This window comes from Cavia porcellus, unplaced genomic scaffold (genome assembly GCF_034190915.1).
Source record: "Cavia porcellus strain 051 isolate PalLab524CR breed Dunkin Hartley unplaced genomic scaffold, mCavPor4.1 scaffold_29, whole genome shotgun sequence".
Classification (NCBI taxonomy): Eukaryota; Metazoa; Chordata; class Mammalia; order Rodentia; family Caviidae; genus Cavia; species Cavia porcellus.
This window is the reverse complement of record NW_026947512.1, coordinates 8,180,818-8,324,996: the sequence shown is the minus strand read 5'-3', so window position 1 is coordinate 8,324,996 and position 144,179 is coordinate 8,180,818. Positions and strand designations below refer to the sequence as shown.

At 42.6% G+C, this 144,179-nt stretch overlaps 2 protein-coding genes across 14 annotated transcripts; both read right to left on the bottom strand.

The window, feature by feature from the left end:
- Nucleotides 1-36,644: 36,644 nt before the first annotated feature.
- Nucleotides 36,645-82,775, bottom strand: Sec16b (SEC16 homolog B, endoplasmic reticulum export factor). Of its 5 annotated transcripts, none has more exons than XM_063240200.1 (26): nt 73,646-82,775; nt 70,857-71,199; nt 69,470-69,579; nt 68,628-68,748; nt 67,649-67,757; nt 66,692-66,827; nt 65,873-66,024; nt 65,439-65,500; nt 63,830-63,965; nt 63,054-63,284; nt 58,567-58,664; nt 56,790-56,871; nt 52,407-52,524; nt 51,124-51,235; nt 49,475-49,580; nt 47,425-47,565; nt 46,166-46,279; nt 45,285-45,354; nt 43,366-43,656; nt 42,523-42,590; nt 40,340-40,492; nt 40,066-40,158; nt 39,557-39,668; nt 39,344-39,423; nt 38,336-38,434; nt 36,645-37,750 (listed from the first exon to the last, which is right to left on the bottom strand). In XM_063240200.1, the coding sequence occupies exons 2-26, from the start codon at nt 71,141-71,143 to the stop codon at nt 37,679-37,681; spliced, it is 3,153 nt and encodes a 1,050-aa protein (XP_063096270.1). In that variant the 5' UTR covers nt 71,144-71,199; nt 73,646-82,775; the 3' UTR covers nt 36,645-37,678. The 5 variants fall into 5 exon arrangements, with proteins under 5 accessions (XP_063096270.1, XP_063096272.1, XP_063096271.1 ...); XM_063240202.1 differs by having other exon boundaries at nt 39,557-39,665; XM_063240201.1 differs by having other exon boundaries at nt 66,692-66,824.
- A 113-nt stretch (nt 82,776-82,888) lies between these two features.
- On the bottom strand, nt 82,889-129,311 carry LOC100727518 (quinone oxidoreductase-like protein 2). 9 transcript variants are annotated; one of them, XR_010044553.1, is made up of 11 exons: nt 127,559-129,309; nt 125,282-125,378; nt 123,921-123,979; nt 123,341-123,406; nt 122,480-122,589; nt 121,530-121,611; nt 117,687-117,868; nt 102,839-102,886; nt 98,657-98,714; nt 96,307-96,438; nt 82,889-90,102 (listed from the first exon to the last, which is right to left on the bottom strand). XR_010044553.1 is itself a non-coding variant. In XM_063240206.1 (10 exons), the coding sequence occupies exons 1-9, from the start codon at nt 127,784-127,786 to the stop codon at nt 98,684-98,686; spliced, it is 903 nt and encodes a 300-aa protein (XP_063096276.1). In that variant the 5' UTR covers nt 127,787-129,309; the 3' UTR covers nt 82,889-96,438; nt 98,657-98,683. The 9 variants fall into 9 exon arrangements, 8 of the variants coding, with proteins under 8 accessions (XP_063096276.1, XP_023422957.1, XP_063096275.1 ...); XM_063240206.1 differs by having other exon boundaries at nt 82,889-96,438; XM_023567190.2 differs by lacking the exons at nt 82,889-90,102; nt 96,307-96,438; nt 98,657-98,714 and adding exons at nt 115,348-115,585; nt 127,377-127,485 and having other exon boundaries at nt 101,449-102,886; nt 127,559-127,748.
- Between the last annotated feature and the right edge of the window lie 14,868 nt (nt 129,312-144,179).

The following is a 144,179-nucleotide window of genomic DNA, read 5'->3' as shown; positions in this document are numbered from 1 at the left end:
AGCCTCACTGGCATGGGGTGGCAGGTTGAATGGAATGGGGAGAAGCCAATGCTTGACCCAGGAGATTCTATCACAGTGTCTACACCAAAGGCCGTGTTTACCAGTGGTGTATTGCACTGTGATGAAATGACACGCAGTCCATGTCACAAACATGAAGAGATGCCAGGAAAGAATGTGGGTGCTATAAACAGCCATTTGCTACTGACTCAAGTAGCTGAACCCTCAATACCCATCTCCTGCAGGTTTCACGCCAAAATGACTGTATTTGGTTGCTTGACATAATTTCAAGGTTCAGACAAAAGAGTTAATTAAGTATGTGTGTTCTATTTCATGGTAGCACCTGTGAACACTCTGGGGCGTAAGACAAAGTCACTTCACCTTACTGGGAAGAAAAAGCAGCCCACCAGATTGATAGCAGATTGGATTCAAATTTTGTTTAAGGCATTGTTGGTGTGCATTTGCAAGGTATTTTTAATAGAAATTATAAATAGTAGTTTTAGAATGTTACAATGGCTATCATTATAGTTACCATATTATAATGGTTATTATAACATCAATAGCTAAGAAGTATTGATGCATGTTACTTGCCAGAAACTATACTATTACATATACGCATTTGGCATGTAATATTCACATAACACAATAACTCCATGAAATAGGATTTGTTGCTTCCATTTGACAAGAACACTGAGGCTCAGAGACACCAAGTAACTTGCCCTAAGGTTATAAAGCAAAGAAGTTGGGGTTTAAAGCCTGTGCTCTTGAGCTGTCCTCTAGAGTAGTGGTCCTTGAGTTCACCATGCTTTCCATGTTCCCAGTTTTGAAAAGGAATAACTTTAATTGTACAACCTGGTGAACATTTCATGTTTGGTTTTCTAATCACAAAAATAATGTTAGCCATACCTAGATGGCATAAGAGAACATAAATCCACGAGAAAGAAAAATAGAGAAAATGAGGAGCCAGAGATGAAGAAGGAAGTTGGGGATGGAGGAGGAAGAGGAAAAGCAATTGGAAATGAAAAAGAAGAGCACATGAAAGGGAAAAGTGAAAGGGTGGGGCATGCTGGCAAACATCTTCGAGCACCCAGTGGGACTTTGGACTCTATTCTGTCTCCTAAACCAGTGACGCTTTTTAACCTCATGTATATTTCATTACATACAAATACAATGAATGCTAAATAGCTATCTGTCAAGTAGGAAAAGGAAGAAGCAATTGTTGGCAACTACAAAGGCCAAATTTTTAAAAAGAATAAAATTACTTAAGTGTCGTATTTATAATAAGAATCATATTTTTCTTTGAAGTAATGAAATAAATGATTTTCACATTTTCAAAATACTAATGAAAATCCATTGCATTAAATTTTTGCAAATACTCAAGCATGTGATCGGGAGCCACGTCTTTGATGTGTTTATTCTTTACTTTGTACAACATTCTCAGTGGTTTCTGACACTTTCTTAACTCAGCAAATATTCATAAATTTGACTTCTGGAGTTTCCAGGTAGAACTGTAGCTTCAGCAGGTCACTGGAATATAAGCAGGGAAACTGAGGCAGAAGCCAAATGACAGACTAAACCAGTGGTATTTAAAAAGATTGCCTCTTGGGAACTTCTTGAATATTCAGAGCTCAGCCAACTACAAGAAAAAAATGAATGAAGAAGAGATACACACACCAGGTGCCAGTGCTGAGAAAACAAATCAGAAGACAGACTCTCGCCATGAGCAACTCATGGTCATGGAGCACTTTCTTAATAGTGGCATTACCCCTGGGAGTGGTGCACAGAGCGTGCATATGAAAAGCAAATCTGGGTCCTGTACTGAAGGCTGGGAGGAAATGAAGACACTGGAGAACAGGGCAGAGAGCCTCCTAGACAAGGTTCACCTGGTCTTCACTAACCCTCTACAACTGTGCAAAGCACACTGGGAAAGCGGAGAGGATGCTGGGTTTAGTTTTATTTTCACCACTGTACCCAAGGGACATGCGAATACTTTCGAAGACCAAGAAGGCCTGATCCAACCCTTGAACCTCAGCTCATCTTACCGCAGCTGTCTCGGGCCACATTCTCACCACCTGGAAGCTTTGTGCAGTCTCCTTCCCTATGGCACATTCTTCCCCTCATTCCCTCCTCCACCTTCATCTGGCTTACTGAGTAGTTCTACAGGCAAGTGTTGGCTCAAACACCTCTGAAGGGAAGGCTTCACTCTCCCAGGCCCAGATAAGTGCCTTGTTATACACCCTCAGCACACTCTTGTTCTATTTTTCTAATTCTTATCACACTTGAATTTATTTGTTGTCCCCCATCCCTCTAGAGTTCCAGAGGAGGCAAATCTATGGCCCGCATGCTGCAGCAGGCTGTTAGCATCATTGAAATCTCTAAATCGTTCATCATCACTGCTCTAGACTATGAACTTCATAAAGAAAGGGCTTTCTCTGCCTTGATTCCTGCCATATTCATAACAGCAAGCATAGGATCAATTAAATAGCAGATGTGCAATAAATATTTGTTCAATGAGGTCATAAGTCATGAGTCGCATCTCCATGCAAGAACAAATTTCTAGAACCCCGCATTATCCAACTGGAAGTTCCTAGAGGGCAGGACAGTACCTACCTTATCTTTGTAGGTCTGCTGCCTTTCATCATGCTGGACTATTATAGTTAATGGACCCGAAAAGGGAGTGGGAAGGCAGGAAGAGCATGAGATAAGATTTCCTCATTCCCAGGCTCCCTGCTGTCTAACCTCAAAGACCAACTCCAGTTCACCAACTACAGGAAATCTTTCCTCTCTTCCCAGCTGTAAATCAGCTTCCTCTTCTCAACTATAGACCACAGAAGCTGTGACCTCCTAATGTTTATGTCTCACTTATGAGCTCCTTAATAACAATAGTTGTGTATTATTCCTTCCTTTAATCTCTTGGCTTATAATTCCTAGCACAGAGTCTGCGCTCAATGTGTGTTGACTAAGAACTGACAAGAAACTGGATTTGTTTCAGAAAGACATTATATACTCATTTCTTGGTGGACTTTGAAAAATAGGGTAGATTTTCAGGTGTGTGGAAAGCTGAGTGAAAGTCTTTCTGGAAACAGAAAGGTAAACTACATGAATCTCTCTCTCCGAGCCTTTGAGTCTATGAAAACAAGTGTCTTGTTGACACTGTAAAAATGAGAAAGTGCTCTTTTTGTCTTCTTTCATTTCTATAAAGCCTGGTCTTGTCAGATATGTTCAGATTTCAGAAGGCTCTGGAATAATAGGCGGCATTCTCCACTCTGACTTAAAGTCAACATAGAAGAGGCAGCCTGCTCCCTGAAAGCAGAGGATGAATTCTCTGCATTAGATCAACGCAACTGCAGAGGTGACCTACTGCTCCATAGACAGACCCGGCTTCCATTAGGGTTCATCTATAAGGTCCTTGTCTCTCCATCTGCTGGCACATTGCCTGACCAGTGGGTAAGATGTGAAATCCTGTCTGGCCTCTGCACCAGCATCCTGCCTTGTAGGAGCTCTGCTAAGCCTCTCACCTTCTTCCCTCCTGGGCAGAGACAGGAAAGGCTCCCTCACAGAGACCCCTGGGTGCGCTGCTAATCCATTCGCCTGCTTCTATGTCACATTTAATTACTCACTCAATACAGAATTATCTGTACTGAGACTCCAAACTAATGAGATACTGCGAAGCCTTCAAATTGGGGATTACAAACTGCGGCATGTTGCACCAAGGTCGGTTTAGATTGTTCTAAAGCTCTGATTACTACGTGATCACCTTCTTTTTAACCTACAGCCCTTTATTTTTTCATTTTTCTAAAGAAAAATATTACAGAGTGTTTTGGAGAAGGCAAAAGGTGCCGCTTGGTTATTTGTTTTAACTACATGAAAGCTTTTCTGATCAATATCTAAATCCTCAGGGCTGCACTGAAGCTAACTCTCTCTCTCTTAGTAATCTTCCCAATGGGATATGTTGACCTTTTCCTCAAGGGAATAAGAAAGTACAGCCTCTTGATGACATTTTGTAGGGAAATAATGCAAAGGTTGTATAGATATTGTTTTAAATATATCTGTGTTTCTATCTGCTTAATAATCCAAGAGACCCCAAGCAATTCTCCTAACTAATTCCTTAGCATGTGGGGCTCTCAGGGGTAGTGGTATTGGGAACCTTACCCAGAATGCTTTGCATCTTGCCATATTTTTTCTGTCCAAGAAATCGGGGTGGTTGCAGAGTTCCCTGGACTTCATATACTGTGTATACCTGTAATGTCTAATGCAGTAGCTGCCACTCACAGGTGGCATTTGAGCAGTTGAAATATGCCTAGCCTGAATTGAAATATACCCTAAATGTAAAATTAAAAAGTTAAAAATTTATAGTGAAAAATATAATCAAATTAATAATTATTTATATTTGAATATATATTTAAATACTAATGTTTTAGATATATTGGATAAAATCAGAGTTTCTCAACTTTAGCACTATTGACATTTTGGGCCACACAATTCTATGTTGTGAGGACCATCTGCCTGTGCATTGTAGGATGTTTAGCAGTATCCCTGGCTTCTATCCACTGAATACCACTAGTGTCCTTCCAGTTGTGAGAACAAAAAACTACCTAATGATATTGTCAAGTTACATTGTTAGATATCAACAAATATACTGTAGGTGGCAAAAATCTCTCTTGATTGAAGGCCACTGGCTAGATAAAATGCATTATTAAAATTAATTCACTATTTCATTTTACTTTTTCAATATGGTTGCTAAAGAACTTGAAAATGACAGGTTCACTTATATTTGTGGCTTGTGTTATAGTTCTATTTGACAATATGACTCTAAACTGTGAACATCTTAAGAAGAATGAAAAGAATGAAGAGGATAACTTCTGACTTTTCATTGTTTCATTACTAATACTGAAAACAGAGCCCTTCAGAACCCAGTACCAGGAAAAGAGGTAAACTCAGAACCAAAGGAGTAATGCTTATAAATGGTGTTGCTGGTACTGACCCACTGAAGACACTTAGGAGCCAAAGAGGATAGGAAGAGGACAAACATTAAGAGTCACAAACCAGACCCACAAGTGATGAAAGAGCATACTTGAAACATTTCTGGAGCTGGCAGACAAGAGTATTCTTAGTAATTGCTATGAAATCTCTACCTGCCTATGCCAGTTCATCTTGACTGCCAATTTGATTTGGATAAGAAACGTCTAGTAGATTATTAAAGATGCTTCGAGATGTCTGGCTGAGTCAGGTGTGCCCTTGGGGACTACATTTTGGTCTCAAGCTCCTTCCTTTCTCAAGCTCTTCCCTTGTGCTCTGATTCCAGGCTGCCATGGAGCTTTGCTCCACCACTCTCTTCTGTCATGTTTCTGCCTTAGAGTCATCCATGGACTGAATCTTCTGAAGCTGTGAGCCAAATTAAACCTCTTTCCTTGAACTTGCAGACATCAGTGTTTTTACACTAGCAAAAGAATATTTACTGCACTTGACATCATATATACCTCTTAATAAAGCCCATTTCAGCACCTCATGCTGTCTTTCAACTGAGAAAAACTTTACTGGTTGCAAAATACTAGAGAATGATGTACTCAACATATCATTTGAGAGTATAATAATCTCAATCAGGCTGCAAACTTCCAATTCCCCTGACCATTTTTTAACTTTCCACTTTCCAGGCCTGCTTTTCTTCAGCTGTTATTTCCAATCCTAAATTCAGTTCCCCACTCATCATGGCCATAAAATCCTTAGAAGTTTGGTGTTCTTAAGTCAGCCTGCATAATTTCCTACCCACCCTCACACTAATGTGGTTGCATCTCCCAGCCATGAACCCTGTATTCATTTTCTTACTTGATCACCAACTCCAGCCCTTCCAAAAGCTGATGTCTTCCCAGCTCTTCTCTTCTCAGTTGGGTCTCAACTATGTACATGGTTTAATGCCTAAGTCTTCCATTATCCCAGTAAGGCTCAGGCTCCTGTTGCATAGCCTCTACCCATAGCTTCATGGAAGAAAAGAAACTTGAACATTTTCACATTATCTATTACCTTTTCTTTGGCTGAAAAGGACAGGGAACTCCAGCTGGCTTAATAGATAAGAAGTTGGAAGTTCTACAATTAATTTGGTAATTTAATGACATCATCAAAAATCCAGACACGCGTCGTCTTTTCAGACTTCTCATTTTCACTGTGACTGCTTTATCCTTAGGATTGCTTCCTTCATGGTCTGCAGCATTTCCAAAATTAAAAAGGGAAATCTCTCCTTCCTGTCTCTCTTTTGAAGAGTGAGAAAACCTTTCCAGAATTAGTTCTGGCAGATTTACAATTTCTTATTGGTCAGAATTGCATCATGTGTCTATATCTAAACAATAACTTGCAAGGAGATTGGTTTAGATCAGTGATGCTCACTGCCTGGAAGGCAGTTAGAAATGAAAATTCTCTCACTCCTTCCAGACCTACTGAATCAGAAACTTGGGGTAACAGTCTTTTAGTTGGTGGTTTTGAGATGCAGTGAAGCTGGGGAGCCACTGTTTTAGACCAAACAAGAGCTGTCTTCTCAGACTTAAAGCTTGACTCACTTGAAACATGTGGTTGTGATAAAAAGAAGTAGATCTGTGGACAAAATCAGGGTTTCTTTATGAAAGAAAAAGGAGTTGTAGAAGAACAGATGATTACCAGACAACAGACAATATTATCTGCTGTAATCACTATACCATTTTTTCCTTTTGACTAGAAAGAGCCTTCTGCACTCTGTATTGTTGGGAGCCGCGGCCGACACCGGTCGCCTTACTTGGCGGACGTAGGGCCTGTGGGTGGGAGCGGAGCCTGAGCTAGATTGCCCCTCCCATCGAGTGAGCCAAGTTGGCGCCTGCTTCCTGCCCCCTAATTGCGCTGGCGACTTAAACAACCCGCTCTGTAAGATAGTCTGCCTAGCAACAGCTGATGTTAGCCAGTCAGCCCGCATCGCGCGCTTTGAACTGATTGGCTACTGTTGCCCTATAAAAGTGAATGCCTCTCCCGCCACGAGGAAGAAGCACAGAGAGAGATAGAGAAAGTCCACCGGCGAGAAAGGGCTGGTGACAGAGCGGAGGCCTCGCGGGGCCCACGCGGAGACAAATAAAGGCAAGATTGCACACCGTCAAAATCTGTCGCGTGTTCTTCCTGCAGGCCGGGAGCGACACCGACATTTGGTGGCCCGCACGGGGACTGATCAACCCCGAGACACGGCGGTGGTGTGCAACGCTCCAGCGTGGTGCTGCCGGACAGTTGAGTTGGGGATAAGCCTGGGCTCTGGGTGGCGCGCACCTACAGGGCTTTTAGACTCCCCTCAGGCTCACGCGTAGGTGACGGGTTCTCTAAGTCACACTAGGTGAGTTACAGCCCTTAGAGGTTAGAGATGGGTAATTTACCGAGCGCGGAGGCGCGGCCCTTGGTAAAGGCCCTTAGAAAGCTTTTAAAAGCTAGAGACCTCAGGGTAGGTCAAAAAACACTGGAACTATTCATAGCAGAGATAGATAGGGTGGCTCCCTGGTTTTTACCCACGGGGCATTTAAACCTGCCGTCATGGGAGAAGTTAGGCGGGGACCTCGCCTCAGCGGAATTGGAAGGGGATATTTCGCCGGCTATTCGCCCCCTGTGGGAAATGATACATGCGTGCCTTGAAGGGGAGGGGAAGGGGTTCCCGTCGACAGTTAGAGACGCGGAAATCATAGACGCACGCAAGGCTTTTGAGCAGGCAAAGTCGGAATGCTCTCGGGAGGGATCTGTCCAGGGGGAAAAAATCCAGGGAAAGATAGAGGACACCCAAGCTCTAGAGTCCTCCAACTTAGATAGCGAGGAGGAACCAGAAGGTGGGGCAGGAAGCCGAGAGGCCAAAAACCCCTATGCCGAGTTGCGCCGCGAATTGTGTGCGTGTGCCGCCCGAGAAAAGCAGAGAGAGGAGAAAGGGCCCCCGAGCGCTCTCTGGCGGGGAGGAGATAGAGAGCCATCCGCTCCGCCCTGGAGCTCTTTTCCAGAAGCGGCTCCCCGCCGAGAGGCCGCTACAGGGAACCCTCCCTTCTCTCAGCCGGCACAGGAAGTGACGCCCCGTTCCACTCTGTCGCGACCACCGTCCTATGACGTCGCGCCGCGGGGCAGACGGTATTTTCATGGGCAGTTATGGAAGGGTGAACGATGGTTCGGAGGGGACCCACCGATGCAAGGACTAGATTACGGTCCTTATGGAGTATACCCTGTGCAAATGGCCCCAGGCAAAGGGCGCAATGTTTGGGAACCGTTTGAAATAAAGCAGATCAGAGAATTAAAAAGCGCTGTCACGACCTTCGGGCCCACAGCTCCTTATACCATAGCTATGCTAGAGAATCTTGCCTCTCAGCCTCTTACACCGGGTGACTGGATGCAGCTGGCCAAGGCGTGCCTTCCTTCGGGTAGTTATCTTGATTGGCGAGCCTGGTATGCCGAGTTTGCCATCGAGCAAGCAGAAAAGAATGTTAACAGGGGGCATGCAAGGTGGAACGAAGATATGCTCCAGGGCTCAGGTCAATATAGGGATGACCAAACTCAGTTCCCCAATGAGGTGTATGACCAAATCTCTAATATTGGGCTCCGCGCATGGAAACAGGTGAACGGTGCGGGGGCGGCCTCATTATGCCTTTCAAAGATAGTACAGGGTGCCACAGAGCCATTTGTTGATTTCATGGCTAGGATGCAGGACGCGGCTGATAAAGTTTTTTCAGACCAAGAAGTGGCAAAGCCCCTGATCAAACAACTCATTTTTGAACAATGCACAACGGAGTGCAAAGCGGCTCTTGCCCCGCATAAAAACAAGGATCTCAATGCTTGGATTAGGATTTGTAGGGAGATTGGAGGGCAGATGACTGCAGCAAAGCTTGCGGCGGCCTTTGTAGCCACGACAGCACAAGCTAAGGGTGCTTCCGGACCTAAGCGAGATCGTAAGCCCAAAGGATGTTTTGGCTGCGGGGAACCAGGGCATATTAGGAGAGACTGTCCGCACAGTGTTAATACACGGGAAGGGCCAATAGGCGTGTGCAAATGATGCAGGAAGGGAACACACAAAGCGAAAGATTGCAGATCAGTTTTTGATGCCCAGGGAAACCGCATTAGTGGCAGGGGAATTCAGGAGCCAAAAAACGGCCAGAGGGGGCCCTCCTTACGGACGGGCCCCCGCCCCCTAGACAGGACAACACAAAGTGGCAGCCCTCCACAAGGGCTACCCCTGGGTCAGCAGGCGTGGACCTCTGTGTCGCCTCCAGACTCCTATTAACGCCCGATATGGGCGTTCAGGTGGTCGGGACCACCTTCAAGGGACCGTTACCTGAAAAGTCAGTTGGTTTAGTGATTGGACGGTCCTCCACAGCCCTCCGGGGCCTTACCGTGCTCCCTGGGGTTATAGACTCAGACTACACAGGAAACATTAAGATTATGGTCCAATCTCATGTAGGGACCATGGTGATTAATGAGGGGGATAAGATAGCACAACTTTTATTGCTCCCCAGTCTCCATGAGAGATTCCAGTCTAGACAACGGGTTAGAGGGGATCAGGGTTTTGGCTCCTCTGGAGAAATTTTTAAAGGACTTCATATGACTCTTGATAAAAGACCCATGCTCTCGCTCAGGGTTAATGGTAGAAATATAACAGGACTCCTGGATACAGGGGCAGACCGCTCCATTGTCTCCAAGAGGGACTGGCCTTCTAGCTGGCCCACCAATACAGCTGACAACACACTCCAAGGGTTGGGGATGGTGGCTGCCCCCCAGGTTAGTGCCGTGACCCTGCCTTGGTGTGATGAGGAGGGTCACCAAGGACATTTTCAACCTTTTGTTCTACAGCTGCCGGTATCTTTGTGGGGAAGAGACATCCTCACTCAGATGGATGTCACTCTCACATCCACCTGCTCTCCTCAAGCCAAGGGTATACTTAAAAATCAGGGATATGTTCCCGGCAAGGGCCTGGGCTCTGCCCTGCAGGGCCGGACATCTCCCGTACCTGTAGAGAAAAGGGAAGGTAGACACGGGCTGGGTTTTTCCTAGGGGCCGCTGAGAAAGTTCTCCTGCCTACTCCAATTAAGATCACTTGGAAGTCCCTGAGTCCAGTTTGGGTACCTCAGTGGCCCCTACCCAAGGAGAAGCTTTTAGCGTTAACCGAGATAGTCAAAACCCAGCTTCAGGCAGGGCACATAAAGCCATCAACCTCCCCTTGGAATACCCCTGTTTTTGTTATTAGAAAGAAATCAGGTAAGTGGAGGCTGCTCCATGATCTAAGGGCGGTCAACGCGCAGATGCAGTCCCTGGGGGCGGTCCAGAGGGGGCTGCCAGCTCTCTCAGCCATCCCTCAGTCCTGGCCAGTTTATGTTATAGATCTTAGAGACTGTTTCTTCTCAATCCCCCTGCATCCAGAGGACACTCATGGGTTCGCCTTTACTTTACCCACCATTAACCAAGAAAGCCCTGATCTCAGATACGAGTGGATAACGCTGCCCCAAGGTATGGCCAACAGTGCCACTATGTGTCAGATTTACCTTGATTCCCTACTGGCCCCCCTACGCAAAGCCTTCCCCAGAGTTAGGTGCATTCATTACATGGATGATCTGCTGATCAGTGCGAAGGACATAAATAGGTTAGAGGATATGCTAGGCCAACTGGTCAAGGCCCTGAGAAAGGCTAATTTACATATTGCCCCTGACAAGATTCAAGGAGGAGACATAGTGACTTACTTGGGTACCAAAGTCTCCCCTACATCGATTTCTCCACAGAAGGTAACCATCAGAACAGATAATCTTACAACCCTAAATGACATGCAAAAGTTACTGGGAGATATAAATTGGATCAGACCTTACTTGCACATCCCTAATTCGGATTTAAAGCCCCTGTTTGATCTCCTGAGAGGGGATCCGGATATTGCCTCCCCTAGAGAGTTCACCCCAGAGGCCAGAGTTGCTCTAAAAAAGATAGAAGAGGCCCTAAGCAAAGCTACATTACAGAGAATTGACCCAGAACAGCCTTTTGAGGTCTGCTTGTTGCAGACCAGTTCCCAGCCCACGGCAGTGATTTGGCAGAAAGGACCACTTCTGTGGGTGCACCCTAAAGTTTCACCTGCCAAGATTATTAAACATTACCCGGAAGCAGTTGCTTCTCTGGCTCTGGAGGCACATAGTAGAGCCATCCAGCATTTTGGCTCCACGCCTCACGCTATTCGGGTGCCTTATACCACTTCTCAAATAAAAATTCTGACTGCTTGCATAGATACTTGGGCCATCCTGAGATGTGTATTTCTTGGGGAGATAGACAATCAGTTCCCTAAGGACCCTATACTACAGTTTATTACTCAACATCCGGTGATATTTCCAAAAATCACCGCCCCTGCACCCCTTACTCCTGCAACAACAGTCTATACTGATGGGTCAAAAACCGGGATAGGGGCCTATGTGGTCTCAGGCATGCCTCCAGTTAACATACAGTTTAAACCAGATCAACCACAGGTGGTGGAGTTACAAATTGTACAAACCGTCCTCGAGAAGTTCCCAGGGGCCCTTAATATTGTTTCTGATTCAAAATATGTTGTCAATGCCATGCAGGTCCTTGAGACTGCAGGCCCAATTAAACCAACCTCCAAAGTAACTAACTTGTTTTTGTCTATCAGACATTGCTCATAAATAGACACAACAAAATATACATCACTCACATAAGAGCACATACACACCTACCAGGGCCCATGGTACAGGGCAATGCGGCTGCTGACACGGCCACTTGCCCGTTATGGATTTTCAATATGTTATCTCCAATAGAGCAAGCCCGTCAGTTCCATGACAAATTCCATGTCAATGCCAGGACGCTAGCCAACCAGTACCGCATCTCCAGGGCTGACGCGCGGGACATCGTGCGACTGTGCGGCTCATGCGCCACACACACGCCTGCCATATCAATGGGGGTTAACCCCAGAGGGTTGATCCCTGGCGATATTTGGCAAATGGATGTCACACACATGACAGAATTTGGATCTCTTAAGTATGTCCATGTCTCCACGGACACCTGTTCTCATATTATATTCGCAACTGCAGAGACAGGTGAAAAGGTATCTAATGTGATCAATCACTGCTTAGCGGCTTGGGCCGCGTGGGGCAAGCCCAAAATATTAAAGACAGACAACGGACCAGCCTATACAGGAAAAGCCTTCAATGAGTTCTGTAAGACTATGGAAGTACACTTAAAACATGGTATCCCATATAATCCTCAAGGCCAAGGAATTATTGAAAGAGCTCATAAAAGCCTCAAAGAAATCTTATGTAAACAAAAAGGGGGAGTAGGCCAGGGCCTGCCCCCAAAGGCACGGCTATCCATGGCACTATTCACATACAATTTTTTAAACCTGAACAGTAACAACCACCCCCCGGCTATGGAGCATTGTAATCCATCTCCTAGCAATAAGGGATGGGTAAAATGGAAAGATGTCCTGACGGGACAATGGATGGGCCCGGATCCGGTAGTCAGCTGGAACCGAGGTGCGGTTTGTGTTTTCCCGCAGGAACCGGGACGAGAACCATTGTGGGTCCCAGAAAGACTGACGCGTGCGACAAGCCCTTCGACTGAAGACTAATCCTGTCCTGCCGGAGACCAACAGCAGGCCTGACAGCCAGATGAACCCGAAAAAGGCTGCTTTTTTCATTGGGGGCGTTGTCCTAGCACTCCTCAGGATAAGTATGGTACATGCGGGGCTGGGGGGCCCCACTTCTGGAATAGATCTTCGCACGAGCCTTCTTGGCAGTCCGTGCGATTGCGGAGGTGGCACGGTAAGCAGTATACCACCTAGCGCCAAAAAAGGACCAGGGACCGATTGTGGGGATAAAACAGCATTCTCAGTTGTGTACCCCTCCACTGCAGGAGGATTTAGTCAACCATCCTATCAGTGCATACTTAAGCCTAAGGTGAGTCCCTCAGGGCCTGGTGATCTCGCCACATGTCCCTGCACTAAGTTTGAGGAATCCATGCATGTTACATGCTATACAGAGACAAAACAATGCAAACTTAAGAGTACAACCTATTGGATGGCAACGCTAACTACAACTAAAAGCCCTGTTGCCCCTAACCATATTCCCGCTGCTGTAGGCGGTTCTCCATTCATGCAGTCAGGTTGTAATGGAGAGGTTGGAGAAACGGTCTGTTGGTCTATGACCACTCCCGTTCACATCTCTGACGGTGGAGGGGTCCAAGACCAGTACCGGCAGGAACAGGTCATCGAGCGATGGGAACAACTAAATCCGTTCCCTGAAGTCAATTACCATCCACTCCTACGCCCAAAATCCCGAGGCATTAACCTTGACCCCGCTACTGAATCCATATTAGAGGCTACCCACAAAGCACTCAATCTTACTGACCCAGGGCTGGCCTCCAATTGTTGGCTGTGTATGATGATGGGAGAATCATGGCCGCTGGCCATGCCGTTTAGAGACTATGAAAGTGAACCTTACAATTATAGCACACCCTATAATTGCTCACATGGGCCTCCATTTCGGGTCCAGTTTATGGGACAGTTTAATGCATCCTGTTTCCAAAAGTACCCACAAAATAATAGTTATGATATTGTTGTTGGAGCGCTGGCAGTCGCCTCGTGTGAGTCCATAACCAATGTAAGTAGTAGCTCGCCGCTATGTGCCCCCTTTGGCAAAGTATTTGCTTGCGGCAATGGTCATGCTTATACCTACCTGCCCAGTAATTGGACCGGCCTATGTGGCCTAGCTTACTTGTTGCCTGACATTGGTATTGTCCCTGGGGACCAACCCATGCCCATCCCAGCTGTGGACACCTTTATAAAAAGACACAAGAGAGATGTACTGATTTTACCTCTCTTGGCTGGTCTGGGGATAACTGGAGCCCTGGCCGCCGGGACTGCGGGCCTAGGAGTTTCATTAACCAAATATACTCAGTTATCCAAGCAATTGATAGAAGACATGTCTATAGTTGAGAGAACCCTTCAGGAGATACAAGATCAAATTGATTCCCTTGCAGAGGTTGTTCTGCAGAATAGAAGGGGCCTAGATCTACTCACTGTAGAGAGGGGAGGTATCTGTATTGCCTTACAGGAAAGATGCTGCTTTTATGCCAACAAGTCCGGAATCGTTCGAGACCGATTAAAGAAACTGCAAGACGACCTAGAAAAGAGAAGAAAAGAACTACAAGACAATCCCTTTTGGGGAGCCTGGAATGGCTTGCTCCCCTATATTTTACCATTGTTAGGTCCCCTGTGCTCCTTGCTTCTGCTCTTACTTATAGGACCATGCTTGCTCCGATGGGTCACATCATTTATTAATGGGCGCCTTGCGGCGGCCCGGCATCAAGTACGCCTTGTTGCCCATGCGGCCCTGGCAGCAGCCCGTGATGGGCACAATGACCCCCAGGCTTACGCATGGCTCGCTCGACTGGCCTACGACCGGGTCTAGATGTGGCGGGTCTTCCGCACTCCTTCCCTATTGACACTACACAGCAGGGTAGATGAGTCAATGACGGGTAAGAGCGTGCCTCCCCAGCACGACTCGACCTAAGCCAGGCCCTACCCCATACTGCACGAAAGCCGCTGGATTACTAGAATCTGCCCAGATCTAGATGTCTCTCCGAGGGGATCACACGGAGGGGCATGAGTGCATGCCTATGTGCATCCAGGTTCCGTCCAGTTCACTCCTGGCCCTGGAAAAAGGACGAGGGTCTCAAGGCCTTGGTGGACCCGGGGACGGCCGACCAGGGTCCAAGCCAAGGGCCTACGGTGGGCCTCAACACAGGGCATAAGCCTCTGCACTCGATCCAGGGCGGGCTGCGATGCATACATTCATTCAAAGTAAATAAAATAGGGGGAGATGTTGGGAGCCGCGGCCGACACCGGTCGCCTTACTTGGCGGACGTAGGGCCTGTGGGTGGGAGCGGAGCCTGAGCTAGATTGCCCCTCCCATCGAGTGAGCCAAGTTGGCGCCTGCTTCCTGCCCCCTGATTGCGCTGGCGACTTAAACAACCCGCTCTGTAAGATAGTCTGCCTAGCAACAGCTGATGTTAGCCAGTCAGCCCGCATCACGCGCTTTGAACTGATTGGCTACTGTTGCCCTATAAAAGTGAATGCCTCTCCCGCCACGAGGAAGAAGCACAGAGAGAGATAGAGAAAGTCCACCGGCGAGAAAGGGCTGGTGACAGAGCGGAGGCCTCGCGGGGCCCACGCGGAGACAAATAAAGGCAAGATTGCACACCGTCAAAATCTGTCGCGTGTTCTTCCTGCAGGCCGGGAGCGACACCGACACTGTATTGCATATACCCTATACCAAATAACTGTCAAAGATATTTTCAAAGAATATTTTGAACATCCTCAGAAAAAGTTCAACTAATTCTATACAATATTCAACAGAAAACAGAAGCACTTTTAGTCATGCACACTAAGTCCTTCCAACTATTTCCAATAAAATTTTTCATATTACCCTCTCTCTGTTATGGCTTGTATCTAGATGTTCCCCCAAAGCCTCACGTGCTCACAGGTGGGAACTTTCAGAGCTGGCTGGATTTAAGGTGTGTGAATGTGAATTAAGGGTATCAGAATTCTGTAGGGTGTGAATGTGAATTAAGGGTATCAGAATTCTGTAGGGGGTGGAGAGCATGGCCCCTACAATAAAGTCTTATAAGCAGAAATCCATGTGTATTTCAATGACTTTCATCTGCATGGCCTGTTCTGCTACAGGATGTGGAATTTCAACTACAGTACAAGAAAAATCTGACAGCTAGAACAAATGGTAAAGTTCTCCCCTACCACTATTAATTGTACAACAGAGAGATTTTTGCATGCTGCTACCCAGGAAAATGAGCATTTTCATTTCATAGCTTTAATGAATGACCTAAAACACAATAACAGAAATGCAACCTTGATCACATTGAAATTCCTAAAAACATATTTTCCTCTAGAAAAATCCAAAACATTTTTTATTTTTTTGAACAGGACATATGGATATTTTTAAATATAAATAGGAAAAAAGAAAAAGTGCACATTTCACATTAACATAAATTTCAACAGTAGCTTTTCAGCTAGAGGACTCAGCTGTTGGGTTCTTGAACAGCCATCAAGCCAGGAACAAAACCCCCAAAGACCACACCAGGGTCCTGGAGCAGAAAAACCCAAGAGACAGAGTTGTCATATTTCTCTGTCCCAGGGCTCCATTCTCCTTGCATCCTACCTACTCTGCAGCCCTGCCGAGAAGGCCATTCTGACCCTAGGAACACTGTTTACCAGAACAGCTCTGCTGAGTTGAGAATCCTACAAGCTTCACAGCCTCCATCACACTCTGGGTCAACCCTGTGAGATCCTGAGATCCCAGGGGCAGAAAATGTCATATCATGGCAGATTTCCAGGAAAACAGGACTTTCACCGAGAAAATATCAGCAGATGTCAGTGGAAGCTTTGAATAAAGGATAAGGGCAACATGATCCTAAGGTTCCTTGTCCTAGGATCTTTCAAGGCTCAATGTTATCTCCAGGTTCCCCTACACCTTAGCCTCCTACTGAGTTGGGACTATCCTTCCTGTTTCTGTGACCTCAGTTTATCCAAAAAGATGGCTTCTGAATCCAGAGGTTCTTTCTATGTTTTGGAGCCAGACCAGCTCTCTAGCTCAGGATCCCAGCAGTACTCCAGCAATATGTGACTAAATTTAATGCGCCTAATCACCAAGTTGTGGTCACCAGGGAGAACTTTCTTTCTGATAAAGAAAAAACCCACACTCCAGCTCCACTGGGTCCTGGCACATCTGCCAGGCTGTCTCCAGTTGAAGTCAAACATCTTCCTGCAGGAACCCAGGTGGTGGAAAGCACAATCCTACCTCAGCCCGGTAGGAACACTGAAGTTCAAAGCCCCGGGCAGAGCTCCGCCTAAGCTGGGTTCATGAATGCTTTATTATTGTTCTGCTGAGCAGTTACCCTCATGCCAAGCAAGTCAGAATAAGCTTTCTAAGCTGTGGTGATGGATGTTTGCAGGAACCCGGGGGAGTTATTAATATTCATGTTCCCGTCACACTTTTGCAAGTAATGGAAGCTTGTTTTCTGTAACACATCATTAGGCGAGGAAGACAAGTGACCTCCTAGAGTTCTGAAACACAAAAGTGGTCACCCAAAACCCAAAAGGGACTGAAGGAGGAGTCGACAAGGTGAGAGGGTTGTAGGTATTGAACTTTCTCCTTATTGACACTCACAAAAGATCCTTTCATTGAATACAGACCTTTTGGATTTCTACAAGGTGAGCAATTGCAGAATCTGGGGGCTGTTCACAGCCTCTCCCCTCTCACAGAGGGAAAGCAGGACTCAAAAGCATTGTCTGGGATCACAGCTTTGAAAGCATGGATGAGGGAATTCAGGAATTGGGGCTGAACCACCCTACTTGCCTACAAAACACTGAATGGGCCTGCTGACTCAGGATCAAAGAGCAGGGAGTGCTTTTAGAATGGCTGTCATCAAAAAAGACAAAATATTAACGAATACTAGCAATGAGGCAAGGAAAGAGGAACCCTAATACACTATTGGTGGGGATACAAATTAGTATAACCATTATGGAAAACAGTACTGAGTTTCAAAAACTAGAACTACCATATGAGCCCGCAATCCCACAACTAGGCATATGTCCAAAGGAAATCAAATAAGTTCATCAAAGCGATACCTGCACTCCCACATTTATTGCAGGATTACATGCAGCAGCCAAGCTATGGGATCAACCAAAGCCTGTATGGACAGAAGAATAGATAAATAAGATGTGGTCTGTGCACAATGGAATATTAGTTAGCCATAGAAACAAATAAAATCCTGTCATTGTGGCAACATGAAAATTATGCTGAGGAAAATGGGCCAGGCACAGGAAGACAAGTTCTGCAGGATCTCACTCACATGTGGAAACTAAAAAAGTCAATCTCATAGAAGTTAAGCTTAAAACAGAGGTCACCAGAGCCAGGAAGTGCAGGAAGGAAAGAGGATGCAGACAAAATGAATGACAGGTACCAAAATACAGCTCTATAAATACAAAATACAGCTATATAAATACAAAATACACCTATATGAACAAATAAATTTTAGTGTTTACAGTGCAGTTGGACAACTGCAACAGACAATTTACTACATATTTTAAAATCACTAGAAAAGAGAATTTTGAATCTTACCAACATAAAGAAATGATGTTTTTGAGGAGAGGAAAATGCTAATTACCCCAATTTAATCATATATATACCACCCCATAAATAAATACAATCACTGTGTGTCGATTAAAAATGTTTTAAAATAGCAGAGTGTCAGATGGGTTACAGCAAGAATATTGGCTGAGCTCAGAAGAAACCTTGTCCATAATAAAAGGGATATTATTTTGTTTTGAAGTCCTGCAATGCTTCCATTCTCTTGTTTTGATTGGTTTTATTCTATTTTGTTTTGTTTGATTTTATTATGTGTGAAGGTATGGACAGCTATTTTGATGAAAACAAGAGACATTATAGTGGCCCTTATTGATTTTCTGTTATTTTGTTTTGAAGTCCTGAAATGCTTTCATTCTTTGTTTTGATTATTTTGGCTTTGTTTTGTTTTATTATGTGTGAAGGTGTGGACAGCTATTCTGAAGAAAACAAGACACATTAATGGTAGCCATTGTTGATTTCTTGTCTTGTTTTGAAGTCCTGTATTGCTAGCATTGTTCTGTTCTGATCTGATTTATTCTGTTTTCTTTTGTTCTCTTTAAAATAAAAAAATATTTTAAAAAAGGATACAGGGAAGAAGGTCAGGAGGGAGGGAAGTGTGGCAGCCACAAGAGCCAGGCAGTCGGGGTGGGAGCAGGACAATCTTTACTTCAAACACAGCCATCCAGTTGTGACCCCCATTCCCGCTCAGATTAAAATGCCCAGCTAAAATGCAAACTGCTTGCACGTGCTCCAGAACATGTCTCATACTGCACTGGCATTAGATGTGTGGTCTGACCTGCAAATGGACATAAAAGTGATACCTTATTTTGCTGTGGAAACTGAAAGAGTTAATATGCACAAATATGCTTTAAACAGCACCCAGCCTGTAGTACACCTCATTAAATGTGAGCTATCATCCTTAGTACTATTAGTATTATTAATATGTGCGTCTTTCTCAGTAGACAGAGCCCTCTGAGAGCAGGAACTGCGACTTGCTGTTCTGAGCCACGCACAATTTAGTTGCACAATAAATACCTAACAAATGAATGGATCTGTAAGCAAAGGTACATTCTCAAATCCTGCCGTGGCAGAAAGACCTCCTCCATCCTCAAGGTAAATAGAGTCTTTTCTTCCTCATAGCATCAAATCATTAATTCATTCAACAAATGTTTACCGACCCTCTGCTCTGAGACAGGTAGTGTTCTAAAAGCCGGGACACAGCAGGGAACAGAAATGACAAAGCTACCAGGCCTCATGAAGTTCGCCCCTCCTGAGGGTTATGGGGAAGAAACTAAAAATATGCAAAGTAAGTAAATTATGATATCCTAGATAATGGCCCATGCTGTGGAGAACATGTGGACTAGCAAGGGCGGCAGGTACAGGGTGCTCAGCTGCAGAGTGGCGAGGGACACCTGCTGAGGAGGGACACCTGCAGGTACCTGGAGAGCAAGCTGGTGGCCACACAGCTGAGGGAGAAGAGCCTTCCAGGTGGAGGGAGCAGGAAGCACAAAGATTTACTTATTCCCACTGCACCCCACTGGGGACAACTCAGTAACGTCTCTCACATCCCTCCTAAAACAGTTCTGGAACAGTTGCCTTCGCTCTTGGGTGGTCAGGGTCAGTGTGGGGGACTGATTCTCCCACAAAATCAAGGGACAATCAGACAGCAACAACCCTCCATGCTGAACTGTGTAAGTAGAATGAAACCAGCGTTGGATCTGGTCAGGAAGGGCACTCTAGGAAATTCTAGATCTGTTTATATGTCACAAACCTCTTTTGCTCCTAGTTATACCAAGTATATGAAACAGTATATGTAATGGGAATTGGTATAAGTGGCGCTTCCCATTCTTTCAGTCTTATTCTTCTACCCTCCCAACTCTCTCCTTTCCAAGGAAGGAAAAATACTGCAAAGCCGTCTCCCTTTTGCTACTCGAGGAGGCTGGATGGGAAGGAGAGAGACAACTGACTCTCCAGTGTGGTTTTTGCAGCAGACTGTCAGCAGCATGACTGGAGCAGTCTCAGCCCATCTCTGCGCATACTGCCCAGCAGAGCAGCTGGCACATAGTAGCTATTCAATAAATGCTCGATGAAGGAGCAAGTGGAAAGCCGAGCACTGTGCCGTACACTGGGGCACGATACTACAAGGCACTCCTTTCCACAAGCCCCCCCATGCATCTCAGCCAGCAGGAGCTGGGGACACCCACAAAGCCAAAGCTGACAGGGCCTAACATCAGAGGAATGTCATTCTCCTGCTGTCTCCACGCCACCTGGCATTGGTGGGTTCAGGTGAGTGGCAGCCCGCAAAGGTAGTTTGGGCAATTTTCTTGCAGGTTAGTTTTGTTGCCATTTAGATCAATCATCTCTTTCTGTAATTTTAAACTTCAGCTCAGTGTTCTCTGAGAAGATATAAATTATTAAACAAAGAAAAGCAGTTCAGGCTTCAGATCGGATGGTAATTAGCATTAGGTGATGCATTGAGAAAAGCCCCTTCATGTGGCCTGTGTGACAGCATAAGGAGTTTAGGAGCTGGAAGTAACGCTCCAGTTCTGGCTGACATTAATCTCAGATGTGCCTGGGATGCGCCAGAACTGATGGAAACAATTAAGGCATTTCACACACACACACACACACACACACACACACACACACACACACACGCACACGCACAGAGAAAGAAGAGGGGCAGGGAGAGATGGGAAGAAATCTTCGTGTAAGAACAAAGAGAATTTCTACTGCCCGTCTTCTTGTGTCATGCGCACTGCGTATACATATATGATCGTGCATTGATATGCATATCATGAGGTGGGGGCCTCTGTTTGGCAGATGATGAAATGAGGTGTAAAGAAGTTAAACAACTTGCCCAAAAGCCCAGAGCAAGTGGAGGAGTTAGGAGTGGAGATGGTATGATGGTATGGCGCCCTGTGGACAGCCACACAGCCCACTTCAAAAAGGTGCCATTGTTGGTGTGCAATGATGCCCTAGGCAGAGATCCGCGGAGGGCTGTGCCTTTTGAAGGACACACTGGCATGGAGGATGAGCCTGCATGCATCTCTGTGGTACAAGAATTATGTCCTCACTGTGAGGAGAGGAAAGAGATTTTTGTGACAAGCTGAGCAAAGTTCACATGGTCCTAAAGTAGTGTTTTTCAACATTTTCTTCACTCTGGTCCTCCTAAGGCAGACATTTTGTTTCATCATTAGCATAAAATTTTAATACTGCCAATACACTGTAACATGTACTTATGTGTGTGCTTTCCATGTTGAGAAGCGCTCTCATTCTGCCTCCCTCCAATCAGTCCCCCTCCACTGAGCGTGCCCATTCTAGAGCAAGTCGAGGTCAGCCTTCTCCTGTTCACTCAGCATCCACTGTTGGTTCTCTAATGGGCTGAAGACCAGAACATCTCACACTCATTTTCCTTCCTGAAAAGTTGGTATGGAGTCTGCTGGGAGAAGGATTTGGCTCACGTTGGGTCAGAAAGACCCTGACCACTCCATGGCAGTGTCCACCACATTCTTCCCTGCAGCACAGGACCCCTCAGTGGGCTGGCCCAGTGGGACCACCCACAAGAGCACGCTGAGGCATGCCAATCACATCAAGAACCTGGAGTATTAGGAGAGGGAGGGTCTTGATTCTCTTCAAACAAACCTTCTCACTTTACAGAGGAAATTGAGATGCAGAAGGAAGTGACTTGCCAAAATCATAGCAGCCTTATTAGTGGAGGAGAGACAAGAACCAAGTCTCCTGATTCCCTTTCCAGGGGACTGGGCCAGATCTAACCTTGGCATCTCTCAGCAAAAGACACTGATCAAGGCGAAGTCCAAAAGAGGTGGCCTGCTCAGCAGATACTAAAACTCATTGGGAGGGGCTGGGGGTTTAGCTCAGCGGCATAAGCACCTGCCTTGCAAGCAGGCGGTTGTGAGTTCGATCCCCGGTACCCATAAAAAATGAAAAAGACAAAAAAAATAAAAAATAAAAAATAAAACTCATTGGTAACACACAGGAGGAATCTTCACACCCGTGTCAATGACCGATGATCTTAAAGCAATGATGCCAAGATTTCTGGGCCCAGAAAGTCAGGCAGAAACCCAGCCATGCAAATAAGCACAAAAACACTGCATTCCATTCCAGAAGCCAGCACCCAAAGTTTCTTGCTATAGAGCGAGAAGCAGCACCTACCATAGTCTACAGTGCTATCCGGGGAAGTATTAGTATCTGAAGCGGCTTGTTAGGATTCTTGGAAAAAATGTTCCAGATAAGCTGCAAAAAAATTAATCCTTCAAGGCAACTGAAATGCCACTTCTTCCAAGAAGTTTTCAATCTTGTTCAGTTGGAAGTAAACGGTCTCTCCTTTCAAAACATTTGGGTTATATTATTTCTGTGGCACCATATACCCTGTAATCACTATTATCTTCGCTTTCATGTCTCCCTCATCAGTTTATTTTGTGTGTAGGTAAAGCTAGAAGTTTATTATATACCGTTTCTACTTGTATTTTATCTTTTATATGTTCCTTTAATACCTAAAACTGATGTTGCCCCAAAACATACTTAGCAAATATTTGTTGAGTGAATATTCTTATAAAAAAATCCATCATGGGAAATAAAAAGTTATAACTGATTCAGGCAGACAGGGTTCAAATAAGAGAAGACTTTAAGCATTGATTTTTTTTCTAATTGCAAAAGTAAATCCCCCTCTTGGAATTCAGAAAGTAACACAAGTTGTTAACACTGGAATATGGGAGAAGAGGAAGTTGAATTAATCAGGCATTAAAACAAAAATCTTTATTTACCAAAGAATCCCTTGTCCCTCAGTAGTTGGATGCTTATTAAGATGAAGAGATTTTACTTCTTGGGAATGATCCTTATAGAAATGGGGGGAAATGTGGTCATAAAGGTAGATAAAAGAATTAAAAGAACACATTCAGAAACATGCAGGACTCCCAGGTCAGAGTTCTGATTGGTCAGGCAAAATAGGATTCAGAAAAGAGCAGAAGTCTGCATCACAAGACCCTCAAACTGCTAGCACAAAAATGAATTTCTGAGCAAAGAAAAGCAGGAAAGTTGGAGGAAAAAAAATACTGTTTTAAAAATTCCCAATGGGGACTTTTAGGAAAAGGTGGAGTGGTGAGCGGCACAGAAAGAACCTCTCCAAGTTCTGGTGTCCAAGCCCTGGAATACAGCAACACGGGGTGAGAGGGAAGAGAGAGGTGGGTCTCACAGACACAGGAAGGCTCTCAACTGAGACTGAAGCCCGTGGAGAGTGATAGTTCATGAATCCAGCAGGGAGAAGTAACAAGGAGCCCAAGGCGCCCCCACACCCCGTCACTGGTGGAAGCCCTAACAGCTGGGGAGAAGCAGCAGGGAAGCCCCCAACACCCCAACCCTCTCCTAAGGAAAAAGGACGCAACACAGGCTGAGACGCTGATAACGGAAGTAGCCAAGCAACCCAACATTCATGTTGTTTGACTGTCTTGCGGGCCTGGGGCCGGTAGTCTGAGCAACTGTTTAGAGGGTAGCAATGTGCAATATAGGAATGATTGTGGATTTCCTACTGTCCTACCACTGTTTTGTTTTGATTCATTTTAACATTCTGTTTTACTCCCTTTAAAATTTTTTTTAAAACCCTCCCAATGAGGCCTTTCTTACCCTTCTAGAGAGACCACAGATTCAGGCACATGCAGATAACTGATGCAAATGTTCTTCAGACTTGGCCTTCTAATAACCACAGATGCCAACTGCTGTACCCTTTGGTCTCAAGCCACCTGCTTGGTGTGATACAAGCCAGAAATTCCAGCTGAGCATCCCAGGACCATGGAAGTTCACATTAGCCAGGTAAGTCCTGAGCCTGAGAAATGAGCCAGATCAAACATTTTACTTGAGATCGTGCCCAAATACAGCTGCCTAAATAACAGCCTCACAGCCAGCTGCAGTAAGATTTCCCCTCTGGAAGAGAAGGAGCATTTACACTGCCAGCATACAGGCTGCAAAGCAGGAAGACATAGCCAAATCAGAGAAGCTGAGACAATTAAAGAACTTACATGTTTCTTCTCAGGAATTTCCAACCTTTTGATGCAAAGGTTTAGAGCTGTCCTTTGTCATCTCTTCTCTCCGTCATTCCGAAGCACTTTTAGGAGGTAATTAGAATTTATCCAGTACTCATTATTCACCCAGAACTGTTATAGGTATCTACAAGTATGAACTCAATCAATGCCAAAGAATTTTACAAGGTAAGAAAAATCACTTCCATCTTATGGATGAGAAAACTGAGATTTTAAAACTAACATTTTAACTCACTCAAGATCCCTCTGCTCTGGAACCCTTTTCTCACCCACTATCCCATGTCCTGAATTAGGATCTCAGGAAAACCTCTGCATTTTTTTTAATCTCACTTGTTGTCACAAATGCAGAGTAACCCCTGAATTTTTCCACTGGGAGTATGTGTGTTCCTAAGGATTTCTCCTATCCAGTAAATCCACAGAAACCTTCTTTAGTACAAGACAGATAAAAATCAGGGCTAGATGCAGGGCAGGCTTCACCTGGGCTGGGGAGGGAGTTGATGATTTTCAAGGCAGCTCACCACTGGGAGGGCGTCTGCTGCAGGACACTGCTAGGGATACTGCTGGGCCATAATATCCTCTAGGATGCTCTGTGCAAAGTCAGTCACCTGCGTGCACAACTTGCTCTCTCCTTGCCGTATTTAGTCCATTTCTTTATTTGTAGATTGTGCCCTCGTGTCTGGTTAGTATGACAAATTAACTCTTTGGCTTCACAGCAATCCCATCTTCATCGCCTCAGAAGAATGCCTTTGGCCTGCTCTGCTCCAAACTCCTTTTCCCAAGACCATCTCCCTGTTGTTCAGCCACCTCTGCATTCTTACTGCCAGAGTGAGAAATCTCTAGGTGCGGGACTCAGAAACAAGAACTTGTTCCTCTTGCTGGACACCCTAACCCGAACCCTAATCAGTGTCTCCCCTCAACTGGTTTTATTTTTCTTTGTAACACTTACCACCACTTGGTGTGTTATATCTCATTTCTTTGTTTCTTTGTTCACTTCTCTAACTCCTTCCACCAGAATGTAAGCTCTAGAAAAGCAAAGATTTCATCTGTTTTATTCACAGGTGAATCTTAATGACAAGAACAGTAGCTGGCACGTAGTAAATGCTCAATAAATATGTGGGGCGAATAAGCAAAGAAGTGACATACTGCATGTTTGTACATTTGGATCATGAAGGTGAGTTTCTAGCATAACAACCCCCTACAAAGACCACAAGGTTTTGTAAGGATCTACAATGATAAGGTCCAGAACTAGAGCAGGTCTTGAGCCAGCACATTCACGCTCACAAGCATAATCTAGTGATCCTCAGTATCTTGAAGTCACAAGATCCAATTCAAAGGAATGAACTCATTTATAGGATCCCTTGTCTATATAACAAACATGAAGAGAAAGGCACTAGGAATAATAAATTTAATAGCTCAACAGTGATATCAAGCACCCAGGTTGTTTGCATCTTTCCATGTTAAGAGTGAAGGAAGCAGCTTGTAACTCACACAGCAGATTTCTCCTCCTGTGCCACTGGTGGAGTTGAGTCCCATGTGAGCTCCTAGCCATTGCCCAGCAGGAGGAGCAGCCTAGCTATGAAAACCCCTGGTTAGTCAAGACTGGCTCTGGGGCTGGGAGGGACCACAGCCCCTAAAACCAGGGACTTTGGATGCCAGAATAAAATCAGGCTGCCCGTTAGAAAGAGAAAAGGGGAGGAGAGCTGTTGCTTGTTGTAACAGGCTGAGTAACAGCCAGAAGTATCCGTTCCTAATCCCTACAACCTATGAATGTTACCTTAAATGACAAAAGGGGCTTACGGATGTAATTAAATTAAAGGATCTTGAGATGGGGAGATTATCCTGTATTATCCAGGTTGGTCCAACTTAATAAAAGTAAAAAACTCCTACAAAAAGGAGGCAGAGGGAGACTTGATACAGAAGAAAGCAGAAAGCAACAACAGCAGAGACAGAAGCCGCGGCCGGAGTGATGTGTGTCATCCGGGAAGGCAGGACGATTTCTCCCATAGAAACCAGCACTGCTGACACCTTGATTTTAGCCCCTTAAGACTGATTTCAGACTTCTGGTCTCCAAAACAGTGCGATAAGAAATACATGCTCTTTTAAATCACTAGGTTTTTGTAATTTGTTACAGCAGCCAAGGGAAGCTATTAGTGCTGCCGAACCAACAGCACAAGTAGGCAAAGATTGTTAACGCTTCAAGAAATTCCAACAAACAAATAGGGACTTTAGTTTTAAAAAAGCATTGCCGGATCCACTCCCTGCCCTACTCTGGCTTCTTCTGTAGCAGGATGTCAAGGCTGAGACAGGCCCAAGCCTCTCTCTCCTCAGTGTGGCCTCTTTGGTAGGTGTAGCTTTAGGAAATACTATTTTCAGACCTGACATGTAGAAATCATCTTATGTTTTAATAGCATTAACTGTCCTAGCTTGTTCTTTCTTTTTTGGCCCAGTGGGAGGAGGAGAAAGACTCCATGCCCTGAAGTAGAAATAATTACCTTCAGGACATTAAGACTGCATCCCACTGCTTATGCCATTCTGATCAAAGTCAGTCAAGAATTAAGAACAAACCGTAGCCCTCTATTCACTATTTCTTTAAATAATCTTTCTACCTCTCTGCTTGGAGAAAGAAAATGTTTTTAAACCAAAGACTGGTATTAACCATGATGATAATGTTTCATGTTTATATTCTCAAAGAGCATTAGCATCATTTGATGGTCAATGCATATGACACTTCTCTCCAAAAGGCAGGGCAGTACTCTCTTAGCAAGAGGGATGCAGGTGCTGCAGGATGCAGCACTCACTCAAAACTGTCATGCATCTGTCCCGAGCCAATGCTGGAAACCAGGTGGATGGCACCTCAGATCTTCCCAAAATACGCAAAACTAGCCTGGGCCAACAAGCTCCGGAAAAGATAGAGTACACCAAAAAATTGTATCAATTAACAACAAGATTTGATGGAATATCCTCATTCTTTTAGGGAGATAAGACTTGTGAATAACAGACAGAAAACGCCAGGCTGTAAAAAGCTGGGTCCCACTCTGGCACAGAGAAGAGGAGCTGCAGGAACTCGAGAAAGGATGCAGGACTGAGGAGGTGCATCCCTCTGGAATCTTTTTCTCCTCCAATTTACAACTGGAATTCTCGTAGTTCAGAGAAGCACGTTGCAGTACATGGAGCACACATGTGTTGTCCATACAGAAATAACAGCAAATACATGCTTAGCAGAGGAGGACACATTAGACACTGATAAATTTGGCCACTGGGCTCCTTTGTTATTCTGACTTACCTGGAATTAAAATTCTCCTCTACCTTAGTTAAGGTGTTACTACAAATCTGGAATTCAGCCCAGACCCCTGCTCTGAAGCAACCACACATAAAAGGGACTTGTGAGCCAGGCACAGCAGTGCGTGCCTATAAACTCAGCACTCAGGAGGCTGAGGCAGGAGGTTCTCCATGAGTTCAAGGTCCACCTGGGCCACACAGTAAATTCAAAACCAGCCTGGACTATGTATCAAGACCCTATCTCCAAAATATAGTGGGGAGGGGTGGCACTTGTAAGACCTAAAGGATCTTATTTTCTGAACTGAGCTGATTTGTTAGGCAGTTCAGTCTCACATAGGGCCCACAGGTGATTTCAGCCAGCTTTTTTCAGAAGAGGCATAAACTCAGTCAGAGGTTCTTTGGGATTTCATAAACTAATAAAATATCCTCTGTTCCTGACCCTTCCAAAAAAATGTGAAAGATTCAGGGATTCTAAGAATTGGTTTGTTTTGTCAAGTAAGGGCATTTGAGGGGAGAAAAAAAAGAAGCTGTCATCTACTATTACCATCATTTTATTAAAGAAATGGATTTCCAATATCAAATAAAGTAGGAGTTAATCTCAAAATTCTAACAATACATTTAGCTCTACAAAAAGCTCACATTTTCCTTCGTTTCCTCATCCCATGGTAGACGGGTGAAAGCTTGGCAACGCTGTGGCTCCGCTGCAGCGCCAGGCACCAGCAGGCCAGCCGCTGTGCGCATCTGCGCATGTGGTCCTTACCGGCTCTCAGGGTCCTCGGTCCCAGCTGCCCTTCCGCCTTTGCCTGCAAATGCAGAGAAAGCCACGCCACAGCCCCACAAACCTTGAAGCTACGGAGACGTGTAGACTGCGCCTGCTGAGGGCAGCCCGACCCTTGTATCCATCCGCCTAGCTACTCATTCATTCAGTCTGATACTTAAGAAGTACCTGAAGAATACCAGGGACTGTGATAGAAAACAGGAAAGCCAAAGGGAATTTCCAAACCCTAGCGACACATAAGTTACAAAACAAGGAGACCAAGTTTCATTAAGACCTGCAAACAGCAGCATCAGGTCCAGGGGTGATGGTCCTATTGGGAGGATGTAGGCAGGAGAAAGATAAGGTAGGACCTGCTGCACCCACCAAAATATTCCTCCTTCATTGTGCGTCCCCTGTATTCATAGTGACAGCCGGCACATCTTCAGATAAGGCAGACAATGATCCATTCCTGTTCTAATTCTGGAACTGCTATGCTACCTCATTAATATGGGAAAATGTGTTTAAAAGCTGCTGATAAACAGCTGCACAGAGGCAGAAATAGTGACTCCCATTGCATTTGCAAGCTTTAGTGACTTTCCAACGTGGCCTGAGAACCGAAGCTTCACCCGCATGTGTATACTGGGTGATTCGCCATAAAGCTGCACTTTATTGGTAGACGTTTTGTTGTATTATGTCCTCAACCACTTCTGATTTACCCAGCCTCTTCCTCAGAAAGAACTGTCATGTCGCCTCCTATACATAACATGCATGCCAATTATCAATAAAATAGAAGATTGACCTGCTTCCATGCATTGCACAATTTTAATACCTGAATTTCTAGTCACTCAGAGAGCAGTTGATTAAGAAATTAGGTATGAATTACATGTCAATCAGTCATCCATCGAGGCAACAGAAAGCACCTTTCTTAAGCAAAGGGCGTGAAGTTTTATTCTAAAAACAAAACCACACCTACAGTTAGAAAGGAGGTTTGTCTGAAATGCTGCATGCACAAGAGATTTTCAAACCTCACAGGTAATACTGCCCACGCCAGAGAAAAGTCCCAAATTACCTTACCTCGGGGAGACTGTGCTTCACGTTTCTCCAGTTCCACTTCCAGGTACAGGAAAAGTCTCCGAAGCTCCTTTCCAATTATCTCTTCCCCTCCCCGCCCCTGCCTCTCCACTTTCGGTGACAGATTGATGGCCTCCTCAGGTGCCTCTGGAGTGCACCCTGTGACCAGGGACAACAGCACTGAGCTCGCTGAATTGATTGCCACCAGCTCCCTATTCCAACTGGACCCATGGAGTTGATTTTCATCACTGACCTCCCCTTGACCCTCCCTCCTAAAGAGGAATTACAGCCTGTTGGAGGATTCTTCTCTGCTAGATAAATATTCAACTATTTTCTGCACAATACCAGGGGCAGCCGCTCCCTTCCTTCTGGGGAAGGATTAGGTATTTGTGTCATTTTTATATTATGTTTGTTATCTTGGCAGATGACTTACTTCTCATTATTGGGGTTACATGATGGGGAGAAGGGTGTAACTCTAGAGGCATGCTCTGCTTGATAAAAGATAACAGAAAGTGGGGTTTTTTCAACACATGGAGAACAAAAATATGTAATTTAACTAAATGCGAAGAACCTCGGATCCTGCAATTACCCAAACAATGCTTGCAACACGGTAACTTAGAGACAGAATTTTCCTTCTGGAAGCATTTAGAAGATTCTCCAAACATACACATCTCCTTTGACCTAGTTCCCTGAACTTTGTCCCTTCTCCCACTCCGCAGAAGTACCTAAAAAAGCTCTGCTCTGTGTGTCCCCTCTAGAAAACGTGAATTCTTCCAGGCAGCATTGAAGGTAGGGGGGCCTTAGAATTGCAAATATAACCTTAAGTTAAAGCCCTTGGTATAAAATTTAACCTAATTAAGACACTACAGGGCATAGCATTCCAATAGCAATTATACAGGTTGTAAAGGGGTGAAGTACCTTTTAAAACCAAGAAATGCTCCTGCCAGAAATAAGTGCCCTGGAGGTCAAATGAGGAGTTGTAAATTCAGGCCATCACTCGCCTTGACCTTAAACAGGGCACTTCCGTCACCAGCCGTGAAGGCTGCCAGCCTGGAAGTCCCTGCATCCGGCATCAGGCTCCCTCTCCTCCAGACCCATCTCGTCTCTCACAGGACAATTTCTCAGCTGTGACAGTCACCTTATTTGTAGTCCTAGTGTCTCTCACTTAAGTTTATTCATTTCCAGATTTTGTTTGCACACTCGCTACACTGCAAGACCTCCATCGGATTCTAATTGTAGCAACAGGGCGTGGGCTTGGGGTGGGCTTGTTGTTTTTCCTGCTTGCAAAGAAAAGAATCTGAAAAATTACACAGAAGGATCATAACTGTAAAACTCTGATTTGTTCTCAGTTTCTGAGTATTTATCCAAATACCAAAGAGGTAGAATTAAATCCTGAGCTCCCAAACTCAAATTGCAGGACGACGAAGTTTCTTCATGATTCCAAACTATGCTTGTAGAACACAAAAATAATTAAAAAGTCAGTGATTGGGTCTAGAAATAATTTGTGGATACTTTCTCACAAAGTTATAAGATTCTGATTAGGGGAAATTATTCATTCATGTCTATTTTGAATACCAGCCCTTATGAGACATAGGTGCCGTTTGAGGTGTTAAAAATGAAAAAAAAGTGGGGGCTGGGGATTTAGCTCAGCGGCATAAGTGCCTGCCTTGCAAGCAGGCAGTCGTGGGTTCGATCCCCGGTACCGATAAAAAGGAAAAAGACAAAAAAAAAATGAGTCACAATGTCTTTCCATCCTAGGAAAGTCACACATCTATCACAAGAACTAAAGTTACGCATAAACACCTGAAGTAATAAGCAGCATCCCTCAGTAACAGAAGAGAGAGGCACAAGGAGTAACCCCAGCTGGGACTCTGCAAGACTAAGGATGAAATGCATTGGTCCTCGTTGGGGTCACAGAGCAGGTGCAGCTGCTTTCATCTACGTGAACAAGAGGTTAGTGTAATAAAGGTGCAGGCTCTGCAAGCAGGCTGCCTAGGCAGACCCCAGGTCCTGAGGGCGTGCTCTTAAACCCTCTGTGCCTCTACTTCCTCACCTGTCAAATGAGGCTGCAACTTTTCAGACTGTTCTACGAATGAAGGAAAGCAACGTCTGTAAATCACAGGCACCATGCATTCCTGGCTCCACGTCAGCTGTGCGACGCACGTTATTTAAACTGGCAGCCATAAGGAAAAACACTTAAACTTGTACAACAAAGCCTGGTGCAAAATCTTAGCAACTATTAATGATTCTTTTGTACCACAATATGCCCTCAGTGTTATAATTTTAAAAGCTTCACTTTTTAATTTATGTTCTATATTCGAAAGAAAAGTCGATCACCCTAAAAATCAAAACTTTAAGCCTATTTAGGAAAATTGATTCACCTCCCCAGGCCATGGCTTTTCCACTGGTGAATTTACCTTCCAGAACCTTCCAGACAACCTCCCTTCCTCACGGGCACAGTTAGGGCCACCGTGACCCACCAAGAGCACTGAAGCAAAAATAACCTTGGTTTGAACCTGGTCGCTCATTAGCCTCCTGATTTGCCTGTGAGGTCTTTGAGAGTCAGGACTTTGTTCGCACTTATATGTCCCATGGGAGACACGAAATAAATGTTTGTTGAATGAGCAGATCGCAAGTATTTAGCTGGGAAGTTTAAAGGCTCTGAAAGACTAAATTAACTTCAAGTGACAAGTTTAGCTATTAGGAGACATGAGTCTGGAACTTAAAGTCTCCTCATTCTCACTACATCTTCCCTAAGACTACGAGTCAGCTTCTACAAAGTAATAAATCCAGAATGATTATTTTCTGTGCAAATAATTCTTTATTTTAGGAATTTGACATCAATTACTTTTAAATTGTAAGCAATCCTAGTGCATTCAAAACTTAATTTGATTTCACAAATTTCAGTGTATTCACAATTTGTCAGGAATGTATCTGTTGCACAGAGCAAATGTGGCTGGATTCGGACTCAAGGTTTTAATTGATGTACATTATAAGGATGACTGATTCCATCTGTGGACTTTGGGTGGATTTATTGTTTTTCTTGTTTGCAAAGAAAAGAAGTTGAAAAATGACACAGAGGGGTCATAACTGTAAGGTTCTGATTTGTTTTCAATTCATGAGTGTTTATCTAAATATCAAAGTAGTAGAAATAAAATCTTGAGCTCCCAAACTCAAATTATTTTCATTCCAGGACAAGTTTCTTTGTGAGCCCAACCGTGCTTACAGTACACACAAAAAAAATTTTAAAACTGATCATCTCTTCCAAAATGACTCTTAAAACTCAAAGTCAAGGCCTTTGATTTCCAAGGCCCCAGTTTTAGGAAACATAAACAGTTTAAAGTGTTCTGGTCAAAAGTTTGTATTTATTGATATAGAATCTATTACATCCTAGTCTGCTAAGTAAGACTTTGTGGATATTGCTATAAGTCAGATATGGTTCTAGTGGGTCCCCCAAAGATTTCTGAGTTGGACCCTTGGTCCACAGTGTGGTGAGAGCTGGTAGACCTTGTAAGAGGTTGCACCTGGCCTAGGAAGAGATTTAGGAAGAGAGTTCGCAGGGGACCCTATTTAGTGAGTTGTTATAAAAGAACAAGACTGGTTCCCTTCCTTGGCTGCCTGACTTACCATGTGATTTCTCCCTGTTCCACATATTGCAGAGTGATACCAACTGCCACGTGGTGACCCAACCTACGGGACCCAGAGCCCAAATGGAGCCATCCAATCTTAGGCTTTCAGTCTCCAAAACTGTGAACTAAATAAACTTCTTTCTGTATCACCTGACTTCAATATTTTGTTACAGCAATGGGAGGAAACAAACTAATACAGAAGGGCTGCTCATGAGATGGTACCTGTGTGCGCACAAACCCCAGATCACTCCTACCTCAACCCCTTCCCTGCTGAAGCACTCCACTGCCTGCAATAGTCAGTCTTTTCCTGCCTCCAAATCCTAAAGCACAATTCTGCTGTGACTGTTTGGCAAATCAAAACCTGATCTTTGTTGAGAAAAAGTGTAATGGCTTACACAACATCCTATTAATGAGCCAGTGGGCATAGTCTGGAGACCGTGTAGCTAAAAGCCCAGATTCTGAGGTCCGACTGGCTGGATTCCAATTCCAAGCTGCATCCTTCCCGATTATGTAAACTTGGGCAAAAATTTCTCTCTTCAGTTTTTACTTAATTTATATATTCTATGTTGGAATAAATATACTATATCCTTCCTGAAATACATACAATAGTGCCTGACCCAAAGTCTTCAAAAATATTATTATTATTGAAATTCAGAATATTTGATGACTGTAGCTACCAAGAGGCTCCAAGAATATATCTTATTTAAACCCAGACTCTTATGAAGAAAACTCCATTTTTAAGACTTCATTTCTTCAGCTGGGCAGAAGTCAGCAGCCTTTAAATATAACAAAGCTCCAAGCACAGATGGAGGTGGACAACCATTCTGCATCTGCACTGGGGACCATGTGAGGTTCTTAGACAACCACAAGGGCAGTTGGGTATAAAGTACTTGAAATCACTTCCTCACATGGACCCCAAGTCTGAAACCTCAAGAAAAGCCGTGATTCTTAAAAATTCCTAGAAGGTTGAGTAGGCTCTCCTCCAGATGAATAGAGAGCAAGAAAGCATCCATGTTAAAACAATGGAGTTTTCACAGGTCAGTCAAGTTAAATTAAGCTGCTGTTGACCTTGTTCCAGAAAAATTCTATTACCTAGGGATATAAATACACAAAAAGGATGAAAGTATGGGAAGCTGATTCCTCCACTTGGTGAGATTGTGATGGAAACATTTTAACATGCTATTAGTCTGTGTTCAAAATAACTTTAAATCTCATTAAGAAGCCATTTCTGAAGGGCCTGGATGAGTGCAGCCTGGCCTAAGTGCTTTGTGAGAGCAGGCGGACAGTGAGGCTTCACGTTCTTTGGGGCTACTTCAGTATCTCCGTCCTGTTGGTTTTGCTTATAGATCACACAACTGCACTGCAATTTCCAGCCTAAGTCAGAAAACTGAAAAGGGAAAAGTCATCCTCCTCTGGGGAAGGAGGGTCAGGAGATATCATGTGAGTAGAGAAGGGGATTACACAACTATTCTACTTTTCAAACAGAAAAACAGCTTGCCTATTAGCTAGGTAGAAAATATCCCAACTTCAGTGTGGAAGGTGATGCTGTCTCTTTCTCTTCCTCCTGGTTGCTCAGAGCTGGAAGCAGCTTTCTAGTGGGGGAGGGGGACAGTCTGAAAGCTTTGACGTTGGACAACCTGAAGCGGAGTCCAGGCAGAAAAGTGAGAATGCGTAGGTGACTGAGGAATCCAGTCTCATTCACGGTTTTATAGTCAAATAAGAAGATTAGATAGAGGGCTGGGATGGTGATATGTGATAAAGTCACTTAAATGGAATTTAACAGTTTGTTCTTCAAATTGCTGAACATTAAGTTTAAATGTTTTCATATAAATATTAAATTATATGTATATAGCAGAATCACAATTTTGCACACTACCACTCATTTTGCAAAGGAAATGTGGCTTCTTTATTCTCTAGCACTGATCTACTTTTCCTTTAAGTTTGTACTCTACTAAGGAGCAGGGAAAAATAAAAACTTGGCAATAATGTTTCAGGCACCTCTCTTTTAAGGAGCACCTTTGGGTCTCTGTGTAAAGAGAGAGAATTCTGTTCACTGTCTCCACACAGATGGCTCGTGGTGATGGGACAGAGGGCCCCACACAATGTGCCCTGTTCCTTGCTCATGTTGGTCTGGCCTATATTTGACCTGTTGTTTTGGGGCATCACTGGCCCCACCTAGTCTTCAAGGAAACAGTATAATTATTCCTTTCTGGAGTCCACACTACACAAGGCTCCAGGGAGCCAATGGCTCTGTCTCAAATCACAGACCTGGTTACCCCTAAGACACATTACACAAGTTACAAAGTCAAAGCCAGCTTTCTCCCAAGTCTGGAGGCCTCTCCCAGTACATGGGCTTCCAACCCCAATGCTTTCCCATCCTGTTCGATTCCCCAAGCTGCCACCTGTAGCCAGTTGGTTTTTGTTTTTTGGTTTCGGTTTTCACTACAACTGGTTTTAACTAGCTGAACCTGTAAAATGATTGTGACCTTTAGAACACAGCTGATAACTAAAATCTTTGAGTGACCTCCATTCATTAGACCCTTACTGGCCCAACTTTCCTAACCAATGGATGATACGATCGGTTTTAGCCATGCATATTCAGATTATTTTGACTTTGACAAAATGAAAACTTTCAATTATGGATTAGCATGACTAGCACGAATCTCCTCCTCCTAGTACATAAAGTCACCTCCTTTCCCTCCTTGGAAAATGTGCTCACTGCTGTATATTGCTTCTCCTGGGAAGTGAATGAGCTCAGTGCTTTCCCCACACGTAATCCTCCTGGGAGGAGGACACGTGAACACAGTGTCTGGTGCCAGGGCCTTCCTCTCTGGCCTTCATGTCCCCCCCCCCCAATGCTCTATTTTATTGGACAGGACTTCCCCTGTGTCACTGTTCCCAGGGGAACCACACCTCATGACTTAGCCTTGCCGCCAGATGGGATGTAGGAGGAGAAGCAATAAGGGCAGATCTTGGACCCTTAAATTATTATTCCCATGATATACTTAGATCAAAAGTGAAAAATGCAAAGTTAAACTTGGCAGGCATAAGAAGCAAGATTTTACTTATTAAATTACACACTAACAATTTAAAACATTTATAAAGCTGCTAGTATGTACCAGTCAATTTTGTAAGACCTCAATTCATTTCATTTATTCAATGTCTCTATAAAGTAGGTATTATTATTTTTATTTTCTTCCTTCTGAGGTAACCCTGCCCACAGTTACCAGGTTGGGCTATGAGGAGTGAGATTTAGGCCCAGACGGTTCGCTGCTGTAAAATTCATCTTCCCCTGTCACAGTGCTGCCACTGGGTGTCAGCAAACCAAAACCAAGAAAAAAAGGGAACTGCATTTACCCAGGGCCTGTTAGGTACAGAACACTTACGCATGCATTTTCTAATTTAAACTAAGAGGTGAAAAAACTTTTCAGGGAACCGAATATGCAACATTTAGTTAGTGGAATGACAGGTTTGTGTCAGAGGAGCTTTTGTCTACGTTTTTTTAAACTGCAAAAAATGATAGCATTAGAATAGACTTGGGAGTTAAGAGAATCAGTCCCCAGATTCTTCATTAACAAAGGGCTTTTTCCATCTATTCACACCTGCTCACACAATAAAACCATTATTAGAATGACTTCAGGGAAGAGACCATCAATGTGTTTTTCTCCCAGTGCAAAAAATCAGCCAGAGGCAGGCATTTGCTATAAAATTATCTGGGTTTAATCACTATCAACATCAGAACCATAGTACATTAAAGTACAAAACCTGTATGTACAATTACACATACAAAAAGTGTTCTTTATGAGGAGCAATTTTCAGCAAATCTGACAAACAGCAAAAATCATTCCTATTTTTGGTTTGCAAGGAGAAATGGAAATTTCCAAGATATCTCCCTCCTCCTTCTGGTTCCAGTGACCCTCCGAACATCAATTTGCAAAGGCCTGAGGTAGAAAGGAGGGTATTAACAATACCAGGCACTCATTCCTCCCTCTTTATGGAAAGGATGAATTTTTAGGAAATGTTTTCCACCATTTATTACACTGATGTTCCATCCATCTGCATCATTAGGTTCAGTAGTTACCATGACAATATGATGCCTACAGCAATCTAACTTGATAGCCAGATGCCAGGATGTGAAAAAATAGGACCAGCTAAGAAAGTGAGAGAAATATAATTAATCTGAACCACATAGAAAATGTGCACAAAACTGGGACCAGGAAGAAAATCGCTGAAATGTCATTGAAGAGGGAATCATTGAAGGGCAGCGATAATTGAGTTTCAGTATAAAAACTCTGATAACTAGAGCCATGCATTAGTCTACAAGGAAGACTGCAAAAGAAGTTAAAGTTAGTCTGGACTCTTGCTCCTGGACCCTGTTAGACCCTGGTGGCACCAGCATTGATTCTGGCCATAGGAATTGTAGGGCCCTAACTTTCTTGAGCCGCTCATGCTGCCATTTCAAGTGCTGTTGTCAGGACACTCTTCTCGCCTCCAGGCTGCTATCGTTTCCCAAATTTCCATCCAATGTAATAAAGTCCATCAAGCTGAAGTCAAGCTTCAGCTACATGGTGAGAGCTCCTATTTCTTTGCCTTCCTAGTGACAGTGGAGGCAGCAGACTAGCACATCCCTCTCCTGGGCCTGGCTATGACAGAACGGAAGGGAGACTGAGAACAGGAGAGCAATCCAGAAACTGTGCTTCCCGGAGATAAGTCTGGGTCAGGTGGTCGTTCTCAGCACGGCTGGGTTGGATAGCGGCGCTGAGCCAGGCGGCTTGGTCGATTCAGGCTGCTAGCCATGGGAAGCTGGAAGAGACGAGGAGCACATGCTGCACTCCAGAACAGCTCCTGGCATGACTCTGCCCGGTGACTAGTTGGTTCAAACAAGGGCAAACTGAGCATCTCTAAAACGCTCCAGCTACAGGTGGCTTCCCAAGGTTGAGTTCCAATGATCAACCTTCACCTCTTGACTATGCCAAAAAGAAACTTGACTTTATAAAGAAGGGAGGCAAGTGATGTATTAGCAAGACTAAGCCTGCCCCAAGTCACTGAGGAGCAGGGAGCTGGTCTTCTCTCAAAGTTTACAGTGCTCCCCAAGCCCTAGGACAGAGAAACTCTGCACTCCCACCACTGATTCCCACACCAGCTATATCTCTTGTATCTCAGGACCTACTGAAGGTCAAGAGAAACATTTATATCAGGCATATACTGGGCATGTTCTAGGTGCAAAGCACTTCACGCACATACTACTAATAACTCATTTTACAGATGCAGAAAGTGAGACTTACAGAGGTTAAGAACCCACATGCAGCAAGTGGTAAACTGGGATTATAAATCCAGCCTCTTCAGTAAAACTCTGTGGTCCCACCCATCCCTGGAAGGCATCCTTACCTGAGGAACCTGCGATGGGTTGTAGAGAGGAACTGCCCCTCTCAAAGGAGTAAGGGGAGGCACAACTCCAGGTTTGGAGCAGAGCTCAGAGGAAACACCCTGTTATAGAAATACAGAAAATCCAGTCAGTGGCTACTTCCCAGAATGTCCAGGCCTTCCCTGAGCACCAACTTTGGCCAAGAGAAGTACATGGGAAGGGTTTCTTATAAAACTCAGGGAATCTCCAGCACACAGACATGACTCAAGTGGGCACAGTGAATACCTGGACCTGGAGTGGCAAAGCAGGGGCTCAGGGGTGCCATACCTCAAGCACGTGAGAAGGAAAATCCAGAATACATCAGGCTGAGACCATTATAAAAGGCAATACCAGACCTTTTAGACATCCTAAAATACTACAAGAGTGTTCAAACCAGGCTGCAAGACATGCTTTCCTAACAATTGGCATGGAATCCCTACCTATGTGGAATTTATCCCATGAAGAATTTATCCCAGCCCCAGTCAAGGGCACAGTGATCTCCAGTCCTCTCTGAGAGAGGGGAACAGGTGGTCCCAAGAAAGCTCTGCGGGCTGAGCTGTGTCTCTCCAGAACTTCATCTGGTGAAGACCTGGCCTCCAGTACACTGGCATGTGGTTATTTTTGAAGGTGACATCATTAAAGAGGTCTTGTGTGTGCCTAACAAGACAAGGAAGCCAAACATATACAGAGGAGAGACCACATGAAGATGCAAGAAGACAACCCACCACAAGCCACAGAGAGAGGCCTCAGAGGAAATTCTGATTTTGCACTTCTGGTCCCCAGAATTGTGAGAAAATAGATTTCTGTTTTTTAAGCCCTCTGGTCTGTGGTACTTTGTCACAGCAGCCTGAGGAAACTCACACAGAAGCTTTATCCATGTTCCCCATGCGGCAGCCACTCACAGACAGCATCTCCAGGCCACAGTAAAAGCTCAGTCCTCACACACACAAGCACCTGCGGGAGTCCTACACCCCAGCCCATGCACTGCTCACCTCGAGCCCTGAGAACCCTGCAATCCCAGTGCCCTCGGCTGTGCCCCCACTGGACAGGGATTCTGGGAGCTCGTCACCACCTACAAGGCAATGAGTTAGAAGGGTTCCCTCAGCTCAGCGCTGAGCAGTGCCCACCCTTAGAAGGTGCTACCCATACCCAGGAGCACCATCGGGACCACAGATACCAACCAAAGGACATGAAGGTATGGGTACCTGTGCCCCTGGAAAAAGTGCTGGTCCCTGGCAGGGACGGGGCCTCAGGAGACAGTGTTGGTGATAGGCTCGGGCTAGTCTGACGGGGAGAAGATGCCACAGGTTTCACCTGCTTTGTAGAGAAAAACAAAGGGGCGCATTGGGGACACTGTTGGTTAACAATCTCATGCCAACCTCTGTGTATTCCGACACCCATAATGGCAGCCCCCATGCACAACCATCACTGGGGTTCTCTCCCCAAAACATTTTTCTCCTGCCATTCCTCCAGCAATCCAAATTAGCTTTGCTCCTACCCCTCTGTAGTTGAAATTTTTCATCTTAATTTTTAAGACCTTCATAATCTGTCCTCACACACAAAACAAATTTATTTCTTACAATCTCCCAACACAAAGCCTGTGTTTCATCCAGATTAGGGCAGAGCAGGCCGGCAGCCTGGTGCCACACGGTGCTGGGGAGATTTCCTCAGAAAGCCTCCTAGGGAGGGTGCTCCAGACCTCTCCCAAGGTTACCTCTGAGTCAGTGCAGTCTGATAATGAGTCTTCTTCAGATGGGCTGTGGGAGGGCTTCGATCTAAACCAGCTGAACCAGCCAAATCCTGAGCTCTGAAGAGAAAGGAGAATTTGTGCATCCTGGAGGTTTGTTTCTCCACACTTGACGTGAGGTCAGCCACCCCAGTATGAGATGGAGAATGGAGGGAAGGGGACACAACCAATGTGGAGACTCCCAATTCTGCTCCACCACTCGGGAAAGGGGCTGGAGGAAAGGGAAGGAAGGGCCCCCCACCTTTGTGTTGTCTTTCACATCTCCTGGCTTTTCTCTCTGCGCAGCATTTGAGGAGGGCTTTTTATCTGCTTCATCAGAGGACTCCTCTTCCTCCTCCTGGACTGAGGCACTGGAATTCTCAGAGAAACTTCGTGCTCTGGGAGCCGGTGGTACCTGGAATTTTTAAAAAGAACTAACATCAAAGCACATGTTCCCTCCACCTGACCACTCAGCAATTCTGGGAGTACCCTGAGGTTCTTAGGCATCTTACTGAGGGGAAAGTAAGGCTTAGCCCTAACAAAGGACTTGCCAAAGGTTACAGGACAAGGCCAGTCCCAAACCCAGGCTTCCAGTTCTCCCTGACCTTAGGAAGTCCTGTTTGCTATGCTTTCTCTTTGGAAACCATTTCGGAACTATTCCAAGGCCTGGAGCCAGAGGCTACTGCAGGAGGAGGAGAGGGCCCAGAGGGACCGCCCAATCTCCACCCCCTCATAAAAACAACCCACACAGCAGCAACCAGGGACCCTAAGTCATCTTAGAACTTATTTCCTGACATGCTGGCTCAAGAGCAACTGTGAGCAGTGCCCTCCCCAGAGAGGAGCAGAAAAATGCCTTCATCTCTTCTATTAACTTTCTTTTACTGTGGTACAATATATGCCTTGCGTAAAGCTCACCACTACCACCTGTCTGAGGTGTGTGGCTCAGTGGGGTTATGCATACTCAAAATACTGTACCACCACCATCCCCAACAGCTCTGTACCCATCAAACCTGAACCGCCATCTACCCTGCCCCCGGTCCCTGGTCACTGCCATTCTATTCTACTTCCTGTTCCTACCAGTTTACCTCATCTAAGTATCTCTCAGAAGTAGAAACATACAACATGTCATTGTTGTGTGTCATATTTACATTTTACACTCTCCATAAAGCATAATTGGTACAAACATTGGCAAAAATACAGAAAAAGCTTTATTATTTTATTATAATGAGCATAGTGATTGTAAAATGCTGGGCACTGATCTGAGTATTTTCATATAGATATTCATTGTGATCCCTACCAAAGATCTCTAAGATAGGTGCCGTTACTATCATCTCATTTGATATACATTTGATATTCTGTTACTGAGTGTCACCCAGTGAAAAAGGAAACTCATTGAAAACCTTACAAGGTGTCCTCATCCACCTTATTCATTAGACCCGGCACCCTGAGAATTCTAGCACTTCCCCAAGGTCCAAATGACCATTAAAAAATATTTTGGATCAATTCAAAACTCTGAGGCGGTGTGAGTGTGGAAAGACTCACAAAGAGGACTCCAGAACTGCTTCAGCGAGTGGCAGGAATGATGGGATCAGTGTGCTCAAGGAGACAGGGAGGACTGCAGGGAGGATTAATGGCAATATGTCTTTTACTGTAATAAACTTTTTATTTAAACATGCACCATATGTTTCAATCACACCATATGTATATAAGGAAAGAACCAAAATATTTGACTGTGGGACCATGAAGTTTGGCTCTTTATATGATACTTTATTTTTACATTTTTATAACAACCATCTATTACTTTTTCCTGTAAGTATAAGAAAAATAGTAAATCATAAAAGATTTTAAAGACCTGAAGCTCTACCATTATGTGAAAAAGTCAGAATATAATTGCTCTTACCAGGCAACACTGAAGAATATCTTAAGTTTGGGAACAAAGCTGCCCATTTTTGAGGGAAGAGTTGCATTCAGTCAACAGCCAGGTGAAATGACTAATTTGACACAGACACCCCAACACCTTACAGCCTAACTGAAGGGCAAAGGCGAGCAGCCACTGCTACAGTCATCGTGAATCTTTCTTTGACATAAAAAAGACAAGATTAAAATAAGGAAATAAACACCAAGAGTCTTCTACACTGGTGCAGGGTGTGGCAGGCATTTGGTGCAACAGAGCAGGGTACAGAGGGCCAGAGATCCAAGAAGCCAGAACCAAACCAGCTCTGTTTCTGCCTCCTTCCCAGATCAGAGGCAGGCAGGACTGAGCAGAAGAACACAGTCCTTTCCCCACTGCCAGCATTTGGTGTGGAAAGAAACAAGAAACAAGGTCCAGTGTGGAAGCGAGAGGAGCTTGCACATGGCTAAGAAACCAGGGACAGCTGGAAAACACCAGAAGATGGGAAACCCATCAGAGTGGGCACCGGCGTCTTTTAGGCCTTGTCCCCTCACCTGAGGCTTAGGAATGACACTCTGACCATCATAATGCTGGGGGGTTTCTTGAGGCACTGCGTGCTCTCCTGCGGCACCAAACAGAAACAAAAGTTGTAAATCTGAATGTGTGCTTTCCCATCATCCAGAAGAAGGTTACTGGGGACACAGCGGCTTGCTTAATAAAGCAGCAGGAGCTCAGAGCCCACAGCCACAAGAGGATCACAGTAAATGACTGCGTGGTTCCTGTCCACGCCAGCCACGGAGGGCATGCTGGTCAACCCAAGTCTACATCCTGAACATCAAGGTCATTTCTGAGGAATCTGGGAAATCAGAGCAACATGGATCTGGATCACAGGGATCCACCCTTCCAGGTTGCCAAGGACCCCATCTTTGAAGGTCTAAGAGCTAATCCTCCTGCATGGGTCCCATATCACCCCCCTACATTCAATCCATGCTGTCTAAGGTCTGATAGCCCTGAAGAAACATGGGAATAGGACAGAAACATGATCCCTGTCACAGCCCCTGACTATTAGCTCTTGGGCACAAGACTGCTTCAGAAGGAAGATTTGGCCTGTGCTGTAGTGCGTGTGAGACACAAGTCACATTTTCTTCATGTCTCTATCCTGCGGTTTCTCCTGACACTGTGCAATCCCAGGACAAGCACCCAGTGGTTATGTCTGTCCTGCTGCCAAAGCATCAGTGCAGAGGCTGACTAGGGGAAGGACCTCAGTGAAGAGTGGACCACCATCCACGTCTTTATCCACCATGGCCCTGCTGCCTCCCCTGGTCCTGGTATCTCCCCCACCTCCTCCTCTGCCCCAGGAATCACTGCCAAGGTGCCAGCCTGCTGGCAGGTCTTACCAGAGACAGGGTACATCTGCAGCGTCTCCTCATAGGCCCTTCCTTCAGGAGCCCCCACCACTGCCACACTGCCACCACCATCGCCAGCCCCTGGAGGGTGGGTCTCAGGAACCGAGAAAAGAGGCACTGGTGCTCCAGTGTGCCCCACACCTCCTTCTTCCAGGTAAGGCCCCATAAGGGGAAGGTCCTGCTGTGGGCCAGACTGGCTTGGGCCTAGCTGCTCAGGAGTTGGCCGTGGGGCTGGTTGGGACCCAGTAGCCTGATGTCCAGAGAGATCCTGGTAGAAAGGGTCTGAGGACAAAGGACAAAGAGGAACTGAGACCTGAAATGTAGCATTTGCAGATTAATAGCACCAGAAAAATTCCTGCTCTTGTCCTCTGTGAAGGCAGTCACAAGAGATGGCCAGCTGGTTGATGTGGCTTTCATAAACAAAATGCAAGCAAATTTCAATTCCCAGGACCAGAGAGAAACAGAGCAACAGAGACAGAGAGACAGACACAGAGACAGAAACAGACAGACAGAGTGAGACAAAGATAGACAGAGACAGACAGAGCAAGACAGAGACAGAGAGACAGAGACAGAGAGAAGCAGAGAGAGAAAAAGACAGAGACAAAGAGAAAGAGGGAGAGAGACAGAGAAGAGGAAAGGAGTGGAGAGGATAGAGGGAGGACTGAATGACCCTAACACCTCTCACCACGGTTTACAAAATTATTCCCCTCACTGCTTGTGTGATCCCTGAGCCACTTAGCCTGAACTTACCATCCCATCTCCCATCTACCTCTCCACTTTTTAATTTTGGAGTAAGCGCTTCTTCCTCTAAGAAGTTCTTGGAGTTGAATGTTTGAGACACAGAAAGCTTTTAGTTTGAAAAACAGAAATGGAGGCTTTTTACTAATAGGAAAAGGAACAAGAAAAGGAGCAGGGGGGGTGGGAGGGGACGAGATAAAAAAGAATGAGGACGTGCTATGGACAGACACCAACTCCACAGTAAACGGAATCTTTGGGCACTGCCAACACATACTAATAAAAAATAAAATTTAAAAAACCCACATCAGATCTTAGAAATGATGGCTCTGCTTTTAAAGAAAGAGCAGGCATTCACATGGGAAGGGGCCTTGCTGCTAAGAGAATCTCAGGCGTGGGTGCAGGGAACGATTGGCCTACAGGCCCAAGGCTGGTGTGGGCACCTGCCCCATGGCCACCTGCCCCAGGGAGCAGCAGCAGACAGGGCCACGAGGGAGTGGCCATCCAGAGACCACTGGCTGGCTCCCCGCAACACCACAGGCCCTGCTGCAGGACAGCAGCGCCAGGGACCCAAACCAAGGCCCTCCTTCCCTCTCTTCCCTTTACTCCTCCCTGAAGGAAATGCAGCAGGCTGGGAAATGGCCTGCAGGGAAGAGATGAGAGCCCTCGCCAAACCCATCACAGGAGTAACTTGAGGACCTAAGGCCTGCTGATCAGCTACCCAGAGGCATCCTGGAGGGGGTCGGGGATGCTGTGAAAACACATCCAAGCATATTTATGCCACAGTCACATGGCAAGTGATCACTCAAAACTCTTCAGAGCTTCCAACGACTCCAACACTAACACCCAATACATGTAATCTGCTCTCTGGCCTCAAGAAATGATCCAGCTGGGAACAAGGTACTAACACAGACAACATGTTAGCTAGCGATGCCATGCAACACGTAAAACACTCAGGCATTTAAAACCTGGACTGCGAAGCAGAGACTGTCACGGTGGGCGATTCAGAAGCATCCTGGGCATGTGAGCCTGGCAGAGCTGGGTAGAGAGGCTGCTGGGCCAATGGGTCAGGTATACAAGGACAAAAGGCACCTAGGAAGGGAAGGGTGGGTGTTCCCTAAGTTAGCTTACCTCCTTTAGTTCAATCTTAAGTGTCAGTTCTTCATTTTGCATACCTGTTGTTCCTTTGGCTCCTGAAATATCTGAGCGAGCAGAATGAGGATCCCCAACGTCTCCCATGTTTTGCTATTCAAAATAAAGTAAAATCCTTTGAAACAGCACAGATTAAAATCAGTGGGAATAGAGGAGCTGAAACATTAGGTCAAAAAGAAGCTTCCAGTGGAAGTGACAAGGGAAGGGAACGTAGGCTGAATGCTCCCCACGGGGGTCACGTGCAAGGGACCCTCGTTCCCAGGTCTCTCAGCTCTGCTGTGCACAAGTAGACACCGGCACAGTGTCACTTATCCTCCCCCAGAGCAAGGGGCAAATGGAAGGGACTAAACTGGCCTCAGACTGGCAGCAGATAGAGGGAGAAAAGGCCACGTGTGCTCTTAAAAACCTACTTTGTCCTTTCTTCAAAGTGGAAAAAAGAAAATGGGGGAGGCCCTGCTCCAATTACTGTTCTGATTATGGCCAGCAGCTTGCAATTGTCAGAACAAAAAAGAAAGGCCCGGAAGTCTTTTAAGCAATTGCCCCACATTACATGAAAGTGACACAGCTCCACTGTGATCCATTGTTCCTAACCGAGATAGGGAACTTTGATGGTCAGAAAGCACATTCTCTGGGATCTCAGAGAAGAAGGGTGTCAAGGGTGCTTAGAAGAACCCCCCTCCCTTCTCTGCCCTGTCACATGCAAACAGCAAAAGGTTTGCACAGCAGAGAGAGGGAGCAGCAGGGAAGCTCAGAGTCCCGCCCTTCCTGGGACCCAGCAGTGTGTCAGGGGTGGCAGGAGATCTCACAGTGACCTGCAGGGCTGGACTTGCTATGCCCATTTTATGTCTAGGGCAGTGAGGGAAACACGGGCCCAGGCACTCACCCCCAGCTCTGCCCTGCTCACCTGCATCTCCTGGTGCAGCCTCCGCAGCTGTGCCAGCCAGTCTGGCTCGGGCTCTCTGCCTCCATGGCGCCTTTCAAAAACCAGAGGGTCCGACAGCTTCAGTTTCTCTGCAAGCTGTACCAGGTTTGCAGACAAGTCAGGTGCACAAAGCAAGATGGGCAAGAAAAGAGGGGAGCCCAGGAAATGGAAGGAAATAAGAGAAAGGGAAACACAGGAGGGGAAAAAGAGGAAGATTAAATTATAAAAGTGATCAAAAATAGCAAATTCAACAGCTGCCCCCCAAAATTGCAATGTAAATAATTAATTCATTTTGGTGTTAAATACTAAACAAAGGAGGAGAAACAGAGTCTCAGCTTCATTCCCTGTGCAAAGTGGTCTATGTAAGAAGCCCTCTGAAATTCTTGTCTATGTAGGAATCACCCAGGACTTTGTTAAATATGCAAATTCTCATCCAGTTGGTCTAGGTGAGGCCTGACATCTGCATTTCTAACAAGTTCCAGGGAAGCTGATGCTTCTTTGTATTTTGATCCTGATTTGACCTTTATTCCAGTATTGTGTCCCAAAATCTTCTTGACCATTCATCCTGGGGCCCTGAGCTCCTTAGAACCATCAGTGTGTTGGCAGAAATTTCAGAGTATCAGGGCTCAGCACCATAAATTTTATTGGCTACAAAACTCAACACTAGGGCTTCGTCTAAAGCAAAACAAAAATTTAAGGGTAGGCTGCCTTCTGACTCTCTAGCTAATGGGTTTTTCTTCAATTAATTGGAACAACTATTTGCCTGATTGCTGTTTCTTCCCCAGGAACTAAGGGATGATATGTTTTTGTTTTCTTTTTTAAATGTATCCCACATGTGATAAAATATTCCATGCATTTAAAAACATTTTAATAAGGATCATTTCCTGTTTTAATCACTAAAATATGTTTTCTAAACCTGGCTTTTATAATTAGAACAGCTCACCATAGCACACGGTTTTACGGTACCAGAAAAGCAGATGCAAGAATGAATTTTCCCGAGTAGCACACGCCTGGCTTCCACTCCCTTGGTCCCACCGCCCCCACCCCACACATCAGGCTTTTGTGCATGTTGGGCTTCTGCTTATCACATCGGGGCATGCATATATGGTCAAAGACAGCCGTGGGCTCAGATTTCGTGGCATGTTCGAAGAAGATGAAATGTGGAGTCTAAGCTATTCTACAGAGGCTTTCTCTGAGCACTGAAGATAACACACCTGCAGAGAACCCTTTGAGACACTCACCTTGATGAGCTCCACCAATAGCACAGGGTGGCTGCTCTGTCCCTGGCTCAGGACAGCTGCACCAATGGCCTCACAGTAATGCAAGGCCTGGGATGCCAGACCATAATCCGCTAGACGGGAAGCATAAAGGAGCTTATACACCTGTGAAGAAGAACAGGCCGGGTGACAAGTCCACCTAGCCAGGGATAGAAAGACAGAGAAGAAATGTAGATAAGACCTCTTGGAAGTCAGCTGACTGCCAGCTTCTGCTAACTCTGGCATCCAAATATCAAGGGCCCTGTGCCATTTGGGGCATTTGCTCCATGCATAGGCACAACTCCAAATCAAGTCTGCAGTTCCTGACTTAGAGAGAAAAAAGTAGGAGTGGCTCACATCACCTTCCTGTACCAGGCCCTGGTCAGCATGGAAAGACACAGGGGTGCTTCTTACCAGCAGCCCCCAACTCCAGAGAGCCTGACACCAGGGCACACATGAAAAAGCAAAAAGAGACCTGGCACAAGGGGTTTGTGGCCCCGTGGAGAATGTGCACTCAGGTAAACAGGGGTGACACGGTGAGGCCAATCAAATCCAAGCGCCACGCTAACTGTGTTACATAGGCTACTTCCCTCCCCTCTCTGTGCCTCAGTTTCCTCACTGCGGCATGGGAATAATAATACCACCTCCCCTTTGGTCACTGTGAAGATTAAATAAGGTAATCCACATAAAGCACCTAGAACAATGTTATGCAGAAGTAAGTGGATAGTATGCAACCCCTCTGAGCCTATTTCCTTTTTTATAAAGGGACATGGGATGGACAGTCATGCCTGCTCCACAGAACTAAAACTAATACACAAGAAACCTAATGCATAATCCCGGCATGGAGCGCACAGTCAATAAAACTGGCTAATGTCATTACTGTCAGCCCAGAGCAGTGTAAGGTAACTGAGAGGTGGGGTGAATAGAGGAGGAAAAGGAGAGGAGAGTACTGTAAAGGAGCACAAGGGCGAGCTGACTTGCTGGACAAGGTAGGTCTCTGGCAAAATTTAATGATGACACCAGATACGTCCCCTCTTTATATCACAGTAATTCATCTCCAAAGCTGTCTGTGTGTGTGTGTGTGTGTGTGTGTGTGTGTGTGCGTGTTGGACATTTGTGTGTTATTGTTGCTGTGTGCATTCTCACTACTGGACACTGAAGGAGATATAAAGCACCACCAGGGAAAGACTCAGCCCTCAGAAGATAATTCCAGCAGAGGCCAAGCTCCTGCACAAGCTGAGGAAAAAAACCCAGAGCCCACTGCGAGTTGGTTTAATGTCAGAGCAGCCTTTGGAGCCAGGGCTGTGGCGGTGATTCCATCACTGTATGTCCGTCTGGCACTGTTCTAATTCGGGACAGAAATGAACAAGGCTGACATCATGCCAGTTTCGCTGCATAACCATCCCGAAACACTCAGCACACCACTTCACAGCCCAGATCCCTCAGGGCCGCCATGCCAGTCCCACCAGCAGGAGCAGATGGAAGAGGCTTCATGGTGCTGGATCTCAGACCAGCCAGGAGGTTGGACAGGAGGATGACAAGAGGTTAGCATCCATCACTGTGAATTTAAGGTGACAGCAGGACACCAAGCAGCAATGTTGAGAAGAGAGGACAGACCGGTAGTTTGGAGGCTACTTACTAAGCAAACCCTGAAAGGCAAGAAAAGCAGCAGGGAGGAGGTGGGGGTCCCTGACCCCCAGGCAGGTCGGCTGTGGAGAGAGTGGCAAAGACTGGCACTGTGGGCGAGAAGCGCAAGGGGACTGAGGACGGCCCAGGCTTGGGCCCTCAAGCATCGATTGTACCGTGGCTGGAAGGAGGCAGAGCAGCCTCTGCAAGCTTTGGCTCTCATACTGTAAAATACGGACCTTTAGGAAACATAAAAAGAAATCCTGAACCTCCCCACTCTCACACTCATGAGGAAAATGCAGGAGAAGACTGAGCCCCACGTCCTATGTGCCACAAGCAAAGCTGAAAACCAGGCTGCGTGCAGCCGGCTGCCGTGGCCACACCGAGAGCCTCGTCTGGGTTCTGTTACCTGGAAAGAAGGAATGAAAGATTTGGGGTGGCCCAGCATCTGGCAGTACTCGAAGATTTCCGTCCTCTGGATAGCCTCAGTGGTTGCAAATTTCAAGAACTCTTGACTACATCAGGGAATAAGAACACGAGAGATTAGGGTGGAGTCGGGTCCTAGGAGACAGGCAAGGGCTCCATCCTGGCTGGTCCTGGCAGCTCTTAGACAGGAGAGCGACTGCAGCCCCAGCATGGATGTGTGGCTTCTTCTCCCTCTAGTCTCTTGATCCTGGGTTAGGAGCGACACAGAGAACTCCACACTGGGCCCTGGGAGGTAGGGACGCAGGGAGGGGTCCTCCAGTTCCCTTGCCAGGGGGTGCAACCCCAGCTCCTCCCCTCAAACACAATGACAGTTGGCCTGGGAAGCCCAAAACCAGATGTGTTGCAAGAAAGCCACACCAGCCTGAGCATGCTGTCACAGCAGAGCAGCCATGAGACCTCCAGGAGCACAGAGGAGAAAAAGTGAGAAGGAGAACAGAAGGACCATTGAGCAGAAGGCAAGCGACAGTACTCGGGTTGGATGTTCACTCAGCCAGTGAGGAAGGGGGCCGGTGAATGTGACCCAAGGGCCTCAAGAGTCCCGCACACCCCCGAGTCTCTTCCTTCGACACCTTGCCAAGATGTCCAAAATCACAGTCACCAGATTATCCCTGGGAGATAAGACATGGTATTCAGAAATTTCCATGTATGTCATGAACATGAGACATATTGTCCCTAACACTCGTGGTGCCCAGTTGGCCCAGATGGGCATCGCTGATAAGCTAACTACACACATGCTGTCCCAACTGCATGGGGAACAGGCTAAGGGACAGGTGGGGCAACACAGCGTAGGCAGCTGGGGCCACAGTTACAAACACGGGCTCTGCATCCTGGCTGCCTGACTCCAAGTCGGGGCGCACACAAGCTGTGCTACCACAGCCAAGCTTCTTAACCTCTCTGTGCCCTGGGATTCCTCCTGTGTCAGTGAAGATTAAACACATCACGGAGTCAATCTGTGACAAAGGCAATCACACAAAGCAAGTGGCCAGCGCCACGTAAGATGTTCATAAATGGTAACAGTTATGGGGAAAGAGACAGAGAGATCCAGAACAGAGAGGACTGTTCGGGAGCTGCTTGTCTGTTCCTCAATCTAGTCCTTCTCCAAGGGCTTAGAGTGGTCCTCACAGATGAAAAGCCTGGTGTCATGGCTACCAGGGAGTAAGTGATCACCAAGGCTCTGAGGAGCTTGCACACAGTCTCTGGAGGGAGACTAAACGGGTGGGCTCCTGAAACAGGCCCTGGCTGCCTAACACAACCAGCGCCTGCACACACAAACTGCTTCTTCCCTCCCCGCCCTTTTGGAGCTGTCTGGTTGTGGAGTCAGGGTGCCACCCAGTGGCCAGAAGGGCACAATACAACCCAAAGGCACCAGTTGGCAACTTCCTGGAGCAGGACCTGAAGCCTGAGGCCTCTCACACTCATCATCTTGCAAGAGGAGCAGGGGAAACAATCTAAAGGGGACCTGCAGTGGCTGACATCTACAGAAAATGAAAAAACGCTCCATGAGTGTGATAAGGGCTAAAAGAATTCCATGGGAAACATCCTTGCCATTTCCTTCCCCCGGTGGTCACATACCTGTGGCTACTGCCCAGCAAGGCCAGAAGGTCTGTCTTCACAGTGTAGTGGCCAAAGGGCACGTGAGCCATAAGGTAGCAGAAGTGAGAAGCCTCCACAAAGCCCTTCCCCGCTGCAGGAGGAGCAGAACAAGACCTAGTCATGGAACACACCCAGGGTGTCCCACTGTCTACGTGGGCTAGGGAGAGGGGCCGGAGGAGAACCTGTGAGACTAAATCAATGAACTTCTCATATCACGAACCACAGATCCACAGTCCCAACCCCTCTCCTACCAGCACTCTCACCCTCAGATACTACATTTCATTTTTCTTCAACCAGACTGAGGCACTACTGCACATTTCCCCTAAGGGATTTTGTATTAGGCATTTTTTAAACATTTCAGTCTTTCCTCAGGATGAGAATGGACTGAAGATGCCCAGCTCTGAGCAAAGACAGGGACTGCTGAGAGTAGCAATTCCTAATCCAGGCTTCTAGGGCACAACTGCCTCTCCTGTTAACATCAAGTCATAGAGGGCTTTCCCAGTGCTCATAAAAGTCACATCAATTACCAAATCATCCTCAGTTTTTCAGTGTTCTGCTATACATTTTTCACTGCCTTAAAATTAATTCAAGTAGGTAAAATACCTAGCACATTGCCTGGCACCCAAGCAGGGCTCAACAAACATCAGTTCCCTTTGGTCGAGAGTGCTAAACAGGCCGCCATCACTCAGCCCAACCCGGCACACAGCTATTCCCAGGTTAACAAGAGCACCTTTTCACAAAGGTCCACAAGGAACACTGAGATTTCTGGATCCTCTGTCCTTTGACCAAGCTCAAGAGGCACTGATCCCGGACACTCAGTAGCTGGTAAGTGCTTGAAAGGTCATGCTCACAAAAAGGATAGAAGTAGACTACAGAATTACTGGGGTAGTTCAGGCAAAAACAGAATCTCCTATCTGACTGAGCCGGGTCACTGAAGCATTAATGGCCACAGGAGGCCAAGTGTGCCCTGTGTTAGTGCCATGTAAAGAAAATATCACCTAGGGCTGGAACATCAGCTGCTGGGAAGTGGCTGTAGAGCACAGAACACCAAGTCTCAGCTTGCAGGGAACTATAAGAGACAGCACAAGCAGGACATTTCTTTCTCTAGAATTTCTTATCCCAAACATGGGAGTTCCTGGGTCCTCGAAAGGCCTGTGCATAGACTCCGGCCCCACCCAGACTCTGAAAATCTAAGGACAGGTATGTACAGCTAGCCTGCAGATGCCCTAGGGAGGGAGGGAGCAGTGACAGTTTCTGCTTACCGAGCGTGTCCCCCATGGTGACAATTGCTCGCTGATGCAGCTCCGGGTCCCCAGACTGATTTGACAGAATCACAGCCAAGTGGGGCCTCCAGTCTCCCCACTGCTTGTCCCCACAGCACTGGAAAAGAGCAGGAAAACAATACTCACAGAACCATTTAGTACTGCCCAAAATGTAGGTAAACAAGGCTGCTGTCTCTTTTTTGGTTTGAAGGAGTTTGGGAAATACCCATTATATTATCTGCAACGCAGCCATTTACTGATTTAGAGTTCTTTTTTTATTTTTCATTTTTTATTTTTATTTTTTAGAGTCCTCCTTTAAAAAAACTCCTAGAATAACAGAAGGCAAGCAGATATATAGATATAGATATAGATATAGATATAGATATAGACAGATACAGATAGATAAATATATATATATATATATATACATAAGGAAATTGAGGATGAATAAAACATTATTCATTAATTTTCAAATTTCTTCCCAGTGCCTCCACCCCAAATAGCTAGAAAGAAGTCCCCCCCCCAAAAAAATAACACTCTGATGTTTCAGTGGGAGAAGGAAGAATGAACATCCTTATCTCACAAGCAGAGGAGACAGTATTAGCCCATCGCAGAAATCAAGTAACACAGGCTGCTCAGTAGCTTCCCAAATGTCTCCTGCTTTCTGGTCTTTATGTACATCCTGTTACTTAACCTTCACAACAACCCCATGAAGCCTAATTCCTTTCACTACTTAGGAAGCAGAAAACCAAGCCTAATAGCCCAGCCAGAACTCAATTTCCTCCTGCCCATCCCTCTGGTGACAGCGCAGAGGCGGCAGAGCCCACCAGGGGGCAGCAGAGAATCAGCAGAGAAGAAGCCCGTATAAAGGGTACTTCCCCAGTGGTTTGCTGGAAGGCAGCCCTTCCCCTAAGGGAATGAGTTTGAGGGAGGAAACTGTTAGTTAAAAAACAATCTAATGTCAAAGAAACAACACAAGGTCTGGCTTTGACTTAAATCATGCCTCACAGTAGCTGTGTGACCTTGAACAAGATTTTTGAACCTTTGTTTCCCCATCTCTAAAGTGGAGATCATCATTTCTACATAACAGGATTGTGGAGACAGTAAAATAAGATAACATACAAAGCACATAGCATAGTGCTTCACACTTGGTTTGTCCTTTATAAATAGGGGCACACACACACACACACACACCCAGAGGACTATAAGCTTAGCAGAGGAAAAAAGTAATTTTCAAGCTTGTGTAACTCTAATTTGTTTCACAGATGGGTAGGACAGAGACTGACAATAATAACTAACATCTGGAGGTCAAAACTATTCACAACTATTTGGTGTTGTAAATATCTCAATGAATAAAGGATGCTTTTTCCAATTTCATGTTATATTTAATTCTTGTTTAATTTGGAAAATACATTATAAATGAAGAAGGAAGAGGACCGAGAAGAGTCACGATGGTGATGGCAGTTCTCATTATCACCGTGGCTTAGACCATGAACTGCACCCTGCCAGCAATGCGACATGAGCTAGGTACTACCATATATGCTAGGTACTACCCTTACCCTCACTTTAACACATAAGCCAAGCTCCTTCTGTTGGATCTAGAAGTAGACTACAGAATTACTGGGATAGTTCAGCCAAAAAAAAAAAAAATCTCTTTTAAAAAAAAAGAATTTGTAAGTCTTTCTATCTCTGTTCACTCTAGGTGATTTGAAAAAAGTCACTATACCATAGACCTATGCATAAAGAGAAAGAGCATGGAAACATTTATGAACTAATATCAGTGTGCCAAGCATGGTAACTGGTAGGTCTAGATATTCTCTCTCTTTAAGTTTCAAAATAAGTCTATTGGTCATTGTTACAGGTTAAGAACTGGTGGTCAACTTAACACCAGCTGGATTACATCAGCATGGCATTGAGTGAAGATGCTCCATCTGAAGAGGGTTGCCAGGATAAATAGGTGGAGAAGAAGGGAGGTGCGGAGGGTTGAGGTGTTAAGGAGGCATTGTGGGTTCTCCTACGAGTTGCTGTCTGAGCTGTTGGTTCTCCTGGAGAAGCCTTGGTCCTCACATCGAGCATTGCTTCCTGCCTCTGGAGGGGAAGACATGTGCTGCTTGGTCTCCAGGATGAACTTGTCACTCTGCTTCCTGGCACGTACCTGACTGTGCTTGTCGCAGGAGGAGGAGCTCGGGGCCTCCGTGTCACTGACTATGGCTATGGTGCTTTCAGGACAGCCCTGGTCTTTGTTGTGAGTGTGACTTCTCAGCTCCAGTGTAGAACCCTCATCCCACTAGCACAGCTCCTTCATCCTGCTGGCATTGACTTTCTGGCTTCCACCGCTGACCCTTGGGTCTTCCCGGCACGGATCCATAAAAGAGACTGACATGAGTCCTTCTTGTGGGCTCTGGACCTCCAGTTGGACTTGTGGGAGGCACTGTCCTGAGCTCTGGATTTTTATCTGGACTCATGTGGGACATTGCCGTGGGGTTTAGGCTCTTGACTAAATAATCTATGTCTTTGGTGTTGCAAATAGATTTCCTGCATTTCCCTGTGTTAACTTCCGGTGACCATTATAAAAATATTATAAACTCCATGTCCTAATCCTAGTTGTTCTCTGTGTACAACCCCTGACTAAACAGTCATGTACCAAAATCTCCACAAATATGAAAAATTGAGACTTCATAAGTTTAAGTAACAAAATCAAGGTTGCACACAAGTCAGGAGCAAAGTCTAGGTTACACTGTGAGGACACCCACATCTGTGTGTCCAGTTGCCATGTTCTTTCCACTCATCACATGTAACTGAAATCTACTCTTTTATTAGATGCTATCATACCAGAAAATTCTCACACCCTAAGATGAAACATTGCACTGGTACATCACTTCTGGCTCCTTGGTTTTCTCATCTAAAAGTTATCACTTCAGTGAGACCATAATCTGATTGTATCACTCTATATATTTACTACTTTATAACACAACACAATTTCACTGTATAACACAGACCTTTCAACTGAATCTATGTTTCAAAAATAGCCCATTGACCAGTCATGGTGGTGCATATCTGTAATCCCAGCACTTAAAGGGCTGAGGAAGGAGGGTCACTGTGAGTCTGAGGCCAGTCTATCCAACCCCCAAAACATAAACCTAGCCCCCCAAAATAAAATAGCCCATTGGTTTAAGGATGAAGGTTGAAAAATAATAATTTCTCTTTTCTGTTCTTGGAATTATCCACAAGCAATAAGAAGGACAAAAAAGAGCAAAAAGAGTTAAACCCATCTTCATTAAACCTAGTTATCAAAAAAGAAATCCAACTGCAATTCAAGAAAAAGGCTGCCGAAAGCAACGGAGACTGAATAAAGTTACACTTAAGAGGAAAGGAGATGACGAAACAGCTGCTTCTTGAAGCAAGAACACAAAGCTAAGTTCAAAGAACTCAAGAAGGCTGGTGGACAATGGGAGGAGAAAAATGTGACCTAACAGTTCAGGAAAGAAGCAGAGGGAAAAATAAAAGAAATATAAAGAAAATAAAAGAAATGTTAAAGGGCAAAAATGAAAAGAATACAAAAGGAAGAGACACTGGTAAAAACACAATGGAGGGTACAGAGGACAGAAATAAGACCAAGACAGGAAGAAAGAAAGGAAAAAGTTCACATGTGTATGCACAGTTCACGTATATGAATCCCTGAAAAACAAAACCAGAATAATGGAATGAGACAAATATTCAAGAAAATTTTCCTGAGTTCTGAATGCACATATTTAAAAGTCATGCTATATCCCAAGAAAAAATCGACCCAGTTAACACCAAGCTATATCCTAGAAAAGTTATTGGACTTCAATGATAAAAAAGGGATACTTTAGAGCAGAAAGATCACATCTGCTACAATGGGAGATTATTAAGTGGGTCTTAGCCACATTTAACTCCAGAAAATATGAAGTCTGACTTGTCTGGCACTGAAGGACAGATGTGCCACAGGGAAGTTCTCCCCCCAGGAAAGAGGGGCAGCCCCTCTGTGGGAAGCCTGGAGAACAGCGGCCGCATTTGCTGCTCAGAGCAGGGCAGGCTGCTGTAGTATTGTGCAAGCCAGCGTCGTTAGAGTCAGACAGCCTGGGCCGATTATGATCTGACTCCTTCCTAACTCCATGATTTTGAGCCACTTTGTACCTTTCCATCTCAGTTCCACATCTGTAAAATGAGTTGGGATAATAACTCCTACTTCCATGTATTAACTAAATCATATGCATCAAAGCACTTAGTGCAAGGCAGACAAAGCGTCGTTCGTTATTCCTGTTTCACCTTGAAAGCCATCCTTGCATTCCTGAGAAGCTCTACCCCACCCCCAGCCCTCCCTTCAGATAAAGGGGTGTGGAAGGAGTCCCTAGAGGGTACCGTGGCTGCTTGTGGAATCCTCCCCGACATGAGCTGGAAGAGGGTCTGCAGGGGGTCGTTGAGAGCCAGGGTGCTGGTGAAGCTGCAGAGAGAAAGGACAGTCAGCGGGGACCATGGCAGAGGTGCTGGCCCACTGCCAACACATAGGCCTTGCACATTTCTATTCGATACCAGTGGCTTTGTCTGGAATGTGGTCATCCTTTGCTCTCTGTTGTGCCTTTTCATCCTCCTTTGTGGGGAGATCAGCAGCATCTTCACTGGACCATAAACCCATTGTTGGGGATGTTTTCTGCAGTTTGGATCTGATGCTCTAACTCTTAAGTAACCATTTCTATAGGCCTTCTATCAACAAAACAACCCACGCATATCTAAGGGCCCCCAAAGCAGCAGCCACTCACTGGGAGCTCTGGAGCTCTCCTGGGGGGTCGTCCTCCCCTGAAGCCTTCCTCCACACCAAGCCCAAAGCTGCTGATGTCATTTTCCTGGCTCATCACAAGCCTGGCCTGAAGAGCTTTCACCCACAAGCACTAAATGACCATTTTCAATAACCAAAAAGGTGTGGACAGGGACCAGAAATGATACCGCTGATGACAAACCATGGGATATGCTTAACAAGGATATAATAAGCTCTACAGATTTGAGATTTGAGATTTAAGCACACTCGGTAAGAGATATTTTTCACAGTTCACTGGGTCACATCAAAACTCAATGGCCCAAGGCAAAACTCTGTAGCAGAGATGTAGGTTACATCCTGGGGTTGTGGGATGTCCATTTTCAAACCCCCCAAGAACGAAGATTAGAGTAATAAAGAGACTGCTGAGACCATCCTGAAATATGGGCTCCCAGGCAGAGCCACAGCCACTAAGAACACACACTGAACTTGAAGAGGAGGGGTCCATCTTCTCATCCAGCTCCCCACCCCATGAGACTTTCGGCCAATTCAAACCTCAGTTACGAGGGTAACCTCCGAGCCTGGTCGCACACCAGAAGATAAATGTGTAGAGGTAACGACCTTCTCACAGTCCAGCCCCAGCCTCCTCCTTACACACACACACACACACACACACACACTCACGTCTACCATTCAGGGTGCTCTTTGGAGCCTAAAGCTTATTCAGAAACCCTTCTCCAGCATCCCCTGCCCACCACTTCCTCTCAGTACTGATTCTTTTTCACTGCATGAGCCTTATCTGGTTCTGGGTTGTTCCTGGCACTTGAGACTTGGTGTACTCTTGCAGTTTCTTACCAAGCCCTCCCCTACGGTCTCAATAGTCTCCCAGCCACGATGTTGACTTCTAATTTGCAATGTGGTGAACGACTTTCGCTACCACAGCTCGTGGTCCTGCTGCCCTGTATCTCCACCAACCTCTTCATGCATCTCCACAGCAACATTAGGTACTAGGCATTTACTTACTCACTCTGGAAGCCTTATCAGTTGAACTTAAATGACCACCTATTCCTTCACTAATGGAACTGTCTAGGACGCCCCTCCCAAAGATCAGTGAAATGTAGAACTGACCTTGTTTTTAGAAATTCTGATTCTGGAAACTATGACCAAAATATTTCATTCCACTTAGCAAATGGAAAGAATGCCTTTGACTCTAAGTTATAAGAATCTGGAGGAAAGAAATGCTGTCTGGCTCAGAAAAGAGAAACTGGAAACTATTTGGAGTATGGGATTCTCTGTACCACATGCATTTCCCCCACCCTGATCACCTCCCCACATTCGGAGGGGAGCATTTCTGCTCTCTTAGCCTCCTTTACAAGATGGACTCACCCACTCATGACCCAGTTATAGGTCCTTGGGTCCATCTTGCTGGATAGGAACAAAGCATGACCCCACAAGTGGTTCTTCATTGCCCACTCCAAGGCCTCCTGGGAACAAAACATCACATTCAGTAATGCCTTGCCAACTTTCTCCAAAAAAGCAACCAATTCCCCAGGCAGGCATAGCTTCACCCTCAGCAATAGAGCCTGCCTGCCAGGGAGACTTGGAATCCTCCACGTGCACAGGAGAAGGATGAGCAGAGAGGCAGAGGCTCATCAGCATGGAATCTCCCGCAGGTTGTCCACATCTCCAGTCATCCATTATGCTACTCCATTACCTTCCCCCAGGCATGGGTGGCAGATAGCCCTATCTGTTTAGCAGAAGGTACAAAACCCTTACAAGAACCCATGCACCAAAAATGAGAAAAGCTCTCATTCCAAGGAATAGTGCACTTTTTAACAACTATCGCAGAGACTGATAGTTCCTTCCAAAATCCATGTTCTTCCTGAACAAAGAGCGACACCACATTCTCCGGTCTGCCTAGCAGCTGGGTATGACTGAGTGTAGGCCATGGCATGGACATGGAGGTGCCAAATGTCACATCCCGGTCTGGCCCATGAAACCACCCACACCAAGTCTTCCATATGTTCTATCCATCTGGCTGCTGGAATGTAGAAGATTCCTAAGAAACCTCAGAAACTGTAGGGTGGTACTTCCAAGATCCTTAGTCTCACTATATCATGGAGGGACCAGAATTCTTGCATAAGGCATCATATTTAAGCCAGTATATGTAGGAGTTGCCCTGTCTGCTAAAGCTAAAACTAATTGCAGTCAATTATCAAATGCCTCTATAGGTCAAATCAGTAATGCTATTAATTGAGTAAGATGGGTTAGAGCTACAATTTTAACTCAGTTTTCAGAATTATTTAGTAAGGACCTAATTGATGTGCAAAATTTTGAACTGGTATTAATAAATTTCTTGGTACCTGCACCCAAAAGTGTGATTTATGGGTGGCAAGTCACTGGGGTAATTCCACTTTCAACTAACAAGTTCTTTGATTATCCCAACATCTTCCATTGTAATCTTATTGGAGAGAAAAAGGGAAAGAAAGACAAGGAACAAATTTTTAAAGTCACAGAGAGTTCAGCCTGACAGCCAGAGCAAGTAAAATATGACATTAAGGGTTACTTTTGAAATATATTTTAAGTTTCTCATGTCTTTTATTTGAAAAGGGGGAAAGGGAGTTACTCCAGCTTAGTCGGGCATCACCAGTTTACTCAAAAACCTGCCCTTCCAAAAATGTAATTGAAGAAAAAGCCAAGAAATTAAGAACTTATATTGAAGTTGTCAGTCTTGCACAATTCCAGAAATAATACCCTCGTTAAATGTGAACAGCGATTTTAACACTGTTTTGGTGTCGTGCTCCCCACTGCTCATTCTGAACCCCTACAGTACCCCTTGTACCCCTCACCTTTAGTCCAGGTGTGAAAGGAGATGAGGCAGGGCGGTAGGAGCCGAGGGTCACAGTCAGGCTGCCTAGACGCAGCCTCGGCTCTATCACTTACTAACATCCCTAATCCGTAAACGACACAGCAAGCACAGAGCCTAACTTACAGAGTTTCTAGGGAGATCAACAAGATAATGCATGTGAGATGTTAAGCAAGTACCTGCCATGTAGAAAGTATTTTTTAAATCTCTGCACTCATTATTTTTAGTATGATCATTACTCAGTCTAAAAGGTAGCGTTCACAATGTATTTATCTCTGTCTGTCCCACTGGGTTCAATGCCTGAGATAGTAGCTTCTAATAAATGTTTATTGGATAAAGAAACCACAGGTAAAATTATAATTCCCAGTATAAAGTGAATATAGGAAGGATGGCTGTAAGTTGGTCCCACTAATTTTTCCTGAACATTACATCACAAGCTCACTTAAAAGATAACATCATATACCAAAAAAGATAAGAGATTAAATATTTAAATACAAAAGTAAAGTCACAAAAGTACTTCAGCTTCATTTTTGCAAATTCATCCTGAATCAGGGAAAGTTTCTTTTCTTTCTTTTTTCTTTCCTCTTTCTCTCTTTTTTTAGCTATGCAGTTCAGGCTGGCCTAAACTGGTCTCAAATTTACAACAATCCTCCTGTCTCAGTCTCCTGAGTGCTAGGATTACAGGCATGCGCAACCACCCCCGGTGTGCGAAAGGTTTCTTAAATATGACCACCAAAAAGTTTTGATTTTGACAGAAAGTCCTAAAAATATGAAAAGTTCTGATAAATGAACACATGACAATAAAATTTGGTAGAAAAATCATGACAAAAACCTTCAGATTTAAAAATATTCAACTTCATTCATAATAATAAAAGTGCAAATAACTACACCAAATTATATATACATCTAATTTTTTACCTCTCACATTGGTACACATCTAAAGTTTGAAAATACTTCTGATTGGTGAGAACAGCACTCATATTCTGCTGGTAGAGCAAATTGGCACAACCTTTAAAGAGGCAGATTTTCAGTATCTAACATGATACACTCACTACGCTTTAACCCAACACCTCCACTTCTAGAAATTGGAATTCTCTCACAAATTTAGCAAAATGACAATCCTTACTCATTTTAACATTGTTTATAATAGCAAAAGACATCTAAGTGCCAACCTTTAGGGATTTATATGAATTACAAATTATCCATAGAAAAATCATATAATCATAAAATACAAGGAAGGTTTTATATAGAAGGTGATATATATATTCCAGGATATAGAAGGTGAGACATATGTTATTATATGGAAGGTGATATATATAGTATGCTATAGAAGGTGATATATATATGTTATGATATGGAAGGTGATACATATGTTATGATATAGAAGGTGATATATATAGATATATAGATATATATAGATATATATATATATACATGTTGTGATATGGAAGGTGGCATATATGTTATGAAATAGAAGGGGATCTGTACACATTATGACACAGATGGTATAAAGAGCAAAGATAACAAACTATGCCTGAAGAACAAACACAGTGCACTGCCTGTTAGGGTACTGCCCACCAGTTCAGAATCCTTTTTATTTTTTCAATAATTGTAAAAACTAAATACCAAAATAATACTTCATAACAAGCAAGAATTATGTGTAATTCAAGCTTCCATATCCACAAAGTTTTAATGAAATGCAGTCACACTTACCCATTTACACACTGTCTGTGGCCGCCTTCCACTACATGGGCAGAGACGGACGGTACAACAAGACCCAGTGGGCAACCGAGCCTAAAATATTTACTATCTGCCCCTTTACGGAAAAAAGTTTGCCAACTCCAAGGTTAATTTTCTAAGATACTTTAAGTGGGAAAAAAGGAAAGTACAGTCGTAAGAATAGTATGTCAGAAGAAAAAGGAGAAAATAAGCATAAATGCGAAAATATCTGTACATCTCAGAGTGAGAGTAACTGGGTAGCTGGGAGTGCGGGAATCACTTCTCTGTTATTCATATTTCTTTGATCTTTTGATTTTGAATTAAATTGATTTCAAAATATTTTAATCATATATTAAATATTTTAAATTACAATGTTATTATTTTTACAAAGCATCAGCATAACTTCCAAATTAAATTAGATATTCCCTGTTAAATTCAATATTGGTAAGCATGTCTGAGGTACAATGACAGGAATATTATTGTAAACAACATTTCCAAAAACTAATTTACTGCACACATGAGGGAACATTTAAAATTGCACACTGCATACTCCTTACTCCATACTCAATAAATTCTATTTCTAGAAATCTATCCTTTAAAAAACAATAAAAAGATCAGTCAGTGATTTGCACAATAAAATGTTTAAATGCAGTAATTTGTAATGGGTAACAAAATCATAATAAGTTTATATTTTCAACAATAGTGGATTTTTTTTTTGTCTTTTTCATTTTTATCGGTACCAGGGATCGAACTCATGACTGCCTGCTTGCAAGGCAGGTGCTTATGTCGCCGAGCTAAATCCCCAGCCCCCAACAATAATGGATTGACTAACTATAATTTTTTTCCCACTGGTGCTACTAATCATTGCTAAAGGGTTTGTGTGGCACACACAAGGCCCTAAGTTCAATCTCAAATGAAATTTTAAAAATGATGCTATTAGAACATATTTAAAGCTATGGAGGTACTTCATCACATACATCTTAAATCAAAAAAGAGAAATAGACAATTGCATTTATAATTTAATTTTGAGTTTTTTAATCTACACACGAGAAGTAGCAATACCAAAATAGAAACATGTCTTACCCTGTAATAGGACTATGCTAACTCTGTTGTTGTAAAAGATAAAAACACCTACAACAGCATCTTTATTTTCTTCCTGGAGCCTTTCTGAATTTCCCATATGCTCTAAAGTGAGTGTGCACTGTCCATGTGAAAAGGAAGACGGATGAGTGATGGGGTAGGATGAAGTTACTCGTCTAAAACCAGCCTGGGAGAAGCGCCTACTTGCCTTCCTTCTGCCATAGTAGAGCAGATTAGTGAACTTCTCCAGGATCTGATCAGGCGTCTCCACCGTGGGTGGGATCTCCCCTGTGAGCAGGTCCCGGGTCCCAGTGTTCACCACTGGCCAGTCCTCATTGGTCAGGTTGATGAGGTTGGCCACGGGGGGCTGTCGCTTGTATTTCTCCAGTTTCTTGCAGTCTTGCATCAGCAGCTCAGCAATGTCAGACCCCGCCATGGACTGCAAGGCAAAAGGGGTCATCGAGCAGGACAGTCTTCTTAGTGCTCGTGCTGCCAGCCCAAGGTACAGAAGGAAGGTGCCAGGCATCTCCCTTCTGCCTAAGGAGGACAATCATGCAAACAAGGCAGTCCTGTCTTGGATTACTGTATTTCAAATGTCAGCTTTACAACGATGATTATTTTCTGCCTGTCAGGAGCCACAAAGCTTACTGGAACCATTTACATTTTACTGATGGTATTACCTGACTGGTGCAATAACCCAGGAACTGTACAGTGGTCTCCAACCAGGGGAGAAGAGAGACAGGGGAACTGTTCAGGTTCCGAACTAAGGAACTCTGGTTTTTTATACGAAACCGAAACATGACTAAACTGTTCAGGTTACAAACTGGCATTGACATTTGAGCAATGTTCTCCCTACAAGACAATGCATTGCTTCTTTAATACTGCTTTACACAATCATTCCACAAACCAAATCTTATCTATATCTTGAATACTTCAGATTCCAGTCCAGCCTGCACCTGGCCTCCCATCAAAGCAGGAACTTACCCCATTCTGGCGACAAAGAAGAACTAACAATTGCCAAAGTAGAGCTGAATCTCTGCTCCCTGGTGTCCCAGATTTGTGGCTCTGAGCTGCTTTCTGCTGGCAAAATGTCATGACATCCATCTTGTGTACATCTTGCCTGTGAAGAGATTTCAGGAAGCAGAGTGAGCAGACCCACCCAGTTCAGGACCCAGTTCAGGACCCAGGTCCCCTACAGTGTGTAGGTGATGAGGGGGCTACCGTTGAGAGCAGAGCCTAACAATCCAGGGCCTAACAATCACGCACCTGTACCCAGAGGATATTCTCTTTTGAACAGGTAAGGACTTCAGAAATTCTCTTGGACACCCCTTCCATTTTACAGAGGAGGAAACTGAGGACCAGAAACCTGAAGTGACTGCACAGAAGATCAGATAAAACTTTGGAATCTGATGATCCTGCGTCTGAATCTAGTCAGCCACTTTTCAGTGTAGACAAGTTTCTTACCTCCTCTGATCCTCAGTTCTTTCTCTTCCCTAAAACAGGGTTAATAAATGAACCTACCTTTGTACAGAAAAAATAAGTGAATAGAATGACGTATATCATTGGGTGGTTTAGCTCAGCAGCACAAGTGCCTGCCTGGCAAGCACAAGGTCGTGAGTTCAAGCCCCAGTACCACAAAAAATAATAATAATAATAATGATGATGATGTATATCAAGTGCTCAATAAATACACATAATTACTTGCTCAATCAATAAATCAAAGGCAAGTTAGGACCCAGTGCTTAATACCCAACTCAGTTCAACACCCGCACCCGCATACCTGTGTATAAGACATAGAGACAGCACTTAGTTTTACCTAAAGAAGCTTTCAAATGCAGTAAGGGAATTTTCTTGGGAGAGAAGCTTCAGGCTAAGAATATATTTATATAGTAATGATATTTATTTAACGAAATTACTTGCGTAATTTCTCTTGACTCTCACTGCCATGGTGTGGGATAGGTTTTCTCAGAGGGAAAATGAATATCCAGAGAGGACTAACGTCCTGTCCATCATGGTAGCACTAGTTAGTAGGATGCCTGAACCCTGAAACCAGATCCCCTGACACTCAGCCAAGACCCCCAACTGAGGAACTCTGGTTTTTTATCCGAAACCAAAACATGACTCAACATTTAATAGCTGTTCCAGTTTGGTCCTGCAGAGGGCAGACCTACACACCGTCCAGTATCTGGAAAGCTGGCAGTTCTACCTCAAAAAAATTTTTTAAAAGGCACTGTTGCAAGAATTGTTTTCTGTTGTGATCCACTCACCCGTTATTTCCAAGGCTACCTTTTCCACTAATATCTATGAAGTACAAGAAACACTAAAACTCCCTAACATATAACCTCTACAAAATGGAATCAGTTTTTAGATTTCCAAATTAAGCTTTTTTCTTCTGGTCTCTAAATATCAAAAGGCTTATCAAAATAGTTAAGCTACCTATAGTTCTATTCAGCAGCACAGAGAGCTCTATTCCAACTGGGATAGATGCCTTCTTCCAAGGAAACCTAGAATAAAGCCCCAGTGTACTGACTGGGGCAGGAAGATTTTCCAGGGTTTTAAGAGCCTTTACTCAGTAACTCTTGCAGTAATTCACCTGATCAGGGGTCCTGAAAAACTTCTCATCTCCTCTTGGTCCTCAGAGTCATTAAGAATAACCTGGAACAGAGAATCAAATTGGTCTTGAAGACTGTTGTACCTGGTATCCTGGTATCATCTAGTACCCTGTATCAGATCCCAAGACTATGGCCCTACTGAGCGGCTCTGGCCTCGTAAGAAAGCAAAATGACTAAAATGAGGTATCCTGCTGAAGCTGAGCCACTAGCATCTCAGAGAAAACACAGCTCTAGCATCACTTCTTTCAGAAAACAGCCCACCATTCCTTGGATCCAGGGAGTACGTAGCCCAGTTCCCACAAGAGTCTCCCATCTTGGAGATGCGCATGCTCAGACAAAGGGGCGCATGGATGTCAAGAGTAGCTGGGTGAGCAGTGTGCCAGCCCTGCTCAGGGACGGAGCCTTGTTTACCTACCTCCATGCTATGCAGCTCAACAAGGGGCACCTGCCCATCCTTGGGAGCGCTGGGACATACACACACCAGCTGACCTCCTGGCCCGAAACTCACAGACACATGAGGGACGTAGAACTTCATGAGTGTCATGGGACCAACTGCCGACACAGCCCCTGACCAGTAGACACAGATGGCATTGTTAGCTGGACTTTCACTGTTTTATTCAGTTTAGAAACATGCCCCATATATGTTTCTGTCCAAATTCCACCTGAGACCCAGATAAGACTCTAGGTGGGCTGCATAATTAGAAGAAACCCACGATCCATGTTCTACTTTGACTTAAGCCTCTGAGATTATGTCCAAATATAATGCAAGGGTTTCATAATTTGATCCAAATGATAATGCACCCAGCCTGGATTCATATTAATAGTCGGAGGCCAAGAAGTCTCTCGCAGTTGTGACTTTCTATGCCCATAGTAATCTCCTACCACCAGACAAGTTCGTTATGTTTTGTGCCCTGCTTTTGCCTCTCCCAATTCTCTCTGGTTTTCACCCTCTCCACCTGTTGCTAAAAGCATCCCATGGTGCCTCCTGTCCCAGCCTGATGATGCCTAGGGGCAGTGTTCCCTTCTGAGAACCAGCTATGGTGCAATCTCCTTCACAAGAGAAAAGGTGGGAAGTGGAGCCAAACCTGGCTTGTGTGCCTAGCAGACCTGCATTAGAAAATGGGGCAATCATTCATCCCCATAAACACAGGGTAGAGGTGACTTCCCAAGAGCCTTGCCACCTAGCCATTCCTCATGAGGCTCAATCAGTGACAACGCTCGCTTTAGTACTCACCAGCTTGAGCTGGACTCCAAGCCCCAGGATCATACGGCTCATAGGCATCTGCCATGTACTGACTGAGCTCATAGCTGCTGGAGCTCAGACCAGACTCCTGCTGCTGGAGAAGGTTGGACTTGCTGGTCAAAGACTGCTGAAAGTTAAAAGCCAATGAAAACACACGGGAAGGAGTTTCAGGGAGTTGGTTCTCCCAAGGGATTCTTCAAACAAATAGATGCAAAGTCCCCAGTAAATACGGTGAATGTGGGTATGTTCAGCTAGATATATTCAGTCGGCAGGGGGTTTCACTGAAGGATGCACTATATCCCAGTGGACCTTGAATTCAAATCTCAGCTGTGCATTACAACACTCTTCTACTGTGACTTTGAACAAGTGACTTATGTTACCTCAGTTCAATACCTTCATTTGTAGATAAATATATTGTCCTATTGCTTACCCACATATTCATTTACCAACTACATTATGAGCTGTACTGTTCTCCCAGTATAGTGCTTTCCCTGAGGATATAGATATGTAAGAAATTTATGGAGCTCTATTTTGTGGCGTGGTTGGTATACACATTATGATTTTAGAAGAAAGAGATCAAAGAGTCAGGAAAGATTTCAAGCCCTGCTTTTCAAACCTGAATTAAAAGATTCTAACAACTTTCCATTTCCTCCTGGTTAAAACAAATTGCTAGTGGTCTGGGGTCCCTAACGCCTAACACTTAGTGGCAGCCTCTTCTCTAGGCCAGTTTGACAAAAAAAAAAAAAGGGTCCAGGTCAGCATCTCAGACCCATAAGACTGAAGCAGGAAAGGAGGGGGCACAAGGACAGGCTCTGCTGACGTGGAGGAGTAGAGTTCTGCAGACAGCTGGCCACTGGACACCTCTATCCCTAAGGGTAACTGCTGACAGTTGTGGGTCAGTTGTGATGCATGGCCAAAGGCCTCCAGCCCCATGTCACTTCAGGTTACCTTATTCTTTAGGGCTGCAGTTGGCAGACTCTCTGGAAGGAGTTCCCTGGGCTGCTCCTGTCCAGAGCTGGAAGCAGGGCTGTCTTTATAAGTCTTCCTGCTGGTAGAGCTGGAGTGAAATGACAGCTGAGGTTAGACAGGTGCTGGGTCAGCCAGAAAGGCTGAGCACTCTCCACTGGAAGCTGTCCTGACTCTAAGGTCAGCACAGATGCCACAGGGTAAAGCACCTCCCTCCCACTCCCTACCCAATGTATTGATCCCAGAAAAACAGGCATCCCCGGGTTCTAGGCACAATTACTGGAAGGGGCGTCAAATTCACAGACAGCAGTTGGTCTCCATCATGGAGTGGCTTAACATGTTCACAATGGCTGTTAATTCTGATGTCTCACTGCCAGGTGGCTCTGAACCACCAGTGTACCTGCATGACTGTCCCATCAGGCAACTTGTACCACTGGTGGTACATGTATGATTGTGCCGTGCTGTCTGATGCAGGTACCACCAGTGGTTCAATAGTGGGGACATGTTAAATCAGAGCACTTGGGTAGGTGAATTCTGAGGTAAAGAACCACCACAGAAGCTTGGGCAAAAATCTTTTCTTTGCTCTGCCTTATGCCAGAGTCATGTTCCACTTAGGGGTCCAGAAGTGAGCAGAAGTCCCAGGTAGGACCCATTCATAAGAACTTCTTTAAGGCTACATCCATTCTGAGGCCCACATAGGATTATGGCCTCCAGTAGCCTCATAGGACACAGACTAGCCCTGGTGAAAGAGCAAGCATCTCCTTAGAGACGAAAACCTCTCCCCCCGGGTCCTGCTAACAGCCAGCCTGGGTGAGCCAAGGCTTCTCCCACGGCTCTGTGACCGAAACAAAAGGAGACAGGCTACTGGAGGTAAGGGGTCACCTCCAGGTACCTTCAGATTGGCCTGAAGGAGTCAGAGTTAAATGAGTCTTGTCAAATTGGCCTCCCCTTTCACACTTACTGGAACTGGGCCTCATTATTTGCTCCAAATGGACTGTTCTGGTTTTCATGATTATACTCATTGAGGTACTTTTGATCTCCATAATCTTCTTGCCAGACATAAGGACTCGCCTGTCTTGGCACTGCACCCTCAGAGAAAACAAAATAAAGCCAGGTCACTTGCTGTTTCAGAAAGTTCTTTCAGAAAGAGCTGTGAAGCAGAGTTACTGGAGCACAGTAAGCTTGAAAACATATTTGCTCTGGAAGCCGGAATAAGCTCAGAGGTAGAGTGCTTTCCTAGCATGTGCTATATACTAGTTCAACTCCTAGCACTGGAAAAAACACCTAATTGATAAGTCAGAGCTGACAGTGCCCTTCGGAACCAATTAACATGGCACTACACACGTGCTCCATCATGGGGATCAGGCTCACTCAACACTGAAACAAGTTTTCCTTTGCTAGCTGGTCAGAAATTACCATTAGCCTGTACCTTTACCTGTCGGTACAGGGTATAAAATTCCTGTTGGTATATGACTGCCACTGGAGAGTGAACTGATATTCAGATGCATATTACAGCCCTTAAAAACTGACTTCACCAGTAACCGTAACCATGGTTACAAGGAAGAGTCAGGAAAGCATGCAGTTGCAACCAATGCACACTACTGCAGCCATAAGTTTCTGTACCATCATCACATGCTAAGGGAAGCCCTTTCCTCTCTGCCCAGGACACTCAGGAGCAGGCCGTTGTCTCATCTGCCCGAAGTGGAGGCTCTGCACATGGTACCAGTGGCCTCTGTCCTGCCTGTTAGGCAAGCTGCTCCCCACCCACCCAATTCCCAGAGCTTCTTGGAGACTGTTCCATACCTCTGTCCTCCTGCAGCCGCTGCAGGTATCCATGGTAGTAATTTCCATAAGCGTATTCATCCCTCATTGCTGGGGAGTGGTATCTCTGATAGGGATCCTTGTAGCCTGCCCTACAATATCGCAAAAAAACCTTCCGTCATTGAGGATCAGTACAGCAGAGAAAAAAAATCAAGAAACACTGGACAAATTAAACAACTTCAGAGGGTAGAAGGGCCAACCCAGTCCTGAAAGCCACCATTATTTCTGGGTCCTAGAAACAGAGAATCCAAGATCAGACAAAGAGGAAGAGAGACCCTTGTTAGTTACATAATAAGATTGTGATTTTTACTGTAAAACAGTAAAACTCTTTTTTATTTAAAACTCTTTTTTTAAAAAACCTGTTTTAATTTAGAACTCTTTTTTTAGTAAAACTCTTACTCCTCAAATACATATATCCAACAATACTCTGCCCAGATATTATTTGAGAAAACCCTTCTTGAGAAGATTGTATGAACCCAATATATTAGTATAATTTCCATTCACAATGTGGATTGAAATGAGATAGAAAAGTCAAATTGGACTATTTTTATTGCCTCTGCCCCTTATATACCTTCCTTTGAGAATTCAATAACCCAAAAAGAACAAGAAAAGAAACCTCATGTTGGTAGTATTAATAATACTTTACCATCTCAGAGGCAAAACTCCTTATGGTAATTATCATCATTTCAATGCTAAATCTGTAAGTGCCTAAATGTCATCCTAATTGGAAAAGCTAGAGTAGAGCATAAATAGCTTCCAGTGTTCCATGAGATATTTAATCTAGAGCTATTGACTAGAATTCTGTGGGTCAGAGAAGTCCCAATTCTCCAACCTAGAATTACATCAGCGTGGCCTCTTTTATCTGAACACAAAAACTGTACATCGATATCTACCTTTCTTAGGTTTGTTTTTCTTAAAGTTCTCATTCATGTAATGCATTTACATTGTGTGGTCTACTACACTCCCGTACTGTTCTGGGCTCTAGGACACTTTTGGTTGTGGTGGTGTCATGCTAACACCAGGGCAGGGTGGCCCAAAGATGATAAGCAACTTATCAGAGGGTCCTAAGAAAAGCTTTTCCTTAGTCTGCATACATTGCTTTTTGCAACCTTGGAGCAAGAGGTTTCCATTTGTGGTCTTGAATTTCTACCCTCAATCCTGTTGCACATCCCCAGTTGCTTTGTAACAGTTGCTTTACAAAGCTCCTGGATAAAGAAGAAGAAAATTCTATCACCTGGGAGAAGACAGGCAATGAGGTAGAGTGGAGAAAGAAAAAGAAGTGAAATAAAATAACAAGAAAGAAGGGAAAGAATGATCTGTTGATAAGCATCTAGGAGATCTGGGTCCATTCCAAGCCCTAAATCCATACCCGGAGTACAAGTGAGTAGGATAACCATCTTCATAGTAGTCAACTCCAGACCCGGGACGAGGCCATTCCCGGAGCCTGGATGCATAGAGGGGCTGGTCCATCCTGGGGTCCTGCTGTGGCTGTGGACTCCCACGAATATCTTGCCACTGATGGAACCTTTCTCCATTGTGTGGAGGGTGAGGAACCGGCCGATGATGTCTGCTCCTAAGCCCTCCATCCGGGTCCTTTGATGATGCCATGGGCTTCCCCTGGGGCTGAGGCAGTGACTGGGGAACCCAAGGTTCCATCCCAACCCTCTGAATTTCTCTTGTTTTTTGAGCAGTTATGTAGTTATTCTATTTTCCTGCAAAAACACACACCAAAAAAAAAATGAGGAAGGAAATCATTTTATTCTATATCCAAGCATGATTATTGTTTAACTTTAGTGAAAAGAGCAATTTGTGAGCCTCAAAACTCTGTCTAAAACAAACCGTATGGGCATGAATATAGAGGAAATCTAAAAGAAAAAACCTTGAGCAAATACATAAAATAAATAACAGGCTCAGCAATTATATTGATGTTGCTTAAAAAATTAAAAAGTACATATGGAACAGCAGATGTGGGAGGCATGGGTGGCAGATAACATTAATAGATGAAGCTACCAAATGCTATCAAGGAATCCCAATTAATGTTTCTTCATTTATCCCACCAACAAATATTTATGCAACACTTACTATGGGTGTGCTGAAGTATCATAGAAATAGAGTCAGCCCTGGAGAGAGCTAGCTCAGAGTTCAAATCCTGACTGTGCCACCTACTAGCTAGCTAATTTTTTAAGCCTCAATTTTTTTAATCCTTCTTACTCATAAAATGGAAATCATAGTAACTGCTTTGTAGAGTTAGTGTCAGCATTCGAGAGAGAGAGATGGGAAGTACCCAAAACACTGCTTGGCATACAGAAACTGTTCAACAAATACTAATAGTCTTATCAGAGGATAAAGTGTAAGGTTCTGTGAATAGCTGGAAGATATTTCCTAAACAAACAGAAACCTCTATTTGCCTCTCAAGAGACATATTTTTTGAATCCTTACATTAACCATCTTGAAGAATGAGACCGTATAATATAACCGTTCCTCTCCCAGAGAGCCAATAGTTGTGACTATAAGATAATAAAGACCTAAGTCTCAAGAGTTCTTTCCAGCTGGAGATTTTCAAAGCTGGAAATCTTCCTTGCATCAAACAATCTTCCCAATTTAATCCTCAAAATGGGAAGTAGCTGCAGGGACTGATGACCTTCAAAGCCCCTCTGTCCATGTCGTCAAGGAGCCCCTGCAAGGGAAAGCCTAGCTCAGACTTTAAGCCTATTCAGGGATCCCCTAGCTCACCAGCTCACATAGGCTAGGTCAGCCCCTAGCTTTCTTCTTCCTTGGGAACTACTTTAGATTGCAAGATTCTGATCAAACCTAGTAACTTGTTCCCATTCTAGAAGCTCCCAGCATCATCGAAAATATCATATCAGAACAAATGGTCATAAAGGTATGTATCCAAACCAAGATATCACTGTACTCCAACACCACAGAGCCAGCATCCAGAGCTATGAGCCAAGAGCAATGAGACTGCAGAATGCACAAGAAGAGCAGGTCACAGAGTTACCTTCCACCTTATCATCAGTCACAACTCAGTAGACGCAAGGAAATTCAGGTCACTTTCTCAAAAAAAGCTAGGTGCAATGAAAGCTTCTGCCAGCAGTTTCCAGGAAAGACCCAGTGCCCCAGATTCAGGGCAAGGGAACACAGGTTTTCCTAAAGGCCAATGAGAATCAGCTCCTTTGGAACACAAGTTAGCAGAACCAGAAGAAAGCTGCTTTCTCCTTGCCCCAAGATTTTCATCAACCAACTCATGCCCAACCACAAAGGCATAATATGCTATCTCTTCACTGAAAGCATATCATTTTGTGGCCAAGACTCACCAATGCCAGTAAGTTAAACCTCAGGCACCAGTCTACCAGAATGAAAACACCTAAAATTCTCCAAATGAAGGAACTCTTATTTATGGTGACAGAGCAAGCACACTCCAGCAGTCACATAAGTGACCTTCCCAGATCCCAGCAAAGCCAATGTTGCCTTTTCTAATCTGCCAGCCCAGCAAACACAACTCAGGGAAGAGAAAGAAGCAGCTAGCCCACAAACCTGCTCTGGCAGCTTCCCATGTCCTTCATACTACTCCAGGTGCCTCCTCTCCTTCCCTCCTGGAGATTGTCAAAGTCCAGGTGCCACATCTACCAAGACTTACCTGGCCCTCAAATCCATAGCCACTTAATTACCTTTGAAACTGCCCAGCCTCCATGGAGCTGATTCATGAGGGCAAAGTTCACTGCAGCCACCTCTGACTGGGACAGTTCTGATTTGACATTTATACTCAGCACCCTATGAGAGGCTGGTGTCTCTGTTTGCCTGGTTGTGGGCTGAGCCAGGTCACTCACAGGAAAACGCATCCAAATCCCCATAGCAAACACGGAAGAGAGACACTAGATAGAGAGGAAACCCAGGAAGCCCTGAGGCAGCCTGGTCTACTGAGAAAAGCTTGCCTTTGAGATGTGAACTGCAGGCTCTACCACAGAGTGCTTCTATGACTCCACTTCTCTGAATCTCAGTTTTTTCTCCTTGAAAATGGGAATAATAATGCTTAGTTTATGAAGATCATCATGCAGATTAAATATTAGTGAAGTATCACATGATATATAAAAGTGTGATCTTTTCCTTTCCAAAGAGATGAGCTATTTCCACCAATCAAAGTAATGGGGTACTCACAGGTGAGGAGTAAAACACCTTAATTGCCCAGTATGGGTTTCTCTCTCTCATGCTTCTCTCCACTGGGTTCTGGTTATATAATCAATACTGTTATCAATCTGGAAGGAAGATTGAAAGGCTCAGTATTGAACTTGTGGCACTGAAAACCTTTATAACAAGAAAGTATTTCTCACATTTGAAAAATACATTTCTTCAGCATTAAGATAAACATGGAGAAGCATATATCAACATTCATGCATGTTTTAAAATTCAGTTTGCTCTTTTAGAAGCCTAATAGTTTATTTTTTCTTTCAAGAAACTCTTTGCTGAGTTGCTATCACGTGCCAGGATCTAACACACATAATATGAAAGACAAAATTCTTGCCTTCAAAAAGTTTAGAGCGAATTAGCATCTATGTAGCTACCAGTCCAGGGAAAACCACCACTATTGGGTCTCATGGTCAAATAGGTGATGTAGCTGAACCTTAAGATTTTCTCTCAGTCCCTCACCTGACTCCTAGTACCTAGCAACCAAGTGCAGAATTCTCAGACTACAGATAATTGGGTCCTAGCTCGCTGTTAGGCCGTGAAGTTTGGCTCACCAATGCCTGCCCTGCTGTTGTTAAGCCTTCTTGGAAGAGAGTCTGAAAAAGAACACATACAATGACAGCAGGAATCAAAATTTTGTTGATAATGATACATAATATGATTATGACTTGATATCAAAATATGGGTTTGAAATATCACAATATCAGTCTCAAAAATCGGATATAATTCTTTTGACATGTAACATGGCATTAGACTTAAATATCACCTGCATGGTTATCATGCTAACTTTGGGTAAGACCATAAGATTATTTTAGCCACTTCATTTTTTGATGATAAAACTAAAATCCACAGAATTGAAGTAATATACCCAAGATCACAAAGGTAGGCAAAAGCCCAGTGAGAATTATTAGTATGCTCTAGCTTCCTTGCACAGGGTTTGCAAAAGCAGATTATTAAATATTCAGGAATGTATGAGCCTGTCAGTAAACCACAGGTAATCTGGAATGTGCTATGATTGAAATAAATATTCACACCTTAGAAACTGAAAGAAGCTGAAAAGTACTACAAAGCCAGCTTGTTGTTGTTTGTTTTTGTTTGCTTTTCAGAAAACCAATTTACCAGCATAACCCTTTCACTCCTAAGTCAATGTTCCTCCAATTACAGAATTGTCATTCTGTTACTAGCCTTCACTGCACATTTCTGGTTTAAACGCTTCCTCAGCTACTCCAAATGCTCCTTTTGTGACATCCCAAAACATCTCTAATTATCTCAAGAGTTATTATAAAACTCTTCAAACACTCACCAACCAAAATTAATTTTAATTAGCTTTAATTATTTTAAGTAGACATATGGCACACAACAGTTATATAGGCCACAGAACGAAATAGATTGTGGGGCGATTTCACCACTCCAAAGCATTTGAGATTTATCAGTCCCTCCTTCCCTCAGTTCTTGTATCTACAGTTGCTAAGTCTTTCATCCTGGTAGCTCAATTCTTCCAGATCTCTAAACCAAACCTGCCCATCTAAACAATATATTAGAAGGTCAGTCCCCACCAGGAGACAGGCTAGAATTAGTTTCGCCACGCTAATCTCTGCTTGCATGATCTCATGAGCTTCTTCAGCTCAAACAGTTACATTCCTAACACTATTCCTGCCCTGGTATCCTGCCCTCATGGCTGAGTCCTGCTCTGCATCCTAACTATTGAACAAATAATATCCAACCACTCTGTCTAGGGTCCTGCTTCAAACAGAACTAACCACCTGCCACAGAGTGAATGTCTTCCCCTCACCTTAAATTCATAAGCTGAAATTCTAATTCCGTGTGTGATGATACTAGGATATAAGAGTTTGGAGAGGTGATCAGGTCATAAGAATGGCCCTTGTGAATGAGACTAGTGCCCTTATAACTCTTAGGAGAAATTACGCAGGAGAGCTTCTTCCTATTTTTTGCTTTCTGTCATCTAAGGATACAACCAGAATACAGCCATCTGTAATCCAAAACACAGGTCCTCATCATACAACGGGTCTTCCAGGACCTGATTGTACACTTCCAGTTCCCAAAACTATGAAAAACAAATTTTGGTTCTTTAAGCCACCAAGTCTATGGCATTCTGTCAGCCTGATCTAAGATAGTATCTTAGTTTAACATCTTTCTAACAATAATATCATTGCTAATGATGTGAGAAGAATCTAGCCAGCAGATTAACACTGATGGTTGCAAATATCCACCTGGATCCAGGGCAGGTTTACTACAAATTTATAAAGCCCAAATATATAAACACTAAGAGAAACAATATTTTTAATAGAATAGAATCACATGAATTGATACTCTGTTCACTATAGAAGGTGAGGAATAGGGAAAAGTCAAGCATATTCTACTCCCCTCTAGGGAGTAGAATTTCAAGTCTCACTGGGTACCTTGGACATTTGGTAAAGAATTTGAGAGACATCATGAAAGTATAGAATGGCCAATGTGGAAAACACGAATGAGCCTCAATTAGGAACAGTGCCTCGAATAACAAGTGGACTAGAAATGTACAAATTATTAGACCTGTAGGCTGACTTTAGACATTAGCCTCTATGGAGATACCAACCTTTTGTGCCTGGTTCCATGCTATATCCAGTGTCTAACACAGCTTCTGTCATATGGTAACATCTTAATTTATAAACACCTGAAATGTACAGCAGCAACAGTTTGCACTACGTGACTACATCCTATTGTTTTCACAGTCTGAATATTGAATTAAACTTTGAAAAGGTGTTTCCAGAGAGAGCAGAAGAGAGTACTGTGGCACTGAGCAGAGGGGCTGGCCACAGTGTAGATAAAAGGCTATCAGGTGGGACACGAATGACACAGAAACAGACACAAATTATCTGCATACCTTGTTAAATCACATTCCCTAACTATAATTAAGAAACACACTCCAGCAGTACAATGAAGTAAAAACATTAAATCATTTTTACAAAATCAATTTAAAACATTAAATTTTTAAAACTCTCTGCCAAAGTAGAAACAACTGGATAATTTCCACACCTGCATTTTCAGCCCTCATCTGATGCATTATGGTTCTTTTCCTTTTTTTTTTTATTTTAAAGAGATTAAGACAAATGAGGACAGAACAAAGCAGATCAGAACTATGTAAGCAACACAGTACTTCACCACAAGACAACCCAATATTAACAGTAGCTACCGTAATGTCTCTTTCTTTGAAATAGTTGAGCATAACTTCATATACAGTAGTATCAAACATAACAAAATAGTATAAAATCACTCAAGAGAATGAACATATTACAGGGCATTCAGAACCAAATAACAGAAAATGAACAATGGCTACTTTATTATCTCATTTTCCTAAAAAATTTGTTTATACTGTCACACATATTAAAATCCAACAAGACACAATGTGATAGAACCAATGGAAACAGAAGAACAAAAGCATGGTAGGACTTCAAATCAAGATAATATCAAATCAGCAATGGCTGTTATAATGTCTTGTTTTCTTCAAAATAGCTGTTCATACTATCACAGATAACAAAATCAAACAAAACAGAATAAAACTATTATAAATGGACACAACTTGAGACCATACTCATAAGCGAAATAAATCAAACTCACAGTATAAATACTGTATAGTTTCCCTAGTGTAAGAAATGGCAAGAGTACATAGGAGTTCATGGTAATCATGATTCCCCATTACATTGCTTTGAAGTCTTATAATGTTTGCATTCATTAGTCGGCATGGTTTTATTATGGTTCTTTTCAACCCTTGAGCATCCTATTCTCTGACTCCAAGAAGGAGTCAAGGGGTGAAGGTTCAGTGGAGAGCAGCCTCCTGACTCCCAGCAAAGCCACTCCCCAGAGCCAGTCTTGGAGACAGGGATCTTGTGGCCTCAGCCCATAATGGGCTGTGAAAACTCTAACCCCTTCTTGAGCGACGTGGCAGCCAAGACTCAGAGCAGCAAGTGCCATCAGCAGTTCCTAATCAGGAGAGGGAGAGTGACAAAAAATGGTGCCTGTGTGAAAGACAGCCTGGCACAAACACTTCAAGCCTTCACTGCCAGTCCTGTGACTGCTACTCTTATGGCTGTCTTAGGAGTAAAAGTTTGGGTACAATTGCAGGATTCCTGCATGATCAAGGAACTCTGAGGATGAGCCTGAACGAGTGACTCTAAGCGCTATCAATCCAGACGCTGTATTCACCTCTGCTGCCAAGAGCTAGAGAAGAGCTTTACCATTCAAGAACGACCCCTTGCTTCTTATCAGCCTGACTCCTCCTTTCTTTCATTCCTCCCATTTTAGTGGTGTTCCCTGAACCAGGATGAGTGGGGTAGCCCATGAATGCTACTGTGACTTCTGACCTCACATCAAGCTCCGAGATGCAGAGGTGACTCACACGCCAGCTAGTTGAAATAAGGCACTTTTGGGGGGCTCTGCCAGCTGCAGAGGATGTACATGTCCCAGAGGAGATGTGCAACTTGTGATCCTGGAAAAAGGCTGCCTAGGTAAGAATCCCAGCTACCCTATCTGCTGGCTGTGTGAACTTGTGCAAGTTTTGCTGGGTCTCCTTTTCCTCATCTGTAAAAGTGAGATAATAATAGAGCTTCCTATGTGGTGGAGTTACTACAAGGCAAAAAGTATAGTAAAAACATATAAATTACTTGGCATGTTTAATGTTTAATAAATGTTGACAGTTATTAGTACAGGTAATACAGCAAGGCTGGGAGACTACTTGGTTGAGTTTGGACAGCATGTTAGAGCCATTCCTCATTCCACTGTTTAAGACAGGTGAAAAATAACAAAGGCCCAGGAAATACTTGAAGCTCTAGGAGAGAGCACTTGAAAACAAGCTCCTTCGACCGCCTAGCCTGACCTTTATTAACCTTTTTCCTCACTCGAACTTCACTAAAGGTTACAAATACGGGGTGCATCTCATGTTTACAATTAAACAATGGTGAATTCTGGAACGTCCCATGCACTAGAAGCTCCTGAAGATGACTCAGCACCCTGTCAATCATTCCTGTCACTCTTACCCCACAGATCAAATGACAGGCACCAGGGCTAGGCTGCACATTTTTTAAACTCTTAAAGCCTGATTTATCTGTGTGCTGTGTGCTCTTTACTTTCCTCTCATCCTGACACCACTTTTCTGTTTTGGCCAGCGTGGGCCTGCCCTGATTACGTCTTCAATAAATGCAGCTGCTGCTCCTACTTGATGTGTGCTTGCAATACTTTATTTGTTGTACACAAGAGCCTGGAATTTATCTGTCAGATCAGCACATTTAACAGTTACCATGTTCATGGATAGTACGTAAAAGTCATCAGTAAGGTGTGAACTAGTCATCTATTATTGTGAAACCTACATCTCTTTCCTGACATTTAACAAAGTATCCCCTTGAGCCATGAGATCAAGGAAAATAGAGAAACTGCCACATGGTTACACAAGACAAAAGAATGCGTTAAGGTGAGAACATTAAAATGAGCAGCTTTAATAAAATGTAGTCTGATGCTTTTTATATACAGGAGTATTTGTAGACTCAGGGACAATTGCAGGATGCCACAGAGTAGACATTCATTTTCTTTTGTAAACAATTTAAAATGGAATTTTAGCTTATAGAACACACGTGTATTTTAATCTATTTGCATTAATTTTTAATTCTTTTTAATCCACTTTTAATTTTTAAGATATGACACCAAAGAACTTTCATTCACACACGCACACATATACCCTGCACCACTAAAAGTTATTCCCTCCCATTCAATGGGAAACTACTGTAGGCACAGGAGTCTATAGATGAGAAAATAAAATAGGGGCCTTTTTAGGACTCCTAGCTAATCCTGACTAGATGAAGTTAAAAACAAACTGAGACTCCCCTGCGAAGCAAGTCAAAGTCAAGGGAAAAAAAAAATTTTTTTAAAGGCACCAAATGGTCTTAAGACTTGCATCAAGAGACCAGAAAAAGAGCTGACAGGCAGGACACAGAGAGAAAGCCAGATACACAAATGATAAGCCAACCCCCACCTCCGATAAAATATGGGGTAAAAAGTGAAGGCTGACTGACTATAAGGCAGTATGTACTCAAACCTATGCACTAACATTTACACTTATATACATGTGTATTCACTCTAGAGTCACTATATTATTCACTCTAGGGTCATTATAGAATACAACAGATACCCACTCACACCCTTACTAAGTCTAAGTAAATAAGCTACCCCCTTGTCAACCAGCTGCCTAACCCAAAAATAAGGCCTTAAAAAAATACATCAAAAGAGGGACTTACCTTAGTGGCGCAAGTGCCAGCCTGGCAAGCACAAAGTCCTGAGTTCAATCCCTGGTGCCAAAACAAAAACCAAAAAACAAAACAAAGCCAAATACATTTTGTTTTTAAAAAGTCTACACATAGACCACCAGAAAAAAAGTATATAGGCAGGGGTGCCCAAAAGCCAAACTGGTTGCAGCAAAGTCCAGGTAGAAGAGAAAGGGTCACCCACACCCCTATAAAAACAGCTAAAGTCAAAGGGCCCACGGTCCTCCTCTTTCCAGAATGCCCTGCCCTGCTTCTTTCTTATCAGGGTGGCTATCTATCTTCTCTTTTCTCTCTTCTTTTCTTCTTAACAAATAAAGTGCCTTTCTTTTGTCCCTCTACTTTATTATCAGGGCTGAGTTACAATCCTGGTGGGCTGCTCAGACAACAGAGCAGTGGTACTTGTCCCCCAGATGCAACACTTTGAGAGACACATTCTGAACAAGTGCTAACACTGAGACACACAAAGCCAGTGTTTTCTGGAAAGACTTTCCAGAAAGAGTCCATCTCTACGGGAAAGGTAGTCTAACCCAGTGAGACTCAAGCCAAGGCTAGTTTGCACGTTTATTTACAGAACCTTAGCATGGGGAGCTCTCTGGGGCTGTATAACAACTCTGCCTTAAACAGCACTCTGCAGGGGCCCCAGGAATCCTGTGTCTCTCTCAGTTTAACTGGGACGGGGCATTTGTGTCTATGTGTATGCTTATATTGCCTTACAAAACTATCTAGATCATTTTGAGTAGCAGCAAAAATCTAGAGGAAAAAAAACAGAAATTGAAATTTTGATTTAGTTCTTACTGTGCTATTTCCCAGCTGTGTGCCTTTGGAAAAATCAACCATTCTCTATGAACCTCAGATTCTTCATCTTTAAAATGAAATCTGAAAAGCCCTTCAAAGGGCTCTGATGCGGATGAAATGAAATGATTTATTGAAAGAATCACACAAGGAAGGGTCTATTAAATCCAGGAGAGGGTGTTCAATGAGTCTTTGACTTTCTCTTCCAGGTTCTTCACATTCTGCTAAAAATATGACAAGCTAAGCTATACACAAAGCTAAGGAGCATGGTACTCTTCTACAGTGGTTAAGAACTCAAGATTTGCAGTCAGAACTGGATTTGAGAACCATCACCTCCACTGATTGGCTGTGACACTTAAGCAAATTACTTATCTTTTCAGGCTTTATTAAATGCGTATAAAATTGTAGATATCTTCATAAGTTTGTCATAGAATAAATGAGATAATATACCATTTATGGAAAACAATAGATGCTTAATTAAAATTTGATGAATACATGAATGACCTTAGGAAAGAACTGAGCAAAGTACCTGTACATTATAAGTATTCAACAAAAAATTGTGTCTATTTCTACGTTGTCCAGGGCACTTTTTTTTTTTTTTTGCATTAATGGAGATTGAACTCAGGGCCTTGCCACTGGGCCACATTCCCAGTCCATTTCGTGTTTTATTTTGAGATAAGATCTCACTAAATTGCCCGGGTCTCAAACATGAAATCTTCCTACCTCAGCCTCCCAGAGTGCAGGATACATCTTTTTATTTAGCTTTTATCATAGTAACTCATATTGAACAGTTATCTTACCTATATTTTATTACTGACTTATAATCTAATCTTAATATTTATTCTCTCTCTCTCTCTCTCTCTCTCTCTCTCTCTCTCTCATCATGATAATCCACTATAATCATAGTTTCTCCCCAGAGATACATGTCCTTGGCTTGTTATTTCATTACCATGTAGCCCCTTTAGAGCTCGTCCATTGTAAGAGCAATAAAAGCAAGACCAGAAAGGGTAATATATTATACCAAACTCACACAGTGCATCAGCATTAGTCATCAAATGGAGAAAAGTCAATCACAGGAATTTTAATCCAATGTTTTTGTTCAAAAAAGCATGCTGCTTAGTAATAGCCATGTGATATATTTAACACAAAAATGTAACTACTTAAAAATGTTTCATGTGAATTCAAAGATTACAACCTTCAAACTTATCAGCCTGCATAAATAGACATATTCAACCTGGTGACAGATAGGTAGGTATTTAGTTATAAAAAATAAGAATGCCAAGACTTCTGTATTTTCTTCCAATCTCATTTTGTCAGCCAACAAAGTTTCATCCCACTTTGTGTTCTGCTCTTCTGCCCACTGTTCCATGTACAGAAATAGCCTGTGTGTGTGCAGCGTGAGGCATACACGTGTCTCAGTGGCACTCACGTCCCCTGTTCCCTCAGTCTGGGACAAGTGCCTGCAAACAGAGCGACGCTCCCCAGGAGTGCTGCTCTAATGCTGAATTTAGCACATTGGGGCAATTTCCACAGGAGCCACTTAAGATGCCAACACCGAGTTCAAGCTGCAGTTTGTGAAGGGCATCAGAGGGCACAACCAGATGATGGAGAAGTTTCTTTTTAAAGCACTCATGTCTGCAGTGATAGCAAAGGCAGTTGCCAGAGGGTGCTGTTTTCTGGGAGCCTCTCATAAAGTGAGAGCACGTGCTGAGTACCTACTTACTGCCCTTCCTGACTTTGCCTCTGTGATGCAGTTTCTGAACAAGCCCACTGCAAATATTCCCTTTATACCGACGATGCACTTCGTATGCCCTATGACAAGAATGACACTGTGACATATGTCCCAGTGCTGGTCTGGATGTCAATCATTGAATAAATAAGGTCACTGACTAAATCTAACTGGGATATAACTTCACCTCTTGGACAATAAAAATTATTTCTTTCATTCAATAAATAATATTTAAGACATATTAATTCATTTATTCATTATAATACAATTATTTTTCTCTCATATGAGCAGATTCTCCATAGCTCCTAGAAAGAAGGCGCTAACCCCTAAACTACAGGGAAGGAACCCAAAAGAGTTCATGCTATTCAATGACTAAGAAACAGGTAAGAAAAATGAGTATTTTAATCATTGTTTATTAAGTGGCTGCCATGTGCTAAGCACCATTTTAAGTGTTAAGTTAAAGTCACGCAAAATGAACAAAGTGAATGTGTTCCTTATCTTCTATGAGTTTACTGCCTAAGAAAACACAGGTAACAGGTAATTCTAACGGTATGTACCCATAGAGGATGATAAGAGAAAGCAGATGAAATGTATCTCTCGGATGTCAATCCTGGTCAGACAAGGCTTCACAGCACATAAGCAGTGTCAAAAGACAGTCCTAGATAGGAGGGGAAAGAGAGTGAGACAGAATGTGCCGTGGGACAGAATACTGGGCACAGAACAGACCAAAAGTGAAGGAAGGCCTGCTGCACACACAGCCTCATCAGCGGTTCTGAACGCAGCAGGTTCTAAACGCAGCGGTTTGAGCCTGGAACACAAAGAGCAGAGTTGAGAACTCAGTTGAAGAGATTATCCTAGCAGCCTTGCCCAGCCACAGAGAGAGGTGTAGGTACCCAGCTCCCCACCGTACCTAGGCTGCTTGTACACACATGTAATGAGTGTCTGCAACTCCTGCCCATCCAGCATCCAACCACAAGCTTCTGGCAATAAATTTTCCTTTGGCGAACTCTCCTGTCCCATCTCAACCTGTGCATAATGTGAGGAACCAACCTGTCCCTTGCTCTAAGAATAGGCACAAAATTCAGACTTGTTTAGTAAGTCTTGCATTCCACTGACCACAGCAATTAATTCAGCAGTCCAGAGACATGTCTAACAAGCAACTCATGCTTGAACTACAGAGGAAGAAAAATGCTTCCCATGGAGTTGGCCGAGAAAACAGAATGTCACCCTAGAGCTGCAGGTGGCTGTTTCTCCATTTACTCACTCAATAATAGTTTATTAATTAGCCATTATGTGCCTGCCGTAGGCATTAGGAATACAGAAATAAAAAATATAATGACATTTCATAAGTTTTCATCTTCAACTAAAGAGGCAAATAAAATAAGCTAATGTCTTTAATTAAGTGTGGTGAGCGTCAGGGTAGAGATTACACAGATTATTATATGTGCCAGCTTAGCTTCTTGGGGAAGAAAGCACTCCTTGAACACTCTTGGATAATTAAAATTTAATTGGGCTATTCAGGAAGGAAAGAGAGCCCCAGAAAAGGAACTGGAAATCCCCAAGTATAGAGGGGAGGTTCAGCTGGCTGGGTTCTTGTGATGCACCATACTAAGTCAGGCTAGAAAGTAGTGCTCATTCAATGATGTGGAAAAAGTCAGACAGCCAAGCTGGGCTTGCAATGTGGAGGCTTCAGATGCTTGTCAAAGACTATGAGGGGCTTCTGAGAGATTCAAAGGAGGTAAATAACATCATCAAGTGGCATTACAGAAAAACTGCACGATTAACAACACAGAGAAGGCTTTTGTAGTGCCAGGGTAGAGGCAGGCTGTCTTAGGAAAGAGATACCACTGTCCACTTTACCTAAGGTACTGGATGAGCAGGTTGTGGCTGTCAGATTCAAAAGATGGCAAAGACACTTAATAAATAGGATGGACAGGTTAGTTGGATTTACATGGTTAGGCTGGTGACTATAAATGATGATGGCCCTGATCAAGACTGAAATTCATTTTACTGGGAGAAGCAGATTTTATGCAGAAAGATCCATTCATTGGAGATCCTACAAGACAATGTGCTGGAGATGTCTGAGGCGGTGGCTAGGAGTCAGGATCACCAAGAGAAGATTAAGGTAACACTCATTTGTAGTGGGTAGTGCTCATCTGTTTATCCCTGGCTTCTTTCCTGAAGATTTGTATGTGCTTTGATGTAGGCATTATCAGCATACACTTCCTAATTAAAATCAGGGCTATGAGTGAGATTTTCAGGGATGAGCACAGGATCCAAAACAAGAAAGGAACAGTTGAAAGTAAAAGAGGAGAAAGAGAAGTCAGTGAAGACTGAGACGGCAGAGCCAGAACTGCAGTAAGATAATCACAGAGTGTCAAGAAAAAGAAGCAAGGATAAAAAGATAGATACAAGGAAAGATCAAGTCATGTCAGAATTGAAAGTGTCTGTGAATGCCATAGGGTTGGAGGAAGGGTGGGAAAAGAAGAGGACAGTAAGGAGAAATTGTGTTTATTCATTGGCTGGATTGCTGATTGGTATAAAATAGAAAACAGTTGATATTTTTACTTAAGATGCAAAATCGATATGAAGAAGAGGCTTTAAGCGGTGGTGGTCTGGCAAAATGCAGCCCTTCCAGGGGGAGAACCAGCAGCAGCTCCTGAGATCCACGCCATGTTGGAACTTAGGATGCTGTGAAACCAAACAACCAGCCTGCCTCCTTGCTAAGCAATAGTGAACCTACTGATCCTGTTGCATGGCCTAGAACCAAATATCCCATTCTGCTATCCCCCTTCTCCCCCCACCCCACCACCCATTAGCAAATGGGAACCAGAAATCTGAGTGTCTCCTGGGAGGTTGACATAGCAAATAAGGGAGACTTCCTTCTACCATCTCTTTGAAAGCAAATATTTTTATTACTGTTTTGCTCTTTTCTGATTAATGGTACTGCTCTACTTAATATTCTGTTTTAATAAGTTCTAAAGTGTTCTATATTTCAGCTCATTTTGATATACATGATTGAAAGAACAACTATTATAAAGATAACACAATATACTGTGATACCTATTTTTGTTATCCCGGTAACCTGCTGTACCAATTTCACTGTACAATCTTAGTTGGCTTTATTCTGTCTTGTTCTGTTGTATACTTTCAAAATAAAATTTTTTTTAAAAATGAAGAATGAATAAAAGAACTCAGTGATGAGTGTGGTGTTCTCTAAGGAGGCTATAGGGATAAATGATCGAAGAGAACGGACCTGAATCAGGTTGATGGTGTACACCTATAATCCCAGCACTTGGAAGGCTGAGGCAGAAGAATTGCAAATTTGAGGAACACATCAACTTAGCAAGATCCTGTCTCATAGTTTTTTTAAAAAATGGAAAATGCATGAGACATAGCTCAGTGGAAAGGTCCTCAGTTCAACCCTCAGTACCAGAAAAGAAAGAGGGGCTACATCCCGGGTCAGGAAGAACATTTCTGCCTTTGAGTAGGAAGGGAGTAGCAAATGATATACGAATACCTGTATAGTTAATTTTGAAAGTGAGCTAAGGTTGATGAGAGAAAAATACACACAATAATTACGTTAAGTCTACTATATCTATTTTGCCATTAAAACATGCTGTGAGACTCCCACAGTTTTCAAAGTCAAAAATAACTGAGAAAAGGTGATAAGTTCCAGGAAGTTAAGGTGCACCACACAGTCACTAATGGTGGGTATTCTCTATTCTATTTGAAACAACATGCCTTATTTTTTTGACTCAGATTTCTTTTGAACATAAGCCTGTAGGTCACATCTATTTTAAACAACTTTGTTTTCTTAGTGTCAGGCTTTTATGTCTTTAGTTTTCAAAGGTTAGCAGCAGCAAAGATACTTGTTGTGATCACTAACCATTTGAAAAACAGAATTCCAAATACTTAAGATGCATTGATATAGAATCACTACCTTTAAGACATCTTTCTTGGAAGCAACCTTCCTCCTACAAAAGTCATATTGTAAAGGGGCCCACCTACAAGGATCCTTTTAATTTCTGTTACAGAATATCATGGTCCCATGGGGCCTCCTTGGTGACAGGTGAGATTCACCCGCAAAATGGATGTGGAAAAAATCCAATGCCCAGTAGAGAAGCTATAGAGCAAGAGGAAAACTCACACAAGGTGAGGAATCAATTACTGAAGTGCTTATCCATCCCAAAGCACTCATTTCATAGCACATAAGTTGAAGCTCAGAGTGCCATATGGTTCATTGGGATCAGAGCCAGAACCCAAACCCAGGTCTCCAGTCTCCAAGCCTCATGTTCATGCCTCCTCTCATAACATCTGTTTTTCCTGCTGTGTTGAAAACTCCACAGGGCCATCAACATCGTCCATCTTGCTCATGTAGGTATCCCCAGTATAGAGGCAACAATCAACAATATTTGCTGGTCAATAATTTCACTACGCTCAGGATAGAACACTAATGATTATTTGTGAGGTTTTGTGCAGACCTAAAGATCAGCGTAAAGAATCTCAACAAAAAGAAAAATCATTACCAACACAAAAACACATGGTTTATGAACTCTGAAAATACCAGGAATTCTGGATATGACTTCCCAAATGGAGGCCTTTGGGAACAGCAGTCACACAGCCACCTCTTGCTAAAGGGATCTGTGCCAGGGCTTCATCTGTCACAGAGCTGGCAAGCACCATACCTCTACTCAACTATAGAGCTTGAGAACAGAAGTTTCCACATCGCTGCTAAATCAACTTTAACCAGCTTGCATTCTCCTTAAAATATTTAACAGGCTCTCTTCCTCTGAACACCATAATTGCTAAGCCTCCTTTCATCTAACCGTAATCAAACCTGCCTGAATTTTTGTGTCAGTTGAAATCATATGCACGTTAGCCATGCATTCCAGCCCACAGGGGACAGCCCTCACCAGGGTATGCAGGCATGCCACAGAGTTAGGATTTGAAAGTAGCATTAGCCAGAGTTGAATTTAGTTTTATCTTTTCAAACAAGACCCTAGAAGTTCTTCATTTTCCTGAAACTGTATGCTGGCTTAATGCCTTTTTCTTCTAGTTAATACCAAATGCTTCACAAACGAATCAGCTAGAAAGATCTCTAGTGGGAATTGTATTCCTTCTTAGCATTCTTGAGTTTGAATTTGTTTTGGGTTAATTGGTTAATGGTGAAAATAAGTACTTACACCTTTTGCCCCTAAATCAGAAGTTACTGTTGCTGCTTCTGCTACATCCCACCAAGACAGCCTGCTGTTACTCACATCTGGCAGACACTGTAAAATGTGATGCCACGTCAGCCACACAGAACCTGTCTGTTTCAGCAACAGTTTCCCAACGGAATGATTTAGTGTGTAACTCCAAAGGCTGGAAACATGATCTGACCACCATATTGAGAAGGTCTGCTTTAAAAAGGACACTACTTGAAATTACAAAAAGAAGTTACACATACACCTTTTTGTTTCTAACTGAGAATTCCAAGGAGAACAGAAATACATTGTATTGGCTTACTAAACAATCATGGTAGTAGGTTAACTGGGAAAAAAAATCAGGATCAAAAATTAAAAACATGTGACTTAGGGACTCAGCATTATGGATGTTAGTTCACTAAAAATATTTGAGTTTAGGATGACAAAAACCGAAAAATATTTTGTTCATGAATAGAGAAATAGTTGACTAAATTGTGAGATATTTGTGTTGTTAAACATTGAACTAATAACAAACAATAAACTAGAGTTATATCCTGACTTACAGAATATTCTATCTCATCAATGGATAAAAAAATCACACTAACTCATATGCCATAATATATGTACATAATTATATGTAAAAATTATGTATGAGGGGGCTGGGGATTTAGCTCAGCGGCATAAGCACCTGCCTTGCAAGCAGACGGTCATGCGTTCGATCCCTGGTACCGATAAAAAATGAAAAAGACAAAAAAAAATTATGTATGAGTATAGATGAAAGTAATAAAAGATACACTCCTGGAAGTCAATAATACTTTTTTAAAAAGGGAAACCATTAAAGGAAGTATTGGTAAAGATGGAAGTAACATCTTTTAAAGGCTTTTCCTGTTCCTATAGAATTGGCACATCATGAGTGGTATGTATGTTGAAAGAAATGTATGCATAAGTACACAGAATGTTAATTTGCTATCTTAAAGTAAGAGGGATTAAGATGACTTTTACTTTACTCTCTGTATATTTGAGTGTATTTCAATTTCTTCAGAAAAAACTGATTCGGGCAATCAGAAGCAGCCATGAAGGTGTTTGTTGTTGTTGTTGTTGTTGTTGTGTAAAAGCTATTGCAAGTGGTAACTTGCCTGAATTCTTACTTCTGATCGCCCTCCTGAATCTTAATTAGATGTCAGTTGTTTCCTCTCAGTTCAAAACAAACTCAAGATTCTGAAGATGTTCTTCTGCTTATCTGGAACAGACAAGCCATGCCAAAGAGAATATAAAGCATTCACCTAGCCCAGATCCCCCGCATCACCTGCCCCTCCTTCAGGATTGTGGCTGGAGGTAGGTCGCCATGTTTTCATGACATGCACTACAGCGTGAGGGACCCCGAGCGCAGGTCCACACAGAGCTGCTGCTGACAGACAGCACTTAGCCTGCCTCCACAGTACTGCCAGGGCTGGCTCAGAAATCATTTAAGAAAATGCTGACCGAGATCCGGGGTTTAGAATTGACCAGCCAATTCCTCTATTTTAACAATTGAGCCAGAAATTGGAAAATAAAACTTTTATTATCTAATGACTAAATAGCTAACTCATTTTACATATTTAAAATAAGGGAGTCATCACTATGAATTTCCTCGCTACATTTTTTAATTAAAATTAAGGAAAGTATATGAATATATTTATACATTAAATTATCTTAATTGTGTGAATAACAGAAGATTTTCATTAGATAAGTTTAGGAAAGTCATGATTTTCATTCATCATAATGGCTATGTATCAAGTAGAGATATGCATGAATCAGAAGTTACATATTGTACATGTTTGTCTTAGCTAGAATAAAGGGAGCTCTCAATTTCAAACTTAAATAGGGGAAAAAGACTGATTTCAGTAGATTTTCTAAACTATAGAATTGTTCTAAAATAACTTTTTAGTAGCCAGGAATACAGTTCAGTGGCACAGCCTGGCAAGCACAAGATCCCAAGTTTAATACCAAAAAACAAAACTTTTTAAAAAGGAAAGTTCTTTTAGTTTCAGCTACAAATATAATAGGAAGTAGAATCCTAACTTCTTTTTCCCAAAAGGATTTTATCCTTAGTCTGTCTGGCTTACTCTAACAAAACAAAGTAGCCTAAGCTGGCAAAACAAGCCTGAACTGGCTGATTTACAAACAACAGAAACTCATTTCTCACACTTCTGGAGACTGTGTAGTGCAAGAGTGTGGCCCTGGAAGATCTGGTGCGCTGTGAGGGCCACTTCCGTTATAGGTGGTTGTCTTTTCACTGAATCCTCATGTTGTAGAAGGGGCAAGATAGCTCCTGCCAGCATCTTTATAAGGGCACAATCTCATTCATGACGACTTCATCTTCATGACCTGCTGACTTCCCAAACGTTCCTATTTCCTGCTGTCATCACCTAGCTGTCAGGATTTCAAAATAAAAATTAGAGGGACATAAATATTCATACCATTGCATTGATCTCTGATTCATCACATCATTTTATACAAAAATAATTGATGATTCAAAGAAGAGAAATAATTGCCTGGGGCCACATAGTACAATTTGGGGCTTTCTGGATCTCAGAAATCCACAACATTATGAATAATATCAGATCTTGCTCAACCCAAATTACCATAATTACGTAAAGCATATTCTAATAAATGTAAGTACTTCCTTAAATTTATGCAAAGAATAGTTAAATATGGTCTACGTTAGCCATCCTCTCTTGCAAGTAGTTAACTATCCTTTATCTTGTTAATAATTACCCAACTAGATGAAATGAAGGATGCAAATAGAAATTCATAACAATGGAATATAAATAAATGCCCAGTGTATCAGGTCCACAATAAATGCCATGAAAAGTCAAGAGACAAATCAAAAGTAATTTTAGGAAGAGGGATGAGATAAGAGGTCAATGATAAAAGGAATAGTAAGAGAATTTAAAGCAGAGGAGCACATTATCCATGAGTATTGTACATGTTCTTAGAACAGGTACCACTATTCAGGTTATTACAAACAATACTGGGCCTTAGTTTATGGAGAATCTGTGACCTTTATCCTAGGACATTATAATTTCACTTCCATATATTTCCCCTAGTTTAAAAAGGGAGACATTTGGAAAATGTGCAACAAACATACATCCATATATTCAAAAGCCTGCATTTTCTCTGATTCAGACAGGTTGGGTAAATTGAGGAAGTTGCTAGAGTGGTCTGCACATCACTAAACTCTTGAATAAAAGGTAGGAAATGCAATGAGTGATAAGCCCCCAAATACCTATCTTTTGGGTGGCATAGGTACATCCCTTCAAGATCATCAGATTAGAGACATTAACTGTGACTTCGCTGAACCAAAATTCACTGTATAAGTAATGGCCATCACCCAGAAAAAGACAGTAGGAGAAGATGGGAGATGGGAAAAGGGGTTATTAGCACTAAGAAACTTAAGGATCCAAGAGGCCAAATAACTAGATCATCTATACCACTGGTTCTCAAATTTGGCCACACGGTAGAATGATCCGGGAGCTCTTAAAAAAAAAAAAAAAATATATATATATATATATATAGCTTCACAAACATCCAGGCTCAGTTGCTTGGGAACAGGGGGAGGTAGAGAGAAGAGTTGCCCCAAATAATTTTCTCTTGAAGATCAAGTATGATAAGCAAACGCTCTACCACTGAGCTATATCCCCGGCCCTAGTCCCAGAGAACTCACACTGCAACTAGGATTATGAAAGAAGGCTGGGCCATGCGATCACCAAGTCAGGCCAGGAGTGATGGTGAAGAGTACCAGTGGGCCAGGAGAGCTTCACTGGGAAGGAGGAATAACTGCAGATATAGATGACTGCAGAATGGCAGGTGTGTGGGTTTTCTGATGGCCTGTGCCTCAAGGATGGGTCTGGAGTGGGAGACACAAGAAGCATAGAGTTAAGAAGGAATAATAATCTCTAGGAGTGGCCGTGAGGAGCAGAGAGGACACCTATCCCACCATCAGGCCCCAGCTCAGTTAAGAAGGGTCCTCTCTGTCCCCAGGAAAGATCTAGGGTTCACTCAGACAAGAGTCACTTGTGGGCAACAAGCTTATAAAGCAATAGTTTTCAACATTTGAAAATACAAAGGAAGGATTTGGGAATCAGAAGAATCAGGGATGAAATTAAGGAGCTATTGTCTAGGTGTGTAAGAGAGAAGGAATTAATATTTAGATAACCGTATGCTAGGGTTAGTATGAGGGCACTTCAGGGCAAGTCAGTAATCAATTCTAACCAGAGCCTCCCTTTGTAGAGTCATATTTCACTGATGACAAAGACTGGCTCTGCATTTACACAAACCTAGACGTTATAAGTCACTCATTCAACATGGCCTCAAAAGAGGTGGTAAGCCCAAAATGTATGAGGCTGCTGTCCGTACAGCATGGCACACTTAGCCAACCTGTTTTCATAAGTACAAGGAGTATCCTGCAAAATAACAATAAAAAGTATAGCATGTGCCTAATGAACCAGTAACACCATCGCACATCACTATTATCAAGCACTTACTGTATGGGATTGTACAAGCTATACTTTTGTGCACTGGTAGCACAATAAATTCAATCAGTGTCATCATAAACACATCAATAACATTTGTGCTACAATCATGTTACAATGGCTACTGAGTCCCTGGGCAACAGGAATCTTTTAGGTCCATTATAATCTTATGAGATCAGTGTGATATTTATGACTGAAGCATTTTTATGTAAAACAACAAATATAGCATGACTATATTTTATTTAAGCTCTTAGCCAGTGCAGTAGTTTCCTGCGGCTGTCATAACAAGTTACCACAAACTTAGCGCTTTAAAACCATAAAAATTTGTTCTTCCATAGTTCTAGAGGCCAGAAATTCAAATTTGGTGTCAGTAGGGCTCTGATCTTCTGGAGAAGGATCCTTTCTGGCAGGCCCCAACAAGCTTTGTATCCTTTGATGTGAAGCTACATTGCTCTAACTGCTGTCTCTGCCTTCACATGGCCATCTTCTGTGGGTGCTCAAATCTCTCTCTCCTATCAAGACACCAGACTTTGGATTTAGGGTCCCACTCTAAGTCAGTATGAGTCAATCTTAACTTCATTACATCTGCAAAGATCCTATGCCCAAATAAGGGCATATTGATAGGTACAAGGGCCAGGATTTCAACAAATCTTTTAGGAGACACAGCTCAACCCACAAGGGACAGTTCATGCAAGTGACGTGCCATCAGGTTTAATATTCTTACATAAAGAACACAGGCTGTTTGGGCCACTATGAAATTCACCCAGAACTTGCCACCTCAACCAGAAGAAGGCAAATAATGGTTTTCTTAATAGACCTCCTAGTCCAAGCAGAAGAAATAGTGGTCTGACCAGGTGTATACCTGCCAAACCTTCCTGAGGGAGAGAACAAAGCTGATTCAGGAAAAACCCAACCTTATATCATCCAAACAATTCAAACAAACTTTCCTCTCAGGGAAGGTCAGCAGTATCTTTCAATATACATATTGCATATATTTGATGAGCAGCCACAAATTGACAAGATAATGAAAGCCTAAAAGATTTCCTGCTATCTCGCCATTAGCAGAAAGGAGTGAAAATGGACAGATAAAGACAGAGACAATGACCTGTGTTGTACTATAAATCCCAAATTTAGTTAAATGGATAATGCATTCTGCCAATCAATTATGATTAAGCGCCTAATATTGCAGCATTGACACAAGAAAAATAAAATGCACAACACTATCCTGCAAAAATGTATCTACCAGGTGGGGATGGTAAAAACAAAAACAAACCTAGAGCTACAAAATAGACTGTTTATTATTAGTTACTAAGTTATATAGTGTAGATAAACTCAATAACATAAAAATTCAAAAATGGGAGAGATTAATTACTCAAAGCTTATACAAACTGGACTTGCTCAAGTCTGACAAGTATTTCTTTCTGGCCCATTCCTTGGGCTCCAGTCACCAGGATGGCTGCAAACCTAATCCCTCAACTCTTACTCCTCAATATTCCCAGCATCCCTGTTTTACGAAGGGTTACAGGTAAAACAGAAACCGAACACAACTCTTTAATCCCCAAGTCCCAGGCTTTCTCTACAGCTCATGAAAGGATGAGTAAGGTCTGGAAAAGTCAGCGCAAACAAAAAAGTATCTCTTATGTGTGGGAAATAGGATTAATATTTTATTATAACATTTAGTTGGTTGGCTCCTGAGAGCCAGCCAACGTCCCCAGATGAGAAACTGCTGACGGGCTCTTAGAATATCTGTTCTTAAACTATCTGGGTCAGTGAGAAGAGGATCACAAGGTCTCCTTGTGGTTATTTTTAACTTATAAAAGAAGGTCTTTAAAGGAGAGGATTAAAATTAAATCAATAAATAAATCAGAAATGGTATAAGCTCAAAGAGCAGGACCTGATAATTGACCCTGACATGGGAGCTGCAAGGAGGGGTCCCTAGGGAGTCACAGAGGTTCCTGACTCCATTAGAACTGGGAACACGGCCTGGAATCCACATCAGAAACTCCACCTGAGACCAGAGCAGGGAGAGAAGGCAGTGAAAGAGTTTTGGCCAGACAGGACACTGTAGCTGGTAAAGCCTCAGGCGGAACCAAGGAGCTCCATCTCCCCCACCCCTAGGAATTTGCCTATGGCACCAAAAGAATACCAATGGGCTACCTGTGCATCACTAATGCCCCTTAGGTTCCACCCCAAACCTAGGCTACTTATATGCCTCCACTCCACGTGTTCCACAGAGAGATCGCTGACCCTGGGGGGAGATGCTGAGCGCCAGGGGATCAGGGGTGTCTCTCCCCGCATTCTCAAAATAAAGGTCATTTATATTTCATACTTCTTATCTTTTCAGCCACCGCCAGTCCCGCACAGTTCTATCAGGCGGGAAGGAGAAGCTCAGCACAGTTCCACTGGTTCATAGAAAGGTTTTGGGCTGGATGCTTTCTTCAGAGAAGGAGGGGAAAGGAACTCAGAAAACCTCTTTTGGCATTCACAACTGACTTCTGTCTGTAATCCTCAGAACAAAAAGCAAGGAAAGGGAATCTTTTAAGTAATCACCTTGGATGGGCTGAACACAGCACCAATGGAACATGCTATTTTTCTTGAGAAAGAAATATTCTGAGGGCTACTTCGTGGTTTTTGAGGCAAATCAGCAAACTTCTGTGCAGTTTTCACAATCAACACAAAGACACCAGGAATGAGGGAAGGAATCTCAGCTCTTACAAACATGCCTCCCAGCACCTGGAAGTGAGCGGTTCCTGCAAAGTCTCCCACTGTGTCATATCAAAGGCAGCACAGAAGAAAAGAGATCCCCACTGGTCTGAGTTAAGACAGGCACAAACCTACACGGGGCTCCAGGTAGCCCAATCTAGCTCCAATCTAGCCATTTTTAGAGTTTCTAAGAACTCTAAGAACCTCAAAGTCACCTCAAAACCAAAACTCTCCAGTCTTGGACGTGATATCTTTCCACTGGAACATCCAAATCTGAAGTGAGGTGCTTGCAAAGGTCTCTTTACATTTAATTTTCTTATCAGATCTTTCCTGAGTTGGCAAATGGTGATGACAGAAATATATGCACCCTCCACTTCCCCAGAGCCCCTATTCCTCCTTCTCAGTCCTGTCTTCCTGAGTTAGCAAATACTGCTCCCTAGTGAGGCCAGAGCCCGGAAGGGAAAGGTGAAGGTCCACCTGCCTGGAGGGCATAAAACTGGAAATACCAGAGCTGAAGAGGAAATCCTCAAGTTCATAAAAATAATCTGTTTATCAATGACAAAGCTCTGCCAGAATCACTTCATTTGTATCTCAGAATAATTAGGCAGGTTTTAACATTATCACCTGTCCCCCAACTCCAACCCCTGCCCTTTTTTTTTTCAGTACTGGGGACTGAACCCAGGTTTGTTGGTTTGTTTGTCTATTTGGAGCAGGGTTTTGCTAATTACCTAAACTGGGCCTGAATTTGCAATCTTTCTGCCACAGTCTCCCAGAGCGCTGGAATCATGTGGCTGTGCCTCCATATCCAGCTTTGTTTTTTAACAAATGAGTGAAGCCTAAGGTCATGGAGTTAATACCTGCAGTTAGGCCCACTCTGCCCAAATTCTGTGCTCTCTGCTCCCCAGCCTGTGCAATCAGGAATCCTGTTTTGGATAAAAATGTTTAATGGTCATTCTCTTTGGCCATTCCATTTTGATGGAAGCTTAAGGTCATTCTCTATGATGTTACCTTCTAAGAGGAGAAAAAATTAACCAAATAAGTCTAGCTTCATTTTATAATCTGCTATGAATCCTCTAACAATATAAATCTTCTTCTTGTAATATTTGATTTTGGTCACAGTAAACTTGGAGAGTAATAAGTTCTATATGCTTACTATTCCTGTGTTAAAAAAAAAAAAGAAGAAGAAGAAGTGCTATTTTTACTTGGCCCTGCAACTATTCCTTTAAAAAGATAAAGTTATCCTTAGTTCTTATTCTCTGGGATTCAATAAGTTCATTTTTATCCTATGTTTTTCATTATTTTATAAATTTCAATCATATTTCTCTTTCAGCCTGAGTCTTTCTAGAATGAAAAGCCCTAATTCTTTTATCATGCTTCATCCAAAAAAAAGGCTCTTTACCTTCTTGATCAAATGAGTTGTCCTTCTCTAGACCTTGCCTGGCTCTGCATGTCTTTGAAGTACATCAGATTACCAGGCCACCATCACTTTAAGTATTATTCTGTATGAAAGAGCAGGATGACTTCAACCAAACTGTAAAAATATTTGAGAGACATTTTAAAAATCAAACAATTCTATCACTCTGTGTCAGCCTAATATATGCTGAAAGAAATACACATCTTTGCTTCAATGTCAAAATAAATTCATACACACTAGCACTAGGCAACCTTGTAATCTATTATGAAAATGACAATGTACAAAGCACTTTCATGTATCATCATTTCTACCAGCAAGGTAGAAAAACACACTATGACTCTTACATTTAACATTTAAAAAAGGAAAGAGATGAGTATAGCCCAAGATCAAAGAGCTAGAGCTGGGCATGACAGCACACGCCTGTAACACTAGCACTAAGGAAGCTGAGGCAAAAAGATCACAAATTGAGGCCAGCCTGAGCTACTTAGAGAGTTCAAGTCCAGGCTGGACTACACTACAGTGAGACACTATCTTGAAAAACAAAGTAAACATACGGAGCTGGAATTAGAGTCCCAGTACCTTATCCTCCAACAAGAGAATGGTGCCTTCACCATAGGGCAGTACAATCTTCCTTGTAACTACAAGTTATTTACTTTAAATCCCAATCTATATCTCAAGGCTTCTTTGGTGGCCTGCAGCACAACCATGAAATTCTCTGTAGTTTTACTAAAATGAAGCATGGCTGGTCTATACCTTCTGCCTGTCTCATTCTGCACTCTCCATGGCTCATCTCAGCCAAACTCTGGGTATTAGAATCAACTCCAAGCAAATAACTGAGATTTGTATCTCTAGGCCATGTCTCTCTTTGGAACCCCAAATAGTTGACACCTCTTGGATATTCCATTATGTGGAAAATTTAATTTTCTGCACGAATATACTCCTCTCAACTGCCAAAATTCAATTCTCTTTCCCTCCTCCCAATTCATTTCTTCCTCCTTTCCTTTGCCCTCCACATAGCCAATCTAACACCAAGTCCTGTCCCTTTTGTCTCCTGCAGAGCTCTCCTTTCTTTCCATTTCTGTTCTTCTCTGCCCTCATTACCGTCATACTCTAAGCTACCAGGCTCTCTCATTTGGACTTGGACTCATTGGTCCGTTCTTTTCCTATCCCCTCTCATCCTGATGCTGGGTAGATTCTTCCAAAATGCCATCATAGTGACATCACCCCTTCCCCTCTCACGCTTACAACACTTCAGTGGCTTTCAAGGTGAAGTCAAACCACTCACAACTTGCCTACAAATGCCTGAGCCTAATCTGATCCCCACCTTCAGCATCCTCTTAAAACACTTGCTTTAATTTCTGTAGCTTCAGGCCCACTAGCCCTTTTTAGCTTCTTTCACTTGCCATGATTTCATAGCCCACATAGCCTAGAAGATCCCTCTGCCCTATTTAAACTCCCAGATCCCTCCCATCAGGTAGAGGATCAACAAGCAATCTTCAGGGGGATCTTTCTTGATCTCCCTGAACTGAGTCCCCCATTTTACCTTACTTGGCCTTGGAGTTGAGCATGGTTCTGTGCACTAGATTAATGTCTGTCTCCCACTAATTTTGTAGCTTTTGCTCATGTGCATAAGTGCATATAAGTGCATAAGTGCATGTGCATAAGTGCATGTGCAAAAGCCCACTAGTAAGGATGTGATTACATACAACATACATCCTCACTACACAACACCAAATGGCCAATAAACACAATGAAAGCACTCTATATTTGCTAATATGGATGATCTCCATGATGTTATAGATTAAAAATAGCACATTAGGCCTGGGGATGTAGCTAGCACAGTGGTACACTGCATGTTTGGCATTTGTGAGGCCAAGTTCAATCCCTAGCACTGCAATAATTCAAATAAGCCAATAACACCACATACTATTTTTAATTTCTATATATATAATATATATTATATATTACTTTTAAACCTGTGTGTTCTGCAACCCAAGCTGCTTACTGTGGTTTCCTTGGAGAATAGGAACAAGACAATGTAGGGCAAAACAGGATAATAGCAATTCCTTCTTCTAGGTGGCTTGACTTTTCAACAACGGTGAAATATTGTAATTATGTTAACAATGCCATTTTTAAAATAATGATGCAAGTCACTAAAGCTCAGGAAACTGGCCATTTTTAAATAAGTTCAAAAAAGACCTCAGACTCCTCGACAATGATAAAGTTCCAGGAACTAGCAGATATCTAATTCAGATCTTCAATTTAGCAATAAGCTCTAAGAATGAAGAAAACAACTAGAAATTCCAGGCTTCAGTTAAGTCTTCTGCTTACTGACCTTATGAATGAAAAATATGTTGAAATATCACTGCTCTTCAATCCTCTTATATAATCTTCTAAGGAAAAATAAAAGAACAGCATGAATTTTTCTTAGTTTATGTACATTTTCTATTAACTACAGTGAGTGTGTAAATCGCCTCTGTTTCCTTTCACTTGTCAACAAAGCTTTTGCCTTTACCATAGCTCAAGCAGAAAAGATAGTTTTCTGAATTATTGAGAATTACAGGGGAGGGAGCAGGGTCACCTGCAGTGGTCACGTGGTAATGGGTTCATTCCTTGAGTTAGGGCTGAAAGCTTACTTCAGTTGATGAGAGAAGAGTGTGCAGGTGGAAAGGCCCAGTTACTGAAAAAGCAGAGGCAGGTGTGTGGGTGTGATTTCTCCAGCAGGCAGCCTACAAGAAGAGCTGGAAAAGTCTATGAATATAGAATAAATACTGTCACTGGGAGCTGCATTGATTCTTTTTTCAGACTAATGGCTCAGATGGTAGAACCACCAAACAATGACTAAGATATGAGTCAAATGCTTTCAAATCATTCCATTGAAGCAGGAAGACAAGCAAGCCGAGAGCAGGTCACTGGAGGTTCTAACCAATACTTGTTAAATCTGGAGAAATTCACTGTCCTTAATGATTGCCTTTTTCCACCTAAGTCATTCCGACATTAGTGAACTTAGGGACACTTGATCTTTATTGCTTGTGACACCTCTGGATCAGCTCTGCACAGTGAAGAAGGCAGTTTTTGGCTGGGCTCACATGTTTGTCCTGGCACTGAATCCCTTCCTTCTCTCTCAGGGTCCATCCATCTAGTCTTCAACGATGCCAAAGGGTGTCAAGTAATTTTAAAATTACAGACTCTCACAGTGAGTTTCTTGAGATTTTTTAAAACCAACTTTCACTTAAATGTAAAAATAGTTCCCATGAAGATGAAGTGGGGCTGGGAGAAGGCAGGTGAGGAAAAGCATATTCAAGGAGTCACAGGGAAGCTCCCAGGAGGCACAGAAGAGGCAACAGCTTGTCCTGTGGCTCTCATGGAAATACCATGTGGGCCCAAACAGACTCATGAATGATTTCCCTGACATTTCCCGCACACACACCTCATGCTATTTTCTAAGTTTCAAACTCTTTTCCCAAATGTGCTTTAATTTTTTAATTTTTTAATTTTTTCACTTTTTGATATGAGTTCTTACTATGCAGTTTAGGCTGGTCTCAAACTTACTATGTAGACCAGGCTGGCCTCAAACTTAAGGCAATCCTCCTGCCTCAGCCTCCTGAATGCTGGGATTACAAGGTAAATACCACCATGCCTGGCAAATATTCATCCTTATCTTACAATCCTATTCCTAAAAAAATTCTTCTGCTGAAGAGATCCTGAGGAGTCAGTTATTTTTACTTATCAGAAAACTACACCTATTATCATATTTACTGGAAGAATAAACAGAAGTATCTATATCCCTCTTGAGTCAGGGACCTGTTTTCATCTTAGCCCCACCGTCTCCTTTTTTGACAATTATCATCCCTATAACAAGAGGAATAAAGTACAGATGGAATTCAATTTATGATGGGGTTATGTCTCCACAAACCCATCACAAGTTGAAAATGCATCTCATACATCTAATCTACCAGACATATATCTTAGCAACAGAGTACATTGTAAAGCAACTGTCTACAGCCTTTTTGGCAACACAGACTGGTTTCAGAGAAAACAATTTTTCCATGGACAGGATGTGGAGGTAAGAGATGGGGGTTAGGGATGGGCAGTGGAGTTTTAGGATGATTCAGGCACATTGCATTTATTGTGCATTTTCTTTCTAGTATTTTTATATTATAATACATAATGAAGTAATTATATAACTCACCATAATGCAGAATTGCTAGCTACTCACTGCCAGGGTTTTGCTATTGAGTCTACAAGCAGTTGATTTATCATGGTCTCCATGCAAAACTGTCTGCTAAGGCCAATGTGTACTTGCAACCACTCCCCAGTACTAGCATCATCTCCTCAGATCATCAGGCATAAGATTTTCATAAAAAACATAAACCTAGATCCTTCAGATACACAGTTCAGCATGCGGTCCATGCTCCTGTGAAACTCTAATGCCACCACTGATCCGACAGGAGGAAGAGCTCAGGCCATAATATAAATACAGGTAAAGATTTGCTTTCTTGGCTAACACTCATTCACCCCAACGCAGCCCAGTTCTCACCAGGCCAAAGACCAGTAGTAGTCTGGAGTTTAGGGGCCCCAGGTATAGAGTATCCATTATTTATCCATCAGAAACAAGTGACTCATAGCTGCACACTGCTAACTCAGGCAGGAAAAGGCCAACATTCACAGGCTTCTACAAAATGCAGACACCCTGGCACCCAGCAAAAGTATAGGGCCCACAGACCACGTTCCAGAACAGAGACTGGAGTTTCCTTCAGAGTAAATTCATACTGTAAACACTCTCTGTTCTCCTTCCTAAATCAATTCTATCATAAATGAGGGTAACGTATTCATTTATACAAATTTTTTAATTGTGAAAAAACACTCATAATAGTTACCATTTTATGTTATCCTTTTTGCGTTGCAAACTTTGCAAGGATGTAGTTCAGTAGCATTAAGTATATTCCCACTCTAGTGAATTCATCACCATTATCTACTTCCATAACTTTCTCATCTTCTCAAATGAAACTGTACAGCCATTAAGTCACTCCCCATTCCCCGCTTCCCCAGGCAATCAGCATTTTACTTTCTGCTTCTATGAATCTAACTATTCTAAGTATCTCATACAAATGGAATCATAGAATATTTGCCTTTTTTAGTCTGGTTTATTTCACACAGTATCCTCAAGATTCATCCATGTTGTAGCATGTTTAGGAATTTTATTCCTTTTAGAGGTTGAACAATAGTTCATTGTATATACATACCATATTCATCCATTCACTTATCAACGAACATCTGGGTTATTTGCAGGACAATATATATTTTACTTAATGTAACAATGTAAGATTTGCAGGCAATTCAAATTCAATTCAGTTTATTGCAAATTTACCAGAGTAACTCACTATGTTAGGAGGTGTGAAAATTCACAAAGGTGAATCAAACAGTGTCACTGCTCTCAAGGAATTTCCAATACCCTGAGAAAGGTGAGGAAGAAGTGCAAATAACCACTGTTTGCTAAGCATTTATTCTCTGCCAGGTCCTTTATCCAATTACTGCATGTACTGCTCACAACAACTGTGTGAGGTTAATGTTCTAATAGCCACTTTACGTGAGAAAGTGAATGTGCAGAGCTTTTAAGTAACCACTTCAGGTGAGGCTGAGATTCCAACTCAAATCTTGAATTCACACGTGTTCACTGTGCTCATCCCACTACACAGGCTGCTCCCTGTGAAAGAAGTTAGATTGTGACAATCTGGGAGGAGCAGCTACAGAAATGGAAGAGGAAAATAAGAGATTGCGACTCAGGATTAAGGCACGTGGGGAATGTAGGCTTTACAGGTCAGGAAGCCCTGTGTTGACAAAGGTAGGGGAAACTTCATGATCAAATAAAAATGAGGAAAACACAGGCATGCTGTAGGCATTGTGGACCATGAGGCTAGAAAGCAGAGGAGAAAAACCATCATCATAGTGCTGTGCTGCTTCAAGGGGGTCTCAGCTCCACTGTTTGGGCGCTGGTGAGTCACTGTAGAAAAGATATAATCAGAGCTATGGTTTGGGAAGATCCCCATGGAAATAATATATAACAAGGATGAAGCAGACAGCAGTAGTTTAAAGATAGGAAAACCAGTCAGGTGGTCACTGGAGATTGTAGATGAGACATAAGAGAATGGAAAAGAGGACATAGAGGTAAAAGATATCTTAGTAGTGGGACTGACAGACAAGGCAATTGATCCATCTGAATAAGGCTGGCATGCCAGTTACCTTGGACATATTTTCTTGATGTAATTACTAATAGCATCTTTACTCCTACAAAAGTTCAATTTTGAACAATAACCTCTATGAACATATTAATAATAAGTAATTTTAAAAGAACCAAAGGCGACTATAAGATTTTAAGCCTGGGTTAGTAGAAAAAAAAAGTTGATAACACCTTTAAAAACCCAGGAGGGAAATCAGGTTTGGGAGAAGATGTGTTTCAATTTGGACATGCTGAATTTGCTGTTGAGGTGAGATTTCATTTGAGCGAGAGAAGCACCTTTCCTGTGGATTTGCGTTGCATAATATGAAGGAAGGCATCATTGACCTAAAAAAATTAAAAAAGATATGGTCAGATTTGACACAGATATATATTTAAAAAAACTCTCTGTTGATGGTTTAATTATTAAAATAGTTAACTAAAGTATTAGGATGTGTCACCAATAAACTGTGCATTACTAAGCCATACTAACTAAATAACCAATCACCACAAATGTAAAGGAAGACAGTCATATTTTAAAGTAACCCACCTTTAATACTTTTCCCCACCTAAACTTTAGATTTTCAGTGTTGTCAATGTTGCTGCCAGCAAGTAAAAACTCCACAGGCCAGTTCTGGTTCTATTGTAATAACTCTGTTCCAGCTATTCTATTTTAGAAGTGTTCCAGCTTTTTAAAGAATGGAGCCTCTGGGAGAATAATCACTTTAAAAATGTTATATAATTTTTATCTTTTTATTAAAATTTTCCTATTTCCTATTTAACTGAAATTACAATGTATCAAAATCCTTTTTCAAAAATGCAAGTTAATAAAACAAATTAAAAAGCAGCCACAGTAATCAAGGCAGCGTGATATTGATGAAAAAGTAGAAAAATAGATCAATGGAACAAAATAGAAAGCTCAAAAATAGACCCACACAAATATAGTCAACCAATCTTTGATAGAAGATTAAAAGCAACTGAATGGAGAAAAGATAGTCTTTTCAACTAATGGTGCTGGAACAATTGGATATCCATGTGCACAACTGAATCTATAGATGGGCCTTATACCTTTCAGAAAAATCACTTCAAAACAGACCACAGACCTAAATGTAAAATGCAACACTATAAAACTTTCAAAAGAAAATAGAAAAATTCCCAGTCACTTTGAGTTTGGCAATGAATTTTTGGATATAGAACCAAGAGCACAATCCATGCAGGGAAAATTTCTAAGTTGACTTCATTAAAATTAAAAACTCCCACTCTGCAGAAGACATTATTAAAAGAATGAAAAGACAAGTCATAGCCAAAGCCTTTTTGAAACACATATAAAATGCTCTTATCTAATAGTATAAACACAGAAAATTCTTAAAACTCACCTGTAAGAAAACAACCCAATTAAAATTCAGGCAAAATCTCAAAAAAGGCACCTCACTCACCAAAGAAGATACACAGATGGTAAATAAGCATCAAAAGATGCTCAGTGTAATCTGAATAGAAGGTTAAAGCACTAAGATATCATGACACACCTCTTAGAAAGACTAAGATCTAAAATGCAAACATCAAATGGTGGCCAAGATGTAGAGAAAAAGGAGCCCTCACTTATATCAGGCAGAAATACAAGATCGTACAGCCCCTGTGGAAGACCACTCAACAGTCTCTTATAAAACTAAATATACCCTCACTGAACAATCCAGCAACCACACTCATAGGTATTTAGCCACATTGATTGAAAACTTATGTTCGCACAAAAGCACATGCCCGAATATTTACAGCAGCTTCAGTCACAGCTGCACAACTTGGGAGAAACCAAAATGTCCTTCAGTAGGTGAATGGATCAACAAACTGGTACATTCATGCAATAGAATATCATTATTATTCACTGACAGCAAGAAATGAACAATTAAGACACACAAAGACATGGAAAAAACCTCAATGCATATTGTTAAATGAAAGAAATTAGTCTGAAAAGCTATATTACTATGAAGCTATAAAACCTATGATTCCAATCACATGACATTCTTACAAAAACAAAACTATAAAGACAATAAAAATAGAAGTAGTTGCCATACATTCAAGGATGAAGGCGAGGATGGCTGGGGAGTCAGAACATTTTTTAGAGCAGGGAAGCAGTTCTGTATGACACATGGGAGTGAATACGTGATGTTACGCACTTGGCAGAACCCACTGAACTGTACAACACAAATACTGAGGCTTAATGTCAAGTAGGACTTTTATTAATACCAGTAATGTATTAATGCTGGTTCATCAACCATAACAAATGTACCGCAGCAGCACAAGGTGTTAATAATGGTAGAAACTTTGGGTGACAGAAGACAGAATATACACGTTCTGGTAACGTGTTTCATATACCTAAAACTGTTATAAAAGAGTATTAATTTTGGGGCTGGGGATTTAGCTCAGCGGCATAAGCACCTGCCTTGCAAGCAGGCGGTCGTGAGTTCGATCCCTGGTACCGATAAAAAAGAAAAATGCAAAAAAAAAAAAAAAAAAAAAGAGTATTAATTTTAAATAAGATAAATGACAACTGCAACAAAAATGAAAAAGCAAAGGAGAAAGGAATAAACAAAAGTTCACTATTTCCAGTCATAGTAACAAAGATCATCAAGATTGTGAGATACAAAATTAGCTTACAAAAACTATTGACATTTCTGTACATCAGAAATAAATAGGACATGTAACAAATACTGCTCTAAAATGCAAAAAAATAAAATAAATACTTGTAAGAAACATTAAATACAATCTATAAGACTTTCTGGGGGGAAAAAACTTTAAACCTTATTAAACAAAGACATGTAAGATCTGAATGCATGATGATATGAGACATTATAGAAATATCAATTGTCTCCATATATCTATCTCCTATAAATTATAGAAATATCAGTCTCTTCCAAACCAATATATAAAATTGGTACACATCAAGATTTCAGGCAGTTGTTGAAAAGCTATTCTAAAATTCATTTAAAAGGATAAAGAGCCACAAATACCTAGACATAAGTCAAATTTGAAGAAGACAAGAGTTACCCTTCTATGTATTAAAGCATACTTAAAACTGAAAATTAGATTACTATAAAGAGGAAAAGTAAAAGGTCGTTACCTGATTCACGCCCAATACAAATGTCACTTCAAATGTATTAAATTTGATATAAAACTATAAAGCTAGGTGGGTTCTCAGTATTGCTCTCCCCATCTTGTTCTGTCCGATTATTATATATTCTATTTTGTTTGACAGTATCAAGTTTGAGGGTATAGGCAATCACTTTGAAGGCAAGAAGATATACTATGATGCCCAATATGGATTGACTATTATCCTTTTTTTGAAGCCCTGTTAGGTCCTCAGTGTAGTTTTTATTGGTTTTGTTCTGTACTGTTTTGATCAACTCTATTATACCTGATGATATAGACAAACTCAATTTAAAAATAGCAAGAGGCACAATGGTAACCACTTTTGATCACCTGGTATTCTATTTTTGCATCATGTGCTATGCCCACCCGTCTGTTCTAACTGACTCTGTTTTGCTTAGTCACATTTGGTTTTATTCTCTTCAAAAAAGTAATAAGAACCGTGTGAGTAATAAAACCCTAAAAGTCTAATTGTTACTGTAAAAAAGAGAGGAAAGTAAGGTGGACTAAGGGTTATAACCGCAGGTATGTTTGAGTGTGTAGGATGGAAAACCATATAACTGAGCTTTTGTTGGATCATTGAACGGAACTGTCTCCAATTTCACTGTATGAATGTCCACTTTATATGCTTTAATTTAGTGATATGGACAACTGTTTCTGGGAAGATAATATGTAACCTATTAACTGGTGATTTTTGTATATTTTTTTTCTTGAAATACTGTATTATTTGTACCCTTTTACTACATTTTTTTATGTTCTTTCTTTTTTTATTTTTCTTCACTCTTTAAATAAAAAAAAAAAGCTAGGTGGGTTCCACAAGCCACACACTTGGGAGAATGTGTCAGAAGGAATAAACCCAGGAATGCAAAACCAGCATGAGTAACACAGTAAGACCTTGTTACAGTAATAACAACCACAAAAACTGTAACATTAACTGAGAACATCATTGTGACACAGGTATAAAGAGCTTCTGAAACAAGTCTCCCAAAAATGTAACTGTAATGGTTAATATACTGTGTCAACTTGACAAGTTTAGAAATTTAACTAAGTGATTCAGCAGGGAGCCAGGGTCATCACTTTGTAAACATCCTGATCCTGTGCAATAGAAGGGCCGGTGGCCTGCTTACAAGAGAGGAAAAGAGGCTTGCTCTCCCATGTTTGCTCTTGTTGGTTTTGCTGTTTTCTACCACTATGAACTGTTGCCTCCTGCCATCTAACCCTGCCTTCAGCCAGCTGGTTACACACTGAAACCTCCACAAACTGTAAGCTAAAAGAAACCTTTCCTTCCTTAACTTTGGGCATTGGGTATTTTGTCTCAGCGAGGAAAGAAAAGTAACTGACACAGTAACCATAAGACAAAATGTTGCTGTGCTTGATTACATTAAAGGTAGACAAAAATGGCAGTAATGTGACAATGTTGGGAGAAATCTTTTTCAAAGTCTCAAACTAATATTAACAACCTGGCTACTCAAAAGACGATATATAGCCCTTTCTGCACTACCAGGGACTGATCAGAAACACATGATCTCGAGCCACTACCCTTACTGAATCATAATGTGAACCTTCACAAGATTCCAGGTGATTTGCATGCACCTTAAAGTTTGAGGAGCATAGATTACACAAGAAACTTCTGTCAATTAATAAATAAGAAAAAGATAGGACCCCAAATACCAAACTGCATAGGGAGATTAAATTGTAATTCAAAGCATTGGAAACCAGAATAGCTATCAAAAACATATCTGTATGTAAAATTAATTTTTCATACTAGGATTGAACCCAGGGCTTGCACATGCAGGCCTGGTACTCTACAACTAAGATACATTCCCTGACATCTAGAAAATATGTAAAAAGATGCTTAAATTCATAAGAAATCAGGGAAATTCAAAATAGAGTAATAAGATACCACTTTATACCTTATCATTTGGGCAAAATCAGAAAGCTGAACATTGTTACATATCAATAGAGTGGCAAAGAAGAATTCTCATGCATTGCTGATACAGACATAAATTGATCAAGTCACTCAGGAGAGCAGCTGGCAATCAAAGTAAGTATGCAAGTATCTTATGAACCAAGTATTCTACTCTCCCAAAGTAACATTTTCACAAGTCCCTCAGAAGGGTGTTTATTTCTATACTGGTCAAGTCGAACTGGATCAAAAGAGAATGAATTTGTAAACTATTGTAGATATGCACCATGTACTACCATGTAGCACTGGAAAGCAATCATCTAGATTCAGGAACAGCAACACAGATTTTTAAAGATAGAATTTAAAGAATTAAGAAATACAGCAAAGTCAAGAGCATACCACTGGGCCAGTGGTATAGCTCAGTGGCACAGCACCTGCTTGGCAAATACAAGGTCCTGAGTTTGATTCCTAGACTAAAAAAAAAAAAAGCACAGAATTTTTAACTTAAAAAATAGATGAATACACAAAATAATTCTGTGGGTTTTATAAGGAAATCTAAATAAAGATATGTATCAAACATGTCACAGCTGACCTGGCACAGTGGCACACACTTGTAATCCGTAACCACAGCACTCAGGAGGCGAGGGCAGGAGGATCACTGTGAGTTTGAAACTAGCCTGGGCTACAAAGGTCCAGGCCCACCAGAACTGCATAGTGAGACCCTATCTTCAGGGGAAAAAGGAACCTTGTCACAGACACAGGCTAAGAAAAGAGGAAAGACAGTTAGGAATGAGGCAAAAGGGAATGACAATGACACTCACAACTCTATGGGCATAGAAGCCAAAGGCAGGCCTGTCACAGCTCACCATTAGGAATGTGTTTTGAGTGGCTTATTCCTAAGCCACTCTTCTCATCTTGAGATCCTCCCAAAAAGGTGTACCAAAAATAAAGTAGCAGAGAAATAAATCAATCATGGCAGTCTCTCTGCAGCATGAAATCCTGGTTTCAAAAACATCTGCCTCATAGGCCTTTGTGCCTATGGGATTTTTTTTCCAACCTAAGCAGCATTAGACTCACACTGCAGAGGGAGAAGAGGTCTGAGACAGACATTCAGAGCACCTGCTCCCTCACACTGTCGATTATCTCCAGGCGACTCACAGCTGTATCACTGTCCCTGTCAGCTGGAAGTCGCTTATTCCCAGAGACCCGTCACAGCCAACAATAGAAAATACTTGAGAAAAATAAGTGTTATTCAAGACAGTAAGACTTTTCCACCTAGCATCCTAGGGAAATGAAGGATCCCCAACAAATAAGTGTTAATATAAGAAGAAAGTCATCCTTCCAGTGCTAAAACCTATTTTTAACTATAAATCTTTATTAATATGTATCACATATTTACACATTTATCCTTAAATGATAATACTATGATGAAAGCATAATAGTTTTTGCTCTGCATCTTAAAAATCTCCTGATTCTGAACATCCACTTTCTGACCTTCCAATTTTCAGATGTTCTATCACCTCTCATGTCCAGTTGCCACTCCTGTAGTGATCATATCCTCTTCTAAACATAACTCAACTCTGTGGCTTTCTACCCGGTGGCTTCTGTTTGAGCTGGAAAAACAGAAGCAGTAGAGTGAAGAACAGGAAGTTCAATAAGAGTGACAAGGCTCTGGGGGAGAAACCAAAAAGTAAGATGTGTGCTTTAAATAGGTCTTTGGAAGACCTCTTCAGAGTCCCCGGGACACTTTTCTCCTACAGAGAGGGAGGCTGCACCATGCTGATGCCTGGATACAGACAGTTCACAGCACCCTGTTCTCTACCTTCAGGAGAAGGAAGCCGTAATTAAAGTCTGTCTCTAGAGATACATAACCTGGAGTTTGAGGCAACAGTAGGATATTAGTTTTAAAGCTGGGGATATAGCTCAGGGGTAAAGTCCTTATTGAGCCTGCATGAGACCTTGGGTTTAATCCCCAGTACCGGAAGGGAAAAACGCACAGAAGGAAATACATTGGCACTGTAATGAGGTTGTGATTGGGTAACAAGAACACTGCTTTTGTTTTAGGATGTGACGGTTCTGCTATTTGAATTTTTAATTAGCTCATCAAGCAGGAATAATCAAGAGTAATTATAGTTTCCTAAATATATCATGCTGATTCATGCTTCCCATTTGAAGTTGCCTCTTTGCCTATCGCAGACTACCCTAAAGTCTTTCCAACCAAAAAGTAAACTCCTTGAGGACAAAACTAAGACTCACTTTTTATTGACTTGCATGCAGAATGCACTCAGTGAATGCTTGATGAATAAAATAGATCATAAATATATCTGAGACTCAATGAGATTACCGTATTTACAGAAGATAAAGTCCTTTATTAATGATACCCTGCTAGAGCTGAATTATATTCATCAGATCGTTACTTTGATGCAAGGTGATCTGAATCTTCCTTTAAAAGTCAATCAATGCTTTTTATGAAACAAAAGGCATAGATGGCAAATGAGTATACGAAGATACTCAAGATGATCATTCATTAGAGGAATAAAAATTAAACTCTCAATCAGACATCACTGTACACCTAATTGCATGACTACATTTAAAGAAAACGATTGACAAAACTAAATTCTGACAGATGTATTATCTAGCACCAGTACTGTTGATAAGAATCAACAAAGTGTGGACCAGGGATTTTGCTCAGTGGCATAAATAAGTGCCTGCCTGGCAAGCATGGACAAAGTCATGAGTTTGATCCCCGATACCAAAACAAAGCATAAAAAAAGCAAAGAATCCACAGTGTGGTTGTGGCAGGCCCATACAATGAAGTACTATTAACCAATAAAAAGAACAGAATATTGACATATTCAACAACCTGAGTGAACCTTGTAAGCATTATGTAAAGTAAAAGAAGCCAGACTCAAAAGGATATAGACTGGGGCTGGGGATTTAGCTCAGTGGCTTAAGTGACTCCCTGGCAAGCACAAGGTCATGAGTTTGATCCCTGGTACAAAAAAAAAAAAAAACGGATATAGACTGTAGGGTTATATTTGTGATATTCTGAAAAGGGCACAATTATAGGAGAAAAAAAAATCAGAAGTTACAAAGGGTATCGAGAAAGAAAAAGGCATTGGAGCCGGGCATGGTGGCACATGCCTGTAATCTCAGCACTCGGGAGGCTGAGGCAGGAGGATCATTGCAAGATCAAGACCAGGCTGGGCTACAAAGTGAGCTCAAGAACAGCCTGAACTGCCATAACAAGACCCTCTCTCAAATAGACCAAAAAAATAAAAGGGAAAAGAAAAAGAGATTGATTACAAATGGGCATTAGGAAATCATCTAGGGTGATAAATATCCTTATATCTTGACTGTGATTAGTCGTCATGACTGTATTCCTTTGTCAAAACTCAAGAGAACTGGCGGAGGACAGTGACATTTGCCTATAGTCCCAGCTACATAGGAGGCTGTGACAGAAAGACAGTTTGATTCCATGAGTTTAAGGCCAGACAGGGTTAGGGTTAGTTTCAAAAAACAAAACGCAAAGATAGAAATGTAGCTCCGTGATAGAGGACACCTCAGCACTACCATGAAGGATAGAAGGAAGGAAGGATGGAAGAAAGAAGGAAAAGAAAGAGAGAAAAGGAGAGAGAGAGAGGGAGGTAGACAGGCAGGCAGGTGACGGAAAAGAACAAAATAGAATTGTACATTTAAAGAGTGAGTTTACTATATGTAAATTATATCTCAATAAATTTGACTAGGGGCTGGGGATTTAGCTCAGCGGCGTAAGTGCCTGCCTTGCAAGCAGGCAGTCGTGAGTTCAATCCCTGGTACCGGTAAAAAAAAAAGGAAAAAAGACAAAAAAAAAATTTGACTTGAAAGGAAAGTCAAGCAAGGTATTCTGAACACAAAAATAAACCTTTGAAATTGTCATTTTGGGTTCCACAAAAAATAAAATCTAACCAAAACCTATGCCCTAATGCTTCATTGAGGGTTGCAGTCCCAGGAAACCAAGAGGGAGGGAAAAGAGTCAAGGAAAGAAAGAAAGAAACTACAGGCTGCACGTGACTGGCTCTGAACTCGTTGTAGCTTTTGAGAGTCACGCAGCTGGCCGTTGCTTACCCAGGATCTCCACCAAGGGGTCAACTGGAAAGAAAAAAGATGGGCAATTTAACCTTCCACCATTCATTCATCGAAGTTTGTCGTGGGGTGAGCACCTCACATTTCTGGACTGCCTTACCCGCCTCCACCAGTTTCCAGGGAAGCCAGAGGCTTGGATAAGTTCATTCAAATCAAACTTCTGCAGCAGAGTTGCAGCACCTCCTGCCTGACCACCCCAGGAGAGGTTTTGTCCCCAAGATCAGCCTCCACCCCAGGAAGGAAGGGGTCAGTCAGTGGTAAAGAAGAGTCCTAGGAACAGAGGCCTGGGCTGCAGATGCTGTCCCCAGAGAAGTGGGACAAGCAGCCCAGTGGCCAGGTCCCAGGCAGGAAAGGCCAGGAATTCCACAAAGAGGGTCTGGAAAAGGGGACTATAATTAATACACCATCTGAACAAAAAGAATAATTTCGTTTTTAAGACTATTCCACAGACACACAAAGGAAACTTCAAATAAACAATTTCCAAACACTTAATCTGTTTGTGTGGTTATCTCACCTGATTTTTATATAATAAACAAGTTCAGATTGGTGAGATTAAGCACTGTGTCATATCAAGATGTGTGTGGGCAGCTCCATACAGAACACAAATTCTGCACATCTAAAAATGTCAGCCTCTGAACAGATATCACAGGGCCAATTTGGGATTAACTTTTCACAGCACAGACACAGCCCTTCAGAAAATAATCAATTCTAGTTAAAATTCAAAATCTATACACTATCATTCTAATTCTGTCTACTAAGACATCTACATAGAAGTGTCATAGTTCAGGGGTACAAAACAGGGTCAGTTTTGTATCTTATATAATAATGATATGTTATGGATTAAAAATTAGTAAATTGACCATGTCCTTTTACACGTATTATCTTACTTAACCCTTATCCTTGTTCTAGGAGGTAGAATAAATTACTACCCCATTACGATGAAAACCAAAGCATGAAGATGTATAATTTCCCCACAGCCAGCATCTAAACCCTGATGGTCTGACCTCTGAGTCCTCTAATCTTAATCATGCAACAGATATGCATGTGCCTGCCAGAACCAGTGTTTCTGACACTATAAATATTTTATGTCACTGGTTATTTTCCAAGCACAGACTGGTCTGATAAATAAGCTTTCTGGCACATTAACCAGTATACTTAAAACATATTACCTAGGTTTTACAGTTCAAAGAAATTAATTATACATTCAGTCAGCCACATTCATTTTAAAAGAGCAAAATATATGAATTCTGGTACTCCTCACAAAAACAGAATATGTCATTTTAATTTCAAGATAGCTCCTTCACATAGATAATTCTGTGATAGATGGATAAACCACATATGCTATCATGAGGTTTATAAGAAGTGACTTCTTGGTTTGTTTGAGAAGAGAGTTTAACAGAGCCAGGACAAACTAGATTATGGCATCAGGCCTGGATGCCAGCTTGGACACTTACTACATAGCATTAAGCAGCTTGTATAAGTCTGATTCCTTCATCTGTAAAATCTCACAAAAATGCTTTATAACTCAGAGTTTCCTTACGGTTAAATGAGATAATGTATGTAAAGTGCTTAGCATATTGTTATTCCTTTAAATAGTTTGCACAGTGAAAGAAATAGAAAGAGAAGATAGTAAATGGATGGTGTACAAAAGAGATGCTTGAAACGGATAAGGAGCTTGGCTCCAAAAGCCACCTGATAACACCAAAGCCAGCACAGTGGGAGAAGGATAAAAATCCCATATGCGAATGGGAGCTGACAGGAAGTTAGTAATTATAATTAGTTCATGTTTATAGGACAAAGACTTCTATGTGGACACTAAAACAATCATCGCACTCAGGCATTTTTTTATGCCTGTTATGGTTTCTATCTAGATGTCCCCCAAAGACCTCATGCACACATAGGTGGGGCCCTTCGGAGATGAGTGGATCGTGGGGATGTGATACCCATAAGTGGATTCGTCCATTGATGAGTTTATAGCAATTTCTGATGCTGGGAGAGAAGGCTGGTCTGAGGAGGAGGGTCACTGGGGCATAGCATGGCAGGGTCTGTGTCCCTCCTCCTCCTTTGCTCCCTCTCCTTTGTTCCCCCTCCGTCTTCCTTCTCCCTCTCCCCCCCTCTCTCTGCTTTTCCCCTACCATGTTATATGCAATCCTCCTCGACCATGTCCCTCTGCCTTAAAGCCAGCCAACTACAGACTGAAACCTTTACAAATTATAAAATAAAAAATAAACCTTTCCTCCTTCATGCCATGGGCATCAGGTATTGTGTCTCAGCAGCAGAAAGTAACTCAGGCAATGCCTGGGCAGCACCAAAAACATATCAGTACAGAGAAAGGACAGGTCAAAGTAACAGTCACCTCTCCTGTATTAGCTCGCAGCCCTTTTTCTCTACCAGCAGTTAGAGCCTCAGGTAAAGTAAACCTCACCTTAGAAATCACATAAGGATTGAAGCCACAGGACAGGATGGTCTTAGAAATTAAGAGGTGGCTTGCAGGTATAGTATTTAAAGCCACAAATCTTTTCTTAAAAGGGAAATGTGAACATATATAGCTCCTCAGGGCTGAGGAAGTCCCAAAGCCCAACCCAGGCAGCACCAGTCTATACCTGCCCACCCCCACGTCCTCATTGTGGCTCCTAAAGCATACTCCAAAAGCCACCAAAAAGTCCTACCCTTTAGTTCTAAGTGGTGGAAACTGAAGGTTAGAGGAGTAAGGGGACATCCACAAAACTAGGGGGCAAAAGAGGCAAAATTGGAACTAGAAGCTAACCAGTGTTCAAATGGCAAATCTTGTTCTTTTCAGCAGGCACATTATCTTCCTGACTTACACAGACAAAAAAGATAAAGAAGGAAATATACTGTGTTTGAAAAGATTGTGCCTCATCACAGGAAATAAAAACATAAAAATGGAAGGTTGGTAAGCACTCAAGTCTGGCACAGACAGCTTGAGCTCCACTAATCTGCATGTGAACAAAACACTGCCTCATCTATGGCTGACTACAGCTACCAAAACGGTCTTCTGAACATTAAAAGAAATTAAGCCAAAAATAATAATAAAGCACTCACAGTGAATGCTTGAAAGCCCACATTTACAGCTATATTGCATATGCATGCACACAATTACACTTCGGGGAAGTTTAAGCCACATTAATGAGACTGAGCAAGAATGAAAAAAGGGACTGAATGGCCAACAAAATTAACTACAGTGACTAATGGATGAATTATAGTCTCATGATGCCGGCATAATTTAGCATTCTGCTCACAGAACTCCAGCTTAGATCATCTGGTTCTACTTCAAAGTGTCTATATTTGAAAATCAAAGGTCAAGTCAAGCATTTCCTTCTTAGGCTTGAATGTTGCAGAGTCCAAGGTTCATATCAACACATGTAAATTATTTTCTAAAGTCCCATAATTTTCCTCTTGAGATACTAGTGATACAGTGAGACACCTCAAAACTGAGTTTCCCACCAGGCCCCCATCGATAGCCAGACAGCCCACAAGAATCTGGACCTGTGAGGCTGCCCTGTGGAGTGCTCCATTTTCAGTCCACAAAAGAGGAATTATGGTACATCTAGGAATAAATGAATGGGTGGTTGGGCACAGATTATTTCCTGGCTTTACTTTACCACATTTCTTAAACTAATCTTATCTCCTCCAGTTTAAACACCTTTCCAACATATGGCTGGATGCAGCCCTGATGGCAGTACTGAAGTGCTGAACGCAGGATCTTGGAGAAGAGAGAGAAGTTCTGGAGCTGGTATCGACTCCAGTACAGGCCCACGGCAGAGATGTTCTTCAGTAGCAGCAGGTTGGCAGGCACAGAAGCAATGTTTCCTCCAGAAAATCCCAACACCACAATCCTGCCCTCCCATGCCAGGCTGAAGGGCAAGAAGAAAACAAAATTATAAGACGCAGTGGACACTCAGACCCATCAGGATGGCTACTATCAATAAAAGCAGAAAATACCAAATTCAGAAGAGGACTTAAGAAACACCATTGGTGCAACTTGTTGCTGATGGAAAATAGTATGAAAGTTCCTCCAAATTTTAGTGTTTATATTCATAACAGCATTAGTGAAAATAGCCAAAAGGGAGAAACAAGCCAGGTGAACCTCAACGAAAGAACAGAACCATACAATGGAATACTATCCAGCCTTAACAAGAGAAAAAATAATCATGTTACATGCTAGAACATGGATATCCTTTAGGACATCATGCTAAGCAAAAGAATCCAGATACCAAAAGAAAAATATGATATCATTTACATGCAGTATTTAAAGTAATCAATTTAGAGAAACAAAGCAGAATGGTACCTCCTAGGGACTACAGGAACTGGAAGGGGAAGGAGTTACTTTTGAATGGATACATGGTTTCAGATTTGCCAGATGAAAAGTTCCAAAGATTCATTCCACAACAATGTGAATCTACTTACCATACTCAATTACACACATAAAAGAGGTTGCAGGGGTAAATTTTAGTTTATATGCTTTTAACTACAATAAAAAGGAAACATTTTTAAAAAGCACTCTACATTAATTCATAGAGGTGGAAAGAAGAGAGATTACCACAGGCTGGAATATACACTTAGCAACATATACTAAACGCACAGCTGGGAACTCCTATTGACCTGAAGACTGGGAGAAGTGGACCATCCTTTACTACATTGGGTTCCTCGGGAGAAACATTTTAAAATAAGCCATGAGCAAAGTATTAGGACAACAGAAAACCAGCCAGGTTTATAAGAGAATTCACTTTAGAATCAAGGACCTCATGGAAGAAAATTGTATTATAAACAAGTGTCACTGGATATTGGATATAAACAGGTACATGATTTTTTAAAGCCAGACAACTGAATTTGAAGGTTTTGAACTTAGGCAGCAGAAATAAGAAGACAGACCCTGGAATGAAGAATCATTGCTTTTCACAGACTTACTTTAGGACTCCTTTAACTTCTGACACTTCATTAGGGAATTATGAATAATATACAAAAATATACAAATGTTCTATAGTCCATTATGGAAGTACCACATAGTACATGCTACATAATGAGTTATAAAAACAACTTTTATAAACATCTCTGCAATAAATACAAAATGTTTGGGCTTTGGTTTGTTTGTTGCCTTTCTTCTTCCTAAGGGAAGCAGATTCTATTGTCAAAACACAATTGATCCAGAAGGCAAAAAGGGTCTGGACACCCTTTCCTGTGCTCCTCTAAGCACGGTGCTGGGCACTGCGAGGTGATGAGCAACCATGGCACCGGCCTGCCTCCGAGATCAGGGGCTACAGAATCACCTTCTTCCTTCTGTTGGTACACAGCTCTCTCTGCCTGTTTCTTCTGCTTTAAACTAAGATACATCATAAAATGATGCCTGCCAGGATAACATGAGAAATGAAACCAATACTCTCAGAGTCCTCCAGAATCCCTGGTTGAAAACACAAGGAGAGAACTGATAGGACACAACAATCCCACTAAATCTCCAGTGATATAATTTTAATAAAGCAAGTCATGGAAATACACTATTGGATGCTTCAGAAACCAGTAAAATCAGAAGTGCCTGTACCTTGGTGCAGTGAACTGGGGAAAGAGGAACTGCCACCCCAGTAACTGTAACACCTGAACAATGATCTCAAGAATCCCCCACAAGCATGTATATAAGGAAGTGGGTGGAGGCTGGCAGAGCTGAATTTAACACATGTATCATTTCTAAAGTACTTGCTATTGCCAACTAGAGTCTGCAGTCATTTTTTGGGTATTTTCCAGTTGGATATTTTGTTTTTCCTATATTTAAGCATTTCCTGATTTTTCTCCGCTTCTATTCCTTATCACACACCCACTCAGCTATTCTCGTTGGTGCTGATGCTGACAGGAGAAGTGAACAGCAAAGATGAGAGAAAAGCAAGGCCTGGAGGAAGACAGAGGTGCAGAAAGGTTGGGCAGAGCCCCAGCGCTAGCCCACCACGGACAGCCTGCTGCACACACCTGCGGAGAGCCTCCAGGCAGATGTCTCCTCCCACCATGTCGATGACCACGTTCACCCCATCACTGCCCACCAGCTGCTTCACTGCCTCCTTCAGGCTGCCCCGACTATAGTTCACACTAAACTGTGCGCCCCTCTGCATCGCCAGCTTGCACTTCTCATCACTTCCAGCGGCAGCTATTACCTGAATAAAGAACACAAGGTTTCTTAAGGTCTAGGACAGATCCCCAAAGGGGGTCACCCCACCTATCCAGCCTCCAGCCAAACTGCTACTCGAGGAATCCAGTAGGAGTGTGTGGCCCAAGCATCAGCCTCCAGCTCACATAGCAGGCTCAACTCACAGGCTATCCCACTGGTCCCTCCACACCCTACTAACTGTAAGATTCATATCTGTAGAAATTCTGGAACTCTAGCTGGTCTAGCAAGGAGGTAGCTCAAGAGACAGTGCAAAAGTACCATTTACTGAGCACTCACCTTGAGCCAAGTAGTAAGGGTGCAAGCTGGACATCAAGTGTAGACACAAAGAAACAAGACACAGCAGTGCAAAGGGAGAAAGACAGAGGGCCCCAAAGTCCAGATGAGACCGACAACCAGTCTAAATCCGTTAAGATCAGGAAAGGCTTCCCAGAGGGTAAAACATAATTCAGTGGGAAAGTTTTGAAGTTAAATAAACCTTTCAAATGCCAGCTCTGGGGTGGGGATTCAGCTCAGCAGCGCAAGCACCTGCCTGGCAAGCATGAGGTTGTGAGTTCAACTTCCGGTACCAAATAAATACAAAAAAAAAAAAAAAGAACTGAGAGTATCAAACACTGGCTCGGCCACTTACTAACTGAGTTACCTTAGATAAATTACTTATAATTATTTTACTTCTTTTACAAGGCAATAATGTACCAACATATTATTTTACTATTTGCCAAGCACTCTTCTAAATGTTTTATATATGTTAATAACTCATTAAATCATAATAGCCCAATAAAATACACATTATTATCATTCCCTGTTAAAGAAGAACAAACTGAGGCAAAAGTTAAGCAACTTGTGCAATGAAAAGGTTACAAAGCTAACAGAAGGTAGAGCTGAGACCCAAACCCAGGCAATCCAACTCCAGAGTCCAAGCATTTAAGCTCTCTACTGCCTGTTGGCTTCTCCTAGTCTCAATTATATCATCAGTAAAATAGGACTTATTTTTAAAAACTAACAAGAACACTGTGCATAAAGTGCTTGGAAAACAAAAATAAATTGAATCTATTGTTACCCACGTACAAACGTTTATTCCATTTTAACCTCGGAAGAACATTATGGTGGAGGTATAATTATCCCATTCTATAGGCAGAAACAGACTCGAGGTTAAGCAATCAAGCTACAGTCATCCAGTAGTAGGTGGTAGAACAACTATTCAAACCCAGTGCTGCCTTACTCAAAGCCCATGCTTTTCTAATTCCATCATCCTAAGGCCTGCACCTAAGGCCCAACATACATGGCCGAAGGCCACCTACAGGGAAGTCTGGGATTTAGAAGTTTCCACCAAAGCTGCAAGCACTCAAGCATCACCTAGAGGTGCTTCATCGGTGATTAACACCAAGACAAAGCTCAGAACTTGCACTCAAACACATCAGGAATGTCAGAGTCCTTAAAGGATTCCAAACTCACCCTTAACTGTTTGAAACTAAAAGCTACTCTCAAATGCTCCCTGCTGAAACTCTCAAAATAGCACAGTTCACCAACAGCTATTTGCACACAGGGCCTCAGTGAACAGACACTGGTCTAGAGTCAGACACCAAGACACCAAGAGTCTCCCCAAGACCTGGGTGAGACCTGCACTGTGTCATTTTCTCTTTTGGTGCCTCACTTTTTTGATCTGTGAAATACGGATCATAAATAACACTACCTTTCTCCCAACGGGTTTTGGGAGGACCCAGGGTAAGATAATTGCTGTGGTGCCACTTTGGAAGCAGTAGGAAATGCTGCAGATAGAAAGCGTTATCAAAATGACCTATTCTGAGCAAGTGACACGGTAACATTTACTTTATGTTTGCTTACTTTTATTTAAAATCATTTTTTCAGAAAAAGAAAACAGGTGAGATTAACTTAGTATCTGAATTGAAGAAAGAGTTTCCTTTCTATTTCTTAGAACTATTTGAAGCAAATCATACCATTTTATCTTTCTAGAAATATTAGAATGGCTCTAAACAATGAAGCCAATTATGGTCTCTCCCTCAAAAGAAGCTCAAAGCTCTTCCTTTAACATGAAATGTGTTAGTATTCCATGAGGAGCTCTCCGGTATCTATGACTGCTCTTAGAATTCTCATGCCCTTTCCAAGAAGAGCCCAACAGGAGAAACTACCTAAGGAAACTCCAGGCCAATCCACTATCTCAGAACCTGTATATCTAGATACCTCAACATCCCAATCATATGCTCCATGGCAACCTCATATTCAGTGTCCAAAACTGAACTCACCATTCCCTCCTGTGTTCTGAGTGTCAATAAATGGAAAAGCCATAAGCTAACCTAGTTTGCTTTTTCCCACTCAACATCTAATAATAACACGATTGATGTTTAAGAGATTCTTGTGACACACTACACTCTCTAATGCTCACGTTACATGCATAATCTCAATATTCCCATAACTCAACTCCATGAAGGAATCATTATTTTACAAATGAAGAAACTGATACTAAAAATTGGAGACAGAGGTGGAATATGAACCAATATCAGGCTAACTTTTAAATCTCGTTCCTTTGAGTAGTAGGATGCTCTCCATCACTAATTTCTACTTTGGAATCTCTCTGTTCTTGAACCCCAGTGGCTTCATTCAGGTATCATAACCTCAACAGGCGCTGTCCCAAGAGCCTGTCCTACTTACTGCCTCTATTGCTTCTGACTTTGTCCCTGACCCCCACGGCCATCAGAGTGAACTTTCCAAAATGCCAAGGGGATCATGCTACCTCCCTACTTAAATTTCTCAATAGCTCCCAACAGTCTCCAATAAATGTTCAAATTTTTCAGCTCCACACAAGTCCCCTTGTCATCTTATCTCTGCTCACCTATCTAGGGTCACCCTCCACCATTCTCCCCACTAGTCTTTCATTCCAGAGATGCTACTAGCAAGCTCTTGAATCCACAGTGCCAGTTTCTATTTCTTGTTCCTCTAACATGCCTTTCCATCTGAAATGGCCTTCCCGTCTCTTTGTCTTCTATTTAATTGCTACCTGGCCTTCAGAAGTCATCTGATATGTCTCTCTTCTCCAAGAAGTCCTCTCTGACACCCATAGCCTCAGAAAATGACTTGATTCATTCTTTCACTTATTCATTCATTAGTTCATGTGCCCACAGTGTTCCAGGCACTCGAGCTACACAGCACAGACATTTCCCCTACATTCATAGGGTCACAGTGCCACAGGAGGGAGACATCAATCTAATAATGACAAAAGTAAAAGAGCAACCACGCAGAGAGGTGTGTACAAAGGAAGAGAAGCACAGAGCATTTATAGACCATATATAAATGGTGGGGAGAGGAGACTGTCCTAGTCTGAGGACAGGAAAATGCTGTATGAGTTTAAGTCTGAATCACAGGGGGGAGATACTTCACAGCATGACAGGTAGAGAAAACAGCATCTGCTATAGCCATGGAGCGAGGCAGCCCTTGCCAGGTTCTAGCAACTAAAAGGACAAGTGAGGTACAGCTAGGTCTCCTCACTTGTCCAGAAGCAAGCAGATGGCAAGACCTTGCTTGAACTTACTTTATGTCCCCAGTGCCCTGCGTACAACTTTTAATAAGTGAGTGAATATATTCTGTATCTGAAAATGAAAGCATTTTTAATAGGGACTCTAACATACAAATACCTTGGCCTGAAGAACATTTGTTGCCACATCTATCACTGCAAGGCCTGTGGCTCCAGCTGCTGCCGTCACTAAGACAGTTTCTCTGTGCCGGAGAAAGATGAATGTTACTACAGAAACCTTCAAAGCTCACCCTGTACTATGATTTCAGCAACTCTGTAGAACCAGAACATTTTAAAACAACAATGTCAGAGATCTTTGCATTCAAACCTTCACGTACATCTGTCTTCTATCCTGGGGGGCCAGGTTTACATATGTAACTTGTAGATTGGTGCTAATTTGGTCCAGTTTTGAAGCCTTCCTGAGAAAAAGATTCCTTTATCTCTCTACATAGATGCTACTTTCTCTCAATGGCAACCTCTCCCTTGAGCAACCACTTGTGATTTACGCTTCAGGAACTGTCTAAAGTCATTCTCAAAATAAACACTGCATAAATTTAAAAGGTGATGGTCTATAATGGCCACAGCTGAACTAAACCCACCAACTGGGATCAACTCTGAGACTGGCTCTCTAAAAAGATCAAGAGGTGGTTTCCCAGATAAGGTAGGAAGAAATCTCAGCACCTTTGAGTTTGAAACACCCTACTGAGCACATAGTCCAAGCCTCACAGAGACAAATACCACAGGCCTCCACTAAGTTCATTTATAAGCCAATTCTGTAATTTTAAGGTTTTCCATGAAGTGATCTTCAGGGTAGCCAGGTTTGAGAGAGCTATTTTTCCAAATTTATATTGGCTAACTTCACAGTTTGCCATCCCACCTCAGACAAGAGGAGACCCTCCATGGTCACCAGACCCCAATCTCAAGTGATTACCTGTCTTTGTCTTTTCCTCATACAAAATAAGTAAGAGCTAAAGGGAAAGAAAATAGGAGAGTATAGGGAAAGATCTTGTTGGGCACATCTAATATCAGGGAAAGGCATGCCCCAGTCTTCTGTTATCTGCATGTCCTTACCCAGGCTGGGTACGGGCCCCATGCTCCAGAGCCAAAATAGCAGTGCCATAAGTGGCAGGTAAGGTAGCAGCTTCTTGCAGGGAGACATTCTCTGGAATCTGCCACACAGTCTATAGAAAGAAGTACCAGTAGCTTAGGAGTTGAACATATGTACCTGGCTGCAACAGCTGGTTAGTAAATACGATTTGATTGGGTGACTAATCTAAAACATACGCCTTTAATCAAGCCCAGTGAAAGTCAAGACCAAGCAAGCCATGGGTGAATTTAGGACTTGGATGCATCAGACTTCAAAACCCTAAGGCTGGCATCTGGCCCATAAAGGAGCCAATTTATGGAGAACGGGCCACAGATCACTGTAACGGGAATTACATGGTATATAAATTTTACCTTAGGAAACCTGGGGAGGGTTGAGTACGGTCTACCACTAGGGGGAACCATTCATATCCCCGCTCACATACAAAACCACCCCGGCTGGCCCCCCTCCCAGGGCTATCTCTTTCATAGGTTTTGTGTGGAGTACAACCCTATTACTTCTAGTTCAATACCCCAAACCAGTTTTTCCACTAAAACTACCTAACTATGGTCCAACTGGACAGCCAGCCAATCGCTCAGGCACTCCAAAAACAAAATTCCTTCTTCATTAAAGCAGTCTATACAAACAAAGCTCTGTACAAGGATTGTCACACCAATAAAGAGAAGGAAAGGGTTTAAGGTTTTTTAAAAAGATCTCTTTGGCTGAGAAACAAGACCAAACAAATAGAAAGAAAGGGAGGAGAGCAGAGAGTAAGAAATGAGGAGAAAGTAAAAATTAAAGAAAACAAAGGAGAAAAACTAAGTATTAATATTGAGGGGTGGGGGTACCTTCTGGTCAGTGATACACTCTTCAGCCATAGCATGAAAGTGACGCACACCAATAACTCGATCTCCCTAAAGGAATAAATGGCATTAAAGATACGTTCAAATGCACGGTTGTACATTTACCACTTCCAGAATCAACCAAAGAATGCAAAAAAATGCACATTTCTGACCCTCTAAAACACTGGTTGCTTTAATATCTAGAGTTAATGTTTAGCAAATAAGACAGCAATTCTCTCAATCCTGCCACCAGGTTGCCAAGCCCTTCTGAGCACACTTCAGACAGCGATAGAGTTGAATAAGGAAAAGGCTGATAGGAATTAGAATTCACTTCTTTCACATGAGACTCCAACTGGAGCATGCTCTCACCGCTCAGGAACTAAACAAAGAGTTTAATGAAGCCAGAAACCTCCACCAAGATTCCCCTCCCCCAAATTGAGAATTAGTTTCTTTCCATCCCATCTCAGCTTCCCTTCAGTGTCTTCTGCCAAAGGACAAGAAAAGCAAGATCTTTTGGGTATAAATAAAGTTAGCACATTCCTCACAACTACCCACATGTTCGTTGCCTAGATTTCAGCTAATTTACCTCTTTCACTGTGCTGACATCTGTGCCTGTCTCCAGTACGGTCCCGGAAAACTCCATTCCTAAAACATCATTCAAAGATTAGGTTCTCTGTAAAGCCCAGAACTATGGAGATGAGAAAACTCTGATCAATAGGCCATCCTATCAGCTTCCTAAGAATAAGGTTTAAGAATCATCTTTCTTCACCTCAGCAGAAGAGAGCATTGTACCCAAAGCACATGAAAGTGAGCATGAGATTTCATAATCACAACCTGAAAAGCTATGGCAGTCCCGTTCTTAACCTTGACGCCATGAGCATGGTGAGAACATGAAAAAGCACAGAGACACGTGGATGCACTGGAGCTTCTGACTCTGAACACTGGTGCTTTGCACTTTCGCATCACCCTAACCATGAGGTTTATCATGTAGCATTTACGGGTTTTCATACACCTCCTGCTAGGCCATGAAGTCCTAAAGGACATGAATAATGTTTATTCAGACAGTACCTGGCTCAACTGAATGAATTAATGTTGTTTCTCTTTCTTCTTCTACCTCTGAAACTTCTGACTTTAATGATCATGCATTTCCTTCCTGAGCTACACAGGGAATGACTCAATCACATATGACATCTTCCCCTGACCCAGCATTTCAGCAAATACAACCAGAAGAAAATGGTTCCAACTGTTAAGATACAACCAATAACCAAGACCAGAACAGAGCAACTATTTTGTAATCACTGTATCCTTAAGGATATATACCTGAATAAACCTGTAAACACCCAAGCAATATTTATATTTCTTTAAATTTCAGCAATAAAAATCAGTCACTGATACACTATTCATGATGTGAAAATAATCAGACTGGGACATAATGAAAATCATACACTAGATTTCTAAAAAATTAAAAACGCTTTTTCTTCATTTTGATTCTTTGGCACTAGGTCTCTTTGAGCTTGTGCTTGTGAGCTTAAGACATCTTAGCTACAAACAGATGTCTGAGATCCTGTGGTAAAAAAAACAAAGGCAATTTCAGAAAAAAGGAAATGACTAAGGTCATCAATGACTTTGATGAACAGAATTCTGGTGAGCATAATGATGTGAATACTTATTTGGTCATTATTCATTTTTAAAATATTTATTAAGCATCTACTATGAGCCACATACAATGCTAAGCTGCAGGAGACAATATTGAGCAAGAGAAGCATAGAAACTGCCCCCTGGGGGCTCATATGTAACGATTCTAATGAATGATGGCACTGATGTATCTACCAGAAATCTCACTGATAGCAGACAAACCCCACAGAGTTATTTCTGAGAAAAAGAGCCTGGTTCCGAACAGTCTCAGAATTATCTTTTTTGAAGCATCACTTACCCACCCATACTCACCAGGTGTGAAGGGCAGGTGGGGCTTTTCCTGATACTGACCATTGCAGACCAATATATCAGCAAAATTAACACCACAGAAATGGACATCAACTCTCACCTGCAAAGGAAACAGAGCAGCAAAACAGAGATGTACACATCCTGGAAACAAAGTTCATTATTCAATTATTCAAAAATTTCCTGAATGAATGACAACTATATGCCAGGTGTTGAATTAAGAGCTGAAATGAATCATGAGGCAAAATGGACTGTTTTCGTCTTCACGGAGCTAAAAGTATAGCGGAAACAACAGACATTAACCAAATAATAATGAACCCATTGGTATTACATTATAACTCAATGAAAGCTATTAAAGATTAGAAAACATATAATGGGAGAATTTGCCTTCTTGAGGAAGAAAAAATAAGAAAGTAATATTAGAGTTAGTAACAGTGAAGAGTTAACTACTCAAAATAGAAGGGGGACAGCTCAGTAGCAGAGCACTTGCCTAGTATGCATCAGAACTTGGATGTGAACCCCCACATCAAAAAAAAGAATGAGAAAAGGTCTACACAGACAAAAGCAGTGGCCTGTGCAGATGCCCTGTATCAGAGACAAAAGAAAAACCAGTAAACCCATGGTGCGTAACGAGGAGAGAGAGAAAGAGGAAGGAGAGATCACACCACACCACGGTTTGTAGGTCTACACTGACTTTTAAACTAGGACAACAGAAAAACCACTTAAGGGTTTTAAACAGAAGGGCAACATGATGAGCTGAAATTCTGGAGTCCAGACTGGATCCCCAGCTTCTGGACCATAGCAATGCCACAACTGAGGCAGAACTTTTGTGGCATGGCCCGAAGTCTCTCTAGACACTGTGAGCCATCCTGAGCCACCCAGCATTTGCATCACCTGAGAAAATGTTAGAAATTCTAATTCCCTGGCCCCACCCCTGCTAAACTGAATCACAACTATGGAAGCAAAGTCCAGCAATCTGTTTAACAAGCCCAGGTGACTCTGATCGTTCTAGAGAACTACTGTGAAAAAGACCATTGCAACAGGGGCTGCAGTCACAGGAGGAAGTGAAGGCTGAGATACCAGATCAATGGTATTTGTTTCAATTTAGTACAGAGGTGGCCTTATCTGTAAGAAACCTTTATCCACCAAATCCATTCATTAATTTTTCTGAAGCATCTACCACATGCCAGGCACTATTCCAGACTATGAGGATTCAAAAGCTAATTGCAGCTCTCATGAGCTAATTCCTTACAGCACCATGTCTGTACAAATAACAGAACAAAAAAAGCCCAGCCCTCAGCCTTTGAACACTGGCAGTATGACACATGAGCTACCGACAAACACATGGCACACATGCGTCCTCAAGCCTCTCCACCCTGATTCAAGAATGACTCAAGGATGGGCTCAGCCTGTGGACACCACGGAGACCCACAGGCTCAGCGTTAGCATCTCAGGGCTGCGTCTGCATCAGCCCCTCTCCAAGTGGTCATCAACACTGCGACTTGCTCGCTGCCTGCTTTAACCTGAGGCAGGATCACACTCTCCACACCAGACGCCACTCATCACCAGAGCTGTAAATCAAGCAAGGCAAGTGACTGCCACACTTCAGCGGAACCCCAAACTATCCTCACCCCAAATCCCTGCAGGGCACGCGAGTAGGGTTTGAGACACACATTCACAAAGAGACACAGACGGTGTGGGGCAATCTTGGGGGAAGTCAGAAAAGCAAAAACTTTGACATTTGGGTCAAAGAGGAACGAAGCAAAGGCCAGAATCTGTTTATCTGTATTAAATCAATAACTTGCAAGTGGTTTTGCAAAGTCATGTGCAAATCAGAATTCTGTTTTTAAGGCAACAGCTCTGGAGCCTCGGGAGAGGCCTGCGCGTGTGTCTGGAGGAACAATCCTCCCGTGCACCTCTGGGCCTTTTGTAAATCTTGAAAGGGCTTTGACTTTCTAGGCCAGGATTTAGGTGCTGTCCTCTGCCGGTCTCCCCCTAGCGGGAACTGGGAGCGGAGGCAAGAAGCCTGCGGCCTGCGTTGCAAGTCCAGAGGGTTAAAAGGGTTTCTAGGAGTCCCGGCGGCCACCGGCCCGCCCCCTACCTCGTGAGGCAGGACAGGGCGGGAAGCCACCTCTGCAACGGCCAGGGGCTGCTTCAGCTCGGTGCATCGCACGGCGCGGTAGGGTCGCCTGGCGCCCTGCCCGGCTCCCCTGGAAAAGGCAACAAGGACGATTTACTCGGGGTGGCCCTCTGGGGCACCCCGGGACACGGGAAGAGTTGCACCTGCAGAGCCAAAACCGAGTGAGGCGTTGCCCGCAAACCAGCGCAGTCATGGTCCCGCTTGGAGAGTGGCGACAGGGCGCAGCCTGAACGTGGCCGGAAGAGCCCTGCAGCGCCGGCCACGCCCCGAGGGCAGACGGTTTGGTGGACGTGACCAGGCCACCCCAGCAGCCCGGGCTGCTGACTGCACCCGCAAAGCGCCCTGCTTCTAACGGCCCAGACCTGAGACATCTGAGCCCTCTGTCACCTTACGTCCCTCTGGACCTGAAGACCCCTGAAAGAGAAAAACAAAAATCAAATGAAAGGATTAGATTATCCGAGATTAACCCTAGTTGGCATTTCTGTAGAAATTAGGGGAGGCTTAAAACCACATTTGGCAATATTTAAATAGCAGTTCTTAGGTTCCCTGGACAAAGGAAATCCTAAATATACAGGTAAAGCTTTTGATCTCTACTTCCTAACAGCGTGCCAGAGTTCAAATCCTGTTACTGCTGTTCACACACACACACAGGATCGTTTATACTAAAGTTAAATGCTTAGAAATGATTCCAAATCCAAAGAATACCTACCATTAATGTCAGGCCGAAATGTAATGATTTTCTAAAAGCCTGTATTATGTCCAGCACTTAGTAAATGCTCAATAAATGTCAATTCAATGACCACATATTCCTAACTACAATAGGTACACTCTGGAAGAACCAAAAATATAGCAGCATTAGGTGTACAATATTTAAAATTAAGTGGACCCTTGTTACAACCGTGACCGAGTACTTATGTACTAGGAATATATAAAGGGCACATGTCATTCTGGGAGGAATGTCTCACTGGATAGTTAGCTTTTAAAGACAGCATAATGTTTTTAAAGACCGCTAATTCAAGAGTACAGGTCTCCCATCCAAGCCTGTCTACCAACTTATTTGCATGGCTTTGAATTTGATATTTGATGGTTCTTGACATGGTCAACTTTTCCATAAAGAAAAGGCATTGGCAGCTTGACTGGGAGTGAAATAAAATAAATATGGCCAACAAAAATAAAGATATGATCTTCTGAGATTAAGGCCAAAAGGCTTTGGTGGTTGAGAAACCTAAGGAAAAAAATAAGCACTTTGTATTACACAATAGAGGTCATTGTAATTTATTTATTTTTGGTACTGGGAATCAAACTCAGGACCTTGTGCTTGCCAGGCAGGTCTGGTACCACTGAGCTAGACTCCAGTGGTCACAGTAATTTTAATAGAGAATTTAAAAAGCCATTTTACCCTCCCTCTTTTCCCCAGGAGAAAGGGAATGAAAATGACAAGACAATGAAAAGTTTTTTTTTTAAAAGCAAAAACACAAAACCCATGTTTCCAATGAGATATGAAAGGACTATTAATCATTAAGCACATAAGTGAGATCAGAAGGCTGGACATGCAGAAATCAGTGCCAAAGAGCTTGCGGAGCATGCACAGGGTCCTCAGGTCCAACCCCAGAAGGGGAGAGACACCACAAGAAATCTCAATTTAATGAAGTATGACACCAGGATGAACTGTTCCAAGTTGTTACACATGGAAGGTGTTTTGTAAAATATTTAGATATATTACTATCTTGGTGTTAATATGCAAAAGATAAAGCAAACAACTTTTTTTTCATTTTTTAATAGGATTGAACTCAAGGCCTTTGTGCTAAGGTATATCCCAGCCCTTTCTTTCTTTTTCTCTTTATTTTTTATTAATTTATTTTGAGAAAGTCTCTTCCCAAGTTCTCCAATTTAAGGTTCTGCCTCACCCACCGAGAGTACTGGGATTATAAACTTATGCCACAATGAGCGAGCAAGCAGTTTTTAACTGAGCTCTTTAAAAGCAGCAGCCATTTTCTTAATTTCCTTTAAGCTTATAGTACTTGCATAATGCCTAACCCTTTTAGACATTTAATAGATATTTGTCTAATGAATTGTTGAATAAGTATTCAGTTACCTAGTATTAATTTTGCAGAAAGTTTATAAGTATCTCTAAGCATCAAGGCTTATTTTTATGAAAAAGTTTTCTATTATGATTTTTATAATATAATTGCCAATCTTGAGATATATAAAAATGAACAAGTGTGGAGAAATCTATCTATACTGCATTCTATACTTGTGAAAATGTCTGAATAAAACAGTAAAAATTCCTTTAAGAAAAATGTTGAAAGGAAATGAAAGTATTTTAGGCACTTGAAGTGATTTAAGCACTTACATGCAAAGTAACAGATTTCCAAAGACCACTCAAAGGTAACTGACAAGGCATTAAATAGCGGTTGCTATAGCAGCAAAAGAAATATTTAGTCTATCCATCAAAGTGCTGCCACCACACCTTACTACTTTGGGTTATTGTTTCCGGTTATTTGGTTTTACCTCGAGGTTAGGTGGGAAAGGGGAAAAACAGAATACAGTTTGAGTGCTGGGGAACATTAAGATCAAGCAGCTAAATCAGAACTGATCAATCCTCTGGGGGAGGGAGGGGAGACCAATAGCTGCCCTATAAACCAGCTTGAGGGCTCATTAAGGAAGCAGCAGAGTAACAGATGACTCTTCCTTCTGGTACAACTAGCATGAAGAGATAATATTTAACATCCAGAAGCTGCTGGAGGATTGAGGGTGGAGAAACAAGCCAAAGCTTAATACATAAACAGCTATGTTTTCACAGGATAATAGGCAAACAATGTATAAACAATATAAGCACCGTACAGGACTATGCTGAGTATAGTATACAATCATCCTCCACTGTTAAAAATGTGTCACCCGATAGATTCTCGGCTCCTTGAGAAGACATATTGTCTCCGGAGCCTCTGTGTGTACCATATCCAGCACACAACAGGTACACAGTGAATACCAGAAAGATAGGAAGCAAGGGGCCCTGCAAGCTGTGTGGGAAAGCTGCCAGTACAACTTAACTATCCAAAAAATTGTCATGGTTCTTATACTTGCTTTCTTACCTAACCTTACAGCCACTGAGCATAATCTGGTCTTCTTTTGGTCTAGTTCAGTATTGCCATTATAGGTATAAAACATTATCTTCTGCCACAGTGGAAACCTCCAAAATCTCTGAGATGTATAGTAGTTTTCCTTTTCATTGCATTCTTTGAGATGGCTCTTTCCAGATTGTTGCAGTTGAAGTTTATCATCTTCAGAGACATACTTTAGCCATTGATCTAAGGCGGGCATGTTGAGCTTCTACTGCATTCCAGGAACTGGGTAGGATTTGCTTTGTAAGTTACTTGATCCAACAGTCATGGAATCATAGAATTCCTGTGCCTGGATGGATCGTCCAGATAATTAAAAATTTTTTGTTTTGCTTTGTTTTTGTTGTTGTGGTTGTTTGTTTTGTTTTTGAGACAGAGTCTCCCTATGTAGCTTATTCTGGTCTGGAACTCAGTATGTAGCCAAGTCTGGCCTCAAACTCACAGGTATCCTACTGATTCAACCTTCTGAGTGCTAGGGGTACAGTATGTGTCACCATCCCCACTGAGACTTCTTGATTTATGAGGAAATAGAGGCTAGCTAAAGATGTAACTCAGTGGCTGTGATTGCTTACTGTTATGGCTTATATCTAGATGTCCCCCCAAAGCCTCATGTAGTTGTAGGTAAAGTTTTTGGGAGGTGACTGGATCTAGAGTGTGTGCTGCTGAGGTCAAGGATGTGAGGCTGGAATTGTTTCAGTGTACAATGCTAGCACTAGACTGGGAGGAGTGCTACCCACACTAGCCTGGATAAGATACAAAGTACAGAAAGAGTTGCTGTGAATGCTGCTTGCTGCCTCTGCCTTCTATCTGCCATGAACTGTTTCTCCTCTGTGACACCCATCTGCCATGCCACCCTGCCTTGGAGCCAACCAACTATAAGTTAAAACTTCTACAAATTGTGTACCACATTAGCCTTTCCACCCTTAACTTTGGGTGTCAGTTTTATATCTCAACAATTAAAAAAAGTACTTACCAAAACACTTACCATGCACAAAGCTGTGAATTGTCTCCCCAGCACCACAAAACACACATACACACAAAACAGAGGCTCAAGCTGGACACAATGGCACATGACTGTAATCCCAGCTATCAGGAGACTGAGACAGAAGGATGGTTTCGAGTTCAAGACCACTGTGGACTACAAAGTGAGCTCCAGGCCAGCCTGAACTGCATAGTGAGACCCTGTCTAAAAAAGACAAAATTAAATAAATAAATAATAAAAACCACAGGCTCACAGAGAGCAACTGGCCCAAGGTCACCCTGCAGGATGATAAGAGGAGTTGCATTAGGATCTGACTTTCCTGATTTCTTATCTTCTGCTCTTTCTACCATGCGTGTTGGACCTTATTCCTCAACAGTGCACACAGTAACAATATTTCACATTTTTTAATGCTTCATAGGTTTCATATCACTGTCGCCCAAATTGCTTGGTCCAACCTAATGACGACAATAAAAATAATTATCATTATTATCACCTAGCATTTACATATAACAAAGCAACTACCCAAAGTTTTGCATTACTTCACTAATCCTCACAGTGGTCCCATGGCTGGGCTACACCCTCTTATAGATCAGGAAGTAGGCTGAAGGAGGTTAAGTTACTTGCTTAACCCTGTTAAGAAGGTTGCACTGCTACGAGGGAGAAGTTTAGCATCTTCTTGATTGCCTGGTGCCAGAGCCCTTGCACCACCTGTGTGCTTCCCTCACAAATGCCCTGTGAGGCAGACGAAGGTATTATCCAGCACACTCTGAAACCACGATTTCTTGTAGCTTTAAGCTTAATTTGATAGGATTTTACAATCACTCAGGCCAGAAAATAGATTAATTCCCTGAAGGAGAAAATATAGAGAAAGGGGCCTCCGGGAATGCCTGAGGTTCAGGGGAAAGAGCAGGAAATGATGCTAGCACATAATTAGGAGCTACCACACTATTCCATGTAGACATAGCTTGAAAGTACATTAATTTCTCTTAAATTTAAAGGATGTTACATAAGTTTAAAACCATGATTAAAGTAGTTTTCACACACACTTACATACACCTGCAGGCGCACATGCATGCGCAAAATATCATTTTAACAAAATAGCGTGCTGACTGGGTTGTGCGGCTACCACTCATCACTTGAGCAGGCACCAGCAGGCATTTGGAACAAATTCTTTGAACTCAGATGGACCAGTTTGGAAGCAGTGGTGGCCCAAAACTACCTGTATTTGATACAGAAATCTTGTTTTCCATCTTGAACCACCACTATGGATCCAGTTAAGAAATTTCCAAACATTTTTGGAAATTTATGATGCCTGTCCAGTTCTCCTCCTCCCAGAAGAACCAATTCTTCTCTTCTGTATGTTCCCTGCAAAGGACTTTGTACAAACCTGTAGTAGCTCACTAGTCCTGTAGTTCAGGTGATGTTCACTTACTTCCACAGGTAAGCTGTGAGCATCATAAATGATTCTGAGACTAGCATATTATAAGAGAAGGGAATTTGGGCTTTGAAATCAGATAAACTTACATTCAATTCTCGATTTAGCTACTTACTTTCCCAACATCATCGTGATCTCTCAAACTTCCCTTTCCTTATCTACACAACAGGCATAGGCATCCCCTCTGCCTCAAGTGGTAGTAATGAGAATGAAAATAGGCAAGCAAGGACACAGCAGCACTCAGCAGATAGCCACTGTTGAGAAGACAGTCCCTACCCATGAGCCTCCCTTTCTGTGTAGTAGACAGAAGTACACATAAACAGGCATAAAATGCCTGCAGTCTGTTCACTAATGGAATGCTACAAATGAGGTTGTGAACGCACAAAGAAAAGTAGACTTACCTCAACCAAAGAGCATCATTTCAGAAAAGCTTCATAAAATAAGTATAGGGGAGAACTAGCCAGGTCAAGGGCACAGCTAAGTGTGTCTCAGGCAAAGAACTGCATGAGAGAATGTGTCATGTTCAAGGAACTGCAGGTGATCGGTTGTGGTTGAAGTTATGGTTAGAGCTAGAAAAGAGTGATGAGACTGATGTGGGGTATAGGCTTTAGAGTCAGATAGTCAGGAGTTCCAGTCTCATCACTTTCCTGTCTTATGTCCCCAACTGAAAGATTTTTTTCTGTTTCCTCTTTTATAAAATAATTGTAATTAAATGACCTAACATATTTATGTATTAAATGACCTAACATACGTATGTATGTATGTATGTGTGAGACAGAGTATACATTTTTAAAGAATAGTGAATGTCTTTTAATTCCTCTATATTTTGACAATAAGCTTATCTCTGCCAAGTTTAGTGGTTGGGCATAATATACACTCATTCTTCTTTGAATCAGTGGAAACATGAATGGGAGCTTTCATTCACTTAACCTGTATTTATCAGACACCATCATGTGCCAGACACTCTTCTAGACACTGGAAACACTGAACGAACAAAACAGATAAAACTTTGCCCTAGTGACTCTTACAGTTGATAAACTGAGATAGAAAAGGGAGCCACATATGTCCATGAGAGGGCAGTTTACCTCAGAGCCCCTGTTCTCTGATAAAAAGATAATAAAACAGCAAAGCTCCCAAGAGTTCTCCGTGTTAATCCTGCTTCACAATAACAATAAGGAGGCTCTTGTCCTCTTCCGTAATCAGGGCTCACTTATCAAGCCCCAGCTTCCTGTTGTGATCCAGGGAACTGGTGAGTTTTGTTGTTTGGCCGGAAGAAGTGTCAAGGAGGGCTCCAGTCATACTTGGGCTCTACTCTCTGAAGTGGTAGCAAAAGGAAACAGAGGAGCATACACACAAAAAGGCTGTGGAGAGGGAGATTTGCCTATCTTGGTGGTCAAGTGATAAGTGAGCTCAGATGCCATGCGACGAGGCATGGTGTGTTATTTCAATAGCAGGATAATCATGCTTCGTTTGTGTAAACCTCTTTAAGAAAGGGTGCACCAAGGGGATCTCATTTAATCCTCAGAAGGACTCTATGACGTAGGAATCAGTCCCATTTAATCCCATCCCTCTCCTGTCAATTAAGTCCTCCCTCTCCACTGCCTCTTTTCATATATATTTAAATTATAAAAAGAAACAAGAAGAATATTAATTCATTTTGTATCCCTCTTTAGTCACCACCCGATTCATTTCCTCCTCACAGACAAACCCATGGAACTTTATGCTTGTTAGTTCCCCTTCCATTCACTCATCCCATGCAGTCATCCCTCAAATACCCCTGAAATTGTTCTTGCTAAAATCACCAGTGACCTCCTGACTGCCCACCCCAGGGATCCTTGTCAGTCCCTATTGTGGTTGGCCTCCTGCAGCTTTGGAAGCTCACTACTAGTTCTCCAATTGCTCAGCCTGCTCCTTCTTAGTCTTATCCTCAAAATCTTTTCCTCTTCCACCCTTAATGTTGTCAACTAGGGTTCTTTATACCATCCCTGTCTCTCTACATCTGTCTCTCTTCTTGTATGTGTATGTACACATGTGTGCATGTGTGTACACATCTGTCTCTTCTAAGGGAACTCTATTTCAAAATCTTTTTTTTTCTTTTTCTTTATTATCAGTACCAGAGATCGAACTCACCACCGCACACTTGCAAGGCAGGCGCTTATGCCGCTGAGCTAAATCCCCAGCTCCTATTTCAAAATCTTGCACAGGCTTTTGATTTGTGAACTAGTTTCTGAAACATTGGTCTCACTATGTCTCACCTTCTCATTCTTCTCCCCACCTCAAAAACTTTGCACAACTTTCTCTCCCTTTGCATAGTGCCTCCTCCATAGATTCAGTAAAGCAACTGTCACGTTGTTTTGTGATTGTTTATATACCTGTCTTCCCAGGAGATTATGAAAAACCTGCAGGTGGGGACAGTGACTTCTCCAATTTTGTATTCATCTGGAGAGTAGTCTCCTCACATAATAAGCACTGAGATTTAGAGGTATTTGGCAAAATTCTCCAGAATCAAACAGACATGAAAGCAGGTAAACTCTAATATTCTAACTTTCAAGGATGTCTTCTCTCTAGCTCAGCACAGAATAAAAGAATGTTACAAGTATTTGATTGTAATTGCCTCAGCCCCGGTGAATTCTATAAATCAAGGGGCAAGATGGTAAGAAGGATTTCCTTTCCCCACAAATATTGCCCTCCCACCAGGTGTGGAAGGATTGTTTGGTATTTGTAGCTTTCCTCTTGCACACTCCAGGATAAGAGAAGAAAGGAAAAAAAAGGGGGCCCACCTCCCATCTCTTCCTCCCAGTGGACAGTTGCCATCATCACTTCCTTTTAAGCCAGGAGGCAGGAAGTCTGTCCTCGCTCACAAAACTCCCAGTTTGCTTCAGGTTTTCTCACAGAGAGACCGAGGGATTTAATAAAATATTTTGAGGCCAGGCCACATCTACCATCAGATGTAATATTCCTAAAGATCTTCAGAAAGTAGTCAGAGAGGCACCTGAAAAGAAGGAAACTTTGCCTTTTCCAGGAATAAATAAGCTTTCTAGGGAGAGGCTCTGAAATCAGACAATGTGTGCATTCGCCAATTACAAGCTCAAGTTCCACCCAAATACACACAATCAAAGGCTTTACCAAGGCCATCATTACATGTACAGGGCCCTCCTGCTGTTTGGGCAACATTTTACTGCTGCAGTGAAGCAAGAAAAATGTCATCAAAGCAGTGAGGTAAAGACAGAGCCATTCGGCAGTGGCTTTTTTTTTGATCTGATGACTCACTTCACCTTGTACAGTCTGGGAAGGGGAGAAGGAAAGGAAGAGGAAAAGAGTGGGCAGTGTTGTGCATGTAATTTGTTTCACCGTTTCAGACTGCTTTTTAATGAGCTTTCTCATTAACGGATCTGGGAGCCCATGCTTAAAGTTTTCTGAACAAGCAAATAAGCAGGACTGAAATCAGATGGCATCAGCTCAGCACCCATAGCTTGATTTCAGGGTATTGTAATGGAGGGAGGGGACTTTAAAAAAACATTTCTGATGAGACAGATTTGCTGCCTCTTGTCCAAGAAAACTTGAAAATTAATGAATGTGGTTTTAAACAATCCTCACGAAAATAGCAATATTGATCAATAGAGTCATCTGTAACAACTCTTCTCAGGAAGACAGGTAACTATCCTGTGCTATCCTAGCCCTGGGTTCATATTTCCGGCAGGGTACTCATCAAATGGCATCAGAGAAAGTCTCCCCTGGGCTCCGATCCTTGTGGTTTCAGCACTCAGCCTTCCATAGGCTTCTTTACGTTTCCAGGGCCCAACACAGCATCCAGACACATGGGACACACTCACTGAAGGTAGTTTTACCCCTGAAATCAGCAGATACAATTAATACATGAAAAACTACATAAAGGAATTAGACTTGAGTACTAGACTACACATCAGAGTAATTTATCACCTCGCCAAGGTTCAACAAACATTTTAATGTGCTAATGATGCCTAATTAAAGCAGTAGGCTTAAAACTGTCAAGAGGGAGGAAGATAAGTACTGGTGGGGATTCAGAGAGGCAATTTCCTCCTCATTTATGGACATCATCTTTTGGGTTTCTGAGCAACAATTGGCCCTTTTTATGATAGAGAAATAGATGTGTTTTTCATATTATTTACCTTTTCAGTGAGTTTACTTAACAGAACATAAGCACCAACACACAAAAGGGAATCTTACCTGTTGTCTATGCTTGAGGCCAATTGTCCAACTGTTCCTCTCTCTTTTTCTGTAGTACAAAGATTGCATCACTCACTATGACTCCAGAGACTTCCAGAGGTGACACAGCGTGACCCACTGAGTCTGTGCCCAATACTGCCCTGGTACCTCCCCGTCTACATGGCTGAGAAAGGCACAGGAAGAGGAGAGGGACTGATCTTTACCTGTCTTCAGTTTGACCTGCAATTGTCTTGGTTACTTTTCTCTCATGGCTGGGACAAAATACCCAACACCCAAAGTTAAAAAAGGAAATGTCTATTTAGCTCACAGTCTCTGGAGGTTTCAGTCCATAATCATCTGGCTCCAAGACAGAGCGGCACATGACAGAGGGCAACAGTTCATGGCGGCAGAAAACAGCACACTCAACAAGAGCAAAAAGGGAGGAGCACAGAAAGAAGGCTCTTTCTGCCCCTTATATTACATATAGGCCACACTCACCTGGGTATAGCACTCACACCCATAATCCCAGCATTGTACCATGAATCATTCACAAACTCTCGAAGCCTGCTCCCATGACTGCATGAGGCTTTGTGAGGGACATCCAAATTCAAACCATAACAGCAATCGATAAGAAAAAGAGTGATAAAGATCCTTCCTAAATGAATGTTTTCTTAATGGTCCAACCTTTTCATCCCCTGCTGCTAATTATTCTTGTGAGTCCATTCCAGAGGTGGGAGACATTGCTGTCTCTGTCTTTGTCTCTTTGTCTCCCTGAAGTTCACACTCAGGTAGTCAGTAGGGATCCAAGCCAAGAAGCACAAAAATGAGACTGTATGTTATCAGATTACATACCTCGAAAAAATTTTCCCCCACTGAGCATCATCTGGTTAGTATTTTACCAAGTGTGCTCTGATGATTGTGTGCATCACATCCCTGAAGAGGCTAATTAAAAGGATTGATCTTCCAGCTAGTTTAGCATCTTGGGAGAAGCCTGACCTCCATAGTTTCATCAGACTTCCTGATGCTTCTGCTTTCTGCTGAAGTTCAAGAACCTCTGGCTCTAACTTCTGACCTGGTAGCACCATGGATCACTAGAGGGCACCCTGTATCAACATTTTCAGCAGGCCACGGGCTTCCTGCTCATGCCAACAGACCAGCACAGTGGCACCCACAACTGGGTTTCAGTTTCCAAGTCTGTCCTAGAACCACAGTTTCCTTTTAGCAACTTAGTCCACATGCCACATCACCAAATAAATCTTGTATGCATTTCCACGATGGCATTGCAAAAAAATTAAATCTCTAAAGAAAATTTAGACTTTAAGTCCTCCTATGTTCATTCACTATGCACAAACTATGCACACAAACACTAGACACTAAAAGAATTTTAAAACTCTCCTCTCAAAAAAAAATAGAAGCAAGATCAACCTATAAAATCACTTCCTACTGTCAAGAAGTATGTGGGGAAAATGAAGCCAAAAGTATAAAATCATCTAATTATAACTAACAGTAATTCTTTATTAGTATATGTTGATGGTAAGTGACGAATATATTTATCATGAAGTATTGGTGTATATACACATCACATCCTGATCCTTTTTACTTCCCTTCCCTCTCCCATCTGCCCATCCTCATATTCTCTTCCTATCACTACAAAAATCTATTTCCCTGTTTCTTATCATCTTTCTTTTATTTTGCTCTCTAACTTATTTATACTTTGGGTTTCTCTTCTAGGAGAAAGTATGCAATATTTAACTTTATGTGTCAGATTTATTTCACTTAGTATTATGGACACAAGATGCATCCATTTTCCTACATAAATTTCTAAAGTTTATGTATGATATATATATGTCACATTTTCTTTAGCCATTCATCTGTTGATAGGTATATAGGCTGCTTCCATAATTTAGCTTTTACAAATTGTGCTGCTATAAACATGGGTATAGAATATGTCATTTTCAAGTTAACAATCAAAAATAGAATAAATTAAAGCCATAAAAATAGAGTAAATTAATCAGACATACGCATATACTGGCATATATATACATATACTGTATGACATATACACATACTGATCAGATGTCTGTATGTGTACAAACCAGAGGCCCAGGAGTGGCCCCAAGCTGACTGGGATAACTGAAGGCTGCAGACTGCAATCCCTGAGAAGGCACTGTGCCAGGAGGGGATGACAGAGGACTGGGAATAAGGTAAAAGGGAGATGAGGAGGTCAAGCGGCTCAGCAGCAGCACGTGTCTTTCTAGTTCAGCACCTGTCCTTGTGTTTTAGTAGATACTTAACTAAACTATGGCAAATGCAAACAGGAGAAGTACCATTGGGCCCGTGCTTGTCATTGGCCTGTTCACTCATTCAACAAATATTTGCAGAGTGTATGCCAGGCTTTAGCCAAGCACTTGGGATACAACAGTGGACAAGCCAAATGCCTTACTCTGCCCTCAGATGTTTACAATCCAGCAGGCAAACAAGTAATTACAAAGCAGTGTGTTAAGTGATAGGTAAAAGAGGTTAGTGGGCACTCACGGGAGAGAAACCAAACTCAGAGCCAGGACTTCAAGGGAAGTGGCCAGTGGAAATATGTAAAGAAAGAGTCAGAAGCAGGGAGAGAAAAAATGCGTTTGAAGTCTGAGGGAGAGAGGAAGCAGAGTGTGTTCAAGGAACTGGAAGAAATGCAGTAGAACTGGCCTGCTGAGAATAGGGTGTACTAAACAGTGTGCGTGGGTTGTTGGGGACATGGTAAGCAGGGCCCAGCTCCTAAAGAGCCCAATATCCTAATGTGGATGCCCAGACACTATCCTCAGGGTACTGGGGAGCCATTAAAAGGTTAAGAGCAGTGGTAGTGGAGGCACCATGATCAGATTTATGTATTAGGAGGCCCTGCCTGTGCCAGGGTCAGTGCTACCTTGGAGTATGTATTAGCAAACAAGCCAAGCCATATCTCCTTTTAATTGGGCCTTTCTGGTTTCCTTCCTCCATCCCTATTCACCAGCTTCTCTTAAAACCTTTGCAAAACAGAGAAATCTTTTTAAGATTTGCTTCACACATGCCAGAGAGCAGAAGCAACGAGGAGAGCTTCCAAATGTGACCATCGCCAGTGCACTGCCCTTTTCAGTGCATCCTGTGGTCCTCACAAAAGGCAATTTCAGAGAGAGACCAAGTCACACAGCACTGAGAAGAGGACTGGTTTCCTGCCTTAGACAATCTTTAGCATCACTGTGTGAGGCAGGGCAGGGAGGAAAGCAGGAAGCATGGAACTGCCCGAAATTTACATGAAATGTACAAGGAGAAGCTTTATTTACTGGGATAACTGCTATTTTATGATTCTGACTTAGGACTTTCACTTGACCCATACAGCAAAATATGACTCTTACTCAGGCCTCCTGTCCTTATCTACATGGTAGCGATGAGGCAGGTGATGGCAGTAAATTTTAATGACCAGAAGCAACTACTAACGCAGTCCTTTAAATCTGCCAGTTTAATTAAAGTCTGGTTCCATGTTTGTTTGCTTAAGGAATAATCAGAGAAGCACTTTTTTTTTCCCCACACAGCTCCACCCTCAAGCCTGTCCCCATGCAGTCTGCACTGTATCCTCATTTCCTAAAATGGAAGCTGTGTGAAGAACAGGGCTCCGAGTGACACAGGTTCCTCAGTTCCAGCCTCTGGGACAGGGAGGCCTGACGCCCAGTTTCCTTTCCTTCGGAGCAAGGAAGAAGTCTGTGTGCAGGGCTGGAGCCTTAGGCACAAAAATAGAATATCTGAGCATTTGGATTTTCCTTTCCTGACAGTGAACTTACTCAGGAAGAGCCACTTAAACAAGATTTTTTTTCCCCTCTATGTTTTTCAAAAAACATTCAGTGGAACAAAACTGTTGAGAGAAGACTTTTTGGTTCCGTTTGTTCCCCAGATTCAGGAGAGTCGAGCCTTATCTCCCCCACCCCATCTAGTAACTGCCTTTTTTGCTTACCCCCCTCCCTCACACACATGCTTGCAGACTTCTCTGCACAATCCCCAGCAAGTCCTAAAAGCACCACCATCTCTTTGATTGTTGGGCTCATAACTGGGACTTCCCACACAGTGATATGAAGAGACATATGATTCAAGCATCTCCATTCCAGAAATATTATTAGTCTCAGGAAAAAATAAGGGCCTGCTCTATGTCTGTCACCTGAAATAAACTCCCAGTTCCTTCCCTACTGCTTTCCAGAAGCGCCAGTCTAAGGATTGTTCAAGCTTACTTTACCTCCCCCAAGGTCCCTAACCCCGGCCAGTGGCTGAGGGAGAGGTGGAGATAAAGGGGTCTTCTGAAGTGCACCACCTCAGAGTATGTGAGGCACATGCTGGCCACGTGGCAGGAAAATGTGCTGGGCTAACCTCTGAGGCTCCCTAGAGAATCCAAAGTTTGTGTCTCTTTGCAGAGCTCAGAACAGCCTGTATGTTCTCTCCCTGTTGTGTTCCTGGCGCTTCCCCAGTGAGATATCTCCTGTAAAAGCTTTTCCTCTGAGGGGTGGGGAGCTTTTGTTCTCTGGGAAATCTGGTGCAGCTAATTAAGAACATTGTCCTGTGAGGGGGGAGTGCAGAGGGCTTCCAGAGACCAGTAGTTTCCACCAGGAGGGACGGTGGCTGCCATGAACTCCATGGTGATACTCTTGATCTCTCTGCCCTGCTGGGCTGGCTGGAGTTTTTTTTTTTTTTGTTGTTGTTTTTTTTTTTTTTTTAGATGGTGATTGTGACAAAGCCCAATAAAGTAAAAATAGATATGTGAGGTGAAATCTTGCTGTCTTTTTTTTCTTCACATTTGCTCTGCAATGAATTGGATTTTTATTACTAACTCATTTTAGAAAATGACTCTGTAACAGTTTGGCTTTTGACTCCAACTGACCTGGTTAGATGCTGAGGGTCATGGAACTAATACCTCATTCCTTGACACTCTGTTTCCTATCCTGTAACACACAGGAAGTGGCTAAAGTAAAATTGCTAGCAATGATTTTGACATAGCTGTTGGCTGTCAGTGCAAAAGGAGTTCAACAATTCAGTTCTCAGTGTAGAAAACAGGAGTAGCATGTTTTATGGCATTTGTAAGATACAGCAACACAAAGTCTTAGCATAACATAAATTATGATTGTCCTTGTAGTGGCAAATCCAATTAGGGGCTAATTTGTTGAGGCAACATCCTACAAAATGCTGTCACTCATCTGGTTTGCTCTTTCTGGACTCACAAATTATCACTCATCAGATGTTACAAATATTTATTGAGTACTTACTATATGCTAGGTAGTATTCTGGACATTTGGTATATAGAAGTAAATAAATAGAAATCTTGCAGAACTTGTAGACTAGCCAAGGAACATGAACAATAAACCACATACGCTAAGTAGGTTTTAAAATACATTAAAAGATGATAAGCGCCCCAGGGGGGAAAAGGCAGATTAAAATAAAGAGGCCACTGTGGCTAAAGTGCAGGAGGAAAGAGTAGAGGGGTGACAGCCCCGGATCAGCAGAGCCCTGTGTGCCACAGCGCAAGGACTTTGCCTTGGAGACTGTGATAAAGGGAGACACGCAAGGTTTGTGAGCAAAGTTAATTAAATGATCTGATTTAGGGTAACAAAATTATCATGGCTGCTATGCAGAAAATAGACAGTGATTGGCTATCTAGATGAAAAGGGAAGAACCTTATAGATATACATACATGTATACATATAGGTATGTAAACTCATAACTTTTTCAAGATATATTTTGAAGGTAGAACTAAAACGATTTGCTGGTAAATTAGATATGGAGTGTGAAAATAAAAGTTAAATCAAAGACAGCGCCTAAGCTTTTGTCCTGAACAACTGAAAAGAAGGAAGAAACATTAATCAAGAAAGAGAAGGCTGCACTAAGGTTACTTGGAATTCATTTGATTCAAATACATTTTCCTGGGGTTCTTATCCAAGTATTATTGCAATCACATGGGGCATCTTTGCCAATTACACTTGCTCAAGAATCTCGGAGGTTTTTCTCTCTTAGTTCTGGAGTGGGATCCAGATATATACTATGTATTTAATGTACATGTTAGGCAAAGAACCACGGATGTTTAATAGTATTTGGTGGGGTTTTGTGTTTAAAATTTTGGACTTTATAATGAAACAAGTGAAAGGACTTCCAGACAATTATCCCACTGTCTTGAGTTGAACTACACTGCATTATGCCTTCATTTCAAAGAGTATTCCAAATGAACTGTATCTGATTTATTAAAAGTTAAAGCAGAAGCATTTAAAATTAATACACAACATAGAATGAAGCTGTGAGGTTACAGCCAATCTCCTTCATTAAGAAGTTGGTAATGCTCACAGCTGCTCATTTGACATTTCCGTCTAGAGTAAGTTTTAAGTTCCTTTAATGCTCACATCACATAGGCTATGCATCATCAGACCAATTGCCATCCCTCCAACAGTGACCAGAGACAAATCTTTAGTGTAAAATAATCCAAAGACAAGAGATTTGGAGTAATGTTTCAAAAGTAGCATAGTGGTATCTCCAGCTTTGGCACATTCCTAAATGTTAATCTCATGGTGAAGGTTACTGATCCCAGTTTCCAGATTTAAAAACTGAGATTCCAAGAGGCCAATCAAGTTTTCCTTCTTATACTCAGCTAACATTCGGTCACATGACTGGGCTCAGGGCTATGCCCCAAAGGCCAGTTTGCTGGTTCTCAGGGCTGTCAGCATTTCTTTGTTACAATTGGTTCCACCAAGGGTTGGAATCCCTCAGTGAAAGGAAAGGTTGCATAATGAAACATTCAACGGGGACTCTATTCAGTCTGACTCCCAACCGGATCGTTCTTTTATCTCGGATCATTTTCTCAAACTATTTATTTCTGTGCGGTGGTGGTGGGAACATTGATGACAAAATGGCACCTTCTTACCCTGCTCCCTGTGTGTCTGACTCACACAGGAAGGAACCACTCAGCTTCCTCACTCCCCAAGGAGCTGGAGGTGGGTTTTAACTTGCCTTTACCCTCCCTGGCATCATCGTGAAGACTGTCAGCTTAG

Coding starts and splice junctions, on each gene's coding strand:
- Sec16b (XM_063240200.1), bottom strand. CDS start 71,143: ATGGAACCTTGGGTTCCCCAGTCACTGCCTCAGCCCCAGGGGAAGCCC. Junction 65,501..65,872: donor TTGAGCTGCATAGCATGGAG/GTAGGTAAACAA, acceptor TCTCTGTTCCAG/GTTATTCTTAATGACTCTGA. Junction 43,657..45,284: donor AGGAGCCAAAGGAACAACAG/GTATGCAAAATG, acceptor CTTTGTCCTCAG/ACCCTTTCTACCAGGATCTC.
- LOC100727518 (XM_063240203.1), bottom strand. CDS start 127,786: ATGTCTCAGGTCTGGGCCGTTAGAAGCAGGGCGCTTTGCGGGTGCAGT. Junction 121,612..122,479: donor GGGGCCCGTACCCAGCCTGG/GTAAGGACATGC, acceptor TCTCCGGCACAG/AGAAACTGTCTTAGTGACGG. Junction 117,869..121,529: donor CAAATGTTCTTCAGGCCAAG/GTATTTGTATGT, acceptor TTCTTTATTCAG/GTAATAGCTGCCGCTGGAAG.